Consider the following 113,641-nt stretch of genomic DNA (forward strand, 5'->3'; position numbering starts at 1 on the left):
ACAGCTTGTATACATTGGGTTGTTTGTGAAAGAGCCATTAAAAATGTGTGAGAAGTAACCTTTCCAGGGAGGCAGACTGACTGGGTCCTGGTTTTTCACACTTGACATTATTAGCGTTGAGAAGAAGAGTGGGGGTGGGGGAGAGCCTACAGGCAACATGGCAAAGGAGAAAGAAAAGGCCCCTTGGACTGGGAACTAGCAAATGCAGTTCTGAGTTCCAGTTCTGCTGCTTTGAGCAGATGCTTGACTTTGGGTTCCATCTCTCTGGCCCCCTATTTTCTCATTTATATAGAAAAATGGGATGGGAATAAGACTACATAAGTTCAATGATTTTCTGCTTTCTGCAGCAGTCTATGACATTCATGGACAGCTCTAATCATTTGGAAGTTTTTTTCTTTTCACTATAATTTCTTTTAATTGACCTGAATTCTGCTTTTTTTCTCTAAGCAGGAAAACTCTAAACAATTTTTCCTCATGACAGTTCTTCAAAGACTATCATTCAGGACACCTGTCATATTCTACTGTCTTTACTTCTCTAGGCTAAATATCTTTAATTCTTCCATCCCTCACATCCTAACTCCAATATACAGATGCTCTCCAAGGCACAAGTATGCTGCTGATCTTCACTCTTTCTCACACATCCCTCAACTAAAATTTCAAATCCTTCAAGACCATGGACCTATGACCTGTTTAAAAGACTTTGGAGGCTGAATGGAGTGTGGACTAATGTGGGAAGAAACTTGAGGCAGGCAAACCTACCAACAAGCAATAGTCTAAGTTTGGGCCGATGAGAGCTTGCATCAGAGGTGGAAGTATCCAAGGAAAGAAGAATATGTATTGCAGAGATGCTGCAAAGATGAAATCAACATCTTGGCAACAGATTGAATAGAAAGGGTGAGAGACAGTGAAGAGTAGAAGATGGTATGTATGGGAGACTGGAAAGATAGTGGAATCCTTGGCAGTAATAGGGAGTGTTGGATTAGGGGAGAATTTAGGGAGAAAGATGGTGAGTTTCTTTTTGGGCAGATTGAGTTTAATATGTCTACTGGATATCCATTTTGATATATCTGAAAGGCAGCTGGAGAAGCCTTTGTATTGTCTGGCTTTTTGTAAAGTGTCTAAGTCCAAAAATTAGGCCCATAAGATCTTGAAGAATTTGGATAGTCAGCAAGAAGGCAAAAAATACTTCTTCATAGCTATTCAGCAGACAATCTTTTGCTCTTAGACAAGTTACTACAATTAGATTAGGGTCCAGATATTCTTGGCCCTAGAAAACAGAAAGATATTTAGCAATATGAAGGAAGAGATTCTATTCCAGGTTTCTTCAACTCATTATTCATGCTCATAGTCTTTAGAATTGGAAGATACCTGTCCAAACCCTTCATTTTATAGGAGAAGATAGATCTGGACATGTTGTTACTTGTTTGAGGATAGTTGAAATTCTTTGGGTTTCTTTTATTTATCCATTTCATTCATTCATTGTTACAATCATTCTTTATTTTTTTATCCTACTCCCTGTTCCTCCCTTGAACAATTTTTGTTTAATTCTCAGAACAAACTCTCAGTATAGCAAAATAAATTCCCACATTTGGAATATCCAAAAAATGCCCATTTCCTCCAAAATGGTAACTCCCTCTTCTCTGTGGCAGGATATGTCTTTAGTCCTCAATATACATAGTTTATGATCATATTAATCCAGATTCTCTGATTTCAGTTATCTTTCTATTATGCCTTGATACCTATACTCTTGAAGGTTAATCATGCATTATGTGCTTCTCTTATTGTAAGCCAGGAATATTGAGTTAGAACTTTGTGGCAGATTTAATGGATTTTCCTGAATCCAAAATAGAAAATTTTATAAACATTATGCAAATTAGAACACAAAATGGTTGGCTAGAGGAGGGAAAAACCCACAAAGACTTGAACACCTTATGTCAGCAGCAAAGGTGCAGCCTTAGACATCCTTTCTGTGGGAAGATGAGATCAGTCATTGTAATTCTGCTTATGTTAAATGGAGGAACCCTTCAGGAAATTAGGTCATTTTCAGTGGAGGAATAGCATTTTTGGACTTAAAGTAATACAAATGAATGCCCATTTGGGTATTTTCTGGACATAACAGAGAAATAATTTTCTCTAAGTATTCCAGTGGGTGATTAAAATGCTATTTTTATTGCTGGTACTTGGCTTTATGAATTTTATCTTTGGAAGGAACCAGGTTTTCTCCAGTTGCCAAATGCCCTACCTAATAATAATGTCTTCAAATAGTCTGTAGTAACTTATTTAACCTTGATTACCCCAAGAGTTGAATGATGTCTTCAGATATCATTGACAGGAAAAAAAAAAAAAAAAAAAAAAAAAGGAAAAAAAAGTTTTTTAAAAGGGGAGGGAAAGAAAGAAGGAAGAGAGGAGAAAAAGAGGGAAAAGGGAGAGAGAAACATTTTGAGTGTTTCAGCCTCTATATCAGGGATGCCCTTTGCTTAATCCCCTTTTTTCTCTACTTAAAAAAAAATAGTCTTTTATTTCTCCTCCACCCCAAATTACATGACAAGACAGTTTTTAGCATTCATCTTTTTTTTTTTTTAACAAGATTTTGAGCTCCAAATTTTCTTCTTTTCTTCCCCTCCCCTCTTTTAAAAATGGTAGGCAATTCAATGTAGATTTGTAAGCGTGCTACCATGTAAAACATATTTCCTCATTAGTCACAATTGTGAAAGAAGAAACAGACATAAAGGGGAAACAGGAAAAAAGAAGAAAGTAAGTGAAAAAAGGATGTTTCGAACTGCATTCAGAATCCATTAGTTTTTTATCTGGATGTGAGCAGCATTTTCCTTTGTAAGTTCTTTGTACTTGTCTTGGACCACTGGGGTACTGAGAAGAGCTGGGTTATTCAAAATTGATCATCACACAATATTGCTGTACTGTATACAATGTTTTCCTGGTTCTGCTCATTTCACTTTGCATCAGTTTGTACAAGTCTTTTCAGGTTTTTCTGAAATCTGCCTATTCATCATTTCCTATTGAACAAGAGCATTCCATTATATTCATATACCACATATACTAAGAGCTTGTTTGGCTCTTCCTTAATTGATGGACCTCCTCTCAATTTCCAATATGTTGCCACCACAAAAAGGACTGATATCAATATGTTTGCACAGATAGAATCTTTTTCCTTTTTTATGATCTCTTTTGGATACAGACCTAGTGGTGGTGATATTGCTGTATCTAAGGGTATACACAGTTTTATAGTGCTTTGGGTATAGTTCCAACTTGCTCTCCAGAGTGGGTGGATCAGTTCACAACTCCAACAGTATATTACTATCCCAATTTCCCCATATCTTTTGCAACATTTATCAGTTTCTTTTTGTGCCATATTGACCAATCTGATAGGTGAGAGATAGTGCCTCAGAATTGCTTTAATTTGCTTTTTTTCAAATCAACAGTGATTGAAAGCATTTTTTCATATGAGTACAGATAGTTATGATTTCTTCATCTGAAAATTGCCTGTTCATATCCTTTGACCATTTATCAGTTGGTAAATGACTTGTATTTCTCCACTTTTTTGAAGCCTATTTTTAAAGGCCCCATTTAAGATCTACTTTCTCCATGAAATTTATCTTACTCCTACAGCTCATCATAATCTTCCTCTTCTATGAATTCTTAGAATTTGTTTAATCCTTTATCATTTGTAACATCATTTCTGGTATATGTAACCCCAGCTGTTGCTCAAGGGTTTGGATCTCCTTAATACAGTTACTCCAAGTTTAAGATACTCTGAGTTCAAACACCTAAAATGATAGCTCATGAGCAATTTATCTTTAATAGTCACCCAGTAGAAGCAAATAGCTCAATGCAAAAGTGTTTACTGAACTGGTATTATAAAGACAAAATTACAAAATATTCTAACCTTCCTTTTTCTCTAATAAATCTGGATTTGCTTATGTTGGGAACACACATATTTCAGACCCCTTGAAAGAACTGAAGAGCCCAGATATCCTTTTTCTTCTCATGATGTCTTCATTCTTCTTTTTTCTGGGTCAAGTAATTTCCTTCTCATACCCAGAGTTCAATAAAAATCTTTTTTCAAGGCCTGAATTCTTCCACAACTAGTTCATTTAAGTAAAACGAGTTCATAGAAACTCATACTCCTCAGAGCTTTCCCCTGTCTTGATTAGAACAGGGATTCTTAATCTAAGGCCCATGAACTTGGTTTTGTGTGTGTGTGTGTATACATACATGTGTGTATATGTATGTGTGTGTGCATATACACATAATAACTATTTTATTGTATAGTCATTTCTGTATAATAGGGCATATAAGTTCTCCAAAAGAACCTTGTAATATATAATATCACAATAAAAACCAGATTTATGAGGGAAAGGGGGCTTAGGGATACATTGCTGAAAAACTTTGTCAATGACACATGAAAAAAAGATAGAAAGCTCATAAAATAATTTATATAATATATAGATATATATGAATATAGATATAAAATGGTTAAGAAATACATAAATATTCAAATAAATAGTGGTAATACCTACCGTCTTGAGTTGCTGATCAGCAATCTGGATTCCCTTGGACTAGAGCCATTGATGGAGGGTGGGGTTGGTTTGGCCCCATTAGAAGACAGACAGTTCTTTACTTGGACCTTTACTTTGACCAAGATCTGTAGGTTGTTTATGGAAAGCAAAGATTTTACCTTGACTGGAAAATTGGGAAAATTCTAGAGTCAGCATATCCCATTTTGTAGATGAGGAAAACACTGTCATAGAAGTTAAGTAATTTGCCTGTGGTCATATTAGCATTAGCATCAGTCAAGAAGCATGGAAAACACAATATGCCTTTAAATTAGAGAAACTCATCTGTGGTCAGAATAAGTCATAGTTCCCTGAACCTTAGTCTTCCCATCTGTAAAATGAAGGAATCAAACTAGATGACTTCTAAGATCCTTCCAATTCTAATATCCCTTGAGCATATGAGCTAAACCTCAAAAAGAAAGAAAGAGAGAAAGGAAGGGAGGGAGGGAAAAAAGAAGGAAGGAAGGAAAGAAAGAGAAAAAGGAAAGAAACAACTAGTTTCTCTAGTCTGATTCTGTTTCTTATTAGTTTTGTGACTTTAGATAAATCATTTTATTTCTCCAGACCTCAGATCAGTCATTTGGAAAATGGAGGATAGAAGATCTCTGAAATCTTTTTCTGTACTGAGTTCCACAAAAACTTATGGGAAAAAGACTTAAATGTTTTTAACAAGTGGCTCTCCAGGGTGAAAATGTATATATTACATTTATGGTGTATTATATATAGAAAATAGTAGACTGTTGTTCAGTAGTTTCAGTTATGTCCACCTCTTTGTGACCCCATTTGGGATTTTCTGGGCAACGACACTGGTTTGCCATATCCTTCTCCAGCTCATTTTATAGATGAGGAAACTGAGGCAAACAGTTAACAGATTAGTCCAGGATCACTTAGTAAGTGTCTGAGGTCAGATTTGAACTCGGGAAGATGAGTCTTCCTGACTCCAGGGAATGGCACTCTATGCACTATGGCGCCACTTAGCTACCTAATATAAAAGATTAGTATATAATAAATGTATGCTTTTAAATTTAATCTGCATTATTAACATTTTAACCAATGCATTCTTATTTCTAGACAATCAGCAAAACAAGAAATCAAGCCCTGATTTGGAGTGTTTGCCACTTTCCAAAGTGTAAATGTTCAGGCTGAAATATTAACAATAGACTCTAGGGAGATGGCTCCAGCATACCCCTGCCTGGATCTCTTTTCACTATATTACACTGTGTCCCTGAAATAGAAACAATGTGAAAATTCTAAAGACATCTGGGAAACAACTGTATTTCTCTGATACTTCTTTGTTTTTCAGTTGTTTTTTTAGTCCCATCTGACCCTTCAGGATCCCATTTAGGGTTTTCTTGGCAAAGATATTGTCATTTCCTTCTCCTCTTCATTTTACAGATGAGGAAACTGAGGCAAAGAGGGTTGAGTGGCTTGCCCAGGGTCACACAGCTAATAACTGTCTGAGGCTGGATTTTAACACAGGAAAATGAGTGCTCTATTCTTTTTCATTCTGTCCCCCTCCACCACCACTCTCAGACTTCTCGCATCCTCTATTTGAGATGCTGAGTAGTTTGGTTTGTACCACAGCAATAAGGGAGGGAGAAAGGGATAAGCATTTATATATCACTTTCTATGTTCCTGATACTGGAAAACAAGCAGTGCTTTTTACAAATATTATTTCATTGATTCTTACAGCAACCCTGGAAGATAAGTGCTATTTTACAGTTGAGTAAACTAAGGCAAGTAAAGGTTAAGCGGACTTGCTGAAGGTCACACAGCTAGTATCCAAGGCCAGATTTGAATACAGGTCTTGAGACTTCAGGCCTAGTGTTCTGTTCACTGTGCTATCAGTTATAGAAACTTAGACATCACAATAGAATGATCATTTCCTCTAAGGAGGGAACATTTGAACATATTGCTGTACATTAATGTAATAGACTATTATTAGTCTGTAAGAAATGATGATTGTGATGAATAAAGAAAAGTTTGGAAAGATCTACATAAACTGATATTCAGGGAAATAATCAGAGACAAGAAAACAATGTACATGGACTACTACAATATAAACAAAAAAGAACAACTACAAGAAAAAAAATCTAGAGTGAATATAAAATTCTAAAGAGCAAGTGTGGCTCAAAAGAAGAGATATGAGAAGAGAACTCCTTCCCCTTTGCAGATGTGAGACATTCATCTTCAGATCTCAATATATTGATATTATTCTAATTGTTTTCTTCTTTCTCTTGTTTCATTTAAAAAATACAATTTGTTATATGAGATAGTTCTGGGGGGCATGTGGGAAGATACTGGGAGAAATTATAGTGAAACCAAAAAAAGACAAAAAAAAAATTTCTTTAAAAAGATGAACACAAACTTTCTTTTTTTGTTTCTTTAGTTCCATTGGAAATCTAATGGATTCAAATCTCTCCAGCCTCTAAAGTATTACCAGATTATATCTTCTGTAAATTCTAAATTAAGTTTGCCAACAAAAATCTTCACAGAATCTTTTTTTTTTTGTGATCACAGCATTCTGAAGATCAATTATCTATCCATTCCATTTCTGTTCTTTGTGATCTAACAATATCTCAAAACTAAATGATTCTTTAAAAAGGATAAGTCCTTTAAAATATCTTGACCTTCCCATAATAAGATCTATCTCTGTCATGCAATCCAGATCATTCCCAAATTTAGAGAAATCATCTTTCAAGTTTTATGTTGCTATTTGTTTGTGTCCCAGCTGAGGCCACCTGCAGGTACTTTCCCGTATACTGCTCATTTTTGCTGGCATTGATCTGGCTGACTCCTTTGCCCACTGGTTGTCAGCCAGGTCACACTTATTTGCTTCAGGTCCAGCCTATGGTTGCCACTGGTGGCGGTTTTATGGCAGTTCTTAATAGTGACTGGTCTTCATCAGCTGTTGGTCTTTGCCACTCTGCTACTTCTGTATCTGTATCTTCTGCTACTTTGACAGCTAAGGGAAAAGGGGGACACTGAGCTTTATCAGGATGGGTTACATTTTAGAAAGAAAAGAAAAAATACTCTAGTGACTAACTCTGCTAAGATGCAGTGACATGAATCTGGGTATTTTTATTTCAAATTCTAAAACTCCTTAGTTGTCTTTTTCTGTAGCTAATAATAATAGCTAGAAGATTTACAAAGTGTTTTATAAATATTGACTCACTTTATCCCTACCACGATTCTGAGAGGAAGGTGCTATTATTATCCCCATCTTACGGATGCAGAAACTGAGGCAGACAGCAGTTAAATAATTTGCCCAGGATCACACAGCTTGAAACTGCCTGAGGTTAGTCTGAACTCAAGTCACCCTAACTAAAGGTCCATGGGTGGTCCATTTCATCATCTTATTGACTTCTTCTGTGATTATTACATACCAGTAGCTAGAGAGTCTAAGAAGCTGAACTGGAGGACTTTATATTTTATTTTAGAGTTAATAGCAAACCATGGGCAATTAGGTGGGGCAGTAGGTAGAGCACTGGACCTGGAGTTAAAAAAGACTCAACTTTCTAAGTTCAAATCTGGCCTCAGACCAAGTTATGTAACTGTTTGTCTCAGTTTCCTCATCTGTAAAATAAACTTGAAAAGGAAATGGCAAACCAATCCAGTACCTTTGCCAAAAACAAACAAACAAAAAACTCCAAATGGAGTCACAGAAACTTGAACATGACTGAAAAACAACTTAACAAATAGCAAACCACTGGATTCTACTGAGAATTGGAATGATATGCTCAGATCTGAGCATTTTTACTGCTGGATAGAGAGACTTTAGGCAGGGAGACCAACTAGAAAGATATTGTAATAGTGTTCTGGAGAAGGGATGAGGATCTGCACGAGGATAGTAGTTGTATAAGTGGGAAAAGATGATATATACAAAAAAAATATTGTGAAGAAAAGAACACGGTTAGAAATATGGTCATGTAGAGTGATTGTCAGGTTTTAAGCATGGTGACTGGGAGGATGGTACTGTGCACAATACTAACAGGAAAATTGGGAAGAGGGAAGTGTAGATTATGTGTTATCTTCTGGGCATGTTGAGTTTGAGATGCCTAAGGGAATTCTATTTGAGATGTCCAAAAAACAGGTGGTGAGGCAGGGCTAGAATTCAATCAAGTATGTATACTAGAATTCAATTCTCTCTCTCTCTCTCTCTCTCTCTCTCTCTCTCTCTCTCTCTCTCCTCCCCCTCCTTCCCTCCTTTCCCCTCTCTGTCTCTCGATCTCTCGATCTGTCTCTCCTCCCTTCTCTCTGTGTATATATATATATATATATTATATATATATATACATATATATATATATGTATATATATATATGTATATATCTCTTAATAATATGAAAAGAGATGATAACTGAACTCATGAGAGGGGTGAAATTGCCAAATGAGGCAGAATGAAGGAGATCCCAGACAAAATATTAGGAGACACTCATGGTTATTACAAGTAGAATGAAGATCTAGCAAAGCAGACTGTGTTGGAGAACCAAAAGAGAACAGTATCATGAAAATTTAAGAGAAGAGAGTATTTACAGTAGGAGAGGGTCATTAATAGTGTCAAAAGTTTCAGAGAGATAAAAAAGGATAAGAATTGAGAAAATGATATTAGATTTGGTGATTAAGGCAGCAGTGTTAACTTTGGAGAACACAGTTTCCATTGAGGGATGATGTCAGAACTCAGATTTCAGAGAGTTTAAAAGTGAATGAGAAGCAACAAGTAGAGGAAATTAGTGTAGATGACTTTCTCAAAGAATTTAACCAAGAAAGAAAAGCACTATAGTTCAAAAATTAGCAATGGTAGCAGGATTAAACAAGGTTATAAACAATGCTTCTGGGCACCAGGGAGAAAGCCAATAGATAGGAAGATTGGTGGTAAGAGAGAATGAGGAGGATAATTGAGCCAGCCTGCTTTAGAAGACAGGAAGGAAGGAGGAGATCAAGGGTTCCAGTGAAAGGATTTACCTGAGCAATGAGAAGAACCATTTCTTTTCAGAAAAAAAAAAAATATAACGGGAAAGAATATCTAAGTAATGTGAGAAGAAGAGAGAATGTCCTTATTTTTTTTCTTTGCAGTAGAAGTTTAGATTCTCATCTGCAAGGATGGGAGGATGGAAGTATAGTAGGAAGCTTTATGAAAAACAAAAAGATTTGGAGTAGCAACTATAGATAGTGAGATGATATATCAATGAGGGAGATGTAAAAGATTCGCTCAAGCAGCTAAGTCACACAGTAAATAGATAACAGGGCCTGGAATCAGGAAAACTCAACTTCCTGAATTCAAATCTGGCCTCAGATACTAGTTGTGCGACTCTGGGTCAGTCACTTAATTCTGTTTGCCTTAGTTTCTTCATGTGTAAAATAATCTGGAAAAGGAAATGGCAAACCATTCCAGTATCTTTCCCAAGAAAATCTCAAATGAAGTCATAGTGAGTCAGATGTAACTGAAAAGACAACAATAACAACGGATTGTTCTGCTATAGTGAGAGCTATTATTGAGAATATATAATAAATTGTTATTGAATTTAATCAGCATGATTCTGTGATAATCTCTTGCTCCCTATATCAGTTGCTGAATGAATAGCAAAGGACTCTTTGGGTAGTGACTTAGACTTGTAATCCCTACTAGCAGAGAGCCTAAAACTGGTAGATCTCTTGAGCCAGGGAGTAGAGTTGTAGTGAATTAAACTCAATGATATATCTGCAATGTTTGGCATTAATACATGTGATCTTTAAGTAATACTTAAGAGACCTCAGTTTCCTCATCTGTTTAATGATCTCTAACTTCTCTCTCTAAATCTGTGATACTATCATCCATCTTCTAAACACCTAACTTCTTCATTCTATCACACTTTCCAAATCATATAATTCTATTATATCCTAAGAAAGACTTCTACTTTTCTTAATTATTTTTATACTTTTCAATCTGGATTTTTTTCTCTATCCTGCCTCTGCTATCTTCATTATTGATGTTAACAAGAAAGAAGGCACCATGGGATTATTGTATGATTTGGACCTTGAAGATTTTAAAAGTGGTTGGGCAGTAGGAGAACATTGCAGAACAATTCAGAACAAGCAGAAGAGAAAGATGGCAGAGAATTGGTGGGAAAGAAAAGGCTCAGGAAATGGGAAGTGTTCTCGATAGGCTGAAGCTTAGGGTTCTTAAAAGGGAATACATGATGAAGCTCATACTGTAGGCCAGTGGTATCAAACAAACAAAAAAATGGATGCCTGTGGGCAACATATTGACTTAAAAAGCCACAAATTAACATTATTTATACTTTGTAGTATTTTTATTTATTTTGTTAAACATTTCCCAATTACATTCAAATCTGGTTCAGATAATACTCTGGAGATGGCATCTGAGGTTTGACACTTCTGCTATGAACATTTGAACATTATTTCATACATAGAAAGTCTTTGAAGATTTCTTTTTGGGAGCAAGTGACATGATCAAAGTATTCCTTTTAGAATATTAATCTGGTTGTAAACCTATAAAGGATGGATTGGATTCCAGGAAAGACTAAGACAACTAGAAGGCTTTTTTAGAGTTTAGACATCAGTAGAGATGGAAAGAAAAAAGAAAAAAAGAGACACTGAGGTCTTGGGCAGGACATCCCTATGGGAAAAAGACCCAAGCAACTGCTTGCTTCCCTTTTATGAGAGTCAAATGAAATCATGCAAATGAGAGGTTGATAATTTTGCTATTTGTGAATACTTAGTGGGTGTCCCAGAAAACATTAGTAGGTTGATTATTTGAACTGAAAATATCATTTCTTTGTAAGAACTTGGGAACCAAACCAAGTCTTTGATAGGCCAGAGTTGACGTGGGCCCTGGAGTTGATGATGTGATGACTTGACTTCACTTAATCTCTCAAAGACTTTGTTTCTTCTTCTGGAAAATGAAGAGGTTGGTTGATCTCTTAAGGTTATGACCAGCTCTAAGGCTCTTTGATATGGTCCAACTTGATAAAGAAAAGTCTGTCCCAGACAACCTGAAAATGAATGCAATAGGAGTAGACATCATACCTAAATTGATTGGTGCAAAACCTATGATATACACTTAAATGAGTTTTCAAAATGAGAATACTGAAGTTCCTGAGTGATTAAGAAAAAAGAGGAGGGAAAGTAGAGGAGAAAACTCACCATTCTATCTCCTCTGCCCCTTCTCCCCTATGTGCTTTTTTGCAAGGGAGATCTATTCTTTATGCCTATTATAGATTCCTTTTTAAAATCCTGAGTTTCCTGAAAGGCTTAGTTCTCATTCTTTCAGGGTAACTAGGTGGAATGTTGGAGAGTGATGGATATGGAACTCTGAAGTAGAGAAAACTTGATTTCAAATCTGCTCTTATCTTCTGGTTGTGTGATCCTTTTTTGCTTCAATTTTTTCATTTATGCAATGGGCATATAATAATGGTGACGATAATATCCCAGAGTTGGTGTGAGGATAAAATGAAGTAAAGTCTGCAAAACTTCAATTACTATATAAATGTTAACATTGTTAAAGTGTTGTTTCCTAACTCCTGTGATAAACTTTTTCTGATCTCCCTAGTTTTTAGTGATCTCTCTTCAAATTGTCATATTTATTTGTTTATATCTTATATGTTGCCAGTCAGATATCTCCTTGAAGGCAACAACTGTTAATTTAATAGCTTCTAAAACAAACTTTAGCATATAGTAGGTGCTTAATAAATGCTGTCAATGAATAGTTCAGCAGGAAAAAATGACAAGAGAAAAAAAGGAAGAAGATGAGGAAAACTGGAGAAAAGGAAGGGGAAGTAGGAGAAGGAAATGGAAGGAGGAGGAAAGGGAGGAAAAAAGGAGAAAGAAAAAGGGGAAGGAGGAAGAAAAGGAAAAGAAAGAAAAAAGGAAAGATGGAGGAAAGGATGGAGGGAAGAAGAAAGCGGGACACACAAAAGGAGCAACAGAGACAGTATAGGAAGAGACCTTGCTTGAAATCCAATCCAGAAAAAGGCAAATTTGGTTTCTACCAAGAGTATTGTTAAATGGAAATTACAAAATGCATGCATTTCAAAAAATATGGAATGAATGGTGAAAATTTAGTGTGAATTTTTACTTAACTCTATTTGATGAGGAAGTCTGAGAAAAAAAAGTCAGTTAAATTATTTAAATTTCTAGAATTCAGAATTAAATGTGAAATTCTGACAGGGAGAAAGAAGATCTTGAAGGCAATTATTGTTAAAGTTGTTACTTTAGTAAAAAACCCAAGCCATAAATTTGAATTTCCAGAATAGATAACTTTGGAGTGATTCTTTTGAACTAGGAGAAGAGACTTGTCACAGGTGTAGGAGTCCTTCAGCTAAAATGGGTCCTAATTATTATGAATTAATAGGGGAGATAGGATGCTTGGTGAATTTTTTGAGCAGAACCCCTGAATTAAGTCAATGTATGGATTTTTAGGCCAGTAAAGGTCATTATATATGCATATCAACTTCATAGTCAATTAGTCATCTATGTATAGAATTATACTATAGCTATCCCTGGGCTTTCCCAGTAAATAAGTTTTCAACAGCACACTCCCTACTTTCCTCCCCCCACCCCCCCAACACACACATACATTAGTTATCACTGCAGGATTCCTTTTAATCACAACTATCCTAGGAGGCCATTTAAGTTCAAACTAACACTTAAATGCACCTGGGAAGCTGATATAAACAAACACTTCAGTGTAGCTAGGGAGCTGCTATTTAAGGGAACATTGGTGAATCTTTTTGTAATGCACATAATCCCCTAATTTTTCTGTTTTTTAAAAAAATCATTCTTTATCTTTGTTTTTGTAAAGCCAGGTATTCATCAAGAGCTATGAACAGTGAGACCTTGGACAGGTGATTTCCCCTCTCTACATCTGGCTCCTTTATAAAAAGAAGGGAGGCTGTGGTCATAGGATCACACATTTATACCTGAAAGGGACTTTCGATTTTCTTCCCCCACCACCTACAGGATCCTATTTTATCAACTAGGATACTGGGGCCTATAGTAAGGTAGTAACTTACTAAGGCGCTTTGGAGCCTAGAAGACATTGATTGCTTATATCTGGGAAGTGAAGAATTAAAAAAAATTTGGAAAAGACTTAGTAGGGTATGAGGATGGTCTTCATATAGGAATGTCATATGGAAGACTTCTGCTTGGCTTGTATAGGAAAATCCTGAGTCAATATATAGAAAATTTTAAGGTAGATTTTTGGCTTAATATAAAGCTTCTCAACAATTAGAGCTATTAAAAGAACCATATTAATAAGAACCATATTAGGGGAATCACAGAATAATTGTATGACAGAGAGCAGAAAAATGTCTTTGAGGTCATCTATGACCACACTTTACTAAAATTTAGAAATAAATGTGAAATTTTAACAGTGAGAAAGTAGATCCTTTCAAGGCAATTATTGTAAAGTTATTACTTGAAAAAAAAAACCCATAAATTTGAATTTCCAGAATAAGTAACTCTGGAGTGATTACTTTGAACCAAGAGAGGAAGCTTCTTACAGGTATAGGGGCCCTCCAGCTAAAATGGGTCCTGATTATTATGGATTAAGAGGGGAAATAGGAGTGATTGTTGAACTTTGGAACAGAAACCTTTAGTAAGGTCAATGTATGGATCCTTTAGGCCAGTAAAGGTCATAATGTATACATGTCAATAAGTCATCTGTATGTATAGAATTGTATTATTACCACCCTATGGCTTTTCCAGTAAATGTAAGCTACAAGCTGACAAGATTGGAACACAAATTTCCCTTCAATCCAAATTCCGAGTGCACTTTTGACAGTATCAAATGAGTGAGGATCCCTTCTAACTAAATTTTATGAAAAGCAACAAACTTTTTATAAAGTTCCTACTGTGTGAATACAAAAATATAAAGTGGTAATGCCAGGTTTCCAGGTTACATTCCAAGAATATATATAAATACAAAGCTAACACAAAGTAATTTCGAAAGGTAAATAGCTTTAGCAACTACTTTGGGAGAAAGTTCCATACTAACTGTTTTGAAAGAAGTTAAGGGGTTTTCAAGGATGGCGGGTGAGTAGGGAAGTCTTAAGAATACTGCAAATTAGGTGAATAAAGGAAAAATGGGAAATGGGAAACTAATGAAAAAAAAAAGGAATTAATAAGTAGGAACTGAATGTCGTCCTTAATTGCAGTTGCTCTATTTTTTTTTTTTGACACCTATTTTGTTGTGAATACACCATTTTTGTTAAAACTAAAGTTAAAACTAGGGTTAGAGCTCCTTTTCTCCCAGTTATCTAGGCCAATTTTTATCTATTGACACTTTGTATCCCGGGGGTAGAAGGCAAGCTCCTTGCGGGCAGGGATGTTTTTGTTTTGTCTTCACAACTCCAGCTTTCACTGCGAAGCTTAGTAGACTGTGAGAAAGATCTTTGAAGGCTATTATTGTAAAGTTATTACTTCAAAAAACAAAACAAAACAAAATTTAGTGGGTAATTAAACTTGGAACTGATTGGGTCTCCTCGGAACCGTTGCTTTACATACCCCAGATTTCATGCCGGCTTCCAAACTCGTGATCAAAGGAAGCGCTTCTGAGGAATAAAATTGGTTTTTAATGTTCGGGAAGTCTAGGTACAGCCACAAGCTATTTGGTCATCTCTGAAGGGCTTGCCAGTAGCTTGGGGAGGGGGGAAGTTGCTCTCAAATTTGTAGCTTTTTAGCTTTCTGAAGGGATGTCTCCTTCGCTGCATGTATCGTTACTTGGGGCCAGAAAGATTACGTGTTGAAATAAATGGGTTCTGGATATGGCACAAAGCAAACCTAATGATTTCGAGGGCAGACCGAGCTGCGCAGCCCTAGTTTGGAAAGGCTGCGATCCACTCATTCTGGCTATTTTACTTTGTATTGGGAGTTTATGGGCCCTGAAAATAATGCGGAGGGAGGGAAGGGGAAATTAAGGATGTGGGGAAGGGCTTTTTAGTTGGAAAGTTTCAAACAAAACAAAAAAAGAAGACCCCCAAGTAGAAAGGAGACCCAGTACGGGCGGGGAGAGTGGAAAGACCATTTTAGAAAATAAAACTCTACGGCACTAAACTTTATTTGCAAAGACCTTAATACATACCGAGTCACTCCGGCTAGGACTGAATGCAAAAGACTTTCAGAACAACTGAACACAACGTTATAACTCCACACCCCCTCTTTTTTGGGGGGTGGGAGTGGGTGAAGGGAAAACGTGGGGGAGGGGAGAGCGTTGTCCCGAGTTGGTTTCCCCAGCAGCGTTTGTTGGAGGGGGGGCCCTGAGGCAGCGGCCTCCGCCTCCGCCGCAGCGGCAGCTGTTGCTTCTGAGCGTGCTCAGCGCGGTAATTTGGAGAGGATCCCTAGTCTGGGGTGGCGGTGGTGGAGCGTTTGTAAGTGTGTGAGTGTGTGTATATGTGTGTGTGTGTGTGTGTGTGTTGTGTATTGGCAGTGGAGTAGTGGAGGCTGGGCGGCTCCGACTCCCTGACGCCAGCGAGACCAGATCAATCCAGGCTCCGGGAGAGGGAGGGAGGGAGGGAGAGAAAGAGAGAGAGAGAGAGAGGGAGAGGAAAAGCAGAGAGCTAGCGGGCGGCGCAGGGCTGCCCACTGAGCGGCGGCTGCTGCTGCTGCTGCCGCCGCCGCCGCCGCCGCCGCTGCCGGAGCAGGAGCTCGCCAGGGGAGGGACCAGCGGCCGGGCTGTCGGCCCCGCGAGCGAGCAGGAGGGGCGACGAGGCGGCCGGAGCTGCGGGAGCCCCAGCGGGATCGGCAGCCAGACCACGGCGGCGCGGCCGGTCGGGACTCTTCGGCAATCGCCTTTGCGAGGCGCGCCGCCCACGGGGTAAAAACCCAAGAACCCACCGACCCCCGAGCCCCCAACTTTGCCTTTTCTGAGATCCACTCCACTCCCTTCCTTCCCTAGGCGGGCTGCCCTGCCCCGGAGCCGCCTCCCAGTCCCTCTTGCTCGCGGATGGGGGGTGGGGGGCAGAGGGAACTGCCGTCCGGGAAGGGCTGGCGGTGGGGGTGGGGTGGGGGGGTGAATCCTGTTTTCCTGCAGTTTTCCCTGCCCTCTGACCCCCGGCCGCCCCCTCCCCGCTAACCTCCGGCCGCCCCCTCCCTCTTCCCCCTTCCTGGTTTCAGTCTCCCGCCGCAGCGCCGGGATGGTAACTTGGGTGCGTGGGCTTGGGGAGAAAGGGTTTTTTTCCTTCGCGGGGAAAAGAGGATGGAAGGGGGTTCCCCCCCCCCATGATGGCGTCGCCCAGCGGCTCTTAGAAACCCACGGTGCCCCCCCCACCTCTCCTCTGGCCGGCTGGAGGGGTGCGCTTTGAGCTTCCAACTTTGCGTTGGCGTCTTTGTTGAGTCGGAAGGGGGGTGGGGGGGGCTCTTCCCCGCCTCTCCCTTGGCCGGCCGAGGTCTCCTCGGCTCAGGCTCCTCTCTCCCTGCCTTCCCTCCCGGTTTCCCTCTCCTTTCCTTTGGTTCAGCTGCTGTTGGGGCGGCCCGCGCCCCGGCGCCCCTTTGTGTCCTGCGCCGGGAGAGGGGAGGGGGGCGCCCAAACTTAGGGGAGTTTCAGGAACTGCCTTGGCTGGGCTTGTCTCTTGTGTATGTGTGTGTACACACGCGCGCGCGCACACATATACACACTTTCATACGCACTCTCGCTCTCAGCTTTTCTCAAGTGTGGATCGCCGGGAAGAAAGAAAACTCAGCATTTTTCTACCCCCTCCCTCCTTCCCCGCCCGTTTTATTTTCTTGTCCCCACTTTTAATCCTTGGGGTCGAGGTCAAAGAAAGTTCGTCCCAAAAGTTTCTAATTTATTCCGAGGCTGGGTGGCGGATGTTTTAGGTTGCCCTTTTCTCCCCTCCCCCCTTTTCTTCCTTCCCCCGCGCGTGGATCCTTCCCAACCGGATCCGATTGTCCCCCTCCGTGTGTAATGCAAAGTTTGCTCGTGAACAACTGTGTCATTTACTCTCCCCCAGCCTTTGTTAGTGTTTCGCTTAGTAGTTTATGTAAGGGGCGGGGAGGGGGGGGGGCGTCGCGGGAGGGAAAGGGAATACTGAAAGAAACGTGGGCTTGTTTTTCTGCATGCCTAATATATGGGAGCATTTATAGGAACAGGCTTTTTTCCCTTAGATGTATTATGGGAAAGAGGAAACAAATGCCGACCGACTTTAAGATTATTGCGACAGTAGGATTTTTTCCCACTAAATTTTGAAAATGATACGATTGAAACCCTGATTTCCTCGGAGGCTCGGTCCTCCGGAAAATTGAGGCCCAGCTCAAAGGTCTCTTAAGTAAAGCCAATCTCTTTCCGATCTGCCATGAAAATTGGCATGTTTCCGTTGGGATTTTTTCCTTTTTTATTGTCTTAGACCTGAAGTTTCAAAGCCAGAACAAAACATCCAAAGTGGCAAGATTTGGGCCTGCCTTCCTGGATGTCTCTGAAACAAACTTAAGTAGCTGGATCAAAGACCAGCCTTCTATCAGAACATGTCTCTTTCTAATTGGTTTTCAGGGATGGCATGCCTACACTTCAGTAACACAATGAGAAGACTGTGCTGTGATCTTCATCTTGTTTATTTATAATTATCACTTTACCTTTTATTGAAGGCTGGTGAGCTCTACTGGAACCAGTGATTTTAAAAGGAATCTGGGTTGGATCAGGGTTCACTGCATCAAGGTTTTCAGTTGGCACCAGTATTCTTTCCATCACTGCCATATTTGTCTGGGTATTGGACTTAAATATATCGGACAGACTTGAAGTATTTTCTCACTTCACTCCCACCCTTCGCCATTTGTGGTTATTTGATATTTCTCTGCAGGTGGTGCTCAGCTTGTAATATTGCAGTTCTTCTGAAACTATAAGTAGGGGCATCAGAGATGATTTTCTGGAGCTAGGTGATGCAGAAACCTCTAGAGAAGATCAAGGAAGGATTGGGTTACTCCTGAGGGTGGGGATTTGCCCTTGATTTAGTTTTGACCCCTCTAACCATAGGTATGTAACCAAATACATTTTTCCTCTCTCAGTATCCTCTTTTTTTTTTTTTATCCTTGAAGATCTGATGATTACTGCATTTAAAAGAAGTGGCAGCTTCAGCCATTTAAAAACAAATAGATGTCTACTTGTTATATTTTTAAAAGAGGTAATTGTAGGAAGCTTAGAAAAAAAAAAAACAGCCAAGTTCAGTTACTGCATCTTTTTTTTTTTAAGAGGAAGTCTGGAAATTCTATTTCCCTAAATATTAAAATAGGTGGTGTGCTGAATTTTAGTTTCTGTCTTGGCTTATGAGTATTTCTGGGTTAAAGATGAAATTTAATAGCTGAATGATTGGAAAGAAAGAATAAACTTGGATGTAATTAGACAGCCATATTTAAGCTGCAGCAGCCTGGATAATACAGTCCAAGTTGTGTATTGTGTGTGTATAAAAGGGCTCATTTGTGTAGTCTTACAAGGCTAATGGAGGCATCATTGAGCTTTATAAATAATGTAAGTTGTGTATAATGTAGATTCCCCAGAGACTGCAGAGAAAGCATCATTACCAGCCTTTTCAACCTGCTTGAGATCTTAAATTGATTTACAGCACTGAACTGGTGCAAAATGATACATCAGGATGACATGGGGTCAGCCTGTAAAAGTCTATGATGTCAGCCTATTAGTTCAGTCATCATAATTAAACCATATTACAGGGGCAGCTAAGTTGGAATTTGGTATTATACTTCAGAGATGAATGGAGAAGGACTTTTTTTTTTTTTTAATGAAAAAAGTCCCAAACTCCTAGGAATGTTTATGTTTATAAAGAGTAAAAAAGGTTTGACAATACATTTTTTAAATTTATCAACTGGTTTTACAGAGAATTTCAGGATTGAAAGGTGATGTCAGCCACTTTTTGAGCAGCTTTTTCATTGATAGTCAAGAAGACTGATTTTAGAAGTGTTTGAATCATCTGCTTCTAAACTGATCTGGGTACCAAATCCCAGAATTCCTAAGATCTTAAAGGGTATTTACAACCTAATACATCAGAGAAAATTAAAGAGCAAAGTGAGCATCTTTCTACATGCCTCTAGCCCTCCATCCTTCTGTTATTGCTAGGTTCCTATTGTGTTGGGGTTAAAATATATCTGATTTAAACTGTGAGAAAACAACTTTATTTCTTTTGCACTGGACTGAAATTGGTTGGCAAAGTATTAAGCAGAAAAAAGACACGTTGCCTGGAAGGCTTGGGTAATCCAAGGGAAAAAGAAAACAATCTTTGGGTTTTAGCCAGCTTTTAATTATTCCAGCTAATTATCCAGTTTATGGATTATCTAAACCCTTGACTTCTTGTATTCTCTCACTCATTTCTGGCTTGTATCTCCACTGGAAGATGTTTAAGAAGTGATAGCAAATGCTGATTAAGTTTATTGTTTCTTAGATGCTTTGTTTTGTTGGGAGTTCTAATGTAAGAACTCTCAAGCGAAGTGAGATTTGTGACTTTGAAGTTGGATTTTTTTTTAATTGCTGTTTTTCTGGTCCCAATTTGTCAGAATTTGATTTTGAGTGAAAGTGATTGTTCCAACTTAGTTTTCTGAATAGTTGTTTCATTCCTATCCTTTTATCAGTTTAACAACTAAAAAAAAATGATGGTGGTGGTAGGGAGAATACTACTTGACTTGCTTCTCAGTTGCTTTTAATGCTGATTTTAAAAAGCATAAATAGAATGGCAAATCTAATGCAAAGTTGCAGAACCCAGTCTGGATACCTCAGAAACCAGTACCCTCTTTTTCTCTGTAGTATGATTATTTTTCTCATTTTACTAATGAAGGTATTTTATAATGATTCGAGTCCATTCGAGTTAAAGTCATTCATACCAGTTATAGAACTTGGATCTCTGGACAGCCTAGATCTCTCATTATCCTGTGATTCTGTTCAGATTTTCATACAGCAATCCAGGGAGTGGGGGGGGGGGGTGCAGTGGGACCATAGGGTCAGGAAGTCATTTGGCATAATACTGTTCTTTTCTCTCACATGGTCTTGTTTGAATGAGAGTCAGATCTGACAACCATAGATCTGTTTGTTTTTTGCAAATCGAAATTGATTTTTTTCCCAAGAGGGCGGGTGAAAAAAAAAAAAGAAAAAACCCTGCATCTAATTCAATCAGTGGAGCATTACTGGAAGATGGGAGATCCGAGATTGTACATGTTGAAATGAAATCATAACAGGGCCATGCCCTTTAGGCAGCCAGGTCTGAGGTACAGAACAAGCCTTTATAAGCACTTTCTTTCAGGATTTTTGTCTTTCAAAGAGCCAGAACACATCTGATCTATTCTTAGCCAAAAGTGAAGACTTTGTGGCTCTTGGGGAGGAGTAATGTTGGGGAGGGATAGAGATGGTCTCAGAGAGAAGGGACAGGATGGAGAAGACAAGTGGTCAAATCTAATTGAAAATCTGTGAAGATGGACATCAGTAAAGTGAATAGAAGATTTAGGGTTAACGAATCAGCCTCAGTAATGTTACTTTTATGTGTGGTTTGAGCTCTTCAGTACAAAGATTGTCAGGTTGGCCTTTCTGCAGCAGCAAATGGGTGATATTCTCTTATGTGTGCCAGATTGAAATCTCATTACTTTCTTCCTCTCCACTTTCTATAAGTGGCCTGAATACAAATGTTCAATTTGACCCTGCTTGCCAGTCCTCTCCATTTGCCAGGTTGGGTATCTGATGTGTTTTTTATTACTCATATCCAAATAGCTTTGTAATACAAAATAACCACGCGCCTTCCAAAAAAGAAGCAGGGACAAGGTCAAGTAAAGGAATCATGATGTTGTAGATTGAAGGCTGGAAGGGGTCTTGAGGTCATCTCGCTCAAATGCCTCATTTTGCACCAGAGAGTCTATACTGAATATAATGCTACTGATTTCTGGCATATTGAGAGACAATCTCTTGCTATCGGGAGGGATGCGATAGTCCAAATGGGCAGATGGAGCCACTCTTTCTGCTGGTAAACTTGAAGAAATCTGCCTGTTTTGCAGAAGCTTCATTTGCATAGGGATAGTTCTATCTCAAGCAGGAAAGGCAGAACAACCTTTAAAAAATAAACAAGTTTGATTCCAGGGGATAAATACAATAGTTCTAGAAAAAGACCCAGCTCTACAGAATTTGAACCACTTCCCATCTATGCAATTTCTTTTGGGTTTGTGTCAAAGCAAAGATCTATGATGTAATTAATGGATAAAAAAAAAAAGTGCTTCTTAACTAGTTTTTTTGAACCATCAGTTGATAGAGCTTCACAGGACCAGGAGAAATTGTGAGGTACAATGTGACACCTCCATGTAGCTTCCAAATGAGTGAAAAGAGACTTAGAGAATGAACTGAGTTTTGACGTCATGCAACCAATGAGGGCTAGAGCTGGGTCTCTCATTTTCTACATCAGCACATTTTCCCATCCTGACAGAATGACTCATATATTGAATTTTAGTTCTTATTTTACCTCCACAATTGAGTGTATGTTTATGTGTTATCCCTTTTAAGGTTCAGCATAAAAGTAGAACACTTAACTTCTCCCTCTGACCTAATCATTTATCTTTGAGTCTCAATATACTCCTCTGTAAATGGGAAGAATTATTTCACTCTCTCAGTTCTTTAAGGTCTTTAAATGTAGACTTATTTACAGATCAGAGACAATTTTTAATTAGCATCTTATTTATTAGACAGTTGCCTTCTGCTTATTTCTTCCCTGCTTTCTTTGAATCCAACTGCCAGCATTCATTTTATTTTTCTGATCTCTAAGCAATAGACTATTGTCAGTTTTCTTCTATGGATTCTTCATGGTGTTCTTTAGCAAAATATAAGAATCTCAGAACGTTACAATGTTCTCACTCTGAAACACTAAGAATAAAGCAGACTTTTAACTTAAATAAAAGTCAGACGTTGCTTGCAATTTAGTTACCTAATGGCAATTAAGAAAATTTATTATGTATTTTCAGAGGATATGGTGCCTTATGGTCACAGGATTAGAGCTAGAACAAATTGTAGATGTTATCTAGGGTAACCTATTGGTTATGATGATGATTGCAGATGATGAGACTGAAGGATTAAATTTTTAACTAGAGCGGTTTCAATAACTTTCCTGAAATCATACAGATGCAAATGCCAAGGCTGGGATTTGAAATTGGGATCTTTATTCCAGATAGGTGTTTTTCTGCTATATCCATTTAACTCCTTAGATGGCAAACTGAAATAGGAAAATTGGGAGGTTTATGCTCCATAAGCCTTACCTATAGCTCCATCTTGAAGATACACACTTGACTTCTCTAGCACTTTGGATCCTTCTCTGCAATATGTATCTGATAGCTGTCCCTGGATGTAAGAATTTCTGGGAAAGTGTTTGGTTTTTGATTTTTCTACCATAAGCTGCAGATAGGGTCCATCCAGAATTTTGCTAACAGCATGATAATGGTGTGGATGCTTTCCTGTCAACTCTTTGAAAGATGTGACAAGGTAATAACTGTTTTGTTGACTTAATGAGAGTCTTAGATATTATGTGTTGGGTGTGGGGGTCCAGAATTATCAGGAGAGCTCTAGGTTCTCATTCCAGCTCTGCCACTGCTTATGTGGCCTTACCTCTTGGAACCAATTTGTTTGTGTTTCTTTTTTTTGGAAATTGGCTTCATGTGCCCCACTGATTATCTGGGGGCAATGGGAGGGATGTTAATGAAACCAGGGAAGTTAATGAAATGAGAGAACGTTTAGGAGGCCACTAAAGTGTTTCTGGCAAGATGATGAAAACTAGGTCTGGACTAGGGTGATGGAGGTAGATGTAGATGAGAAAAGCCATGGAAAAAGAAGGAGGGAAGGGGGGAAAAATCTGGATTTGGTGTCAGAACCTGGGTTAGAATCTCAGCTCTGGCATTTATTGGCCATGTTAGCCGCAGTAAATCACATGAACTTCCTGGGCATCTGTTTCCTCCTCTGTAAAATGAGGAAATTGAATTAAATGACCTCAGGTTCCTTCCAGGTTTAAATTCTGTGGTTCTAGTGGACTTCTTGCTTATGGATCTCAAGGAGTGAAGTAAAAGTTGATTTAACATCTTGTACCCCACTGAGAGGGGATTTCCAATTGGGCTTGTTGAGTAAATCAATTGGAGATGAACTGGAGCTTGAAGAAGAGATGTAATAGTCATGTGTGGGAATAATGGAGGTGATTGAAGAAGATGAAGGGATGGGTGAGTTCTTGAATCTGGGTTTGGAATTAGAGGCTCAGCCCTCCTGTTTCCTGCCTACTAGTTCTTTTAAGGTCCCTTTCACCCCTAAATCTATAATCCTTTGAGTCCCTGAAGAATAGCTAGCATTTATATATTGCCTTAAAAATTGCAAAGCACTGTACATGTTATCCCTGAAGACTGTCTTGAACTTTTCCTTCCTCTAGTTTGTTCTATCGAGATAGGAGGGAGAACCCTTTGTAGCAGATAGATGAGGGGGAGGGCTCAGAGAATTAGGTAGGTTATGGAAACTGAGGGAGAGGAGTTTTCAATCCTCAGATGACAGTTTGTGGTATGAAGTGCTACAGAAAGGTTAGAGAATAGAGACTGGCATTTGGGGAGGGAAGTTAGGGGAAAGCAAGCATAGCAGTTCCCTGGGAACCAAATTATGAATGAGTAATTGGCTGAATTTACTTCCAAGTCAGGGTTGCTTATAATAGAACTAAAAGCTAAGAGTCATCCTCAATTCTTCAGTGTTCCTCATTTGCCATATTCTATCAATTGCCAAGTCTTGTGATCCTCAGTTAAGAGATTGGAAGGTCAAGTAGGCTGGAGAATCTAGAGTTATGAGGAGGGCATTTAAGGGTGTGACCGGGAACTAGTTGGTAAGTAGCCTAGGTAAATTGGTAGAAGTAAAAGGGTGTAATATTCTGGAGACATGCTGAGAGGACAAGCACTTACTTATGTGCAACTCTGCCAAATCTCACTTAAAGTCATAGAGTGGGAAGGTTACATTTGGGCTAAAGAAGTCACTCAACTTGAGAAATTTACTAAGTCATCTTACTTTCCCTTTTTCTTCTGTCACTGATTTGGTAACAACTTCTCTGAGTATTTTCATTTAAAAGAAAAGGGGAAAAAAATCTTATCCCATGGGATTTTTCTAGTTATAATTTCTTTTGTTCTGAAAATACCAAATTTTATCTTATTTGATTCTTAATTTATGTGACATTTGGTTTAGCAGAAGGAGAGTTTAGGCATCCTAATATCTAGGGCTGACTACTGAGATTGTAGAAATCTTTGCCCATGACTACCTGTTGTGGGGGAGTCTGGGATAGAGCAAGATGTCAGCAGCCAGAGACTGCTTTAAAGGACTCCGAAATCTCTTGGAAATTGTCATTTTCTGCACTTTTATCATACAGTGTTTCTTCCCTTCTAACTAGGCTATATAAATGCTGAGCTACAGTAAGAACATGCTATCCATGTAACAGTTAATCAGTCACAGAATATTCTGCAGGGTTCCTGACAGATGGCCACCCTTCTTTACTTAAAGACCAGAAGTGTAAGAGGAATTGGCTTCCTCAAAACAAAGCCCATTCCATTTGCAGAGACCCTTCCACACTAATTTCTCAGTCTGGGCTCTGTCACTATTCACTTGCAATCCTTTTGTCAAATGCCTTCACATCTTTGGCTTTGGTTTCTTCATCTACAAGATGGGACAGGAGAGAGAGGAGGAAGAGAATAACCGCGCGTGTTAAGTACCTATTGCGTGCCAGGTTCTGTGTTTACTGCTTCATAAATATTATCTCATTTGATTCCTACACTCACTTTTGGGGATCCATTTCTAAGAGCTAATTAGGTAAGGAGTGTGCTTTTTAAACTGTAAAGATCTACTTGAGATGTTTAACCTACATCTGATTGTTTGCTGTCTAGCGGGGGACAGAGGGAGGGAGAAAATTTTGGAATACAAGTTTTTGCAAAGGCGAATATTGAAAATTATCTTTGCATGTATTTGGAAAAATGAAAAGCTATTTTAAAAATTTAAAGTTCTACACGATAGCTTGGTATAATGATGAAGACAAATTGGTTTTGGTAACAATTCCAAGAGTAGAATAATATAATTTTGTAGCACTTGATATATTATGAGCCGTTCTCTGGTCCAGTTATACTGTTATACTTGTCCTCTGGGGTCTAGGTTATGAAATAATAACAGGAGGCTTTTATGTAGCCCTTTAAGAGCGAATATGTTATCCCATCTGATATTCACAATAATAACCCTGTAAGAAAGCCAGTGGAAGTATCCTTTTCCCTCCTTTAATGCCTGCAGGATTCCAGGTTAGTGGATCAGAAGGAGGATTTGAACTTATATCTCTCCTGATGCCAAGTGTAAGGTTTTTTTTCCCACTGTACCATCTTGCCCATAAGAATAGCATCATAGAATCATTGTTTTGCAATGGTGCCTGCAATAATCATCCCAACACGTTCTATCTGAATTGTACCTAACACATGTCATGGGACCCTAGATATAATGTCATTTGGCCTGGGTTCTATTTAGAACAAGATTTCAAAGATATTTCCTGTTCTTGTGATTGGTTCCCCAAAATCATTTTTGTAGTTGTCATTCAGTCATTTTTCAATTGTATCTTACTCTCTATGTTTGGGGTTTTTTTGGGCGAAGATTCTGGTATGGTTCACCATTCCATCTCCAGCTCATTTTACAAATGAAGAAACCGAGGCAAACCGGCTTAAGTGACTTGCCTCAAGGGTCACACAATTAGTAAGTATATGAGTCCAGATGTGAACTCAGGAACATGAATCTTTCAGACTATCCACTAAGCTACCTACTGCTCCGCCGTAAATCATAACTTTAGGCAAAATAGTTAACTGCAGGATATCTATACGAAGATGGGATAACTTTTATATAGGAGGTTAAAGAGCTAATGAATTTATATAATTATATTTTGCACAAACTTTCTGTAGAATTGAATTCATTTGACATATTATATATCTAATACTATATGTATACATATATGCATATATATGCATACATATATATAAACATATATAAAATAGACTCTCTTACACACATACACACACATTTAGTAGAAGTTGAACTGTTGTAACCTGTGCATATTATAGTCAATGAGAGAAATTGAAACTCCCTTATTAAATTATTGTTGTCTGAGATTTTACAAAAATCTTATTCTAGTCACTTTCTGTATTTTTATTTATCTGTCATGTTAGAAATTCTATTCTGGTAATTCAGTTTTAGCTTAGCAGGAAAAATTTCTAAGAGCAAATAACTATTCCTTATGAATAAAAATTTATAGAAATTTAGTAATATTAAAAAAGAGAAAAATACAGCATAAGATGACTTAAACTAAGAGAATGTGAAAGTCTTTATATGTTGCAAATAGATATGGTCAAATTTAGCAACTTTTAGACAAAGGATAATATGCTTAAACAATAAAAAAATAGAAAGAGTCCTGAATTTTTCGTTCAAATCTCAATTCTTGCCCATTACTACTTAATGTGGCCATGGACGAGCCTCTTATGCCTCAGTTTCCTCATCTGCAGGTGAAGTCCAACTGGTTGGACTAGTTGACCTCTGTTCCTTTCACCTCTAAAACTTGTAATTTTGTGATGTTTTTGGCTCTGTGATCTCATGGATATTCCTTCCAACAATGTTGTGATGGCAGCTCAAAATTTGGCCTGGATTTGACAAGGTTGCTATAGCAGAACTGGGCCAAAAATGTTGCCTAAGGCCCTGGCTGTTGTGATCTCAAGGCAAGCAGAAATGGTCCTGAATGAACTTCCCTGCTTTAAATTTAGCTTTATATTAATCCATATAGTTAATGATATTGAACATCCTGGGATGGGCAGTGTTAGCAAGGGGTTGCTGGAGTAACAAAAGCAGATATTTCCTAATGCTGAATTTGCTCATGGACTACTAATCAATCCGAGGCTTGATTGGCTAGGTAAATACAAGGCTATAATTCCCATCATTCCCTAAAACATAAAGGAGGAACCTTATTTAGAAAGCGATCCAGCCAAAATGAAAAAGAATTTCAGCATAGCTAAAACTGCTAAATTGTTAGCTTTTCCTGATCTCTTCGAGATTCTCTGCTCCAGAGGCATTGCTGGATCCTGACACACTGCCCTGTGGCTTTTTGTATTCCTCAGTGAAAGGAAAGAAAAATGAAAACTTTGTCATTGGTTTGTACCTGGTAAAGATGAGAATCATAAAATTAATTCTACTTTTTATGTCATATTAGTAAAAACAGGGGACAATTGAATTTATTAGGGGAAAGCTGAATTTATCTTCCTAGTATGTAATATCCTACGTATTTTATAATTCCTTTTAGCTTTCCTTCTTTTCTTTAATTTTGGGGGGAGAGCTTTTTTTACCTTTCATTTTTCCTTTCATCTATACCCCTCCCTAACTGATTTAGAAAAAAAGGAAGAAAGAAAGAAAGAAAAAGAAACAAAACAAAACATTACCACGATAGGCTTGTCCAAAAGTGCATACTGATTTCTTTCACCTCCTTCTCAGGAGGTAGGTAGCATGCTTCATCATCTATCCCTTGGTTATCATTGGCTAATCATGGTTAGTCATTGCATTGATTAGAGTTCTTAAGTCTTTCAAAGATGTCATTTGTTTTTACATTAGTCACTTAGCCATATCATGTTTCCTCCATCCCCACCCCATTGAACACTGCTTTGTGGTAAAGATAAATAGCTATCCAAAAGTGAAACCAAGCATCTGAATCTGGTAGCATAGACTACATTTATTTAGCCTAATAATTTGCGACATTTGTCCTTGGGGTCCCCAACCTCTTCTCCTAGAGGGGAGCAAAATGTGTTCCTTTTTACTCTATAACCAATGTGAATTCTTTACAATCAGTCAGAGTTTGGAGACTTGTTTGTGTTATTTTCAATCATGTTATTACGGACAACAATATTATATTCTTCTGGCTATTTTCTCTGTATCAGTTAATTTATATAAGCTTTGCAAATTTCTCTGAATTCTTTATCTTTATCTCTTCTTAAAGAGTAATAATGACCTATTCAATTCTTGTGCTATAGTTTGTTTAGCCTTTACCCAACAATAGGCCTCCTCTTTGTTTTTTAGATGTTTGCTACTGGAAAAAGGGCTACTATTGAATATTTTGGTTTATATGGTTTCTTTCTCTGATTGGACTAATTTTTAAAAGGTTGTGTGTGTTTTTATTTAGAGGTATTGTGTAGATTACTATGATGAAAGAAGAATGGCTAGTTTATTAAGATTTTTAAAAAAATTCTGGCTTGTTTTGTTAAATTATTGTCCACCATCCTCTATGACAAGGATCATAACCTTTTTTGTGTCATGGACCCTTTTGGTGAACTCTATAGAAGGAATGAGACTATTAAGCTTAGAATCCTATTTTTAAATACATAAAATAAAGTACACCAATTACATTGAAATACAATTATCAAAATATTTTTTTTAAAAAATAAGTTCACAACACTTTTGTTTGCTACCTAAGAAAACAAGTTTTAAAAACAAAATTTTTTTTTTAAAAAAACAAGCTCACAAACCCCAGGTTAAGATATCTTGCTCTAAGGGAAATGTTCTTCTTTCCGGGATCTTGGGACCTTAAAGAAAAGGATACTTTCAAATTACAGAATAAAGATGTATTTCCAACTACAAAATGTTGCTTATAAGAAAGTGTTTTTTAGTCTGGTCTCAGCCCATCTTATCAGTCTTTTTTTTTTTTTTTAAAGAATTTTATTGTTCTCTTTTGTTTTTACATCACCTACATTTCCTATCATATTCCTCTTCTCTCTGTCTTTCATATAAACCCTCCTTATAATGAAGATGAGAGGAAAACAATGTTAGCAAAACCAGCATGACTTAGCACAAAGCAATTGATGCTAGATCCAGAGTCTCCCACTTCTACTCAAAAGGAGGTGTCTTTTCATATCATTTAGTGCTAATTGCATGTTATCAGTCTAAATGTAGCCTGATTATTCATTATGAAGTGCCAAGCTTATTCATTGCAATTTTGAATCATTCAATTTAGCTCATTTTGTTGTTTCCATTTCTATTGTTGCCGTCATCATCTTCATCATCTTCTATCTTGTTTTCCTGATTTGTTGACATGCATCAGTTTGGATTTTTAAAAAATTTTCCTTGATTTTCTGTAATCTCAATATTCTCTTATGTTTGCTTTATGGCACCAATCTTGTTGCATATTGTTCCTTTTGGTTGCTCGTATTCCAGCCAAACTAACCTTTCTGCTGCACCTCATATACAACATTCCTTCTGCCTTCACCATCTCCCCTACCCTCATGATTATTAAGAAATTTTTTTTCTCACCTCTGCTATTATTTAACTATGTAAAACCCAGTTCAACCCAAGAATCACCTTTTTTACATAAGGCCTTTCTCTCCCTCTGTTGCTAATGCCTCCTCCAATCCCTTCTCTCCCAAGAATTACCTTGTATATACTTTGCATTTATTTTTGTATTTACATGACACATAATAGATGTTTAATAAGGGATCAGTTTTGTAACAAAAATATGACTTTTAGGAAGGAGCCCAGGAACTTGTAGCCTAAGTTATTGAAAACCCGACTTGGCTAACTGCTGAGGTGATATCAGGATAACATACTGGTGTTTGTTTGCTCTTTTTAGTATCAGACTATAAAGATGAATGAGCTTTGCTACAGGTAGAGAAGGTCAAAGTCTTTTCTTCACCTAATCTAGTGTTAGGGGGAAGGGATTCATTCCATTAATTTCATGATCCATAATTAATTTTTCTCTCTCAAGATTCAAATTTTTAGAGACAACTTTTCCTTTAAAAAATAGTCAACAATTTTTTCTAATATTCTCAACTTATTTGGTTGGAAAGCCTTTCTAGGGTATTGATTTCTCTATGCATGTGCTAAGAAAATGTTTTTGTTTGTAGTTGTCTAAAAATATAGGAATTACTTTATTCTAACTGTCAAAGAAATGTGAAAGATTTCCCTGAACTTTGCTTCCCTGATTTTGGGGGCTGGGAGGGAATTGCTTTCGTTTTGTTTAAAACAAAAACATAACTTGGGAGACAATTACTTCTGTAGGGCTAGATTTGTGAGGATTGTGTATTTTATTTGTCAGCATCTTCTAGTGGAAGTTGAAATGTCCCCATTGATGGAATCTCCTTGATCTAGTGGCCATGTGTCATTTCTGATATTAGTTAATGCCTTTGGAGGCATTATGGCGAATGGTAGATAGAGAATAGGGATTCAGATCTTAATTCTGATATTTATTAGATGGGTGATCTAACTAGTTAGTGACCTAGGTAAATATCTAATAAAATTGTAGAGCAGCTGCCAGTCTACATAGGAGACTCTCCTATACCCAAGAAATTATAGATCTGAGGGTAAATTTTATTATGAGGGGAAAAAAAAAACTTTTTTGGTTGTTTATTAGAATATGCTGAATTTGTCAGGGTTTAAAATAAACTGAGAAGATTTTCCCATTCTGATTCAGATTGCTCTAAAGTTAGATAACAGTAACTTCAGATAATGCATCTCTATATCCCCTAGTTTAAGAATCTGGAAGGCAAAGATGGTTATCGTTCATCTGCTGAGCACAAATTTACCTGCTTATTATTAGCCACATGGAAGGACATTTACAGTAGAATGTAAACGCTTGTATTCCTTGGACTGCTTTTTTTTTGGGGGGGGGGGTCTTTGAATCTCTATGTTTTAGCTCAGTGCTTTGCGTACCACAAGAGTTTAATACATGTTTATTATATTAAAGAAAGCAAAGGGCAGGGTCAGAGGTGAACATTCTTTGTGTTGTGGCGTAGCTGAAAAAATATATTTAGAGTGAAAATACCAAAGTTCAGAATCTACCTCCAATCTTGACTACCTGTAAATATCATAGTTTAGAATCTATCTCCATTCTTAACCAGCTGTGTGACTAACTTCTCTCAATCTGTTTCTTCCTCTGAAAAATGAGGGTGAAGGGGGCTGGTCTAGCTGATTTCTTCATTCCTTTTTAGCTTCTAGATCTCTGATTGTAACCTAGTATAATCTAGTCCAGGACTCTCTGATTTTTCTTTGTGATAGGAGGGACAGGGCAAGAATAGAACGTGGCCATACTTCACTAGGTTTCTGTAACATTCGATTGTTTCCACCTACTTTCTTTGAGGGGGAGAGAGAGAGCTAAATTCAGCTTTCATGCAAAGAATTTTGGGATTGGTATTTAGAAGAAATGTTTACTCTGATCTAGTAAGTATCATAAATTTTTTTATTTTCAAAATCTGTCCATAAACATTCTTTCTCCTAAAAGGAGATACAGGATATAGTATGGGAGCATCAGTTTTGCATTTAGGAGTGACCTAATTAATTGAGTTGGGGATAATGATGTAGTGAATATAGTTGCGTTACCAGATGTACATTGGGTCTGGTTGAAAATAACTGGATGGAAAGAGAAGTTACCGGTAGCTCGCCATCTTAACTACTATAGTTTCCTGTTTTGCCCATGCTGGCTTTGTAGTCTGACATAATTAATTACAACCTCTTTCTTGTTTTTGTTCCAAGTGGTATGTTTAGGGCTTTCATTTGGATTGTACAAGATGGCAGGAAAGAGGCAGTGTGGTGCCATTAAAAGAGTGGAGAAAGTGATAGATTTGTAATCAGAAGATCTAGTCCTAGCTTTGCTCTTACTAGTTGTGTGAACACAAGCAAATCACTTAACCCTTTGGTTATCGTCATCTGTAAAATGAATTTTAAAATTTTGTTAAGCATTGAGCTAAATTTTGGGGATACAAATGCAAAAACAAAGGCAATTTCTGTGTTCGGGTAGCTTACATTCTAACAGGGAGGACAGCAACACACATAGGAGAGCCAGAGAAGGGGAATTTTGGTCCAGAAAGCTTTAGGGATGATAAATTAAGTCAGAGGAAAATACATATGTACACCTTAGCTAGCAACAATGGCAGAGGGGATTTGAACTTGGTTCCAGAATTGTTAAGAGAGGGCTGGGTGAGGTGGAAAGACATGAAGATTATTACATTTGGTTAGGCTAGACTGTGGAAGAGAGGAAGAAGTGAAGTGGAACATGAGCTGGGTCTTTCCTGAAAAAAAAAAAAAAAAAATCCAGAAGAGTCAGGACAGCAAAAGTTCCTCTGGGCATGATTTTTAATGTAAATTAGTAAGATGTCCTAGAGGATCTCTTAAGTTTCATTCCAGTTTCCAGTCTATAATCCTCAATGTTGGATGGATTTGATTTTATTTGTCTTTTAACTTAGATGTCAACAAAAGTGATTCGAATAAAAAATTGAGTTGATAAATAACTTTCTTTTTGTGTTCAATCATTGAAAAATCACTGCTGGTCTGTTCTGCCTCTTCTTGTTTACCCTTATGAACACTTGGCTTAGTGAATGGCCTGCAAAATAGAGAATGCTTATTGTAAGCAGTGATCTTACATTATGTTTTTCATTATAAACCTATTAAATTAATAGACATTATTGCATTAATAAACATGTAAACTTCATTTACTTACCCTTCTTCCATGAATAAGGAGGCACAGCAGACTAGCCTGGATTGGAAATGGAGTAGATCAAACTTCCAGTGCTGATTAGTGGATTGATTAGGGAGGGACTGCTGCACTTCCAGTGAGGGACACATAGGGAAACCCAAATTTTTTTTCTCTTCCCTTGGCTTCATCAGGCTTCCAGAGGAGTCAGAGTATAGACCTTGAGAATTCCTGATATGGAAACTCCCTGGACTAATATGATTATGTAAATTAGCCAGTCTCTATATTATAGTCTGGCTTGTGATCTGCCCTGGGTTTCGAGGCTAGTGTGGGGTCAGACAGGACTTCAGCAAGTGAGGTCTATGCTGTTGACTCTAAAACCAGCCCTATGCTCCCTGTTTTCTCTGTGGATCAGGATTATCAGGCTAGTCAGTTAGATCAGTGACAACTTCTCCTTAATCTTTGAGTCTTTTAGTCATATGACAGCCCTTGTCCTGGAGAAGCTAACAGGTTAGTTTGAGGGAGAAAAACAAAACAAAACAAGTTTTTTTTTTTTTTTTTTTTTAATTTAAAGTGAGATTCTTAGAAAGTACATTTTTGTCTGCTTAAAATGACTAATTTTGTAAAAAATAAGAAGGTGGAATATTAAGAAAAAAGTGGTTTAAAAAATATAAATGCTAAGAATAAAAATAGGCCATTAAAAAAAGCTTTACGTGTGAGCCAATTTTTTAATTAATATCTTCTTTTTTTTTTTTTTAAATAATCATAGGTATCCCCAGAATCCTTCCTCCTTCCCTTCCCAAATGGCCAACCATATAACAAAAAATATTTTTAAAGCGTCTTCTTCCACTCCCCCCAAAAAAGGAGGAAAAAAATAAGCAAGCTGATTAGTACATTGAAAAAGTCTAAAAACATATGTGATGTTTACTGTCTGTGGACCTCCCACCTCTAAAGAGAGATGGTTTGGGAGTCTTTTAAGTGCTTTCATTCAGAGAAGCCCTACATGAGCTTTCTTCATTTTAAATTCATTTTTGATTTTTTAAAATGTGTTTCTCTTTCTATTTACATTGTAAATACTATGTATGTTATTTTCTTGGCATAGATGCTTCTTTGTATTCTTCACACACATCATTTGTTTCAGCACAGGAATATTCCATTACATCCATTTACCACAATTTGTTTAGCCATTTTCCTGATCAGCAGTACTATCTTTGCTGTCACATAACGTACTGGTATTATAAATATTTTGGTGTATATGGGATTTTTTTAAATTGATAGCTTCCTTGGAATGTAAGTCTAGTAATGGAATTTCTGGTTCAAAGAATATGGACATTTTGGTCATTTAATCTGCAAACTATCCAAAAGAGTTATACTGATTCATAGTATTTATGAATCCCACAGTGTATTAGTATATCTCTCATTTCACAACTTCTCTGACATTGACTTTTGCCATTTTTTTGTCATCTTTGATAATTTACTGAGTGTAAGGTAAAACCTTAGCATTGTTTTGATACACATTTCTTTAATTATTAGTGATTTGGAGCATTTCTGCATGTAGTTGTGAAATTTTTGAATTCTTTTGAGAATGTTCATTTCCTTTGACCAGTTAGGTGACTAAGTTTAAGAAATGTACAGTTTGCATAATGGGTTAGCTGACCTGATACATATTTTATTCTTATCCTGTAAATTTCTTTTATATTCCCCTTTCCCATTTCACAAATTACATATTATAATGTGTGGTATGTAAATTGGGAAAGGGGAAAATAAAGAAGGTATCCCATATACTTGTAAAGATGTCATTTCTATAAGGGTGTTTTTATTGTGGAAACACCTTCCATCAATGCAGTTGTAATCCTATTATGATATAAGGTAAGCCATAGGAATTTGTCTGAGTCACCAAAATAAAGAAGTTTGTCTTCCTCCTCTCCCCCTCAAGCTGGACCATTAATGCTGGTGTTGAATTTGATCTTGAAGGTCACTTCCAGCACAGAATCTGCCTAACTGCCTCTCATTAGCTGTGTGATCTTGGGTGAGTCACTAAATTTTCTCATCTATAAAATGATAAAATTGGACGATATCATCTCTAAGGGCCCTTTCCAGCTTTGATCTTTTCATATGAATGAGAGCAAAGGAAGAATTTTTTTGCAGTTTGAAAAGTTGAATGAGTTTAAAAAAAAGTCCAAGGTAACCTGTCCAGTCTGTATGCTTGGACCTCTCAAAGATTCTCTGGTTTTGTGTACTGGGAAAGAGGCTGGGTGAATTTTAGCATCATAGATTTCTAGACTAGAAGGGACCTCAGAGATAATTTAGTTCAAACCTTTCAAATTTATAGATGGAAGCAACTGAGATCCAAAGAAATTTCAAGTAATTTAGTTAAGATCACATGTTAGAGGAAGTGGACCTAGAACTCGGACCTCCTGATTCTTAACTCAGTGCTTTTTCCATTGCAATTCCATGCTGATTCCTAATCTTATTTCTAAGGTGCACCCCTTCTCCTCAGTACAATGAAATATGAATTAGAGGAAGGAGCTGAAGTTGGAGTACCAACTTTATCACTTGTTAGCTGTGCAGTTTAGGCTTAACATACTTAAGTTGATTCAGTATTTTAGTTTCATTATAAGTAAAAATGGAGATAATCTTATTCCTAATATTGATTCTGATATTTTTAAAATAGGGAGAAAGCAAAAGGTGGCTTGAGGTAAGGTCTGTTTACTATGTGTGGTGTGGCACTTCTTATCCTCTCATATTCCAGCTTATTTATTCGACAAATATTTGTAGAATCTCCTGTAGCCTTATTGCCACTGTATCTATAAAACAGTTACGGTGTCTGTAAAGCGGGGCTGATCATAATATTCATGTTAACTACTCTTACTGGATGGTTGTGAAGAAAAGTAAGTACCTTTATTCAGAGGTAAGCTTTTGTTATTGGAGGTGCCTAATAAATACTGATAATTGAGTGAATGGGTCCTAGAGAGATCATAGTATTTGGAATTGAAATAAACCCTACTCAAAGTATGGTCTTTGGATTTCTGGGGCATATCGGTATCTTCCTAAAAAATAGAATCCACAAGACAAGCAGTGCTTACAGGTTACACAGATGCATTCACAGTGGGGAAGGAGAAAGGAAGGGAGCAGTAGAGTAATGGAAAACAAGGAGGGGGGAGTGAAGACGGTAAAATACGGGAAGTAGTACAGTGTTACCAATTATTATCTACATAGTACATAGGTCGATTTTTGCCCTACTCACCTGAGAGCCTTTCATTCTCCTGGTTAATTCACTACCAAGCTTCTGTTCTGATTGCAGTAGGTGACAGAGGTGGTTTTTTTTGGTTGTTTTTGTTTTTGTTTTAGCAATTCATTCATTATTTAAAAATCTAGTACGATTTCCTACTGTTTGAAGAATTTCTTAAATGAGAGTCAGTAATGGGTAGTGGATTTGGAGTTCAAATCACCAGCATTACTGCTTACTTTCTGTGACCTTGGACAAATGAATTAACTTTTATGTTTCTATTTACTCATCTGTGAAATCAGATGACTTCTGAGGTTCTTCTATATCTCTAAATTTGTGGTCCTATGGTCCTTACAAGTTTGAAATATTTGATCTTAGCTACTTTGATTCATTCAGCAAGCATTTGTGGATTTTATTTATTGATCACCTACTACAGACTAGGCTCTGGAAATATTTTTTAAAATTTTATGTTTTGTTATTAACAGGAAGATTCAAGACAGAATTTTTGAATAAATGGGAACACTTTAATTTCTTTTTAAGAGCAAACAAGCAAAACCTGCCCTGCAAAAAGGAGAAAAAAAAAACCTTTGTCCTCTGATCTTGCAGTAGTTTCTTTTTTAAAGGTATGTGCTTGTTACATAATGGAGTAGATAAGAAAAAGACCTTTTATCCTTTTCCCAAAGCTCTAAATCTAAAATAGGTATAAGTTTGCCTTTGGCATCTTCTTGCTAAAAAGTCTTGGCTCTTTTTGCTGTTGAGGGAACCTGCTGAAATAAATTCACTCAGATACAGTGATACTGAGTAAAGATAAAACGGCATAGGCTTGGCAAGGGAGGGTTGTTTTTTTTTTTTTTTTAAATGTATAAAATAACTGAATTAGTACTTTTAGTACTATTAGAACTAGGTTCTTCTGCTTACTTGAAAAAGAAAAAGGCTGGTTTTCAGGGCCTAGTGCATTCCACGGTGCTTGATTTTTGTTGCCGAAAATGGTATGGTCAAAGATTTGAAGAGTTGTTTTCCTGCCTTATAACTTCAGGAAGTTGGACCATTCCTCTGGCCTCCTAAACCTATTTTTGTTTATTTATTGAGGCCTGACATTGTATTTGGTGTTTCCAATATTACAGACAGGACAATGCAATCTCGTGCCTGTGGGACTGCCTGGTTCCCTGGCCCTCTTTCAGAGACGTTAAGCTATTTGTTGGCATTTATGTGGAAGAGCTGGGCGCATTTTTGGTACCATCTTAACTGGTAGCCCCCTCACCCTGACAATATTTTGATTTTGGAGTTTTATTCAGGTTTTCGTCGTCCCCCCGCCCCCCCGATTTTAATAAAACACCAAATAAAATGAGCATAAGTATTTAAGATAATATAGAATATTTTCTGCAATATATAATGTATTATAATATATGGCATAATATCTCTTATGTCATATTATATAACATAAAATATATAAGATTATATGGAAAGAAATTTAATGAAACTACTTATCTCCATTATATACAGCTTGTTTTCCTTTAAATGATAAAAATCAACATTTTTTAAAAGTTGTTTTGCTTCTCTGTATTTCTTTCTGTTGCCCCTCTCCTTACCTCTTTTCCCCCATGCTGGAAAACAAAATCCTTGTAACAAATAGGCAGATTAAGATAAAACAGCTATCATCTTTTTTTTTTTATTTAAGTTTTTTTTATTAAAGCTTATTTATTTTCAAAATATATGCATGGATAATTTTCAACATTCACCCTTGCAAAACATTGTGTTTCAAAAATTTTCCCCTCCTCCCATCCCGTCCCCTAAACAGCAAAAATAATCTGATACCTATCATATCTTTTTTAGCAAGGGAGTAATCTGCTTTATCATTTGTCCTCTAGAATTATATTGTATTCATGGGAATTCTTAAATCTTTTGGAATTCTTTGTCTTTTCAATGTTGTTTTGTGCTATGAATTATTCTCTTAATTCTGCTCATTTTATTCTAGGAGCATTAGCTCCTCCAGATTTTCCTAGGTTTCTTGAAACTTTTTCTTTTGTCATTTTTTTTTTTCTGGTTTAATAATATTTTGTGTTTTGGGAGAGAAAAAAATCTATAATGGGGAAAATTTATTATCCCATAAGAATTTAAAATTAAGCTTCAATTATCCACAGCAAATCCTGGGCTGACATTTACCTATTACTCAGCTTGTTTTGGGATCATCTCATTTACCTGGACAATTGAATAGTATTCTAGGAATGTAAAATGGTCTTTAATTTGGCAAAAAAAAAAAAAAAAAAAAGCATCAAAATAAAACCTTGTCACATTTCAAAATTAATAATTCTTAAAGAAAATTTACCATTTGGAATTATTTTATTTAGACTATTGATCTCTTCAATTCTTTCTTAGTCTAGATTTCATCAGTAGGTGAAACTATTATAGTGGTCTTAACTGTACAGTCTAGAGTAGTGGTCCCTCAGTTAATGTAGGACAAAGGCATTATTTATGATTTCCTAACTTTAAGATTACCATCTACACTGGTAATGCCCAACTCAAATAGAAATAGATTCCACTAAACTTTATATAAGGATCCCTACAGGTTATTGTTTTAGAAAACCATCTATTATCTTTGTCCTACTATATTATTACTTATTTTGTTAAATACCTCCCAATTTCGTTTTAATCTGGTTTAGGCTGCACAGGGGCATGTTTCATACCTCTGGTCTACATCATTATACTTTATTCCATTAATGTCTGAAAAAAGTGAGTTGATCTTGTTGAAGGTTAGTATAAAATCAGAATCCATAAGAAAACATAGAAGAAACAGAGATTGATCCTTGTCTAGTGTTGTCATTAAAATGAAGCAACTAGATTATTAAGAACAGCAGGGTACTGGCATTTTTTTGTTTGTTTTCTTTGATATAGCATCTTCTTGGTTTGCTCTTATCTTCTCTCTAACATCTCTTCCTCATATTACACTTTTCCACCCTTGAGTGTTCTATTCCTTAGCCCCTCTTATATAGCTATACATTTTCCCTTGATAATGTGGGTTAAACAGCCAGCCATGAGGACAATGTACAACTCCAGCTCTGGACATTATTCTTAGCTAAAGAATTATCATATTTTGGATATCTTAATTTGGTTGTCCCAATGGCACCTGCTCACGATCTTCTCATCTTCTATTTTGTGCTAATTATTTGGACTGGCATTGCCTCAGATTGTGAACTTTTGAAGTCTCATCTCCTGTTTCTGTACTCCTTACCACTGCACAGTGTTAGCTGTATACTTGGTAAATAGCTGTTGAGTTGAATTCTGCTCTGGAAGCAAAGAAAATAATGCAGGAAAGCGTGGAAGATTAGTGGTTTGAGATGCAACAGAATAGAAGAAGCAACTGACTTAGTAAGTTGTCACTTATTCTGAAGTTACTTAAAACCAGTGGTTCCTTTAAGATTTTAAACATCTGTATTTGTTTCTTCTTGTTCTTCTTAAGACAAATACTATGAAAGAAAATGACCCTTTTCCTGTCTCCCAATGCTGAGTTTAACATGAGAAGCAGGTAGTTGTTGAGTTTCATGTGGAGCAAGTGAAATTCTGGCCCATGTTAGAAATTTTGGTTTCTGGAGCTACTTCATCTTTAAAGTTTAATGGTTAGTATTACAAAATAGAAAAGGAGTAAAGAGAAGCATGTTTAACTCTAGGACAAGGGTTCTTAACCAATGGTCCGTGAACTTAAAAAAAAAAAAAATTAAATAACTACATTTCGGTATAATTGGTTTCCTTTGCAATCTTACATATTTTATTTTCTGCATTATAAAGACAGTCTAAGAATGGGTCCCATTGTCTTCCATAGATTGCTTCTATCCCCACATCTAGTCCACTACATTACTCTTCCTGGTTATTAAGCAATCTCTTAAGTACTACCCTCTCCCCAAATCTCTTTATAGCCCCCCAAACGGCATCAATACAAAAATGTCTTGGTTCATAGGATCTTTATTTCTTATTCTATTGATCATTTCCAAGGGAGATAAATATATCCTGTTCTTCTCACTTGGCAAAGGGATCTGGTTTTGTTTTGTTGTGTTTTTTTTTTTTTTTTCTCTCCGGTGGTTTCCTGGTGGTTTGACTAACATACTCTTGGTTTTTCTTTTTGCTTACCCCTATTAATTTGGTGCAAGAAAAGGTTTGATTTGGGGAAGAAAGGGATCATTAGGCAGTGGTAGAAATTTTTAAAAGAGCTTCAACAAAACATATGATTTTAAAAATGAATCAGTGTAGTCTTTTTCCAGAGAGGTTTCTACATGCATACATACATATGCATATGTATTTTGTGTCTATATAATCTAGTATAAATTACACAACCCTCAAGATTGGAGAGAACTAACTTAACAAGTGGCTTGTATGAAAAACTCATCTCAACATTGTTGTTCTCCCAAAAGCTTTGCTTGTTCTAACAAAATTATTGTTCAGAAGATGAGAGATCACAGTACCATTACCCACTTTCCTTATCTGAAGCTATCTAGAATATCATATTGGTTTGAGGTGTCACATCTTAAGAGAGAGATTCCCAATTTGGAACATAATTAGAGGATAGTGTCATCGGAAGTGGTTTTAAATTCCTTCCTCTCAGACAATAGTTTGGAGAGATGGATGTTTTAGTCCAAAAATGATAACATAGATTGAGCCTATAAACATCTTTAAAATTTTTAATTGCTATAGTCTGTAGCAGGATTTAAATTTTTGATTTGATGACAGAGGAGATCTAGAATAAAAGGAAGGCACGTTTATGCCCAAAATGAGGGAAAACTTCCAAACAATTAGAACTGTTCCAAAATGGTGGAGCAAACTGGTTTCCACCGAGATCATCCCTCAATAGGATGGGAGATTGGGCTAGATTTACATCTTATCACAGAATTTCAGAATTTGAAAGGACTTCAGAAACCTAGTAGTGGACCATAGAGACAAGAATTACTTCCACAAAATCCTAGGCAAGCTGTTATAGACCCTTGGGATAGATACCTCTCATTGTTTGGAAAACTAAATTTGCTTCATAACTTCCCAATCCTTCTAGTTTCTGTCTCTTAGAGCCATTCAGAACATGTCAACCCTTTATATTTTTGAAGATAGTAACCATATCTCTTTCTCAATACCCATTCCCTTTCCTTAATACACATTAAACATAACCTTTCCAATTTCAATAAGAAGACTAGGTCACACAACATACAACTTAAAAAACTGATGCAAAGTTAGTTCAGATTTTTTGAATGTTATTTTTGTTTTTAACATAGTTTCTTCATTTAGCTGTGAAAAATAATTTGTTGTAAGCTTGGGGGAGGGCAGTAATAAGGTCTTTTAATTTCAGAAAACTTAAAATGAATGTTTTTAAGAATTTATTGTGTTAAGATACTTCTCCTTTAAAGGCCATAATTTGTCTAATATTTCTGTTTCTTATTTTCCCACATAATATAAGTAGGATTTGTCTCGGTCTTTGATTCCTCTTTTAAAACTGCATTTGTATTTTAAAAAATTAGTTAACTTTTGAAAAATTCCTGAGTGACAAATTAACAAGTTTCATTCCCCTCACCTGTGAAGGAAGCAGCCCCACCCAGCTTTACTGAATGAGAAGGGAAGTGATTTTTTCAAATGATAAAAAAGAAATAAAATTCCATGCCCTTCCCAGAGGAGGAGTCCAACAATTGAGAGAGGAGTGAGACCATATGTTGGTTTGTAAAAGGATATAGCTTGTAAAGATGTTTCCTTTGCTGCCTGTGATGAATATGGATGTGCTTCCCTTCTAGAGGGTCCCCAATTAAATGATGCAATTAAGGGCTGAGCTGACAGAACTAAATATAGGAAGAAGGTTTGGGCTATCCTGCCTTTGTGTATCAGCACACCCTTACAGATGTGTGCTGCTGTTGTAAACAGCACCTGTTTGGTGAAGAGTTCAAAACGTCAGGAAAGGGGAAGGATCTCAGGAAAATGAGGCACATCAGGACTTTTATGATAAAAGGAAAGTCAGATTTCTCCTCCAGATAGCCACCCTTTTCCTCCTCCTCCCCATTTTTACCCATGTACTTGGAACTTAGAACTGGCTTGTTTTGTTTTACTAGTTAATGGTTTGCCTTCTTAATAAAAAAAGGAATCTTCATAACTGGTCACTAGTGAAAATTTTTCTCTTGATATTGTTTGCAGATTATAAGGTGTTTTTTTTTTCTTTTAATTTCTTTTAATTTTAAGAGTAACTTAATCTAATAGGATGGATATTTGAAAAATCATTTTTGTGACTAATGATTAGTTGTAATCTTCCCACCCCTACCAACTCCCTTAAAGCCCTGAATGATTTAGAGAATATTTTTTTTAAGTTCCTTTGGTTTCCGACAGTCTTTCCTCTCTTTGAGGAAACAGACACTTAAAGGACTGACCACCAATCAGTTCTGGAGCTGAGGGTGAACCGAGATTGACTCTTGTGTGTGTTCTGGAGCCATTGGCAGCTAGAGATTTCAGAAAGCTGTGGTATAGATAGAAGGAAGTTTTTCCATTCGGTTTCTAAGTCAGTAAATTACGGAGCATGCAGAAAGAGAGACATTTGTTTGGGATTTGGAGGGGGCAAAGAGGTAGGTGGGGTGGGCTAGTAAAGATGGAGGTGTAGAATCTAGTCTACATGTGGATAGTATCTACTAAGAGTTCTTGTCTTCAAGGAGTTTAAACTCTCGAGGAGGTCCTAGTACAACAATATGTTTAAACACAAATAGACAAATGTTCATGTAATTGTATACCCATAAGTATTTATTATCAATCCACTCCAGTTTCATTCAGGGTACTCAGGGTACTTTAAATGAAATGGTTTTAAAATATCATCCAAACAAAGAATTCATATGCTTAAAAGCGGAATTACAGTTATATTTACTTCAGGAGGAGAGTAGAACTAAGAGCAGTGGGTAGACTTTGCCTGGGCAGATTTCTTTTGGCAGATTTGTAACAATTAGAGCTCTCCTGCCCAGTGGGAGGGGCTGATTCTGGAAGGAGCAGTTTGAACCGCACTGGAAGTTTTCGAAATAAATTTGTATGCCAGTCGCCATTTTTGTAGAGAAGGCTCCTTGTTTCAGTATGTGTTGGACCAGATGGCTTCTGTTGGCCCTTCTCACTTGGGTCTTCTGTGAAAGTTTCTTTTCCAATTGCTGCATCATCACACCCCATCTGACTCAGTGTTCTGAGAGACCTTATTGAGTTTCTCTGAGATTGACTCTCAACCACAAAATCCATTCTTCATTTTTGTCTATATGAGTGTGTGTATGGACTTATAAGAAATAGCCTTTTCTTCTTAGTATTCTGTTGTGTTTGACTGAGGAATGGTCATAGAATAACTGCTGTTCTTTCATTAAGGGCTTAAAACAGGGTCCCCAGCTAGGATTAGTGAGAGGGGAAGCTACTAGCATCAGTGCCCAAGGTGTATGGATCAGAGCTGTAGTGCCTAAAAGAACATGAGGATCATGTAGTGTCTTAGGAGGTCTCAGTAAAATTATTGATTTGGTTTTTCTTCTAGATGTTAATGGCCATTCTGAGATTGTCTATCTCTTGGTATGTAGCAGGAAAGGAACTCTGGGGGAGACAGGAAAAGATGGCCATTAAAAGTCATTAAAAGAAGACTGAGTGACCATTTGTTGGGAAGGTGTTCAAAACTTTACCTTTCTCAGGTATAGTTTGGACTGGCCAGTCCTTAAGGTATCCTGTCTAGTGCCGAAATTCCTGGATTCCTACTTGGAAATAAACTGGGGAGAACTTTGAACTAAAGAGCAGAAGAAGAGGGAAATGTGAATCTTTCTTTCCTTAGTCTAACTAATGGGCATCTTTGTGTGCAAACTGAGCAGGAAAGTTCGGTACTTTTTATTTAATTTTAATTGGAAGGTATTTGAGTGAAATTTCTTGATACCAAGGGATCTTGTCTTAAAGTACTGTTGAGAATGATTGCTGTTTTGTGGCCAAATAAGTTATGTATAACTGTGGCAGAATACTACTGTGCTGTGAGAAATTGTGAAGGGGATGTTTTCAGGGAAATCTGGGAAAATTTGTATGCACCAATGCAGAGTAAAGTGAGCAGAATCAGGGGAACAAATTATATAAAGACAACACTATTGTAACTCTGATTGGGTAATCTACTAGGATTCTAGAAGACTTAATGATAACATGCTACCTAACTCCTGATAGAGAGATGAAGGAATCAAAGACTCAGAGCCCCTCCTTCCCCCCTCCCTCTCCCTTCTTTCCTCATTCTCTTTCTTCCTCTCTTCTTTTCTTCTTTTTACCCTCCCTCCTTCCCTCATTCCTATCTATCTACCTACATACATCCCTCCCACTCTTTCTTGGAAATGGCCAATGTGGAGATTTATTTTGCTCAGCTGTTCACGTTTGTAATGGGATTTTGATTTTCTTTTGTTCTCAACCGAATGAGGGAGAGAAGGCAATTGTTAAAGAAAACAGTTTTAAAAGGAGAAAGTAATTATTATTTTGAAGAAATGATTGAGAGGTATAAAAGAATTTAGCTCTTTTATATCTCCCTGTAATAATCAAGTAGAATAGAACCCAGTCAAGAGACAAATGGACATCTGTAGGTTTTTAAAATTACTAATTAATTCTATTTAAACTTCCATAGACACATACAAATATAGAAATATATGAGCAAGAGCCTAAGACATAGGATAAGGAAAATCTTCATAAGCTGGTGGTAATAATAACAATAATTATAGCTAGTATTTATATAGCATCTTAAGGTTTGCAAAGTGCTTCACAGATATTATCATAGATTTAGAGATAGAGTTCCCTTATTTTACGGTTGTGGAAAATGAAGGTCAAATTAAGGAAGTAAAAGACCTTGTCCTTTGATTTCAAATAGCATTTCCCATCCCATCTCTCCTCTGGAGTGTTCTTATGTATATAACATTCTTTTACTTTGAGTGCTTACTTAGTCATGGTTTTCTGGCTGGCCATAGGTCTTTGACTTTTTCTTCCCTCTCTGAGATTTGTAGAATATTCTAAGATCAGTTTTCCTTCATTCAGAAGATACAACTGTCCTCTCCCCTATTTTTTGGGGGGGGGTTGGAGATGGAGTGTTGGCTAATAGGATCATAGTGTCATAGATTTCAAGCTGGAAGGATTCTTAAATCTAATGGCTTGTATTTTTAATATTTTACAAAGTACATAAATTATCTTATTTTGATTCTCTCAACAAACCTGTGAAGTAGGTGCTGTTATCATCTTCATGATAATAAAAATGGAAATAAAGTGACTGGTCAAGGTCACACAGATTGTCAGTGTTTAAGGTAGGTTTGGAGTTCACACCTTTCTTCCACTCTAACCCAATTCCTTATTATGGATGACAAAAGTGAGACTGGAGAGAGGGTAAACCAATTAATTCTTCAAGCTCATACAGGTAGTTGGTAGCAGTGTCAGGATCTGAACCCAAGTTCTTCCTACTAGACTCCAAAACCCAGCATTTTGTTACTCACTACTGCCTTACTTCACTGCCTAGGTCAAGTGGCAACATGTATAGCTTGGAGATCTCAAGAGAGTCAAATAAGTTTAAAAATAAATATATCATTTTTGATTAGAAAAGGGCTTCTAGACTGCAATTGGTGTCTTGTAGATCTTTTTTGACCTGTGGGTCTTTAATTAACCAAATTTTGAAGATAAGCAAGAATTGGATAGAGATAAGCATTTGGGGATAAACAGGAACTGATTCTATCTAGAGTAACAGCTAGTAAGATAATACAAGTTTGTTAGGTCTTGGAAATCAGTCACTCCATCGGAAGCTAATTATGTTGTGTGGATGACACCTCAGCTGCTCATCAAACCTGTGTCTTGCCAAGAAGCAACTGGGAAAAGACTTGAAATTGACCATTTTGCTATATCTAATCCCTTCCTCCTCTAGTCCTTCCCAATCATCCCTACAACCATCTACTTCCTTTTCCTCTGATCTTTTGCTATCTTGCATCCCTAAGGGATCTCTCTTCCTATACAGATATAAGACAACCAGAAAAAAGCCATAGAGTCAATGTTTAAAATAGTTAAGAGACAAAGATGGCGGTAGAAGGATGTATAACTAGGAATTACTGAGATGTAAAAACATCACCAAAAAAAATGTCCACTTAAAAATTCATTGACTTTTTTTTCTTGAAAAATGATTGTGCTTTGTATCATAGCCGTTTGCTAAGCCTTTCCTTCCCATCCCATCCCAATATTTTTTTCTATACTGAAATATTCACATGAATCTGTGATGTCATATCTTTGTAAAGTTCCTTCTACTAGTTCCTTACCTGTTCATTTTTAAAGTGGAACACACTTGTGGCCTATGTCTTGGCATATATTTGCTGGACATAGTCAGCATGTAATTTGTTTACTTAACTATACAGATTTCTTGCAAGAATGGGGGAAATTGTGGGAGAGAGGTGGATTTTTATCATAAAGAAAATTAATTTAGAAAATAATAGTGAGAGAGAAAATATTTGATCTAGAGTATAAACAATAAGCAAATTTAATATTTAACAAACCGCTCCCCAAACCCAGTACTTACATAAGCATTTGTTATTTGTCCTCTCCTGACTATTCTATGTCCAGTTTGTTATAGACTTTGCTAGATTTCTTCCTGATCTACAGGGGAAAGAGCATCTTGTCTGTCCCCACCTGTCACTGATTCTTTACACATGACCAGCCTATCTTCTCTTTCTTATATAGTTCCTTTTATTCCTAGTCTTCTCTGAAGACCTTTCATCAGGATATAGGGTTCCTCCTGTTCACACCCAATTTTGACTTTCTCTTATAACAAAGAAAAACAAAGGGTTAATAAGCAAAACTAATCAACAGAGCCACATTTGCTGAAGCATTCTATGCTCAGTTTCACATCTCTCCTGAGACACAGGTATTTCATCATAAGGAACCAAGTTTTTTTTTTATTATTTATCTTTATATATATATATATATATATATATTATATATATATCATTATATTTAATCTTTCAATGCTGTTATTTACTTTATTGTAGTCCTTATGTATATTTTTCTCCTGGCTTTGCTTTTTTTGCAATGCATTTGTTGGATACAAACTTTCCCCTTGTATTTCTAAACTAAGAGTTTTACTCCAATCTCTTTCCTAGTTATATCTGAAAACACTGATTTTGATAGTGTTACTACTCTTACATTGTGACCTTCATATTTTCTGTGAAAGGAAATGATACTGTTTCTATTGGGAAAAGTTTAAGCCAGAAATCGACTAAACTCCTTTAATTCTAGCAGATTGTTTCATATATTCCACTTCAACCCACCTGTTCATACCAACTCCTACAGTTCCCAAGGGATGGGTGTAAGTGTATATGTGTGTATGTGGGGGAGGAAGGGGCTATTATTATCATTTACTGTTTACATTTGCAAGCGTTCTGAACCTGTTTTGTGTTGTGGACTTCTTTCAATGAGCAGTAAAACGCTTCTCAAGAATTTCTTAAATGCACAAAATACCTGACAAAGGAAATAAAAAGCTGTTTAAAATAAAAAAAGATTTTTTCCTTCACCTAAGTCTTGCATCCCATCCCCTAAAATCCTTCTGTAGTACCCTAGGTCAAGAATGTTGGCTTGAGAAAGGAAATGAAAGCGAATAATACATGAACAGTGAGTGCTTTAGAAGAAAAGAACACTTGAGATCTGCTCAGATACTTAAATTTATATAGGTAAATATATGAATCTTTGGCCATAGAAAATTTTCAGGTTGCCAGAGTGTCAGGGCAGGTGATTTTTATTACAGTCCCCATTGTCTGGAAGAAGCATGTACTTCTCCATAGTATTGTTGTTTGCTAAAGTTTGTTTGTTTTTTCCTTTAATTCCAAAGATCCTTGAGAAGCTTAAAATGCTTTGACATCCCACATCATCATAGCATTCCGAGGTTGTGGTAGAGTCTAGGTATGAGCTCCAGTTTTATGATGGAGATCATGCTTTTGCTAATGGTTTCAAGCTATTGGTGCAGCTTCCCAAAATAGAAATTCTGTTTTTGACTTAGAAATGTGGAATTCCTGATTAACTGGAACAAACTCCCTGTTTATCTTTCTATGGTAAAAGCCATTGTAAATTTCCCTGTAGTTTCACAAGCATTTGTCATTAAGTACCTGAAGGCTGGGCCTCATGCTAGGTGCTGAACATACCAAAGCATGAATGAAATAGTTCCTGCCTTTAAAGTAACTTTAATAGTTACTTATTCTAGGATATATAGGCAAAGGGAGAGGGCCCTGGAAATCATGGACCCAGGTGAGTCAAAGCAAATTAATATTAATTTTGAAAGGGAAAGCTGAAAAGCTTCTTGTAGGAAGGAAGAGCTCGAGGTTGCAAATTGAGATTATTATGTATAGTAGGTACTTTGTAGCTGCTTCTGCTATCTGTTTATTGTCAGAAGCAAAAAATAAGAATGGGAATTTTTAAAAGAATATTTTAGTGAAGAAGTGGTTTTCTTCATTGAGAATTGTTAAGAAAATCACTTAACATTCTTGATCTTTTGGCTGTGGATTTTTACCAATTGCTACTAAGGGCAGAACAGTGACTCTAAAAAAATAATTTCTGTGGACTATATATAACATTTTAGTTGTTGCATTCAGACTGGACCATTTCTCTTATGTCACTTTGATTTTAAAAAATATTTTGAGCTCGATTTGATCCCTACTATCCCTTTTTACGGTTTTGGTGTCTTATTTCGTTGGACAATTCCATCAATATTTAATGGAATCTTTCTAAATCACAAAGTTTCTCCTATGAAAGTGATCCAGGGGCCACTTGAATTACTACTATATACTTTGCTACTATTTTCTCTCAGGATGATAGGAATTGAATTGTTGTAGTAGAACTTCTTAGTTGACTTTAGAATGATTTTCTTTCAAATCTTTTGTGAGAATTCGTGTCTAGTATCTGAGGAGTCTTCATTTTGTGGACGAATATTCACATTTGCCTAATTCTTTGTTTGCAAAGAGCCTCAGATAAAATACTCTCCTTTTGTAGAATTGACAAATTAAATAGTAGACTCGTGTATTTTACCCCAGTCCTTCCTTCCCCCATTCAGAGAACCCCAGGAAAATGGCCAAATTAAATACACACTTCCCTTTGCTAGGGTATTAAAACTTTTTCTACTTTGAACTGTACTGTCAGATTCTGTGGTGAAGCTGTTCTGAGTTAGAGAATATTTTCAGATAATGATTCATTTTGCTTTCAATTTAGACTTAAAAGTTTCCAAGTTGGAAGAAACCTCAACCAACATTAAGCACCTATTATGTGCCAGATTATAAATGAGGAAACAAAGATACAAAGATTAAAAAAAAAGTTTGCAGTGTGAAGTTGGGAACTGAAAAGTTAATATAACACAGATAATATAATATATACTACGGAAAATGAGGGATAGGGAGCAATTTGAATGGTGAGGGAGAGGGACAGTTCCAGGGATGGCTTCATGAGGAGCTAAAACCTGAAGGAGGGATTCAGAGGGGAGAAGATGGGAGCATTTGTCCAGTCTAAGCTTGGGAAAAATGCAAGGAGCCTCTGGATAGTACATCTGGAAGCAACCGACAGGATGGATCCATCCTCTCCACTTTGCTGTCAAATTGATCTTTTTAAAATGCAAGTCCAGAGACAATTAGATGGCTCAGTGAATAGAGAGAGTCAGGAGTACCTGAATTCAAATTTGACCTTAGACATGTAATACTATCTGTGTGATTCTGGACAAGTTGCTTAACCCAAATTACCTTTCCAAAAAAATTAAAAAATAAAATAAAACTTGTGTATGAACAATACACACACACTTTCTCTCACACAGACATGCTCAACACTCATACAGCAAACTTCAGTGGCACCTTATTACTTCTAGGATCAAGTACCAAATCCTCTGGCTTTCAAATCTCCTTTCAGTGTTCACAACCTCCTATTTCTGTATCTCTCCTCTTAAGCATTTTCACTGGCTGTCTCTCTTTACCTCTGCCTCTCAGCTTCCTAGGCTTTCTTAAAGTCTCAGCTTAAATCCAGCCTTTCTCAGCCTTCTTTAGTATGAGTGTCTTGAATGGTAACCTCCTTTTGAGGTTACCACCCATTTACTTTGAATATCTCATATTTGTATCTATTTTGTCTCCCTGACTAAACTGAAATTCTTGAGAATAGGAACTAGTTTTTGCCTTTCTTTACATCTCTAGCATATAATACTGGGTTTGGTGTACAGTAGGCATTTAATAAATGCTAATCAATTGACTAATATATGAGTTTTGTGAAGTATAAGGCTATGTAAAGCTTATTGGAACCATATTTTGGAAGACCTTAGATACTAGGCAGAGGTGTATTTTATCCTATAAAGTATGAAGGACTGTGGAAGCCTTTTGAGCTGGTGAGTGACCTCACCATCTTTGATTTAGGAAGGTGATTGTAGGCATATAGATAGTCTTGTCCCAGCTGTTAGCAAAGAACTACCTGGTGGAAGATATCTAATGAACTGATAAGTGTCAGCTATAGGAACTAATTCAATTTATTATAAATAGCAGCAACCATTTTACATACAATGAATGTGCTGAAGGCCATTAGAAAAGTTTGTTTTCTAGCTGATTAATTAAATCCTCTCTAATCTTGTCTGGTATTCATTTATTTTATAAGCTTTTTTAGCGGTGGTACACAAGTAAATTTCAGCCCTACTTTATGTTAAAAGATTTGAAATTCAGAAATTCCCTCAAAAGTGCTTTGGACTGAATTAAAAAGGAGAGGAATCAAGATATTTGTTGTTGGTGAAAAAATACCTAACCTTGTCACCTCCTTCCCCTCCTTTTTAATGGGATCATTTTCTTTCTCTACTTCTACCCTGCCCTCTAGGAGTTTGATTTGTGATTTCTTGGTTAAGTTCTTAAGCAGGGAATATACCCTTTTTGTTCCCTTTGGGATGTGAGGTGAATGTGAATGCCAAAATGATGGGGAAGAGGAATCATTTACTTTTTCTATTTTAGTTGATATTAAATTGCAAAGGTCAGTTCTTTAGGATAAATTTAAGGAAATAAAAATTTGTTAATTAAAAAAAATTATTCTGAACTTAAGAAATAAAACAAACATTTCCATAACAAAGTGGAATAGAAAAAAAGATTATTCCCGAAATTGCAGCTCTGTTATGAACAACTTGCTATTCTTTTTAAAATATGCAGCAAAGTTATTGTATAACTTCATTTTCCCCCCTTGTTATTCCCTCCTCACCCTAGAGATGGCTTACCATTAGACACAAATATCTTTGTGTACACACATGTAGATATATTCAGATATATATATATCTACCTAGTCAGTTCTTTCTGTGGATACAGATGGCATCTTCCTTCATAGAACTTTTGTAGGCAATTTTGGCTTTTATAATAGTCAGAATGATTTGGTTGATCAAGTTGTTCTTAAAACAATATTGCTGCTAGTCCAATGGGGGTCTTTCAGTTCTGTTCATTTTGCTCTTCATGCAAGCCTGTTCATGTTTTTTCTAAGATCATTGAGCTCATCATTTCTTCCAGTATTCTATCACAAGCATACACCACAACTTGTTCAGCCATTCCATAATTGATGGATATCCCTGCAATTTCCAGTTTTTTGCCACCACTAAGAAAACGGCTATAACTATTTTAGAACATAGAGGTTCTTTTCCTTTTATCCTAATCATCTTGGGAAACAGACTTAATAATGGTATTGCTAGGTCAAAGGGTAAATTTACCAGTTATTAAAGCTGTGATCGTATAATGAGTCATATTCACATGTACTTTGTTTCATATAGCTGCCTCTTTTGTGTCTAGATAAATTTTTTAGAAGATTTCAGAGTTCTCAACCATTCCAGAAGATCCCACAGTTTCTCAGCTAAAATCCTACTTTCTGCAAGAAGCCCTTGTACTTCTCAATCTTAGTAATAACCTCTGAGACTTACCCCCAGTTTTTCCTCCCCCTCTACATCCTTTTTTTTGTACATCATGGTATATGTATTATCTCACCATTAGACTGTCAGCTCCTTTGGGGAAGGATCCATGGTTTTTGGTTTGTTGTTGTTGTTGTTTTGGGGGGAGGGAAGGCCTTTCTTTGTATTTCCCTGTGCTTTACCTATTGCAGAATATTATTAGTTACTTAATAAATTCTACTTGACAGACTGAAAACAACACCAAGTCAAAAACAGTTTCTACCTCCAAAGAGTCCACATTCTAAAGGGAACATGCAAAGGATTATGTCCAAACAAGGTCTATACATGATATAAATATGAGATAATCTCAGAAGGAAGGCACTAAAATGGGAGGTGGGAGAAAGAGGGATGGTAAAAATCGGTCATGCATAAGATGAGATTTTAACTGAGATTTGAGGGAAGCCAGGGGGAGAAATGAGGGTAGGAGGGCATTCCAGGAATAGAAGACAGACAGGGAAAACACCCAAAGTGAGTATGTGGAGTGTCTTAGTTTGAGAACTACAAGGAATACAATGTTGCTGAATTGTAGACTACTTAGACAGGAGCAAACTGTAAGGAAACTGGAAAGGCAGGAGGGAACCAAGTTGTGAAAGGCTTTAAAAGCCCAATGGAAGATTTTCTGTTTGATCATGGAGTTAATTAAAGCAGTGGGAAATGAAGGAGGAGGGGAATAGAAAACAGTCTGCTTAGGTCCTGCCTCATTTCAAAAGGTTTCTTTTAGCCAATAAAATACTTCCATTTTGGGGAAGGTATCCTGAGGTGTTAAAACAAGAAAGAACTAGTTATCTATTCAAAAGATTTTCGTAATTTCATAAAAACCAGGAAGCAACCTAAGTATTCAGAAGCAAGGGAATAGTTTAAACAAATTGAGGTACCTTAATGGAATGGAATACTATTGTGCTACAAGGACTTAACAAGGATGAGGGATACAAAAAGGCAAATCTTTGTGAAATAATTCAGAGCAGAATAGGGGCAGAAACAGTAGAATGGAAGTAATAGATTAATAAATTTAATAAGCAGATAAAAGATAATGCGTTGACAAAGAATTCTCCAAGAGACTTAAAAGAATCTTGGGGTCTTACCATCATAGATCTAGAGCTGGAAGAGGAAGAGTACATTAAAGTCAAACCCTCCTCATTTTACAGATGAGAAAGCAGGCTTGGAGAATTAAAGTAACTCAAGGTTACACAGATAATAATAGATGGCAGATGTTTTGAACCCAAGTCCACTGGCATTAAATCCAATCAAATACTTTTGCTATATTGCTACACTCATGTGGTTGTGGCTTAAAGTTAAAAGTTATATTAATTTATTTGAAATGAATAAATTATAAAGTTACTTTAAGTGAGTTTAGTTAGTTGAATTGATGTTCATTGTTAATAAAACTTATAATAAGTAAAAAGCTTCATCTTCCTTACCATTCCTTCTCTTCTTTATTATTGTCATTGTTAGCATTATTATTATTAGATTTTTGGTTTAACTAGCTTCCTTTTTCAAGGAATAATGCTTTTTAATTCACTGTTGGAATTTAATTCCAACTCATGCCATTCAGTGGATTTTTCTTGTTGTAGTAAAAGGGTTCTTAATTTGGGGGTCTATGAATTTGTTTTTGTTACTAATATTTTGATAATTGTATTTCAAAATAATTGGTTGCCATTGTAATATCATGTGTTTTATTTTTAATCATTTAAAACCAATTATTCTGAGAAGGGGAGGGGATGTCCTGTAGATTTCATCAGATTGTCAAAGAGGTCCATGAAGCAAAAAAAAGGTTAAGAACCTCTGGTCTTAATGGGAGGGAGGTTAAGAAGAGAATAGTTTCAGGTTCATTCCTATTGGTTACATTTAGATGGTTTATTTTCACACTTGTAAGAATATTCTGGGATCATACCAGCTGTTGTGTGGCAATAAAGTCGGTATTCCAAACGTGTGGTACAGTGATGAGTAGTGTGGTTGTTAAGATTTATTATATTTGTCATGTAACAGGTAACTGTTTAATTGGACTTAGCATTAGCAAAAAGCCCCTGTTATTTTTCACAGTTGAAATAGGGGCCTAAAATTTGTCTTCAATTCACAAACACTTAGTAAGTACTTACTTTGAACTCAATATCCTTTTCCTTTCTGTTGTGAAGTTAATTGTATTTTTTTCTTTTTGGAAGTCATGCTGGTGTATATAACACACTGGTGTATACAACAGTCATCTCTCAATAATCTCCATTCATCACTTGAACCTTCTCTTATTACAGAAAAAAATTTAAGGAAAGCCAACTGATTAGGCTGCCAACAGCCAGCATGTATAATAGGTTCCCTCTCTTCTATCCACAGTAGGACTTCACCACTTTTTTGGTGTCTTGGATCTCTTCAATAGGCTGATGGATCCTGCTCATAATTCAGAGAAGTTATTACTACTAGAAGACATGGTGTAGTGGGAGGGTTGTAACTAGAATGGGGAGGAAGGGGAAAAGATAATAGTTATAAAGAATCTCAGCCCCCTCAATTTTGAGAAGTGACAGCCCCTTTGGAGCTTGGCCTTGGCCCATTTAAAACTTTGTACATATTGAGTTCTTTGCTATTCTCACCATTAACAAAAGGTTGGTGGGGGAAACACATGTTTCTTAATTCAGTTTTGTTGATTTTTAAAAATTTTTACACCATGGTCGTTACTAGCTTTGAAAGATAAAAGGTTAAATTTCATATATGCTTAAAAATAAAAAGCAACCTAAATACAGTAGCTACTATTTTAGTTACAATTATTTTGTTTTCTGTGTACGTACACATTCTCAGGTGTGTGTGTGTGTGTATGTATGTTTGTTTCATTTTGCATTAGTTCAGAATAACAGTAATTTAAAAAAAAATCTTATTTCTCGGACATTCCCCTTCCCCCCCATTGAATTTTCTCTTGTAACAGGTAAACCAGTTATTCAGGACTAATAGTGTATGTAACTTTCTGTGCCTCTCTGTCTTCTACCTCCTTAATGGGAAGAATGAGTTTAATTATTGGTCCTCTGGAAACAACATTGGTCAATGTATTTAAACTGAATTTAATTGCCTTTTGCTAGTTTTTTTTTTTTTTAATATTAGTATAGACATGTTCTATTTACTTTCCAGTATCAATTTATATCTTCTTATATTTCTTTTAATTCTTCATTTATTGCCCAAAAGTAACTATATCATGCATTTATTTGCATTCTTCTTCTTCTTCTTTTTTTTTTGCTGAGACAATTGGGGTTAAGTGACTTGCCCAGGGTCACACAGGAAGTGTTAAGTGTCTGAGACCAGATTTGAACTCAGTTCCTCCTGACTTCAGGGCTGGTGCTCTATCCACTGTGCCACCTTGCATTCCTTTTTTTTTTTTTTTTTTTAAATCTTAGTCTGAATTTAAATAAAACAAGTATTTCCATAACACAGTAAATTGGGGGGGGGGGGGGGGGGAATGATCACACATGAAACTGCAAATATATTGCTATTCCTTTTAAATATATATTAAAGTTATAATGTAACTTTTTATCTTCTCTCTTCCCAAAGATGGTTAAACAATAGATACAAGTATATATGTACATTTTCTCTCTCTTCCTCTTCCCTCCCTCCCTTCCTCTCTCTTCCTTCTCTGTCCTTTCTCTCTCTCAGTCTCTGTCTCTGTCTCTTTCTGCCTGTCTTTCTCTCTCTCTCTCTCTTCCCACACAGACAATATACATATATTTACATATATGTAAAATCATTCTGACCACTTTGATTAGTTCTTTCTCTGGATGAAGATAGCATCTTCTTCTCTAGGCATTTTGAAGTCAGTTTGGCTATTTGTAATTGTCTAAATCAAAGCTTCTTAAACTGTGAATCACAGTCCCATATGGACTCATGTAATTGAATGTAGGAGTTGCAAAAAAAATTGGCAACAGGTATTAAATATTCTGCTAAGATTTACTTCTTTAGGCAAAAATAAACAAGCACATACATTTAATTAATATGCAAATTTGATTTCATCTTTAATAAGTGATAAAGTTATATGTATACAAAAGAATCATTTTTTTAAAAATTTCTTTATGATTTATTATCAATAAATGCCCTATTTGTATACCTGTAGACCCAGGGTTGTGTAAACATTTCTCTGGCTAAAAAGGGATCAGGAGAGGAAAAAATTTTAAGAAGTCTTAGTCTAAATGACTTAATCACTCACAGTTTTTCTTAAGATGCTTAGCCATTCCTTAAACATTGTTCATTTGCTTTGTTTCCAGTTTTTTGTTTGTTACCACAAAAATGGCTGCTTTGAATAGTTTGGTGTATATATATATTCTTTATCTGATTTTTTTCTTCTTTGCATTAAACAGTGGTGGCAGCAGTAGTTTTGAATGCCTTCTCATAATTTTAAATAGTTGAAATGCAAGATTTCATAAAAAATAGCATCTGTGAAAATTGGGGTTTTCCTCTATGATCCTTAATCAACCTGACTTGTGTATTTGGATATCTGTAGAAATATTATCAACCACTACATAGAATTCCCAATCCCTCTATTTTTGTCCACTTGCATTTTTGATTTCTTTCATAGGCTAATTGTATACTATTTTAAAGTCCGACTCTATACAGCAGAATAACTGTTAGGACATGTATACTTATATTGTATTTAATTTATACTTTAACATATTTAACATGTATTGGTCAACCTGCCATCTAGGGGAGGGGATGGGGAGAGGAAGGGAAAAATTGGAACAAAAGATTTTGCAGTTGTTGATGCTGAAAAAATACCCATGCATATAACTTGTAAATAAAAAGCTATAATTTAAAAAAAAATGCTAAAAAAAAAAAAGTAATATTATCAAAGCACATTTTAAAAACTTGTTGCCTTTTTCTTCTTTTCTCTTGTAGGTCCTGGATTTAGGTAGAAGTCTATCTTGATTTTTTGTGGCGCTGGGAATGTTAATTTCCACCTTTCAGAACTTCAGAAACGTGGTATAAAGAGAGTCCAACATCTTCCTCTGTCCTTCCCAGGACTTGCTTTCTGGACATTCCAGGACTTGATTTCCCGACATATCTGGGAGCCCAAAGCACTCCATTATGAATGTGACAAGTTTATTCTCCTTTACCAGCCCAGCTGTGAAGAGGCTTCTGGGTTGGAAACAGGGGGATGAAGAAGAAAAATGGGCAGAGAAGGCTGTGGATGCTCTGGTCAAAAAACTGAAGAAAAAGAAGGGTGCAATGGAGGAATTGGAAAAAGCTCTGAGCTGTCCAGGGCAGCCCAGCAATTGTGTCACCATTCCCCGATCACTGGATGGCAGGCTGCAGGTCTCCCACCGCAAAGGGCTGCCGCATGTCATTTATTGTCGCGTGTGGCGCTGGCCAGACCTTCAGAGCCACCATGAACTGAAACCGCTGGAATGCTGTGAGTTTCCCTTTGGCTCCAAACAGAAGGAGGTCTGCATCAATCCATACCACTACAAACGGGTAGAAAGCCCCGGTAGGTGAAACCTTATTTACTCTGTCTATATATGTATACATTCCCCCAAGTGTATTCTTTAGAACAAAGCTTCTTAAACTGAGTCACAACTCTATATAGGGTCATGTAACTGAATGTGAGAGTCACGAATTATAATTTATTTCCAGTAAATGTTTGATTTGTATAGTTATTTTATATACTTAAATATCAGGGTTGTGTAAAAATTTCTTGGGCTAAAAAGGATTGTGAATGGAAAGCCTTTAAGAAACTCTGCCTTACAAGAGTAATGATACCAAAGGTCTATTGAAATGACCATTTTCCTCTTTTTGTTATTTCTTTTTAAAACCACAGGACAATAGCAAATAACTTTTTTTGATATTTGGAATTTTTGCTCCTTCTCTTGCGCCCCTTCAATATTTCACACAATTAGAAACTGAAAACTGGGTCACCTGTTACATAACTCTCACCCTGGAAGGAGAAAGATGATGAGGAAATGCCAGTTGTCACTGTGATGCCAGAACCTCTAACTTAAAGTGTTTTTCTGGTTTCTGAATTTAACTTTGTATAGTTTTTAGTGAGATTTATATACAGGCAACAGCATGTGGTGTAAAATTTGCATTTCCCAAAGCAAAAGTCTGTGCCTACCTCCAGACTATTAATAATACTCAGAGAGATAAATCTTTTATAAAAGAAGTGAAAAAAAGAAAAAATATCGTGGCTTTATGTAGTCCATATAATTTGTAAAGCACCATGCTGTGATCACACTATGATTTTTTGGGAAGTTTTTATTGTCATGTAATTTAACAAAACAGAGTTTTTGCTAACCACATTTTCAGTCAATTTATGTAAAGAAAGGGCAGGGCCCAAAGGGTAAGTAAAAAGGAGACTCCATTTCTTTATGGCCCTCTTAATGTTCTCCTCGCATTAGTGGGGGCAGCCAGAAAAGACCAAGGAAATCATCCCTATATTCCAAATCCTATCTAAGAATTCTAATGGCAAGAGCAAATTTATTTGTGGGGATGGAAGAAGTTGACTGCATACATAATCATCCACTTATTGTACAGTTATTCTAGGAGAATGTCTATTATTAATATAATTCCCTTTCTTAAAGGGATTGGAGGAGAGATATTGCCCCCCAAAAGGTGTGCCATAGTGATAGGGTCTTGTGGTGGCTGTCTGAGAGTAATTTTCCCCTTAGCAGAAGTAGGCAGGAATGTTGAAAAGAAGAAGGAACCCCTTTTTTCATGGTGTAACCTTGAGTCAAAACCTCTTCTGCTTAACACTCATTTCAACTCCATCTATATCTTCCAAACTTAAACAGTGTTTTATCAGGGGAAGGCTTACCTAGAGAAAGATTTGGGGCTCTTGGTGTACTGCAAGTTCAGAGTGGATGATAAGACAACCAAAACTACTGGAATAAAAAGATAAATGCTGTCTTAGATCACATTGAGATGGCTACAAGCAATATGGAGAAAATTTCCATGCTATGGACTGGTCACATCTATCTATAAATATTGTGAACGTGCTTCATTTTAAGAAGGCTCTTAAAAAACTGGATAGGATCCAGAGGATGCTAATCAGAATGGGAAAGGGTCTTTTTGTTCTTTTAGTATAAGAATCAATTGAAAGAACTGTTGGTATTTAGTTTGTGAAAGAGAACTGAAAATAGTATGACTGTCTGAAAGCATTTGAAAAGCAGTTATGTCAAAAAGACTGTCTTTTCCCCCACTTCCCACTCCTTTGTTTATTTGGGGTAAAGAACAGAAGTAGAAGAAATGGGTATTGGTTGCAAAAGATCAGATTTAGGCTTAATGTCAAGAAAATGTTTTTTCTGTTATAACCGTGTAAGAATAGAAAGCTCTGGGAATTAATGTGGCCCCTTTGCTGTAAATATTCAGGTGAAGGCTGGGTCACTGTTTTTGGTGTAGATTATAGATGAGGTTCTTCTTGGTCTGATGTTCTCAGATTTTTTCAACTTAAGACATTTGCCTGAAGCAATGGCAGTATATTGAACAGTTGATTTTGTAACAAAAGATTCCCAGACTGTATGGCTTTCAAACCCATCATTCAGGCCTTGGGATTCTGTCTCTTTGTCTTGCCCTCCCTCAACTTCTTTGTCTTCCTCCCCAGGACTTGTAGCAGAGATGTGGTTTTGGGCCACTGTCGCTAGAGTCCAAGGTGTCCAGGAGGAGCAGGTAGCTTTGACAACCAGGTAGCTGACCAGGATAGAGGGCAGTCTTGGACATCATTGAGAGACATGTAATCTAAGCCTTTTTCTAGGTCAGGTTTCTAGGAAGAGCATAGAATTCCAAACTGCTGCTAAATTTTGTTAATTTGTGGATTAATTAATTAATATAAAACTCAGGTAAGTTACTGCACAGAACAACTCCGTTATTCTTGCCAGCGTTTCTGTAGAGGAAGAACAGAACTTCCATAGTCTGGCGCTGCTTGTTGAATTCCTTAAAAAGCAGTCTGTATCAGGAGTTGTGAGCACCTGGGGAAGGTGGAGGAGTCTCTTACATGGCACATTTAAAGCAGTGCTAGATTTGAGGACAAAGAATTTGCCTTCTCTGATACTTTCTGCTTAAATCAGTGACTTTAGCTACTTCCCTTAACAAGGCTGGATTAACTTTTTCATAGATGAAGGCTGTTTGGACTAAACAGAGTATGGTTCGATCCCTTCACCTCGAAAGACCTCTGATCTTTTATTCCGGAACAGCTGAGAAAAATACCCATTACTGAAACATCCTAGCTTTTTCCCCCTTATCTAAAAGTCTAATTAGTGATCTTTTTCATCATTCACACCTGCCAGTATAAACAGGCTGTCTTTCTATAATTTTCTTGCTTTTAAGTGATGATCTATATGAGATAATTTCTGTTTCTCAAGAATTTAATTTGAATTATTAAGTTGCTTAAATAGCCTTCTCTCCCATTGTGACCCCTTTTGCTTAAGTATATGATAGGAAAAGGAAAGGCAGAAACCCCAAGTGGAAGGTTTTTATTCTGCAGCTTAAGTCCCTGTTAACCTCCTGAGATCTCTGTGTTGACAATTGACTTAGAACATTTTGTGGCTGCTTCAGCAAGTCTTTGTAATCTTTTCTTGAAGACTTTCAATTCACATGCCTCTGTTGCTTTTTCTGCTCAAACACAACGTAACCCCATGACAAAGCTAGTGACAATTGTTATAAATGTCCATTTTTGTAAGTGGGAAACTGAGACTGCCAATGAAGTAGACTGCACGATTGGTATCAGCTATGCTATAAGCATATTAGATTATACATTAAGACAATGGTAGATATTTCTAAAGCTTTTTGACATTCTCTTTTGTATTTTATGTTTATGACTTCTTCATTCTGCAAGTCTCTCACCTTTGTCCTTTTCCATCAAGCAGTATTTTGTAGCAAAAAGTGCAGGGATTAGCATCAAGACCAGCCTGTTGGGAGTCTCAATTTCCTCATTTGTAAAATGGGGATGATAAAACTTTTGCTGTCAGGCTCTTTGGGGTGGTGTTTTGTTTTTGTTTTTGTTTTGAGGAAAGTACTTTATAAGCTGTAAGGTAGAAGTGTAGGAAAACTAACAAGCCATCTAGTTTGGCTACGTGACTGTTCATCAGTGCCAACTTTACTGCTTACTATCTGTGTGTGATCTTAGGTAAATCACTTTAGGGCCTCTCAGACCTTCGGTGTCTTTATCTATAAAATGAGGAAACTAGAATAGGTGACTTCTAATGTCATTAAATCTCTGATCTTGCAGATAGTATTATAGAATGTGTGGGAGGGTTAAATCTAATGTCTTATCAGATATTGAGTAAGATGTTTTATTCAGGGTTTGAATTTTAGAGCTAAAACCCTCACTCTCATTATGTCCTCCTTCAATAAAAGGGATTTAGGATTGGGAAGGAAAAGCAACCTATCTCTTAACTATTGCAGAAGTCAATTCAGTTGCTATCTACTGCTTTAAACAATGGTCTGATGGGGATCTCTTGCCATTTGGTCTTAATTCTTGGCATTCTTCACAAGGCCTTTGAAAACTAAATAGTCTTCTCTGACTTCGAACTTAATTGGAAAGGCTGTGTTTAAACCTCTGAAATTTGAAATTCTGTAGTTCTGTTAGCCTTGGGGGCTATTGCAGACAGATTAGCTTGTATATTTGGTATGTGGATGATGATGTCTGGAGCCAAGGGACTGAGAGAGGCAGGAGAGTAGAAATAGGCTCTGGTTGCAGCTTAGTTGAATTTAACAGTTACTTACTGAAAAAAGACAATGTAGTAAAATGGCAGGGTGCAGTGCCCTCCTCTGTCATTTACTCCTTTTATGACATTGTGTGTTGTTCAATCATGTCTGATTCTTCATGACCCTATTTGGGGTTTTCTTAGCAGAGATACTAGAGTGATTTGCCACTTTCTACTCTAGCCCATTTTACAAGTGAGAGAACTGAGGCAAGCAGAGTTAAGTGACTTGCTTAGGGTCACTCAACTAGAAAGTGTCTGAGGGTAGATTTGAACTCAGGAAGATTCTAACTCCAGGCCTGGCTCTGTATTCACTGCATTAATCTAGATTTCTTTCATCTCTACAATGAGGAGAAGATTGGATGAGATGATTTCTCTGGTTCCTGTCTAGTTCTAAATCCTTGTTCCTATTTAAGTGCCAACAAGGTGCAAAGCAGTGTACCATAATAAAAAAGGCTCCATTTATGAGTGAGTTGTTCTCCTTTGGGCCTGGGTCTCCTCAGCCCTAAAAAATGGGTGAGTTGCTTGGAACAGGTGTTCTCTTAAAGTCTCTTTCTGTAGAACACTTGATGCTTCTTTTGAATTACAAATAGCTAGCTTATAAAGTATTTTAAATTGAATTAAAGTCCATACAAATCAACCTGTTTACCTGTTAGCCAAATGTGAGAACTTAAACTCTTTGGATTGTCATTTCACCTTAGAATCATTTGTGCAATATGTGGACTTGATATCTTGGTAAAATCTTTAAAAGGCAGTATTCTGGAATAATTTTATTAAGTGTCTGAGGTACGCTGGTCATCCACCGTATCAGGAGATGGGGAGAGAACACAGGAATTAGTCCTTGCCTTCAAGGAGTTTATATTTAACAAGAGGAAACAGCATGTCACAGGTAAGTAAATAGAAATGTGCATGCAGAATCATTGTAGGGAGAGGGTGAGCACTAACAGCTGGCGATCATTAATGTGGGAGGGCAGCTCAAGAGCTGAGCCTTGAATGGAGCTAGGCATTCCAGGCGACAGAGGTAAGAGCATTCCAGGATATGGAGTGCTGACCTGTGCCAAAGCATGCACTGGAGCAAGAGAGAATGTCCTGTGCAGGGACCAGTTTAGCCTGAATGTCTACTATAAGAGGGAGGGAGGTGGTATCAGTCTGGGAGCAGAGGTTGGAGTTAGGTTATGAAGGGCTTTCAAAACTAGAATTTTTCATTTCCTTCTAGAGCCAGAGAGGGGCCTCTGAAGGACCTTGAACAAGGAATGGATGTATTTTAGGAATATCAATGTTGCAACTCCGTGAAAGATAGACGGGAGTTGAATTTTGAGGAGTTAAAATGATAAATTATTAGAAAATACTTTTGAGGAAGAGACATTTAAAACAATTAGCCCACTTTTTTTTTTAATTGATGGAGAAACTGAAGTCCATAGAGGTAAAGGGAGTCATTCATTCAGCAACCATAACTTAAGCACCTACCATGAGTAAAATATTAAATTAGTGACAGAGCCAGATCTATAGAACCCAGTGTCTTTTTCATGCTTCTTACAAGGTATCTTGATGCGTCCGTTAGTGTCTGAGGTTCTGTGCATAATTATGTCACTTGCAGTATTAACTAATTAACTAATAACATAGGTTTTATAGTTGTAGGGACATCAGAGATCACCTAGTCCAGCCTCTCCCTCATTTTATAAGTCAGATAGATCTGAACAGCAGCTAGGGACAACAGTCGTAGAACTCTGAACTAAAATCAGAAAGAACTGAGTTCAGATCCAACCTCAGATACTTACTTAGTTCTGCAATTCTGAGTTCTGCCTCTTCCTCTGTTAAATGGTCCTCCAGGGTTACTGTAGTTAAACACTTCCATTTGGTCACAGGCTTGTGATGGGGTCAACTTTCCTGAATTTCACTAGGCTTGTCCACCCACGACAGACATATAGTCACTGGGCTTTTGCTTGAAATCTTTCCATCCCAGTAGGGCTTGCCAGGACTTGCGCCATACTGGCATAGCCTTTGATAATCCAAGGCCATCTCTATCCTGCCAAGTGGTAGTGGAAGTTGAAGGACATATCAGATCAAATATTTTGATGACTTATCTTATCACTGTAAGACTGATGGCATAAAAGAGTTTTGGGTCAGTGAAAATAAAATCTTCTGAGTCGCAAGATGTGGCAGTTTGGGATTGTTGGGGAAAGTCTTCAAGCTCAGTTTCTGATGTCATTCTGACTTTTCCTTGACTTACATCACTAAAAAATTTTTAAAGGGACTTTGCAGCACAGTAGATTGAAAGTTTTGTATCTGGATTTGAAGGCACCGGGCTCTTTCTGTAAATACTTTTCAAAGCAGGAGACGTGCACTTTAAATAAATTTATGTCTCCCCACATATTTCTTTAATGCTTTAGACCATTTGACAGCTGAGAAATCCATCCCAAAATCATTTCTTGATTACATTCTCTGTCATCAAGTATGTATGTCATCAAGTTCTCTAATTTACTCCTCTTCTTCCTCCTTTTTAAAAAAGGAGGCATGGAATCATGCTTCTTAAACCTAGAAGAAATACAACATCATTATTTGAAGCTCAAAAGGCAGCTTAGAGGGCAGCTAGTCTAACTTTCCCTTTTAAGAGTCAGGAGCCCGAACCTAAGAGAAGCAAAGTGACTTCTTTTAAGTTACATGTCACTGGTAGAACTAAGATCAAAAATGAGGTTTTCTAAGACCATCCACTGCTTTTTCTGCTAAGTCATCTTTCCTTAGGGATATTATTTTGGTCTAACAATTCTAGTAAATACTAAGTACATACTATATTCCAGGTGCTGCACTAAGGACTTAGTATGAAAAAAAAAAAAAAATGGGAGGGAGAGGGGAAACTGCTTATTTTCAAGAAACTCACAGTTCAGTGGTGGAGGCAATATGTACCCCAAGAGATTTTTTTACAGGATAAATTGGAGACATCATCAGAGGAAGGAACACTAGAATTAATGAGATTAGGGAAAAGGTCCCTATAAAAGATGATCTTTTAGCTGGGAATTGAAGCAAGCCCAAGAAACCAGGGGAGAAGATATAAGAAAGAACATTCCAAGAATGAGAAACACCCAGCGAAAATGTTCTGAGTCAGATGAAGTGCCTTGTTTAGGGAACAATAAGAAGGTCAGTGTTCCTGGATCTTAAAGGAGAGTGTGAGGTATAAGAAGACTGAAAAGGTGGGGAGGAGGAATATTTAATCCTATAAGTAATAGGGAACCATTGGAATTTATTGAGTCTGAAGTAGAAATCAAATTTCATCTAAACTCTATGGAAAGTCATGACAGGAAATGTGGTTTTAAGAAAGAGACCATTGGTAGCTCGACATCTTGGAGAAGTGGGAGAGGATCTGATTCACATCACTATCTCTGAAACCCAATTGAAATTATGAATATTCCCAGAAGACATTCTTTTCCCTTTGTATCTGTACAATTAGTCATATCCTAGAAGAGAGGATAAATGTTAGCCAGAAGCTTTCAGGCTAAGGAACATAAATGTTACTGACCTTAATTGGAAGGATTCTTAGCTAACCTGATGACATATATTTCTTTTCATTGATTCCATGTATGGTAAATGCAGTGCAAAACACTTCAGAATATATATACCTTCTATTCAAATATTTTGTTTATATCAATATTATTGTGAGGTCAAAAAAGGGCTTTTTTTATATGTTTGGTTTTTTTCCCCTTTTATTGCTGGAATTGTTCAATAGGAGTCATCCTGCTCATGTTCCCTCAATAGAATGCAGCCCAGGCGTTGTCACTTTGGTGTAGTGTTTGTATGTCTATGGTTAGATTGTGCTTACTATTGAATGTTTAGTTGAGTATTTAACTTACATAAGAGTCTCTTCTCTAGGATCATTGCTAAAATGTAACGAGATTCAGGATTAACCAGATACTAATCTGCCTTTTTCCAGAGTGGTAGGATCTGCTTTTGTTCATGGGAAAACTAATAATCTTTTGCTACTTTCATTGTCATTCCACTACTGTGGTCCTAGGGAGGAGTCAAGATATATATATATATATATATATATATATATATATATATATATAGTGTGTGTGTGTGTGTGTGTGTTTGTATGTGCCCACAACCTCTTCAGCTTTCTCTTGTTTCTTTGGCTTTTGTTTTTGTTTGTTTAGTTGGGTTTTTTTGGCTATAAGATGACTTTCCTCCAGGTTAAGAATTACACCAACAGGCAGGAAAGGAGGTGGATATTTCTGGTATTTCCTGACTGATTTAAAAGTAAACCCACTACTGCCAATTCAAATGTCAGGAAGACCTGAAGACAACCAGTGAGTCTCGGAAAAGCATATTTCTGGTTCTTTTTAGTGTAAAAACGATTTCACGTTAGAATTGGAAGGGTATCTTATGTGGCATATGGTCTTCATATTACAAATGAGGAGCTGAGACCCAATGAGGTGACGTGACCACTGTCACATACCTAAGTGAGAATCCCATATTCTGTGCATAAGACTATGGCATTTCCGGAGCATTGTAAAATGTGTCTATTGCATGAAGAGGAGGGATGGGTTAGTTTATGGCTATCTTTTTAATACGGGAGAGAAGAGATTGCCTAAGGTAGTCAAGGGAGGATCTAAAGGGTCGCCTTGTCCCAAAGTCTATCTCTGTGTATTCTGCCATTTGAAAGGTAATTTGGAGGTAGCATCTTACCCAATTTAAAATAGTATTTCTTTTCTTGCTTTCCAGCCTCTTGTGATTTATTCAACCAAGTTAGACTTTTGTTCCTCATTGGATCTTGGATTTAAGCTGGAATTGATAATATAGGACATTTTCCAGCTCTCACCCCCATTTTCCTAGATGAATGAAGCAGACCATTCTGGGTGATCCATGGAGATCATGAGCTAGGGTTCAACTTTATGTCCGGCTTTTTTCTGCAAAGATTGAAAAAGAAAGAAGCAGAGGAAATTTAGAAGGGCAAGCCTGGGAAATGTGGGGGTGGGGTACTTTGGACAGCCTTGGGACAAGGTGTGAGGATTAAGAGGCTTTGTGGGCAGGATGTAAGAGTGAAGGACACTGGAAGGGTTCCAATTGCAGTTTTTTCTAGTGTTCCCTTTTCACTGAGCCTGGACTCTTCCCCTTCAACAAGCACCCCATCCTAAAACCCTCTTGCAAGATTTCCCTATTCCTGAGACTTTTTGGATTATTCCTTAAAGAGTAGGCTCACTATTTTGAGCCTACTCTTTTAGTGGCTTATTTTACTGAAAGTGTAATCTGTTTTGTGTAGTAGAAAGTTTCTGACTGGGAATTAGGAGTCTTGGATTCTGGTATCTGCTCTGCTAATCATTGGCTAATCAAGCACTTAATCTCCCTGGACCTCAGTATCCTCATTGTAACAGTGGAGGATTCAGTCACTAGGTTATCATCTAAACTTTGACTTCTCAGATATCTGATTCTGGCTTATTCTGAATGTATAAAAGGCTTCTGGGATCCACGAGGAGTGTCTTTAGTTTTAGTCACGTATGAAAAATCTGGAGTTTTCAGCTCTGGAACTATGATCCAGATATAAATGGTCTGTCCAGGAATATTCATCATTCTTACAAAGGGAAATAAAGTTTATATTAATACCATATCACTTCTATATATCTGTGTGTGTGTATGTATGTATATAATATATATGTGTGTGTGTATTTGTATGTGTGTATATATGTGTGTATATATATACACATACACTGTGTGTATATATATATATATATATATATATATATATATACACATATAAACATATATATCTATATATCTATATAAAGTTGTACAATCAGCCTTTACTTGAGGATTTTAAAGCCAAGAAATGATTTTGGCACGAGCCACAATTTGTCCTGAGTTACCTTCTGGGCCAATGTGTTTTTAGGGAAAGGAGAGGGAGATGTTTTGGCCAATGTAGACAAAGTATGACTAAGGAATGAATATGTCATGGCTTTCAGAATTGGTCTACCAGTATTGCTTTATACTCTTCTGCTTAAATTTCTATTTTGCCTTCCATTTTCCTTCCTCTGTTTTATTCTTGGGTCTCCATAGTAGCTCCTGCAGTATTTAACTAAAAACAGTATCTTCTCTGCTCATCTTAGAAGCTTTCTCTGGGGATGGTATTGTTCTTGACAGTGCTATTTAAATAAAATGGTAAAAACTTAAGTAGCAGCTGTGGGTAAAATGCTGTTGAAATGTGTAACCTTCAGCCAACTGGCTCTTGAATGGGGGAAAAGAACAGCTGTTTAAAAACATCAAATGTTTTGTCATGAATAAATCTCAGTACTTTCCATCTTGGTGATCCTGTTAAAGTCTCCACGTGAAGAATCAGGACATGTTATTGCATCATTCTCCGTGGCTTCTTGTAATCTAAATTCACATGATTAAGTAGGAAGAGAAAGAGAATGTTCCTCGCAAGCAGCAACTCAGAGTGGTCTCTGCTGATGACGCTACCATTTGGGATCCATTGGCTCATCATGAGCTCTTCCTAGAGTTTGAAAAACTCAGAGCTAATCTTTCTTCTTCATGGTACAGATGAGGAAACTCAGGCTTGAGGCAGTTAAAGGACTTCTCTAAGGTCACACAAATAGTATCATATTTGAACCTATCGATCTGGAACCAATGTTTTTCTTCCTGTGTTATGTTAGAATTGTTGGATGCCAGAGTCAGAAGGTCTTCCTGTTCTACTCCCTCTAATTCACCCCCTCTCTTAACAGAGAAGGGAAAGGGAATAAGCATTTAGTAAGCATCTGCTGTGTGCCAGGCACCTGCACTAATCACTTTACAAATATTATCTTATTTGATAATATTTGTAAGAGAAGGAAACTGAAACCAGAGAGGGTGGAAGGTTAAAAGGCTTGCCCAAGATAATCCAACTAATTACTGGCAGTATTGGAACTATACCCTGGGGTACTTGACTTCCATTTTAGTGTTTTTTCCTTTACCTCTTTCCTTTTCTACCTCATCACTTCCTGCTTGGGCCCTCCACCCCCGAGTTTCACTGGATCCTCATTCAAGTTGAAGATAGATTTGGAAAAATCTATGTCATTGTATTACACTGGGCAGCGTGTGTCCTAGAGAAGCACCTAATTCTTAAGGCAGTTCTACCAGCAGCAGCCTGACTCATCTCAGTGAGTCAGGGTTCTTGGATTGTGAGTTAAGAGTTGGCTTTGTGTGCTCTCTCACCTGTGGTTTTTACTAAAATTCTCATCAAGAGGCTGACTTCCTTTTGGGCCCCTGCAGACTGACCTTTATTCAGGAATAGAGCTCTGGTTCCTCACTTATTGGTATAACAGTGATTGGAGATTTCTTATCTTTGGTATCTTTAAGGATCAAGTTTGCAATACCTAGTACTTTTTTTTTTTTTTTTTTTTTTAAACTTCAGGGCCATTTACATTTCTGTATGTGAGTTATGGACCTTCCCTCCTCAGTGGTTAGAGTATCCAATCTGGAGTTAGGAAGAATCATCCTCCTTGAGTGCAAGTCACTTTACCCAGTTGGCCTCAGTTTCCTCATCTGTTCATTGAGCTGGAGAAGGCAATGTAAAACCACTCTAGCATCTCTGCCCAGAAAAGCTCAAATGAAGTCACAAACTGTCAGACGTGACTGAACAACATGGCAGTCTGAGTCCGATGGATCCCTTTCAATAATTTTTTAAATGCATAAAGTTGAATTTTCAAAGAAGCCAAATATGGAAATGCCTTACATGATTGTATATGTATAAACTATATCAGATTGTGTCAAGGAAGGAGGAGAAGGAGCCCAATTGTTTTAGCATATAACTGGAGGGAAATAAAATATCATTTAAAAATGAAACCAAAATACATTAAAATATAATTATCAAAATATTAGGGGAAGGAGAGCCAAGTTTTTGGGTTAAGAATCCCTATTTTGGAGGGTCCATTAATTTTTCAAGTTTTCCAGAAAGGACTGAGTTCTTAGCAGGTGACCAAAGAGTAGTATGAGTTTTGACTACATGCAGTCAGTCCCCTGATGTTGAGAAATATGATGTTCATATGATGTTGGAAATAGGTACTAAAAATGTGAAAATGTAGATGTTATTAAATAATTGGATTATTCTGCCTCTTGATTTTTAAAAAATCCCCTATGGTCCATATTGATGAATTTATAATCATTAAATGAGGACTCCAGGAATAGTAACTTAGTTCACTCATCGAAAACTGTTACATCCTTTTAGCCTCTCAGCAGAGTGCCAGCAGGCATTATAACATGGAGAACAAAGCGTTCGTTTTCACATGTGGTCAATATATTGGTTTGTTTTGCTTGACTATACATGTACAGATCTACTTGTGTTAAGCTTTTTAAAAGTACACATCAATGCTTACATGGTAGGACAAACACTGCATTTCTTGATTATGCCTGTGTTTGATCTAACTTCTGCTCTTTGTAGTTTTACATGTTACATTGGAGCTCTTATTGGAGTTCTCAGTCTCTCATCATACCCCCTTCTCCAATCAAAGCCTTCCCTTGTAAGAAATGAGTCTACAAACAATTCAAACTTTATAGTAAACAGTTTAAAAAAAAAAAAATAACTTTCTAATGCTTAATCACAGAAAGTGACCATTCTATATAATAAATAATATCCTTAAAAACGAAAAGGAGAAAGAAATCAGCAAAACTGATTGATAGGAATGTTTGAAAACATGTGTAATGTGTACAATTTTCCACATTCTTGGACTTCTAGTATCTGCAGATTTGAGGAGGGGATACTGGTGTCTTCTCATAGCTCTTTGTAACTATGCTTGTTGCTTTGCAGTTTTGAACATTCATTTGTAATATTGTTAATATTCTTAACATTTACATTATAGTCACTGTGTATGTTGACAGGTAAATTCTTAGTGTGGAGTCCACCTGTTTTTGTAAGTCATTGAATATTTCCTGCTTTCTCTGTGAAAAAGGATATAATTTTTAAAATTTTGATGAGATCTTGTTTTCATCTCTGTGATTATGCTTTCTTGCTGTAGAAGAACATACTCCAAGTTTCAGTTCAAGTTTTAAAATCACTTTTCTTCCTAGAAAATTTTACTTTCATTTTCTGACTATTAAATAGATTCCCATATGTGCTTGGAAATCACTAGCTCTGGGATTGGGGGACCTGGGTTTGAATCATCTCTTTTTTATTTACTTTCTGTGTAATTTTATACTTTGTCATCCTCTCTTTAGGTTGTTTACTCATCTGTAAAATGAGGGTGGATTAGGTGACCTCTGAGGTCTCTTTACCAGCCCATGTTTGTATTCTATTTTATTCACTGGATATAAGATGCAGAAGAAAATAAAAAGGAAAGAGAAATTTCATTCCTGCTTTCCTCCCCAAGTTTGCTCCATTCAGAATTTTAATGGAATTGATATCTTATTACCGGTAGCACGCAGATCACAACCCATGTTGTGTGACATCTTCCTGTAATTCCCTTGCCTCAGGAGGTTCCCCCAGGTATTTAATGACCTTCCTTGTGTTGCCCTAACTGAGGGAAACCAAGGGAACATGTGAGTGCCATTCCATCCCTTAGTGCTTAAATATTTGTTTGCTTTTTATTTCTGACACTCAGATTGTTATGTGAATTTAGCTTTCTTACCATTTGCCTTTTATCTCAAAAAGTTACTATTTGATCAACACTGGAATTTTGCTTTGTTTTATTGATATAGTGTTATTATGTTACAGTCATTCCTGGATATAGAATCTCCTCCTTCCACCCCACCCCCAGTTAGCCTTCCCTTGTAACAAAACATGGATACAGCAAATTGTCTGCAAAATTCCCTCCTTCCAGCCCCACTGTCTCCCTCCTCTTTGTGCTCTTTCCTTTTTTTTAAAACCAAGATGCTTGGCTGTACTTTATTATTATTTCCGTTTACAATATAATTATTGCACATATTTTATTTTCATTTATTCTGCATCAGTTCAAACAAGACTTCCCAAGTTTTCTCTGATTTTCTCATAACAATACAGCTTTATTCCATTAAATTCATTTGCCACAGTTTGTTCACCATTTCTCCAGTTGTTGAGTATCTACTCTATTAACAGTTTTTTTTGCTACCACAAAAGTGCCACTATTATTACTATTCCCACCTCCCAAATATAAAAGTTACTTGATGACAGTTTGGCAATGCCTAAGTTAATTATACCATTATACTCTAGTAGTTTTAAAATAAAGAATGCTGAGATTTTATAAAGCTGTAAAGTAACCTCCTCATTTTAAAAATGATGAAATTAGAACCTAGAAGAAGGGATAGGGAGTAGTACTCTTTGTAGTTACACCTTACTTTTATTATCTTTTTTGATCCTCACAACAGTCCTATGAAAAAAGTGCTGTTTATATTTCTATTTTAAAGAAAAAATTGAGTTTAAGAGAAACCAAGTGACTTGCTTGGGCTCATGGAATTATTAATTTTTTTTTCTTTTTTTTCTCAGCATTATTTTATTTTTCCAAATACCATGTAAAGAGAGTTTTCAACATTCATTTTTGTAAGATTTTGAGTTCCAGATTTTTTTCTCCCTTCTCCTTTCCTCCTCTTTCCCTTCCCCATGACAGCAAGCAATCTGATATAGTTTATACATGTATAATCATTTTGAACATATTTCCATATTTGTCATGTTGTGCAAGAAAAAATCAGACTAAATGGGGAAAAACCGTGAGAAAGAAAAAAGTGAAAATAGTGTTCTTTGATTTTCAGTCAGTCTCTGTAGTTCTCTCTCTGGAATAGCATTTTCTACCCCCAAGTCTATTGGCATTATTTAGGATCATCACATTGCTGAGAAGAGCCAGGTCCATCACAGTTGATCATCACATAATCTTGTTACTGTGTACAATGTTCTCCTGGTCCCACTCACTTCACTCAGCATCAATTCATGTAAGTCTTTCCAGGCTTTTCTGAAATCTGCCTGCTCATCATTTCTTATAGAACAATAACATAACATTCATATATAATATAATATATATTCATATAATAACATAACATAACATTCATATATCATAACTTATTCAGCCATTCTCCAACTGATGGGTGTCCGCTTTGGTTTCCAGTTCCTTGCCACTACAAAAAGGGCTGACGTGAACATTTTGCACGTATCAGTCCTTTTCCCTCTTTTAAGATCTTTTTGGGATACAGACCCAATAGTGGTACTGCTGGATCAAAGGGTAAGCACAGTTTGATAGCCCTTTGGGCATAAGAACTAGTAAATTTTAAGAGCCTTCTTGTTTCTGCTCTTGCCAGTGTTGTGGGAACCGCCATGGCACCACCCATTGCCAGAGGGTGAACATTGGGTTCAGTGCCGAGTTTATATTTTCTCAACACACCCTTGTGATATTCCAGAGACATGTGAGAGAACAAGGAGAGGCTAGATTGGATCATGGAAGCGTAGATTTAAACCTGGGAAGGAATCTAGAGCTTATTTAATTCAACACCTTCATATTATAGATTATGAAATCAGGGCTCTGAGAGGAGCAGAATGATCTGTCCCAGTTCACATGGACAGTGTGGACCAGTGGGAATAGCTCTAGATTGGGAGTCCAGATTTCATCAGAAATCCCTGTTCTCTTACTTGTTGTACTTTCTGTGACCTTGGGGGCAAGTCATTGTTCTTTCTGGGACAAGTTTCATCATAGATTTAGTACTGAAAGGACTTTAACATCCTCTAGTTCAAATTCCACATTTTTGCAGAGTATAAAAAACTGAGGATCAGTGAGATTGAGGGAGATGCCCAAAGTCATATAAATAATAAGCAGCATAGCCAAGATGAAAAGTAGCTCTCATCTGTGTAGTACTTTAAGGTCTATAAAGCATTTTATAAATATTAGCTCATTTGACGGAGGGAATAAGCACTTATGTAGCTCCTGTTGTGTGAGAGGGAGTGTGCTAAGTGCTTTACAATTATTATCATCTCATTTGATCCTCACAAAAACCCAGGGAAATACTTACCTATTATTATCACCAGTTTACAGATGAGGGAGGGAATAAACATTTATTTAGTTCCTACTGTTTGCCTAGAATTAGGGGTCCTTAAACTACGGTCCACGGGCCAGATGCAGCAGCTGAGGACGTTTATCCCCCTCACCCAGGACTATGAAGTTTCTTTATTTAAAGGCCCACAAAACAAAGGTTTTGTTTTTACTATAGTCCAGCCTTCCAACAGGCTGAGGGACAGTGAACTGGCCCCCTATTTAAAAAGTTTGAGGACCCCTGGACTAGATACTATGCTGAGGTGGTAAAACAATTAGAGTTCTGGGTCTGAAGTCTGGAAAACTTGAATTCAAAACTCTCATACTTCTAGTTGTGTAACCCTGATTAGGTCATTTATGCCTATTTATCTCCGTTTCCTCTTTGTAAACTGAACTAGAGAAGGAAATGGCAAACCCAAGAAACCCCAGATAAAGAATTGGACATAATTGAAAGGGCTGAATCACCACAATGATATACTAAGAGCTTTACAATTTTTAATTTCATTTGATCCTCACAAATACCCTGGGAGGTAAATGCTATTATATCCATTTTCTAGTTAAGGAAACTGAGGCAGTAACTTGCCTGGGACTTCAAATCCAGCCCCACTTGTATCTTACCTGTTGTTCTCTACGGCTCTTCCCTCCCTTGATCTGATTTTGGGGTGCTACTCTTGGAACCCCTAAGCCTTTGCTCTCAAATCGACCAGCCTGTTCTGAGAAAAATAACCTTGTTAAGTGCAGACCGCCCCTGCTCCCAAGGAGCTCCCTCTTTCTTCATGATATGGGACTGGTGATCTCCAGTTTTGGTTCCAGTCATTGTCCGCCTACCCAGAAACTGGGAAGTACGCGGAGGACGTAGTCCTGGGCTTGGACTTGCCCGTTCCCTTGCCGAGGTTAGAGCTGGCGAAGAGACATCTCTTGGGAAGGGGCACGTGACCAACAGAGCCAAGCATTGATTTGGTGAGCCATTTGCCTGTGTCTCACCTGGTTACTAGCTCCGGTCCTACAGTCAGCAGCAACCTGGGGAGCATGTGCTTCAAGCTATATTTTCTAAATCAGGGGGAGGAATAGTCCCTCCCTGCCCCATAGAGAATGCAGGCTGAAATTCTTCCCAGAACTCACCCCTATTTTTTCAATTCTATTCAGTTCTTTTTTATTCCTCTGTGTTTTGGCAGCAGAGTAAAAACAGACTGGAATTGCAGACTCAAATATTTCCTAGAACCCCTGGGACTCTTGCCTTACTCTCGGTTTGGTTTCCCAGTTGAGTAGAGAAGGGCTTTTTTTTTTTTTTTTTTTTTTTTTTAACCTGAAAATTAAGGCAAGCTCTCAGAGAAATAGAGGCAAAGCACCGAGCAAAAGAGCAATCTGAGGTTCTTGGGACAAGTTGGGGCAGACAGCCCGAAAGCAGAGAATACAGAATATGACAGCAGCAAACCCGGCCTGATTTTTAAGTGGCCTCTAGATCACAGACTTGGCAGGATTTGGGGGTTAAAGAAGTTTGAAAGATTGAAATGAATTATTCAGTTGCTAGGCTATTGGGTTTTGCTTTCAAGGGACATGTTTCCAATTTGAACCAGCTGGAGTTGGGGGGGGGGGAGTCTGAAAAGATACAGAGAACAGGGAGCATCCTTTGGAAACTGTATTCTGGGAGTAGCCCTTGGAGGCCACTCTTAGGCAAGAAAAGATGACAACTGCAGAAATTATGGAGCCAGGAAAGTTGTAGCACTCAGGCCTCAAGCAGAAATAAAAAATGGCCCTAATTTGACACCTAAAAAATAGCAGGCTGCTGTTCCTGCTCACATTTGTGGTCAGGCACACAAGCTCAGCCTTTTGTCACGCCTAAGAAGGCAGCTGTTCCAGCATAATGTAATTTTAGCAAACATTTATGAAGCTCTTACTGTGTACCAGGTGGTAGGGTTACAAGACAAAAATAAAACCCCTCAAGAATATGGAAGGAAGGGGGGGGGGTTGCCACTAATCTCTTCCCAAACTGGCCATTGGCAGGAGAATGCCAGAGATAATATCATAAAACAGATGTTTCTTTGTGCTGTTTTCTCCTTGTCTGAAAATCCCTCCCACATATCCTAATGACCCTGTGATTGTCATGAGACAGAGATGGGGCCAGAAGTTCTCAAACGATGAGGGGGAAGTCTCCGATAATCAGAAATAGTGTCTAAGGTGGATATATACATTAACAGTATAACAGTAGGGTTTGCTAAGGAATAAATATTCATATACGTATATGTATGTATGTAGAAACATCCATACATGCATGCATATATGTGTATATGAATGTTTATGTATGTCTTTGTATATATGAGTAATTATTCCTAAGCAAACCCCATTATGATAGTATTAAACTGAATAATAACTAGCAGTAATATTTATGTAGCACTTTAAAGTCTGCAAAGCATTTAATTTTTTAAAAATATATATATTTTTACTTAGATACTTCTCTGTTATGTTTAAAAAACAGTATACTTCAAAATTTACTCAGAGTTCATCAGTTCTTCCTCTGGAGATGGATAGCATTTTTCATCATGAGTCTTTGGGATTGTCTCGAATCATTGTCTAATCAGAGTAGCTAAGTCATTCATCCATCCTTACGGTTGTTACTTGCTGTTATGATGTACAGTGTTTTCCACTCTCCTGTTCTGCTCACTTCACTTCTCATCAGTTCGTATAAATCTTTACAAGTTTTTCTGAAACCATATTGCTCATTATTTATTACAATATAGTCACATACAACAACTTGTTCATCCATTTCCTAGTTGATGGGCATCTCTCAAATTCCTATCTTTGCTGTCACAGAAAGAGCTGCTATAGTTTTATAGAGAGAAGTCTTTTTTTCCTCTTTTCTTTGATCTCTTGCAAAGCATTTAACATATTATCTCATTTGATTCTCACAACAGTTCTATGAAAATAGATGTTATTTGTACTCCCATTTTAAAGGTGAGGAAACTGAATTTAAAGGAAATTGAGTGATTTACTCAGTCAGAACTGGTGTCTGAGGTAGAAGTTGAACTCAGGTTTTTCTAACTTAAATCTAACAGTATTCACTTTGCCACAAGTGAATACATACATACTTATAATCAGGTAGCCTATTACCTATTTATATATTTTTTCCTATAGAATGAATTCACACTTGTTTTGCCCAGTAATTAAACTACCTCATTTGGAGAGGCAATATGATTTAATGGATAAAGTGCTGATACAGTAAAGCAACAGGACAAAAAAAAAATTTATCTTTCTCTCTTCTCCTTCTTAATCTGTAAAGTGAAGATAGGAATACCTGGAATCAATTAGCTCAGTTTTGAGGTTAGTCTGAGAATTGGAATCAGTTCAACACTCCTATTGCTGTAGGAAAGGCTGTGTTAATCTCTTAGCCTCTTGTTCCATTCCCATCCCTGTGATTTCCCAAACCCAAATTTGCAACTCTAGTCAGCACCCTTCTTTACATGTGGCTCTCTTATTACAGTGAAGGCTGGGGGGTATTTCTGTGGGTTTTGCACAGTAAGTGTTTAATAAATGCTCTTTTCATTCATCACTTATGCAAAGTGCTTTGTAAACTTTCAAATAACATAGGAGTTAGCTGTTTGGAAAACTGGGAGTGAGCCATCTGTTTGGATTTCTAGTTCTAGAGCTCTGGATCTCTTGTCAATGGATGGAACTTCTTTCTCAAGAATGCATTTAGAGAAATCTCTTTTACATATTGGAAAGGGATGTGGCTAGAGTAAGTCAAGATCTTTATATAGTGAAGGCTGGCTCTCTAGACCTAACCTGGCTGACTCTTTTTTTTGGGGGGGGAGAGGGGCGGATGTAGAGAAAGGGATGGGTGATGGAATCTTTTAGTAGTGTTTTTTCCCTTGTAAAGGATTAATTTAGTCTCTTTCAACTTATTTTTGAAGCTATAAATTTCCCAACTTCCTGTGATGTCATGTGGGTCATTGTGTAAAAATAAGATATGGGTGGGAAAAGAATGGTTTTTTGGGTACTTTTTTCTATCCAAAATGAAACTTGTCATTATTTTGACCCTTATTCTCTGGATATATGGCAATGTATGTTGGATAGCAGTGATAACTGAGTCTTCAGAAAAATTGTATGGATTCAGGAAGGGCTAGGAGGGTCTTTTCAAGGTCTTTCAAGGTCTTAGGAGGGTTTTTGTTTGTTTTTAAATTTTTTTTCACCTGTGGAATTTGCTAGGATGTGAGCTCTTTGTGAACAAATGGTTATTGATTGATTCTGGCTACAATGCTTTAAAGGCATATGAAATATTACTAAGGTTTGAAGATGAATAATTTGCTATGTTTTTGACTGGGATCTTCTGGAAGACACTTTATGGAAATTCTTGTTCTGCTTTTTCCTCTCAGGGAATTTAGGCTTGAAAACAATGTGTATTTTTAAAGATGAAGAAACTTGAGTGAAAAGGAGATTGCATTAACTAATATTTATCAGTATTCCAAAATAATAATTTTCAGTATTAGAAAATTTGTATTGAAGGTGATATAAATAAAGGGACTTGTGAGATGATTTTTCTGCTTTAAAATAAATGTTATTGATACCTGCTATTTATCTTTTAATCATTTCTCATTCTCCCTGAGTCTTTAGTCAAGGAAGGGACCTTTGAGGTTACCTAAGGGAGACCCAGATTGGTCCTAAATCAAACAGTCAGAAGGGCAGACCCAAATTTGTCTTTGTGTCTTTGGCCCATTCAGGTGATGGAAATGATTCCTAAGAAGTTTTTTGAACCCCTTGTGAAAGATCTGGCAACTTAGTTTCTTAACCGAGTCCCTTGATATTGTTACAAAATTAGAAGGGAAGGCAAAGGGAGAAATCCTCTTCTGCTGAGTTTTAGGTGCTGGCAGTGCATTCTAGTAGAGATGTCCTCTAGGCAGGTAGAAACCAAGGTTGAGAGAGGTAAGTAGACTGTTGGGTGCTGAATGAAGCTTTTAAGTGTATTCCATTAGAGTTGATGGTTTGAAGCCTTGGGAAAAGGTACAGCCATCAAAAGAGAGAGGACTAAAGAGAGAGGGGGAGAGACCTGAAGATAGATCCTAAAAACAAAGGAGCAGGCTGCAGTAAAAAGGATCTGTAATAAGAGTCGGGGAGGGAATGGTTGGAAAATTAGATTGAGATTGAGGAGGAACTGAATTTTTAGATATAAGGGATGTGTGCTGAATGGAATAGGGCCTGAGAAGAGGCTCTGGGATGAATTAATTAGATTATTGGTGACCTCTGAGAAAACAGTTAAAGGACTGTGGTCAGGAAGGAAGCCAAATGATAAGGGACTGTGGTGTGAAGGGTAATGAGGAGGTGGAAGCAGTGATAAACTATTAGTTGGAGCTATCTCTGACTCTTCCCTCCCTCACTTTCTCATCCATCCATAACCAAAATTATTTTTATTTCATCTACCCAGAGCCTACTTTGCATTTCTCCCCCCATGCATTCCTTCAATCCTCCTTCAAGCCCCCATTGTCTCCCACCTGGATCCTCTTCCCTCTCCACTCCAGTCTGGACCCCTTTGCTGTATCGATCTTTTCAGTGAACATCTCTTCTCAAAGCCCACTTGGGTGAAAACAAAATAAACCGACAATTTAAAAACTTTTCATTGTCTCCCTGTTGTTCACCAAACTCCTTAATTTGGTTTTTAGAGCCTTTTATGACAAACTGGATCCAACCTTCTTTTCTTATCTTTTCTTCTTTCTTCATGGATCTTAGACAGATTGCATTCATTTTCCCCTAACTGCTTTTCCTCCTGGCTGTACTGCTTCTACTGCTGCTTCTGGCAGTTGGGGTTAGGTGACTTGTCCAGGGTCACACAGCTAATAAGTGTTAAGTGTCTGAGGCTGGGTTTACACTCAGATCTTCCTGACTCTAGGGCTGGTGCTTCACTCACTGAGCCATCTAGCTGCCCCTGGCTGTGTTTCTTAGACTTCAATTCCCCTGCCCTTTCTCCAGTATGGCAGAGTAGAAAGGGACCAGATTTGGAGCTGGGACACCGGTTTTCAACTCCTTCGGCCTGAAGTTTAAAGATTCCTTGGGGGATCTAACACGGGAAGGGACTCCATCTAGTCCAACTTCTTTATTTTACAAATAAAGAAATTGAGGCGGAGGGAGGTGAAGTAATTTGCCTAATGTAATTCAGGATCAAGCTTCAGAAACAGAATTGGAACTAGTGTTCTTCTAGCACTTCCTTACTTGCTTTGTGACCATGGGCAGCTCATTTAATTCTCTGAATTCTCTGTTTCTTAATCTATAAAGTGAGGAGAGAGTGTTGGTGTGTGTGTGTGGGTGGGGGGGAGCAAACAAACAAATGAAATAATCTATGCAAAGGGCTTGGCAAAACTTTAAAACATCTGTTTTAGCCATTATTCCTGCTCATCTCTTAAAGCTCAGGTCTTAAATACGATCTTTTTCTTGGACATCTGAAATTAAACCTTCCCTGTACCCTATTCTAAGCTGAGAACAAAGTGTTTCTTATTCTTTATCCCTTTCTCCTTCTCTCTGCCTCTCTCCGTCTTTCCTTTAACTTCTCCCTCTTGCTGTTTTTCCTCCAATATCCCATCCCCATCCCCATCCAAGCCTTTCCCCTCAGTTCCTACAATACATTGTTCTGTAGCCTTATTTCCTCGTGTGCATGCATTAGAAAGGGCTATTAGATCATAAACTCCTCGAGGGCAGACATTGAGCAGAATGCTTTTGACCACAGAAGGTGCTTACTGTCGATTTAAACTGATTTTGATTTATTGGTTATATCCTGTGTTTTTATTTTTTTATGTATAGCTTGTTTCAGCCTTGCTAAGACTGAATTCAGAGCATCACTGATCTCATTTTTGTTTCTTTTTTTTTTTTCTCCCCATCTAGTTCTTCCACCTGTGTTGGTTCCAAGACACAGTGAATATAACCCTCAGCACAGCCTGTTAGCTCAGTTCCGTAACTTGGGACAAAATGAGCCTCACATGCCACTCAATGCCACCTTCCCAGACTCTTTCCAACAACCCAACAGCCACCCTTTCCCTCATTCGCCCGGCAGCAGCTATCCAAACTCCCCGGGAAGCAGCAGCAGCACCTATCCGCACTCTCCTACCAGCTCAGATCCGGGAAGTCCTTTTCAGATGCCAGGTAAGCTGTACCTCTTCATGGGCTTCTATGTGGGAAATTTGGTTAGTTTCCTCCCTTTCTCCCTCCCTCCCTTCCTTCCTACTTTCTTTTCTTCCTCCCTCACTCTCTCCCTTCCTTCTTCCTTCCCTCTTTCCCTCTCTCCCTCCCTCCCTCCCTTCCTTCCTTCCTCCCTCCTTCCCTTGCTCCCTTCCTTCCTCCTTCCCTCTTTCCCTCCCTCCTTCCCATCCTCCTTTCCTCTTTCTCTTCCTTCCTCCCTCCCTCCCTGCCTTTCTCCCTCCCTTCCTGCCTTTCTCCCTTCCTCCCTCCTCTCCCTTCCTCCCTCCTCTCCCTTCCTCCCTTCCTTCCTCCTCCCTCCCTTCTTTCCTTCCTTCCTTCTTCACTTCCTTCCTTCCTTTTCTCCATCTTTCCTTTTTTCCTTCCCTCCTTCTTTTCTCCCTCTTTCCTCCCTCCCTTCCTTCCTTCTTTCCTTCCTCCCTCCTGCCCTCCCTCTCTTCTTCCCTCCCTTCCTTTCTTCCTTCTTTACTGTCTCCCTTCTTCCTTCCCTTCCTTCCTTCTTCCTTCCCCCCTTCTCCCTCTTTCCCTCTCTTCCTTCCTTCTAGGGAGAGGGGGTGAAGTCAGGTCAGCTTTTCTCTTTTTCTCGGGTGGCCAGGAGCTGAGTCAGCTAGTTCTAGTGACTGGGTGGTGATTCTGAACCCTTGTAAAGCCCTTGTTATTTCTCTGGCTGATGGCCAGTGCTATTCCCCAAAACTATAATCTCAAAACACAGATTTGAGCAAAAAGCAGCATCACAGCCAAGCGAGTAGATGACTAGCGGTTTTTTGTATGGTCCAATTTCTACATCAGGCACAGATGCTTAAAGGAAATTTCCCATCCACCCCCAACTCCTTACCCCCAGCCCACTTCAATCTTAAAAGGTTTTGAAAACAGCTGCATCCTTCTGGGAGTGGTACAGTTGTTGCAGCCTTTGGTCCTTGTGTGGGAGGTGTGTGTGTGTGTGTGTTTCATGAATGTTTTATACACATTTGCTGTTATGTAAAACAAAACCCCCTTTCATATCATCTCAATCCAGGAAAGATACTCATTTGTGAGTTCAGTCTTAGGTTACTATTCCACAAAAGAAAGATGTTTCCCTCGAGTTCTTACCACCCTCATTTGATTAAATTTATTTGAATGGTGATGTAATCACAAGAAACAAATATACTAGGACAATGAAACAATCGCAACAGAGGTCCTGGAAACCATCCACTTGCTTAACATCCTAGAGACAACAGAATTATTATTGCCCTCTTCCTCTCCTTGAGTCCTGATTAGTGCTTTCAAGTCAAAGGGAAGAATTAAATCCTCACCTTTTGTCCTTCTTAAGTTACAGAGGCGGCTAAGGCAGGGTGGGGATCAAGGCCCCATGTGGGGCTGGTAGATCCCAAGAAGGCCAACTGAACAAACAGATACACCAAATATACTTGACATCAATAAATATTTTCCTTTGTTGGAAGGACTATGGGCAAGAATGTATTTTTAGTGCCTGAAAGGGATTCTTTCTGTCACTCACTTTCTCTCTTTGTGTCTTTCTCTGAATCTGTCTCTGTTTTCATGTGTCTGTCTCTGTCTCTCCCTCTCTCTCCTTTCTCTATTTTTCTTCTCTCTCTCTCCCTCTCCTTTCCTTCTCTCCATTTCTCCCATTCCCCTCTTCACTTAAAGTCAGCTCCAGTGTTGACTGTGCCTAAAAATACTCCCTTGAGGTTTTTGCCTTTGTCTCAGGCCTGTGTCCTCCCAGATACATGAAGAGGAGGGAAAGTGAATAACATAATGAACAGTTTAAGGGTCCAGTGCCCAGTGGGGGCAGGGCAAGTTTGCTAAGAAAAAGAGTGGGTAGTGTTGAATAATTGATGTGCTGGGATCTGAAGAAACTGAATGTGTTTCACTCTCAGGGTGAACCATTGTTACTGGGTACCTGGGATAGGATCATCAGGAAGGGAAAGGAACAGAGATGAAGTGTTGGATGGGGGCTAGAGAATGTGCTCCTGATCAGAACTTTTTTTTCCCTTGATTTGAATTAAATGTTTGAAAATTAACAAGTTCACCTGCTACTTGTTATTATTGCTGTTCAGTATTATCCAACACGTGACCCCATTTGGGGGGTTTTCTTGGGAGAGATATTGGAGTGGTTTGCTGTTTCCTTTTCCAGCTCATTTTATAGACAAGGAAACTGAGGCAGACAGGCTTTAGTGACTTACTCAGGGTCACACAGTTCTTAAGTGAGGATGGATTTGAACTCAAGTATTCTATATTATGCTATGCTATATACTCCCTCAAAAAATAGAAAACCCCAAATTCTTAACAAATATGCATAGGCAAGTAGAAGTAAGTCTTACCTTGATTGACCATGTCCAAAAATGTATTCTCATTGTTCATATTTAGTTGATCACTGTTCTTTGAGGAGGTAGGTAGCATTCTTCTTCACTGAGAACATTAATTGAGAGTGAGAAAGAACTTCAAAGTTTAATCCAAAAAATGGGCTGATTTTAGAAAAACTTGGAAAATTTACATAAACTGATGTAAGCTGAACCAGAAAAATATTGTACACAACAGCAAGATTGTGTGATGATTAGACACTAATAGACTTGGTTCCTCTCAGCAATTCAGCGATATAATACATTCCAATAAATTTAAGATGAAAAATGCTGTCCACATCCAGAGAAAGAACTATGGAGACTGAATGTCACTATTTTCACCGTTTTTTTTTTTCTGTTTTTTTTTTTCCTCTCATGGTTTTCCCCTTTTGTTCTGATTTTTCTCTTCTAACATGACTCATGGAAATAAGTAAAAAAAAAAAAAATGAATGTACATGCAGAACCTAAAATAAATAAATAAAAAATTTTAAAAATCTAATCTAAACCTCCCATTTTATAGATGAAGGAGGTAAGGAGTAAAGAGATTGGGTGGTCAATACAATATCTTCTTATATCCCAGGAGAGCTGTGATTTGAATCAGGTCTTCTGCATCCAAATCCAATGCCTTTTCCAGTCTACCACCCTGATCGACACAAACCATTAACGTGGTACTAGGCTCATAAGCTTCTTAGCTTTGGCCTGGCTCTCGAAACCATTCCCCATATGAATCACCACAAATCATAGCACCTCTGTTCTATGTATGCTCTTCTGTCCCTTGTGAGAGAATTCTCTCGATTCATTCCCACCAGCTGGTTTGTAGAAGTTCACTGAATTTGGTCTCTGAGGAGGTTGTTTGTCTGCATTCCTGGCCAGAGGTGAAGCAGTCAGCGATGCAGCTGTGGTGGAGAAATTGAATTAAAAGGAATTGGAGAGGGGGTGAAAAAGGCATCCAGAGGCGGCCCTGGAGCCCTGACTCAGGCCTTTGAGTCATTGCCTTGAAAGCTCTCGAGGCAGGCACCCCCTTTAGCCACTGTGGACTGGGAGGCCAGAGCCAGGATATATTTGGAATATAATGAGTTTTTGTATTTGTGATGGGCTTACACCTTTCTTGTTTTCCTGTTCATTCATTCAGTAACTATTAAGCGTTATATGCTAGACATTGGATACAAGGGCAAAAGAGAAAATTGTCTGCCCTGGAGAAGTTAAATTATTTGGGAAAGTGAGTTGGGAAGTGCATTATTTCAGTAAAACAAAGTAGACCAGGCAAATGTTAGTCTCTCTCTGAAGAAACCATTCTCTCAGATATGTAGGTGGACTTGTAAAATCTCACCCGTTTACTTCATTGAAGAAAAAGTAGGATTAGAATCCATGTTTTTCTGACTCCCAGGCCATTGATTTGCTATTTTATGGATCTATCTCCTCAGGCATGGGAATCCCTAGAAATAAGAGAAGAAAATAGCTTGAAGCTCGTTGATGCCTTAAGTCATCAAGGGCAACACCTCGTTAGTTAGTTCAGTCATTCTAGCTGTGACTGATTCTGCATTGGCCCCCCTTTGGGGTTTTCTTGGTAGAGATGCAGAAATGGTTTGCCATTTCCTTTTCCGACTTATTCTTCAGATGAGAACACTGAGGCAAATAGGGTGATATAGATGTAAGTGTCTGAAGCCAGATTTGAACTTGGAAAGATGAGCCTTCCACTTCCAGAGTCCAGTCCCAGCACTCTTGCATCATTGTGGCGCTCCCCCCCCCCCCCCCCCCCCCCCCCCCCCCCCCCCCCCCACCTCCCTAGTTTTCCTTTCTAATACTTGATCCCTGAAGACACTAAACCTGAGTGACTGGATAAAGATGGTGCAATGGATAGAACATCAGATTGGAAGTTGAGCACCTGGGCTCCAGTCCTGGCATTTCCCTGGACTTTGAATAAATTTCCTTAACTGTAAAATGAAGGTGTTAGTCTGATTTACCTTATAAAATCTACAGTAGTGTAGAATATCCTGTGAGAGTTGTTTAGAGGTAATGGCACTATCAGCAGAGCAATAGAGTCAAATTCAAATTCAGCCTCAGACACTTAGCCAACCCTAGCCCAATCAACTCAACTTCTGCCTCAGTTTCCTCATCTGTAAAATAGAGATCACAATGTCCCCTACCTCTTGGGATTGTTATATGGGTCAAACGAGATAATATTTATATGGCCTTTTGCAGATGTTAAGCACTTTAACAAATATTTATTTCTTTCCCTCCTTCCATACTATTCAGGATAGGATAAGATTTATATGGAAAGAAGCTCCTCTTTCATTTTATGTCAGGCAAACAAAAATTAATAGTTCTCATTGCTAAAAGCATATCATCATGCTTTTTGATCTGCAAATTGGCTAGTTGCTTTTTTGAGAAGATCTTTTAAGGATCCAAGCTAGTATTATTGGGGCTAATGAATTCCTCCACTATTAATCTGTGCTGATAGTTTGAAATCTCCCAGAATGGTTGAGGGGCAGAAATACTGATAACCCAACCATTGCTTTGCAACAAACCACTCAGTTGGTAGATAGTAATGGAGATGTAAATAGCATCTCTTTGAGCTTGGGCGTGTTGAATAAAACAAATTTTCTGAAGTGAAAAGTTAAGAAAAACGGTTAAAAAGTTAAGAAAAGCTAAGTTCCCAGTGGGCATCATCCAAGCCTTTTTTTTCCTTTTGGAGACAATTGGGGTTGACTTGGTTAGATCACACAACTCAGGTCCTTCTGACTGGCTGGCATTTTATCCACTGCACATCCAGCAAATGCTTTTAAAATGGGAAATGCCGCCAGTTTTGAAGTTGGCGTGCACTGACATGTGCAGTTCTGCTTTGAAACAGATGGATTTGGCACAAAGCAGCCCTTCCCTGTTCTCCCTCACTTAGTATAGGGAAGGCAGTATGGTAGTTACTTGCAAAAACTGTATCTAACTTACATTCATTTTGCAAAGACCCCCTGAATTCTATGAAGTTCTTGGGGGGAGGAAGTATAGAGATAGCTGTAACTAGGAAGTCTTGTGATTCTGGCAAATTTGGGAGATGGAGAATGGGATGAGGGATAGGATGGGATAATCTGACCAGGAATACAATTACACTAGAGACGAGCTCTCCTATGTCCCAGAATGCCAAGCATTTAGAGGAGAAGGTGAAGGAGGAACTTTGGGGAAAATGATCTCTGGAGAGGAAACACACTTGTCCCCCAAAATGCCTGAACCCTGGAACCAACCTCTCTTGCCCTCGAACTTGTTACTTCTCTTGGTGAATATGGAAACTTGGTTCATTCACCAAGTATGTCAAGGCTAAGACGGATGTGTCTGTGTGTGGTTTGTGTGTGTGTGGACAGAAGGGATAAAATTCTGTTTTTTTCCCTCAACTTTGCAGCGGATACTCCTCCTCCTGCTTACCTCCCTCCTGAAGACCCCATGACCCAAGATGGCTCACAGCCAATGGATACTAACATGATGGCTCCTCCCATGCCTCCAGAAATAACCAGAGGAGGTAAAATGAATGATCACTAATTAGTTTCTTTGTACCCAAGTGTATCAAAGTATAAATGTTAATGTTTCCATTTATATTCTTTGTTTGTTTTTTAATGATTTGTTATAAACAGTATTGAACATCAGTAAAAATCAATTTACTTTGTAACTGTGTTTACATTAGACTAATGGAAATCATACAGTTAAGTGTGGACTAGTGCTCATATTGTCTGATGTGGACAATGCTTGAGGGTTTTAGTTTTGCTGAATCTTTTTTTTTCCTTTTGTTAATCTTTGTTGGAAGGGAAGGCTCTCTATAGAGAAAACGAGAGAGTGCTACAGAAATGATAAGAATAGAAGAATGGAAGCAAATAAACATTTTTTTTAAGAGTATATTATGTGCCAGGCACTATGCTGATCCTTTTACAAATACAAGATCCTGGACTGTAAATTCATCTATAGAGGAAACTCCCCAATGAGGAAATTCCTACCAGTCCAAACCAACACCTTCTCTGATGTGAGATGGTTGCTGGTATAAAGGTGTTAGACTCCACAGATCAAAATGTAATTGAAAATTTTGAATTAAATGAATAAAAATAGGATACATCCTACTTAATATTAATTTGTGGTTTTCTAAGTCAATCCAGCCCAGTTTGATACCATTGGCCAGGAGCACTGAGAGACAAAGTGATTTGCTCTGGATCACTCAATCAGTATTTGTAAGAGATGGTCTTCCAGCCTTCAGAATCAGGTCTTTAAGCCACAATGGTCCCTCTGCTTCTCAAAAATGAACATAAAAGAAAAACAAAAATATCATTTTTAAAAGAAAATTTAAAAAGAAGAATTCATCCCTTAAAATATGACTAGTTTTGCAGTCTTGGTTCATTTGTTTGCCTTCTTAAAGGTGTATTCTGCTCTTCCCACATTCACTCTTGTTAACATATGGCACAATATGTTACTGGGAGTGGCTGCATTCTGTGATTAGCCAGGTAGGACTAGCCAGATGCTCAGAATCTGTTGGGGATAACAAACAGAAACAAAAAGCTTTTTTTAAAAAATAAATTTGAAGGTGCAGTTGAATGGTGCAATGGATAGAATGCCATGGAGTCAGAAGAGTTTAAATCTGGCTGAGACACTTACTAGTTGTGTGACCCTGAGCAAGTCACTTAATCCTGCTTACTTCAGCTTGCTCAGCTAAAAATGACTGGAGAAAAGAAATGGACTAGAGAAAGAAATGTCCAACCACTCCAGTATCTTTGTCAAGAACATAAAGAGTGAAATGACTGAACGACAACAAAAATAAATTTGAATTTTAACTATCACCAAGTTTATTTTAATTCGGACCCACTATTAAATACCTATTTGGCTATAATTAGAAAGTAAGGTCTGCTTTGCCTGAATTGAAAGCAAAGGAATGCTGAGTAAAGGACAGAGATAGTAACATGGACCCAGGAGCTTGGCCGGGAGTTCCAGAATTGTAACTGGATGAAGCTGAGCCTTTTGAAGAGTTCCTTTGCCTTTCTCTTATGGCCCATTCAAGCTCTTCCTGCGAGCAGCAGTGTAACACAGTCAAGAAAATGCTAGTTACTCACACTTGACTGTGAATCCAGCCTTGGCCAGTTCCTTTTTCTGTTTGGGTCTTAATTTTTTCCACATCCATAAAATGAGGAGGCTGACCAGATGACCTAGAAGACCCTTGCTAGTCTTAATCTGAGATGCTCCGATTTGTACAATATCTCTGGCAGCAGACAGTAGCTGCTGGTGACTAATTAAAGTTACTGCCAGTACATCTCTGCATTGCCACCACCCTATGGCCTTAGGACTGGCATTGCTTCTGGGAAGTTCTTGGGGGTAGGAGAGTGGGAGTGCTTGGAGCCATCTGATGCAAGGACTGTGTTCTTGCCAGTTCCAGGTGCCAAGCTGCAAAGGCCTAAGAAAGTGCAAGATTAGGACAAATAACCTTGGAAGATTCCAAGGGTATCTGATTGGCAGGTGATTATCAGTATCCATGGTAGCCATGTTGGATAAGCTTCTGTCCCAAAATAGCATCTCATTGAAGAGGTTTTTCTGGTGCACTTGGCACAAGGCACAGCTAATTCAATTTGGATGTAGTTGTTGAAGATTGAACTAAAATGCCATTTGATTACTAAGCATGCATTGTACATCTTTTATATTGCTAGCTTTTTTTTTTTTTTTTAATTAAAATTAAGAGACTTTTACTAGCTCTGAAATCTTGGGCAAATCATTTAGCTTTGGTATGTCTCATTTTCTTCATCATGAAAATGGGATAACAACATCACCTAACTCCCAGGGTTGTTGTAAGGATCAAATGAGACAATATTTGTAAAGCTTTTATACTATGGTACCTGGCACATTGTGTAGTGTTATGTTAAATGTTAATTATTGTCATTAAAAAAGTGTAGACCTTTTAGACTTGAACAGAATTCACTAAGTTACTTTTGTGTTGAGATAAAGGTTGGTTATCACACAGTTGTTGTTATCTTTAAACCTGTAAAATTGTTCATAGACTCAAAGAGCTTATGGTACTTTGGCCCTCTTTTAGAAATGCAAAAATTAATAAGTTGGGCTTTGCACCTCTGTTCTTATGGGAATTGTTTCCAGGCCTCTGCTGATGTTGCTGTGGAATCTGGAGGTTGTACTTTCCAGATGCTTCTCCAGCTCTCGAAGGACTGACTCAGCCTCCTCCTTTGTGTGTGTGTGTGTGTGTGTTTATATGTATATGTGTGGGTGTATGTATGTGTGTATATATCTTTTTATTTTCAAAACCTATGCATAGATAGTTTTCAGTATTCACCCTTGAAAACCCTTTTGTTCCAAAATTTATTCTCCCTCCCTTCCCCCCAGTCTCTTCCCCTAAATGGCAAGCAATCCAATATATACTAAATATGTGCAATTCTTTTGTATATATTTCCACAATTATCATTCAGCCTCCTTTCTGACACAGGCATTCACCACTTAGGGCTTTGCAGTCAAAGAGATTTTGTGCATCTTCCTCTGGGCACTCATCCCATGGGCTTGGGGATTGTCTCCAACAGACTTCTCAAGCATGAAAGGACCTCAAACCACGGAATAAAGAAATTAAAAAATTAACTTCTTCCTAATATACAGCCTCGGGGAGGGGTGCGGGGTGCATTGAAACATAGTTGAATTGCAGCAAATAGAGAAGAGACCCATAGTTTGGGAGTAAAATAAGCAGAATAGCCAAAGATCTTGTGGGATTTACAAGCCATAACAGCTCTTTAACTCTTGTTTAATGTCTTGTTTGTGTCCTGGATGAGCCTAAGAAGCCTAAATTCAGGAAATGAATTTGTCCTTTAAATAGCATTCTCAGTTTGGGGTTGATTCTTGTAGGTCAGGAAGTTTTCCTTCCCACATTTGTCAGTGTTTGTATCTTATTGCAGCGCTCAGTTTTTAAACTTGCCAATATCTCTAAGATGGGAATACTAACTTTAAAGGGTTGTGAGAACCAAATAAGATAAATGTATTTGAAATGCTTGACATGCTGCTATTATTGAATATAGGAAAGTAGCATTTTTTTCAAAATCAATATATTTTTTATTTTGTTAGCTTTATTTCTAAAACTATATATGTAAATATATTTATTTGTATGTAAATTCTAATATATTTATGTAATATATTTTATATATGTAATATTCATTTAGATTATATATTTGTAATATATAGTTGATATATAGAATATCAATTACATATAATAGATTTTAAAGGCTATCAATAGACATGCATATATCTTTATATGGAGAAAATACATGTATTCTTATATATGTATATTTTAAAATGATTATGTATATGTATATATTATACATATACATGTATGTGTGTTCTATTGAAAGCCTTAAAAATCCATTATTTCTGGAAATTGTCACTTTTTCTAATAGCTCCAGCTTATATTGATGCTTCCACTAATAATATATATGATATAAGATAATTTCTATAACAGTCTGGCCCTATAGTTTTGTATGTCTTTGTTGCAAGCAGGGACATATGTTTCTGTTCTCTGGAGCAATTATTGCTTTTTTAGTTACTTGACGTTCACCTTCCTTTTAATAATTGTTCCATTTACATTATGGATTTAAAGCTAGAAAGAACCTTAGTGTTCATTTTGTCACCCTTGTTCATTTTACAGATGAGAAGACAGACCAAGAGAAGTGGTGAACCTTGCCTAAGGTCACATGGGTGGGTAGGGTGTAAGAGAGCCAAGATTTGAATTAAAGTTTACTAACTCTAAATTTATTTCTCTTTTCACTTGTTCTCTTAGTTATTTTTTTTATCTTCCATATATTTTCATTTTTGTTTGCACATATCATTGTGCGCTACGAAGTATTCTTTGTTCTTTTTTATATTTCCATTTTCAATATCATTGAAAGCATTTTTTGATTTGTGATTTGTCTGTTCATATGAAGGCAATAAACTTACAAGCTTACTACCCCACCCCTTCAACTCCTTCCTTAGGTATTTTTCTTTCTTTTTAACAGTTATGTAGATAAATCTTTATAAAAGTGTCATCGTGTATTGGCATATTGGATGGAGGATTTTGTATTCCTGGAATCTCTGTAGTTGGTGGTAAAAGCAATCTTACTACATAGAGACTTTTCTTTAAAAGAAAAAAAAAGCCTTTTAGTTGCAAATATTCAGGAGCCTGTTCAGTACAGAGATTTGTTGGTCTTAAGAGACTTGATTTAACAAGCTGCATCCTGTCAGTGAAGTTGGGTAATTTCCATTGTTGGCCCATTCTGGGAATGGAGAGACAAAACGCACCTGCTCTGCATGACTTAAAGCAAATGTAAGGAAGTCCGCGTGACATCTGTGGGAGACAGATATGATTCATTCTGGAAGAATGGCCAGCTGGCAAGATTTCTTCCTGAGTTTGAGAATTGGGGCAAAGCCGTGGCCTTGAGAGTTCATTGGCAACTTTAGAAGGAGAGTAACTTCTTACCAATAATTAAAAAGTTGTTTTAAATGGCTTTGTGGAAGCATAGAAATACTAAGGCTCTGTGGAACTTAATCCTTTTTACACTGGCATTTCCTGGCGTGTTTCCTGGCTTGAGTGTCCATCAAAGTTCTTTTCCTGCTTACTTGGATTTTTGTTTTGTTTTGATTTGTTTCTTCTTTTGCCACTTGTTGAATCCACGTAGATAGTAAAGCAAGTTCTAAATGGGGGCCATCTTGGAGTCTATATATTATATAGCATCTAACTGGTGTGGTATGAATATGGTAGACTTGGATACCTGGCCACCATTTTGGTTTGCCAAATTTTTTCCCCCATAAATTGTATTAGAATAGTTTAATTTGCAATTATTAGTGAGCGGAAATTATTGGGAAGAAGGAACCTCTAGAGTTAGATCTAGGACTTGGGTTTGCATCCCTGCTCAACTGCTTAACTACCTATGTGACCTTGAGTGAGTAACTTTATTCTTTCACTATTTCCTTATCTGTAAAAAGAAAGGTTTAGACTAGATACACCCTTGTAGCTGTACTGTAGGCTCCTGAATGAGAATCACTGACTTTGGATGCCTTCAAACTGTTTCCTTACCAATTGCTTGTCTAGAATGTCACTGCAGGATGGTAAGTCAGGTTTGGAAGCAGCAGACGCCCCCGCTTGTTCCAGCTGGAGTTGACTGTAACCTTTTCTTCTTTGCAGATGTGCAGGCAGTCGCTTATGAGGAGCCAAAACACTGGTGCTCTATTGTCTACTATGAGCTCAACAACCGCGTGGGTGAAGCATTCCATGCCTCCTCCACAAGCGTGTTGGTGGATGGTTTCACTGATCCTTCCAACAACAAGAACCGGTTCTGCCTCGGGCTCCTCTCCAACGTTAACCGGAATTCTACTATTGAAAACACCAGACGGCACATTGGCAAAGGTGTGTGTGCCATGTTCTTTCTTGAATGTTTTTCTCCCTTGCTCTATTCCAGGACTAACTTGGTCACTCCTGCCATTCTTGTGGCAAGAGGTTCCAGCAGACATCGACACAGGTTCCAATGGTTTATTGAGGTTTGTAATTTGTTTTAGGAATGTGTGTGTTACCAGGAAGTCCTTCACTTTCTAAATCATTTATTTTTATGGTCTGCTAACTCTCATAACAACATTAATTTTAATTAACTTCAATAATGGCTTTCCTATGCTGGCTGTTTCCAGAAGTTTGGCTCTTTTATAAATTGGAACAAAATAATCCATTCTTAAGAAACGTTTTTACATGGCTCTTGCCTTTCATTACCAGCCTCTCACACCCCCCATCTAGGAATATAGCTTCTGTATTGTCTGAGCTTTTCCCTAATCACAGAGAATAAGTCTGGAGCTCGTTCTAGCTTTTGCCTGTAATTCACATAAGTTTTGCTAGCCAAGCTCCCCTGGATCAATATGTATGACTTGGATTTAGTGAAAAGTAACTAGTGAAATAGAGAGGTTGCCCAAGGTACCGAGAATTTGTGACTTGTCCATTGTGATACAGCTAGTATGTCTGACGTTCGAACTTAAGTCTACCTGATTTCAGAATCCCCCTTTTCTCCACTTTCCCCACATTACCTTGGGAGTTACAGATGATTTGTTATTCTGTCTCAATGGAGGGATTCTCAGCTCCAGAAGACATGGGTAAACCATTCCCACACTTAAGAAATCACAGTATGGACCAAATCCCTTGATTCATAGTACTTTTGTTTCATTCACCTTTTAAAGAATTTTAGATTTTATCACAGGATTTTCTCTTAAACACTCTGTTGATGAGTCATTTCAGTCATGTCCAATGTTTTGTGACCTTATTTGCTTTTCTTTTTTTGGCAAAGATACCGGAGTAGTTTGCCATTTCCTTTTTCAGTTCACTCATTTTACAGACGAGGAAACCGAGGCAGCTAGGGTTAAGTGACTTGTCCAGAGTCAAAGAACCACTAAGTTTGAACTCGGAGAGATGAGTCTTCCTGCCCCCAGGCCTGGAACTCCATCTACTTTGCCACTGAGCTACCCCATTGGAACTTGGTTAAACACAACATTAATAGTGTTAGAAGCCATATAGATGCTACCTCCTCATTTTATGTTTGAGGAAATTGAGACCTTGATTTGCCCCAAACTCAGAAATAAAATTAGTGAGATGGATAGGATTCAAACTCAGAAATGGAAATGTCATATGGCCTAGTGCAGCGCTTCTTAAACTTTTTCCACTCTCAACCCCTTTTTGTCCAAGAAATTTTTACATGACCTAGGGATATAGGTATAAAAAAATAGGGTTACAAATCAAAATTTACTGATAGTAAATCATAATTTCATGATCCTCACATTCAGTTATGCAACCCCATATAGAGTCATGACCCACAGTTTAAGAAATTTTGGCCCAGTTGAGGAGCCCTTGAATTGAGTTACTCCTCAAGTTCAAGTGCTTTTCTAACACATCATAACCTTAGAGTCTCTGGCAACTCTCTAAGATTACCATGCGACATTGCATGGTGCATTGGAAAACTGCTGACTCCCAACTCTGCTACTTAATACCTGGGACAAATTACTTCATCTCAAGGGGTCTCACTTCCTTCTCTGTCAAACAATGGGACTTCCAGTCTAATTATAAAATTAGAGAGAATTGATAGACTGAGGATCCTGTCATTCCAACTCCTCTTCCAGTACAACCCAGTGAAGCTGTATGAGAAAGGGAAGGTTCTAACTGGCTCATTCACAACTACTTAGTTTTTCTAAATGTCATTTATAAATTCACGCTGTAATAGCCATATCATATATCAACTTCCAAAAAATTGGAAGAGAGTAGATAGATAGCCTGGTAAATTTACCCCATCTTCACTGTGGCAGTGATCTAAGAAAGGATTAAAAGGTGGAGATTTCACCAAATTTTTAAAAATAATGTCTGTTTTTTAAATAAATGCTTGCTAGAAGCTGTAAGACTTTCAAAATCTCCTTTTTGTCCCTTTTGTTTTAAGCCTTAATTTTATTTTTTTAAATCAGTGCTTACTGGTACTTAGCCTTGTAATGGCAAGTTGTTCTCTCCGCAGTCCCTGCCCTTAACCGAAACAGATCGTTCTGTTCTGTAACATTCTGGAGGCCCGAGTGCAGGAGTAGATGTAGTGGTCATCAAATCAGTTGATTACAACACATCCACTCTTGGCACTTTAGGTGTGAACTGCAGATGTTTTCTCACATTCCACTTAAGGCTTTGGTTTCATCCACCTTGTAAGGAATTTTGGATCTCGGTCCTGGGATGCCCTCTAACCCAGAGTGTGCCCTACAGAAGCCCCTGTACAACACTGGAGTGATGGGCCTGGCATTTGCTCATTGGGATTCTCATTTGTACAGCTGATGAGGTTGAATTAAATGCCCCCAGAGGCTTAGTGAAAGCTCCTCATTTAAGTTTCCTTGAAAAGACTGGCCACGGTAATCATCTTTTAAAGTGGAATCCATTTTCTAGTCTTAAGCCCAGAAATGGTCTTCCACCTTTACAATTCTATAGCAGTTTTGCAGAAAAAGGGTATGTGAATATTTGTACAGGCCCACCTGACCTTACATTCAGGGATTCTTTGATGGGGTAAGGGCCTTTGCTTGAACTAAGCTATATTCTGATTAACTGCAAGATGTGACCCATTTTCAGACACCCTGGATTGAGGACTATTTACAGGGCAGTCTATTAAATTAATCTCCTTTAATTCATCATGACACAGGTGTGGGTGGGGTCAGAGCTCTCTAAATGTTTCCCCACCTTTTTCTTTTCTCCTTAAAAAAAATTTTTTTTTTTTATGTTGCTTACTTTCAAAGCTTAGTTAGATCAGTTTCTTAATGCTGCTGGGACCAGAGCCCTCACAGGAAGGTGTGTGAAGCAGGTGATGGGCTCAGGGAGATCAGTTTTCATCCAGTGTGAATCATTCTTTCCCCCCTAGGTCAGAAAAGCTTTTCCTGACCTAGCATCTGTGTGGCTTTCATTCAGCAGCACTTCCTTCACCTGTGCCTCTCTGGTTTCTCAACGCTTCCATCTCTCCTGAATAATACCTCAATTTCCAACACACAAGGGCTACCGAATGTCACCTCGGTCATTGAAGCTGAGGAGGGATGGAAGAAGTGAGATGTCACGTAAAAAACGAGCCCTTGTTGAGTAGGAAGCTTTTGTATTTGGCATTAAATAAAAATGAAGAACGTGGTTAATGTAACATTTTCTAACAGGATAATGTAGCCATGCCAGGATTGGAGTTCAGTTGGCAGAGCTAATAAAGCTTTGCATCAATTTTTCCAGCAACAGATATTGTGCTTGCAGGCATTTTATGTATTTGTTATGTTAATGATACCCTTAAGATCATTGAGTTTGACGATTGTACTTATTTTAGAAAAATTATCTTTTTTTTAAAGGCAGCTAGATGGTGCAGTGATTAGAGCTTCAGACCTGAAGTCAGGGTCTGGAGTTCAAATCTGGCTTCAGACCCCGAAAAAGTAATTTACCCTGTTTGCCTCAGTTTCCTCAGTTGTAAAATGAACTGGAGAGGAAAATGGCAATGTGCTCCATTATCATTGTCAAGAGGACGCCAAATTGGATCATAAAGAAAGAAACACAATTGAACAACAATAACAAAGTCAGTTAGATTAGAGTACTGAAGTCAGAAGACCTTAAATGGGCAAGTCACTTAAACTCAGTCTGACTCAGTTTCCTCTTCTTTAAATTGAGATTAATAACAGCCCATATTTGTTGTGAGGATTTGAGGTGAGAAAAAGTACTTTGTAAAACTTAAAATGTTATATAAATATCATTACTATTATTATTACTTTATTATTTATCAAGTTTGGAACAAAGTGTGAGCTGCTATTTTTTTTTTTAACCAAAAAAAACAAAAATTCAAGTCTCGTAACTGCTTCACTGCTTTTTTATTTTATTTTTTAAAAGTTTCTGTTGATACTTTCTATGTGTAAGTCCCAGTATTTTCTGGATATTGCTCTGATTCTTCCCCCCAGACTCCAAAGTTGAATCCTCCCTTGTAAAAGGGAGCAGCTAGTGCTCAAAAAGACCTGAGCTCACATGTAACTTCACGCACTAATTGTATGGGCAAATCACAACCTCATTTTGCCTCAGTTTTCTCAACTATAAAACGCAGATGATCATAGCACCCACTTCCCAAGATTGTTTTGTGAATTCAATGAGAAAATATTTGCAAAAAAAATACTTAGCATAGTGCCTGACACATAGCAAATAAAGCATATAAATGCTTCTTTCCTTCCTTCCCCTATTAAAGATAATAAAGAGGAAAAAAGGGATATTCAATAGCAATGCTGTGTGCTCTTTGCTTCCTGACCTCTCGCTGATGTGTACAAAGAGAGGGGAAGGACACTTTCAGCATCTGTTCTCTGGCACCCAGTCAGATTTTTGGTTCCCTTTGAAGTGATTTTCCTCCTCTCTGGAACCTCATCTGCACAATGTATCTGTTCTCCCTACTCGCCATTCTTGCTCTGCTAATTCTTGCTTCTCTTTCAGGTGTTCACCTGTATTATGTGGGAGGAGAAGTCTATGCGGAGTGCCTGAGTGACAGTAGCATTTTTGTTCAGAGCCGCAACTGCAACTACCACCATGGCTTTCACCCCACTACCGTTTGCAAGATTCCCAGTGGCTGCAGCCTCAAGATTTTTAACAACCAGGAGTTTGCCCAGTTGTTGGCCCAGTCAGTCAACCATGGCTTTGAGACAGTCTATGAGCTCACAAAAATGTGCACGATCCGGATGAGCTTTGTGAAGGTGGGCAGCACGCTCCCAGGAGCTTTCCTGATAAAATCCCTTTTGGAAATAGCCTGGTAGGGGAGGAAAGGGGGTTTTGCACCTCAAGGGAAGAGAATCTCCCTTTAAAGATGTCACCAATTTTCTATAATTCTTCTTCCTTAGAGTTCAGAGAGTCTAGGAGTAAGGAAAACATGGATTCTGTCCCTGCTCCTGCCACAGGCTTTCTATCATTCTGGGCAGCATTTTATTAGAAAAGTTAGAGACAGTTGAGATATGTAGAGAAAGCATCATTACATAGGAGTTCCCCTATCCCAGTGAAATCACATGTTGTTTCCCTCCCCCAGCACACGCACACATCTTCCCTCTCTCTGGGAGCCTAAAGTTATCTATGGATATGGATATAAATATACACATACTTAAATAAAAATGTTACATACAGTACAAGCATATATAAACATACATATAATATTCAAATATATATACACCCATTTTTCTACTTATTTATTAATCTGTCTCCATGTAGGGAAATGATCTTCAGCCTAGAGCAGTTTCTTTTAGCTATTTCACAGAAATCTAATACTTCCCATTTTAGAATACTTAAAACAAAAAAACCAAACTTTTGATGATTTGTTCCTGTTCATAATTTAAATGGTTTATTTTTAAGGTCAAAAATCTATAACTTTCTCCCAGACATGTTTTGACTTTAAAGAGAGAAAATTTTCAGAGATGCAAATGATGAGAATCTTATCCAACTTAAAGCATTCCTGTCATGTTAAAAAGTGTTGAGAACATGGAGGCTTAATAAACTCCATACTTTGGTGGGATGGAGTACCCCCCTGCTACGCTGATGCTATGTAATAGAGAGTTTATGTTTGGGCCAGAAAATATAGTCATGGAATTTGTTCTAGACCTCCTTCCTTGTTTTCTTGTTTTTCCCATAAGCATTTTCTAATAATTCTTAAAGATAACACATGCATCTTGTGTTTTAGTGATAAATAAAAGACCTTTGTTTTTGAATTTTGTTTTCTTCTCTTCCTCTTCTTCCTCCTGTTCTTTCCCTTTTTCTTCTTCCTCCTCCTATTGCTCCTCTTCTTCCTCCTGTTCTCTGTTTTTGTCCTCCTCCTTCTATTCCTCTTCTTTCTCCTCCATCATCTTCTTCTTCCTCTTTTAAATCCAGACTCAATATTTAGCTCATCATAATTTTAAATAACTATTACCAGGTCCTCTGGTCCTCTTATCTTTCAAATAGCCATAAAGTTGAAGTAGAAAAGGATTACTCAGTATTTTATTACTTTTGTTTCTACTTGTGGCATCAAGAAATTAGTTATAAAAAGCCATTGATTTTTTTTTTTTTTTTTTTGGTTTCTGAATGTGGGATTTTATTGGTGTGGGGCACTGCCCACGTGGGAGCTCCTTTCATTGCAGGCCAGTCTGTAAGATGCACTCTTAAGGAATTGCCTGGGGCACTGAAAGGTTGTGATTTGCTTTGGTCACAGGTTAGTGTATGTCAGAGACAGGAACTTCAACCCACATTTTCTTGATTCCAAGAGCAGTTTTTCAATGGGTATTTAAATACTAGTTGAGGTTTCTTCATGATTTGGGGGCAGATTGCAAGCAAAATGACTTCTTATCCCTGAATTAATTCCCTGGGAGGCAGATGCATTGGGAAAATTGGAGAAGAAGGCCTGCCCTCTATTACTTTGGGAAACCTCCCTACCTAATTATACACCTGGGTGGGGCCAGCCCATAGCCTTTTATGTCCTGTCTTCTGAAGCTTTTCCCCACTTGTTGTTAAACCTGTTTTGAATGGTATTTATTTCTGGGGATGATTTGGAGAACTAGTTGTTAATTAGCCTGCCAGTAAGGAAGCCTTTTCTCAAGTGAGGCAGAGGATATTTTTTCCTTAACTTTTCTTTTTTACTTTTTTTTCTGTTCTCTGGCCATTCAAAGTTTGTTGATATGTTGTTCATTAGTGGTTCTCTTCTCCAAATCTGTCTTTCCTGCATGTGCGTTCTTTCCAAATAATATAAAGAAGCTGATCAGTTTTGGAGGTTTCTGCATATACACATCTTTCCCAAATTGGTTTATTTTATGTCAGACTTCACTATGTTATTTTTCTATTTGTGCATACACATGGGCAGGATTTTTCCTTTCCAAGGCATCTCAATATAGAAGTGCGCTCTTGCTTTGGGGGTGACCAGGATGATAATGCAATAATGTTCCCTCAAGATTCTAATTTGTTTTTGATGAACATTGAGTACAGTTTTGGCTCTGCATTTTATGTAAAATTTTATTTGAGAATTCAGTAATTTATTAAGAAATTCTCATCCATGTGGGCAGATCCCCAAGTGGAAAATCCCTCCTTATGCAAATCTGTTATCTTGAGCTTTGTATCTCTGGCCCTGAAAAAGTGGTGCTTTTTTTTCTCCTAGGCTTTTTGGTAAGATTTTGATCTAGAAGTGTCTGTACAGCTCTAGTTGCTACCCTTTAATTATGCAGATATAGAAGCAGAAGTTTAGTGATTGGTGGGGGGGGGAGGGGGGGACGAGACTGCAGGTTAGACAAAAAATAAGTGGCAGAATCTCAAAATCTGGTCTTCTTGCCATAGAAGAGTTTTGTGTGAGCTCCCATTTCAGCTCTGAAATCCTGTGATTTCTCCAAGGATAATATTCTGAATACTCAGTTTGGAAGGACATAACTTTATTACTCTGAAACGTTACTATGGGGTATTAAAAAAAAAAAGGCAAAACAAAACACGTCACTTTTGTTTTTGTTTTACATCGAATATTTAACCAAACAAAACTGGATTTTATAGCATGAATTTGTTGAGTACCTATTTATGAATGAATGGGGGAGGGAGCATTTAAGTACTTGTTATGTGCAAAGTATTGTTCTAAATGCTGGGGATACAACTAGAAAAATAAGACAATCTCTGCTCCCAAGAAATTCACTTTACTGGAGGCCAAAGCATGTGAAAGGTTTCAGCTGCAAATTAGCTGTGAAAAGAGTCTTATGATCCTTAGGGTTAAGGGATAAAGGAGACGGATAATGACTTTTCTTTAATACCAGTTCTACCGATAAAATCAGATCAATTCCTGATGTTGAATCATTTGATGGGGATAAGGACTTTGGTGACTACAACTTTCTTGATGTGCTAAACATCTGATGGGATGACCAACCAAGGAGATTTTTTTGATAATTGTGAAGAAGTAACTAGAGCAGTTTTCCTCCCTTTCGTTTTGGAAACAAATTATTTTGGTCCTAATAATAATTACATACATTTATTTCCATCTCTTTAATGTTGACACAACCCTTTCTCACTGGAGCTCTTTGCTGGGTCATAATCATCCCAGTTTATAGATGAAGTAACTGAGGCTCCTAGAGTTTAAATAACCTGCTTTAACTGTCACACAGTGTCTGTCACAGGCATGGCCTGCATTCCAGCTCTTGGAACTCCAAGTTTGTTGTCCAGTTCCTAGTCAGCCATACTGATACCATCTTCAATGTATCAGAAGAGAACTTTACTGAAGTAGCTTTTTTGTACATGACACTTAAAAAATGATGATTTTGGCTCTTCGGTATAGATCCTAGATGGCAACAACATATAAGCAAATGCATTTTTGCATTTTTTTAAAAAATGCATTTTTAGAAATGTTATTTGCATTTTTAAAATTTTATTGTTAGCTTTTATATATATATATATATATATAAAACACTTTATATTTCCAAAAATATGCTTGCCTTCCCCCACTACACCAGGAGCCAACACTTGTAGGAAAAAGAAAAAAAAAAGAAAAAAAAAACACACAAAAAGAGAAGGAAATAAGAAGCACTTAAACTGAACTTAATCCAGCACCTCACTTGATGATTATCTGCCATGGAACAGAAGCTTTAAAAAAACCAAGCCATGTAGATTTATGTGATTTGCCTTTTGAATCTAACTGAAATCCATTTCAAGAATCCCTTTGAAGACCCTCACCCTAACCTAAGTTTTGCCAGCTTAGTAATAGGATAGTGGTGTTAATCACCTTCTGTATGGGGAGACTTCTTTCCAGTACTTTCTTTTTAGAATCCTAGAAAGCTGTGATTTCAAGGCATGGTCATGGGGTAGCATAATCAGTTTCTCTGGCACCTCCAATAGAACGATAATCAAGCAGGACTTCCCTCGGAGATTTTGGGAGACTTTTTGCAAGCCTGCTTGAGAAGTCTTGTTCTACCAGAGCCCATCATAAAGTTGTTGCTGCTGAAATGGCCAGCCAGGTGTGAACAGAGCTAGTGAGTTGGAACAGTTGGGACAAAGGGCTACGTATGAGACTGTAGCTTATAAAGTCATAAATTTAGAGCTTTAGGGTGTCTTTAGAACAGGACTTTTAAAACTTTTTCCATTCTTTTTTGCCTGAGAACTGTTTACGTGACCTTGGGCATATAAGTACATAAAATAGGTATACAAATCAAATACTGATAGTAAATCATAATTTTGCAACTCCCACATCCAGTTAAGACATCTTATATAGGGTTGTGACCAAAAGTTTAAGAAGACGCAAACTACTCTTCCTCCCACTCCATTTAACAGATGAATTAGTTAAGTTCCAGAGAGAGAGAAAGAAGTGATTTGCCTAAAGTCAGACAGGTAGTTATTGATAGGGATTAGGTGTGAACCCAGAATCTCAGACTCCAGTCTTTTCCCCTGTGCTGAATTGCCTCCAAGATGAAGTGGAAAAACATTGAGAATATTTATTTAAGAGTCCATCTTCTCTGTTCTTGTGTCTCAGCCTTTGAATGGATCCTATAGGAACAATGACAGTTTCATGGTCTGTGACTAAAAAAGGGCAATGGAAGGATATGTGGAAGCATCAGACTGTTTGTAGAGAATAAGAATGAGGGAGTCTACTTAATTTGAGGGAGTTAAAAGTCAGAAACTCACAAATAGATCTTTTGGCAAAATTGGAGCCTTGCATTCTCAGGGACTTTCCTAAGTCAGTAGTTGCCAGACCCTTGACTTGTATTAGTGAAAGCGTATGACTGTGCTTCATTTTGAATGTACCTAGGGAAAAATTGAGAGGCAGCTTGGTGGCTCAGTGGATAGAGACTGCTGGAGTACTTGAAGTCAGGAAGATCTGAATTCAAATTCTGCAATAGATTTGAGTTCTGTGATTTTATTAATTTTAAAAAATATCATTAATTTTTTATTAATATTTTTTGCCTTAATTCACTGGAATAAGAAATGGCAAGCCATTCCAGTGAAAAAACCACATGGAAGAGTTAAATATGACTAAATGACTGAATAACAGGGATGAATTATTGAAGGTTTTTTGGTGGTGGTAATTATTGTTGTTTTTAATCAAAAGCAAGTGAGAAGCCAAGTTCCTCAGGCCCAGTAGCCAAGTTTCCCTTCCTCCATTTCCCTCCAGCTGAACAGATTCCCTTTTTTTTTTCCTGTACTCCAGCGCGGTCCCAAGAAGCTGTAGTAGAGATGTAAGATTTGAGTTGCCCTTGGTAACCTTGGAGGATTGTAACCTACTGTAGTTTTGAGAAAACATCTCTATTTTACTTCCCTTATGGGTGTTGACTTTGCCAGTCATGTACTTTTGAGAATTGCTTAGTGGGTAAAACGATATGGCAAAAACGCAGAGTTTACTTAGAAAATTAATTTGCAGTGTTAATGATGGGTCTGTTAGACAAAATATAAAAATTTTTGATAGTATTATACATTATTTAGTCTGTGAAATGGAATGGCTGTAATTGATTGTTCTATACCATTACTTTAAAATGATTACTTTCTTAGCTTTGTGGTCCCCAGATTCCATTAATTTAAGTTTTCTGCTTTTCTATCCCAAACTCAGCAAAATACTTCTCATACATTTTATCAACTGAAAAATCTTCCTTCTGTGCACTTTTAAGAGGTACTGAAAAAATATTTAGAGGAGGAGCTTTTTTACTTTTAAAAACTAAATGATGGCATACAGTGTTCATAGCATAAAGCACTTACAGAGTTGACATCATTCCTCCAGAGAGAGCTCTAACTAGGAATTTCTGTATTTGAGGCAAGAGGTGGGAAAGGGGTCTTTAATTTCTAGAGAGGAACTTTTCCTGCAAACACTTAATAGGTCTTGTTGACTGGCTTCCTGTTTTAATTAACCATTCCAGGTGGTTCTTGGGGCATGCTTTCTTTCTCTCCTGTGCCCAAGTACTCAGCATCAGCCTATAGGAAGTCCAGACATTTCAGGGCACCTCATCCCTGTTTCTCTCTATTCCTTCTCCCAGCCTCAGTACTCAGAGTGTATGAGCTGTCACAGCCCTAAAGGAAGGGAAGATGCTTGGTTTTTCAGTTTCCTGTAGTATTGGAGGAGCAACACTACAGTAGCCAGTCTTGGAGTTTGTTTCCCTTGACACCCTCAGCCTTTGTTGCCTGTATTTGGAGCTGCTTCCCCAATATTTGCCAATGGGGTGGCTTTTGACCCAACTGTAAATTCAGTGACCATTAAATCCAGCATCAATTTCATCAATAGGGCTGAGGGTAGAGGTGGAATTAACGAACCAAGATGTCTTGACCCACCACCTTACCTGTAGCAAGAGAATTAGATGGATACTAGGCTGTCCTAAGATGAAGATTAATCTTATACTATTTAACTTATGATGTTATTAGAGGGAACAAGTGAGTGTGAATGTGGAGCACTTTTTAACTCCAAAGTTACTATTATTTAGGAGTCTTCATAGATAGTACTGGGAAAGATAAAGTATCTCCATTCATTATTGTCATTAAAAAATGATGTAGGCATTAAAGTAATTATAATTTAGGTGTCTTAACGTCAGGTATGTTCCCATATAACCACTTTCCCATGGTGAGAGTTAACTGGGTTAAAAAAAATTTCCTCAAATTGACCAACGTGATGATGAGCAGTGCTTGTATAGCTAGAATTTTCCAAATTGTGGAGGAACCAAGCAAGTTTGTGCTCCACTGTTAACTTGGCTTCAAGAACCAGGTCCCTTCTAGAAACCAAGATACAGTATTAGAGCAGGCTCTCCCTAATGCTGATACTGCTTTTATAAAAATGTTCTTCTGGATCATTTGCATAATCAAGATATTTAGTACAAGACCAGAACTTGGTGGCTTGTTTTGTTTTGGTTTTGCTTCACTAGAAATATTCTTTTCTACATCTGCTTTGTCTTTCTAAATCTTTCTGAAATGATGGATTGATCTTTTCCAAAATGTCTACTTGTAGTTTTTTCCCCCATTTCAGCATTTCAGTTCTTTTCCTTTCCTAGTTAATCTAACATTTCAGAATATCCATGACATCATCACTTGAAGGTCTCTACTAATGCAGATTGCAGATCATACTAGATGATTTTTATAAGTTGCTATACACAAAGAAATTAATTACTGAGGGGATTAACTTTTTGGAAGTAAGCCTCTTGCATTCAGATAGATTGTTTTTCCAGTGATGGGCCTGGGGTCCACTACTAGGATTGTACTTTGAGCATCTCTAGTGTGACACATACTGGAATAAATCTTTGGGATTCAAAGAGTCCTTTCCTCTCTTAGCCTTTATACCAAACAGAACTTTTGTATAGAAGTTAATAATACATCATTTAAATAGCTTATAAGATGAGATTTTGTTATACGAATCAGTTCCATAATTAAGTGTAACTTATGTTTCATGCTGGATTCAAAGAAAGAATTTTTTTTTAAGTTCCTATCCTTAAGTTTTACATTTTGCAAATTTAAAATTTGTTTTTCCAGTTAATAAGCATTTATCCCCCCCAAATAAACACACCCTCAAGAAAACCTTCATAACAGATTTGCACAATCAAGCCAAATTCCCACATCCGTATTCAGAAACTTACATCTCATTTAAATCTTAAGTCCATTGTTTCTCTTTTCAGAAAGTGAGCAGCAATCTTTGCACGATGAGCTCTTCTGTAACACTTTTATTGAAACACTGCAAATATTATCCTCATTTTACACTTAAGAAAACTGAGGCACAGGGAAGCAGAGAGGCTTATCAGTCCACAACTAACAGATGTTGGAAGTGAGATTTGAAGCCAATCTTGTTGTTGGAAAAGTAATGCATTGACTCCAAGAACCTGGGTTCAGATAACCATGATCCTGAGCAAATTACTTAAGATCACTGGTCCCCAGTTTTTCCTCTAAAATGAGTAGGTTGTACTAGCTTAACCTCAAAGTCCTTGTAACTGAATCTGTGTGCAATTTTGGTTAAAATTGATCAAAAATTGGTCAAATTTGGTCAAAAAAATATCTAGCACACACTTTGCTTTTTGTAATAAAGTCAAATAGTAAAAAAAAAGATGCTTTTTAATCATAGTCACAAGATTTGAGACACCTGTTTATATATCCTGCTTTCTCTTTAGCAGATCTGATTGCATGCAGGTAACTAAGTTGGTCATTGATGTATCCTCTGTTTTGTTTGCAGGGCTGGGGAGCAGAATACCACCGGCAGGATGTAACTAGCACTCCCTGCTGGATCGAGATCCATCTGCACGGTCCTCTTCAGTGGTTGGATAAAGTTCTTACTCAGATGGGCTCACCTCATAATCCCATTTCATCTGTGTCATAAATGCCCCCCTCCCCTCCCCAGGATTCTGCCTCTTTTGGAACTCTTGAGCCTTGCATGTACTTGAAGGATGTATGAGTCAGACACCTTTACAAACTGCCAACAGGCTGAAAAGGAGCCTTGGTAATACTTGATCTCTGTGACCAACTGTTGGATTCAGAAACTAAAACCGTTGTAACATACTGTCGGTATCAAGAACTCATTTCGTTTACATTGTAACATTCTCTTGTAAAGTCGACTGGATGCAGATCTTTCAGCGGGTTTTGTGTATCGCTCAAGAAGAAACGGCCAAATGAGGGACAATTCGTCCGAGGGACAAGTGTTCCTAAGAGATCCATTTGTATTTGGCACTTTCAAGGGCATCGTTTGGCAGGTGTTTAGCATTAAGCCGTTAGTCTCTCTGAAGGGTGTGTTTTTTTTTTTTTTTTTTAATCTGGTTGGGAGCCCATGATGACAGTTTCCTTTTTTTTAATGGGCTTTTCATGATATATAATTTTTTAAAAAAACTATTTGTTTAGTAAGAATTCCTGGGTTCTTTTTTTTGTTTGTTTGTTTGTTTTTTAAGTAAAGGTTAATCTTGATGATATAATGTGTAATAGTCTTTCTAAAATTTGTGGGCTGACCACACTGCTGTCACAATAATGTTAGCATCTGCTCTCTGCTAAATGTGTATGTACAGTGTATTTGGAAGTTTAGAATTGATTAGACTAGAGGATTTTAGGAGTATTGGGGGTGGGGGGTGGGGGGAGGGGAAGGGAATGTGGCAACTGAAAATGTAGACCATACTGTAAACCCAGTTTCTTAGTTTAAAGAAACAAACTGATGTCTGAACTCTTACTGTGCATTTCATTTAATTTTTATAGTAACTTTATCCTATTTTAAACCTTTTTTTTTTTTTTTTTTGCATTATCCCTAAACAAGCAGTTATGCAACTGAGTAATCCATGTTATCTTTGAAAAAAAAATAACCAATTACCAGTGTCAGGAAATGGACTCTCCTTCAAAATATTGTACATTGAACTTGGATTGACTGAGCATTTTTACATAGTTTACATTAACAAGTTGGCTTTAATCTGTAAACGCATTATTTTTGCCAAACCTAATCACTGTTTAAATGTTTGGAGGATTTAAAGGAACACCCCTGTTTTGAATTCCTTTCAAACTTTAAAATTATTTTTATTTTCAAGTTTTTTTTGTACTATGTTTGGTTTTATTTTTTTTTTTCTGCTAATCTTTTATATTCACTTAAGCTGTAGTACTTTCAGTACTTTTATTCCAAAACTAGTGGGTCTTCTCTACTGGAAATTTTCAATAAACCTGTCATTGCTTACTTTGATTAAAATTTTGGTGTCATCAATTTTTTTCAACTCCATTTTCATGATCATTCAGGTTTTCTGCTTTTCTGAAATATTTGTGAACTAGTCAAGGTGTAATGGTCAACATTTAAGGTAATGGTCCACATCTTCATGTATGGACTAAAATTGATGCTTAAAATTTGTAAGATATAGAGATGGATGAAAGGACTGGGGAAGTATTCTCCCTCCCTCAACCCTTATTATTTTATAGATGAAGAAATCTAGCTCCAGAAAGATGGGTCACAGGTAGTAAATTGTAGAATTGGGATTTGAGCCTTGGTTTTCCAGTTCCAAATTCAAAGTAATTTCTACTACTGAGAAAAAAGCATTGGATCATGAAAGGGGTAGGGTATTCTGTAGTTTGCTTGGATTTGGGATGGATTTTTTTTTTTTTTTTTTTTTAGTACAATTTACAAATCTACTGGCAGGTTTAGAATTACTAATTGAGAACTTCAGGTGTATGTATTTCAGTGCTGATTAGTGACTTGTTCTTAATATACTTCATTATGAATTTGAGAAAGATTGGGGATAAGAAATGAGTGAGATGAATCCAGAGGAGATAAGTGTTTGTCTCTGCCTGCATGAAGCACCAAGTTAAAAAAAAAAAAAAAAAAGCAGCGGTTTCTTAATTCACTTTAAAAATGTAGCCATACCTGGAGATATTTCTGAATATATTTTCGCAACTGATCTGAGATGTGGAGATTGATGCAAGTTTGCATGACCTGAAGAGGTAATTAAAATAGGAAGGCCTAAAACTGGACTATCTAGAGGCAAAAGCTGTATGGAAAAGAATCAATGGAGATCGATCTCTCTCTCTCGATTGGGAAAGAATTGCTGACTTCTTAGTATCATATTCCTGAATCGATTTTTAAGAGTATAATTTTTGAAATCAGAGAATTTGAAACCTACCAAATACCTCAAATAATCTGCTATCTGATACCAATGAATTTGGGGTTTTTTTTGTGGGGGGAAACCTCTTTATTCCTATTAACTTTCATCTTGATTTGTCCTGACATTTTTGTCTTTTGAAATATATTTGGTTTTTAATTGGCTAATCCTATATATTAGTTATGCCTCCTGGCTTTCTTTCATCTACACATCTGATAAGCATGATACTCATGCCTTTAAGTCATTGATAAAGTGAATAACTCAAGAGCCAAACAGATACCTGCAGAACTACTGGAGATGTTCCGGTTGACACAAAATCATAAATCACTGTTAACTTTGAGCCTGATTATTCAACCAGTTCCAAATCTACCCATCTGTACAATTATCTAGTCCACATCTTTTTGTTTTGGTTTCCCAAGAATATCTTGAAAAACTTTTTCAAGTGCTTTGCTAGGATGGAAATCTATTTTACCGCCTTTGTAAAGAGGAAAAGGAAGGGGATCATAGATGCCAGATGTTATGTGGCGTAGCATTCTAGTTAACTTCAGTAAAACAAGGAAAAGGGTAAAATATAAGTAAACTAGTTATTGAATTTCTTAGATTTCCAAGTCTAGTAACCCTGCTGAAAAGGTGGGTCTGAATATCACCTAGCCCTGGGCAAGTTATGTAAGGACTCTGGAGGAGATATTTCTTGATGACCTGGAGTTCTTTCTGGTGCTCATTCTATGATGCTCTGATCTAGAAGGAATTTGGGGCAATAATGGAAAGAAAATTACAATCGGCTCTTTGAAGATTGCCTGGAAAGGCAAAAATGTGCATAGTGTTAAGCTCCATGTTAAAATAGTAATCTCTTGTTAATTGCAGGCTTCCAACTGGAGCCAATTCTGTGGATTACAATGAGGTTTTGTGTTATCTTCCTTCCCACCCAGTCGACAGCAGCTTCTTCCTGCTTGTGGGATGTTTGGATGTAACTTTTAGTTACATATTGGATCACTATATTGTGTGATTCCTTCACCCTCCCACCCTTATCATTCCCATATGTTTTGTCTTTGCTTTGGTCCCCATTTTACTGGGTGAGATTTTATCTTTGCTCTAAAGATAATCTCTGCTTTATAGATGAGCCCTGAGCTCTCTTTCATGTCTTTCTGGTCTTAAGACAACTAAAGAGAAGAGCTTCATTCATCATATGGTCCTGAGATTATGTGACTGGCTTTTTGTGTCCCTGAATGTGTGAATTTTCATGTGATTTGCCAACTGTGCTTGAGCCCGCTTTAAAATGTGTGGATCTGAACCTCTTTTGCTTTGGGAAAGGTGTTATTTTTGCCTCCTTCTCTCACGGCTGTTTTCACTGCAGAAGCGGTCCAACCTGGATCCCGTTCTGCCATACCAGTTCATTGGTTTTCCAGTCACTTCCAGCACACCCGTTAACACTTGCCTCTTGGCTTTTATTTCTCTCCTATATTAGCACATCCCTGCTCTTTCTTTGGTCAGCAAGGGTTACTTTGCTAGTCTGATTCGCTAGCTGCTGTTCAGGACATTGAAGCCTCTTAGGTTGTTTCTGGAGATTCATGATTCATATCTGTGTAAACTGGCAGGCACTTTACCCTGGGCCTCTGCCTAAGTACACAGCAGAGTCTACCGTTACCAGGCTCGCTATATTAATATCTCCCTCGTATTTCTAGTAAAAGCCATCTGCTAAAGTTCCCACTAACCCTTCCTCACCTCCACCTTATACTCAAGAGACTAAAATTGATGTAGATTCTTTTAAAAAAGAATGGAAAAATAAGTGAATTTAACATTTATAAGGGATATAATTTCATTTAAGCATAAGGTTTTCATCTGGGCTACAGAAATTTTTCCAAAGATAATCTCCACTTTATAGATTAGCCCTGAATACCCTTCCATGTCAGAACTGATTTTTTTGATTTTTAAGAAAGCCCTCAGAGATGCTAACAAGAGTTCTGATATTTATCTTAAAAATGAGGGGAGATGATGATGATCGTTCTACAGACTTATGAGCATCTATATTTCAGGAGGTTTTAAACATATATATTAGATAGCTGATTTTTTTTTTCTTAAAAATATGTTTAAAAAAAATGGCACAGTGGATAGAACACCACGTTGGAGTCAGGAGGAATGTGGTATTTAATGCTAGCCGTGTGACCCTAGGCAAGTCACCCAATTGCCTTACCTTCCCCTCAAAAAATTTATATGTGAAAGATTGTTCTTAACTCTCAAAACACATTGAGAAGCTCATAGATCCAATTCACTTCATAGTAGATGGATCACCAGACCTGGCAGGAAGACCGGAATTAAAATTCAGCCTCAGACACAGCTGTATGATTCTGAGCAAGTCATTTAACCCAGTTTGTCTCAGTTTCCTCATGTGTAAAATGAATTGAAGATGGAAATAAATCACTCTAGTATATTTGCTAAAGAAAATCCCAAATAAGGTCACAAAGAATCAGACACAACTAACCATCTAAAAAACAACAGACTTTTTAATGTACCTGCAGGTATTCTTATAAATACATACAAGTGGTTTCAAATTTAGATCACATGTAGCAAGGGAGATAATTCCTAACTCTGGTTACTAGAATCTTTTTCTCCTCTTTGTGGAAGACTTATGAAATTCTCCTGAGGCATAATGGGGATGCCTAGAAGGAGCTTCTGGAATCCTTGTAGAGTCTTGAGTTAGTAGGACAGTTTGAAAGTAATGTATAATCTATTTTAAAGTAAGCATGATAAAATGACAGTTTGGAGTTTAATGTGAAATCATCTTTTGTGTTTTCTATATGTGGAAAGTATTCAGAATATTTAAAATTTAAATCTTCTCAAACTCCAAGTCCCACTCATCAAAAAAATCAGATTTTATTATTATTATTTTTTTTTTAGTATTGGTCAACTTAGAAAAATAAGAATTATTTTACATAAAACAGATTGCAGAAACTAATTAAATATGATTTTAAAACTGATTTGGACAGATGCTTTAAAATTCTTCTTTTTTTGACTCTGATTTTCATCTTTTCATTTTATTTTAAGCAGATTTAAACATCTGCTATGTGGAGGACTCACCTCAAGTCCTATATGTTGGGCCTGAGTTTTCTTCTCTCTGCTTTTTTAAAAAATAGGGTTGGGGGTGAGGATTGGTCTTGACTCACTGTATTGTCATCCAGGAAAAACCCAAGAGGTGAGTGTAAGGGAGATAAAACTCAGTCAATTTTTTTTTATCATGTTTTTTATTATCATGTTCCAAATCCCAAAGAGCTTACATTAGCTTTTTATACCTAGAGTCATTAGGTCTTCAAAGGACTTTATGGGCATAATCTCATCATCTGGATATATTGCAATATAGATTCTTCATTGATAAAATTGAGAGGGTTAGAGAGACTAGTTTTCTCAATTGTGGTCCATAGCTGGGTGGGGTTTATGAGGGACAGTTGGGACACAAAGTTCTCTGGGTGGGAGGCATGAGCAATGGCCAAAATTACTGTATGTGTAGGGGATGTTTCTGTCACAAAATATATCCATTATTCAGAAGAAAACAGTCCAATTCAAAGGCAACAAAAGGGAAAACCAACAAAATTCACTCTAACTGATCAGAATGGCAGGATAGCATGTTGTGACTGGGGCCCTAGAAACATGCAGCAGGGAATCATGAATCACCAATCTTCCTTTTACAGTTGTTGGGCAAATCTTGCCAGAAGAGAGGAGGATGAGTGTTGATTTACTGCCTCCAACCTGCCATCCTGATGTGAGTAGGATAAGAATCCACATTTTCCCCTGTGTAAATAAACATCAGAGGCTCACCAGTGGTCAGCCTCCGGAACAGTGGCTATTACTCTCAAGGGCCCCTCCAGTTCTAGGTCACCGTACCTTAGTCCCAGGTTTCCCATCTACCTGTAGGGAGAGAGGTTGGGCAAGGGTGCTGAGTCCCCAATAGATTCATTTCTCAGGGTTAAGGTGAGCATCCCACTAGTTCCTATAATTAACTAGCCTATCCTGGCATGAAGGTATAAAGATTTGGGGGACCAGCTATAGCTTTCATGTTTTCTGTTTCACTTTTAAAAAGAGGAGTCAGACCATGATTTTTTTTTCTTTCCCCTTTTGATCTGGTTTTTCTTGGGTAGATGATAAATATGGAAATATATTTAGGAGAATTGCACACATATATATATATCCCAGACTTGCTGTCTGGGAGAGGGTGGGGAGGAAGGAGGGAGAAAAATTTGGAACATAAGGTTTTGCAAAAGTAAATGAATGTGAAAACTATCTTTGCATGTATTTGGGGAAAAAAAGACTATTAAAATAAATAAGTGCTAGGATCATTAAAAGAAAAAAAGGAGTCAGAAAACTTGAGTTCTGATCCTGGATGTCTTTGAGCTAGTCACTTATCCCCTTTGTGGCCTCAGTTCCCTTAGCCATAAAATGGAAGTGTTGAACTAGAAGACCTGTGTCATTCCCTTTCTAAATCTTTGATCTGTGAATACCCAGAAAGTACCCTTAATATGGGGTGGGGTGGGGTAATTGTCTCCTTGGAGGCACAATAAGTGAATCTTCCACCTTCTACTCAAGGTACTCTACTGTCTTCAAAAAACTCCACTCCACGTTCAGGTTACTCTATGGGTCCATGATCCTATATAACTCATGAGTCCCCATCAATGTGTTTACTTTTTAATAGTGAGCCAGAGGCAGTAAAGGCATTTTTTTGAAATGGTATGTTAGGAAGGCTAGGAATTAAACTATTATATCATTTGTATAGAAAACTCCCAGATGATAAACCAAGAGACTTGACCTGAGAAGTCAAATTAATTTTGAAGATATATCCAAAGAAATATGACAGCCTCTACATTTCATTGATTGTAATCACCCCAGAGTAGAATTTATGTCTATATCACTTAGCTATTCGATGACAAAATCCAAAACTATTTTTAAAAAACATCAATTAAGAACAAGAAGAATCCGCTCAACCAAATAAACAACGAAGCATGAAAGTCCAAACTTCAAGAAACTATTTGTGGATTCCACAGAACTTCACCCTTTAAAGATTTGCCAGATCTCTCAGATTTGTCTTAAATGATTCAGATGTTGAAATTTTTGGAAGCACTTTCCAAAAGCCTTAGAAAGTAGATTCTGACTTCCCCATGGCAGTATCCCAGCCAAGACCTTATCCGAGAAGCTCATGTAATCTTCCATCTCATTGAGCAATAGTATTACTTCTCTTTGGTTTTTCAGAACTTGAAAGTCATTTCAGAAGAACAGAAGATCAGAAGCCTGATTTTTGAAAGAGTATCTTTTTTTGTATTTATTCCTGATGACATTTGGCCCT

At 37.4% G+C, this 113,641-nt stretch overlaps 1 protein-coding gene across 4 annotated transcripts; it reads left to right on the forward strand.

Annotated features, from left to right (window-relative positions):
• The first annotated feature begins 15,922 nt into the window (after nucleotides 1-15,922).
• SMAD1 (SMAD family member 1) lies at nucleotides 15,923-112,075 on the forward strand. 4 transcript variants are annotated; one of them, XR_004230320.1, is made up of 9 exons: nucleotides 16,100-16,389; nucleotides 57,031-57,619; nucleotides 80,639-80,896; nucleotides 86,678-86,794; nucleotides 92,453-92,674; nucleotides 97,259-97,515; nucleotides 105,930-106,443; nucleotides 111,444-111,502; nucleotides 111,996-112,075. XR_004230320.1 is itself a non-coding variant. In XM_031943009.1 (7 exons), exons 2-7 carry the CDS (start codon nucleotides 57,220-57,222, stop codon nucleotides 106,071-106,073), a joined length of 1,398 nt encoding a protein of 465 aa, XP_031798869.1. In that variant the 5' UTR covers nucleotides 15,923-15,943; nucleotides 57,031-57,219; the 3' UTR covers nucleotides 106,074-107,411. The 4 variants fall into 4 exon arrangements, 2 of the variants coding, with proteins under 2 accessions (XP_031798869.1, XP_031798868.1); XR_004230319.1 differs by lacking the exon at nucleotides 111,444-111,502; XM_031943009.1 differs by lacking the exons at nucleotides 16,100-16,389; nucleotides 111,444-111,502; nucleotides 111,996-112,075 and adding an exon at nucleotides 15,923-15,943 and having other exon boundaries at nucleotides 105,930-107,411.
• The last annotated feature ends 1,566 nt before the right edge of the window (nucleotides 112,076-113,641 follow it).

The sequence above is a fragment of the Sarcophilus harrisii genome, chromosome 6, assembly GCF_902635505.1.
Source record: "Sarcophilus harrisii chromosome 6, mSarHar1.11, whole genome shotgun sequence".
In the NCBI taxonomy this organism is placed as follows: Eukaryota; Metazoa; Chordata; class Mammalia; order Dasyuromorphia; family Dasyuridae; genus Sarcophilus; species Sarcophilus harrisii.

Excerpts from the sequence above, each read along its gene's own strand:
- SMAD1 (XM_031943009.1), top strand. The coding sequence starts at position 57,220 with ATGAATGTGACAAGTTTATTCTCCTTTACCAGCCCAGCTGTGAAGAGG. Across the intron at positions 57,620-80,638 it reads CAAACGGGTAGAAAGCCCCG|TTCTTCCACCTGTGTTGGTT; the intron begins GTAGGTGAAACC and ends CTCCCCATCTAG. Across the intron at positions 86,795-92,452 it reads TCCAGAAATAACCAGAGGAG|ATGTGCAGGCAGTCGCTTAT; the intron begins GTAAAATGAATG and ends TCTTCTTTGCAG.